General features: G+C 37.0%; 3 protein-coding genes across 4 annotated transcripts; all 3 read right to left on the minus strand.

Moving 5' to 3' along the window:
* Positions 1 to 2,212: 2,212 nt before the first annotated feature.
* LOC139695619 (myosin heavy chain kinase B) lies at positions 2,213 to 9,396 on the minus strand. Its single transcript, XM_071594423.1, has 5 exons — positions 9,255 to 9,396; positions 4,062 to 4,307; positions 3,722 to 3,851; positions 3,441 to 3,592; positions 2,213 to 2,564 (listed from the first exon to the last, which is right to left on the minus strand). The coding sequence occupies exons 1-5, from the start codon at positions 9,363 to 9,365 to the stop codon at positions 2,349 to 2,351; spliced, it is 855 nt and encodes a 284-aa protein (XP_071450524.1). The 5' UTR covers positions 9,366 to 9,396; the 3' UTR covers positions 2,213 to 2,348.
* A 4,144-nt stretch (positions 9,397 to 13,540) lies between these two features.
* Positions 13,541 to 42,716, minus strand: LOC139695620 (dual specificity protein phosphatase 3-like). Of its 2 annotated transcripts, none has more exons than XM_071594424.1 (5): positions 42,618 to 42,716; positions 35,856 to 36,004; positions 35,525 to 35,760; positions 13,846 to 13,957; positions 13,541 to 13,741 (listed from the first exon to the last, which is right to left on the minus strand). In XM_071594424.1, the coding sequence occupies exons 2-5, from the start codon at positions 35,993 to 35,995 to the stop codon at positions 13,654 to 13,656; spliced, it is 576 nt and encodes a 191-aa protein (XP_071450525.1). In that variant the 5' UTR covers positions 35,996 to 36,004; positions 42,618 to 42,716; the 3' UTR covers positions 13,541 to 13,653. The 2 variants fall into 2 exon arrangements, with proteins under 2 accessions (XP_071450525.1, XP_071450526.1); XM_071594425.1 differs by lacking the exon at positions 42,618 to 42,716 and adding an exon at positions 38,574 to 38,659.
* Positions 42,717 to 43,272: 556 nt separating this feature from the next.
* Positions 43,273 to 79,647, minus strand: Arp5 (Actin-related protein 5). The gene is made up of 12 exons (XM_071594411.1): positions 79,330 to 79,647; positions 78,540 to 78,637; positions 77,167 to 77,383; positions 73,699 to 74,009; positions 73,349 to 73,606; positions 70,931 to 71,011; positions 64,187 to 64,318; positions 60,880 to 60,959; positions 58,658 to 58,886; positions 55,107 to 55,238; positions 49,969 to 50,183; positions 43,273 to 45,343 (listed from the first exon to the last, which is right to left on the minus strand). The coding sequence occupies exons 1-12, from the start codon at positions 79,457 to 79,459 to the stop codon at positions 44,923 to 44,925; spliced, it is 2,304 nt and encodes a 767-aa protein (XP_071450512.1). The 5' UTR covers positions 79,460 to 79,647; the 3' UTR covers positions 43,273 to 44,922.
* Between the last annotated feature and the right edge of the window lie 64,390 nt (positions 79,648 to 144,037).

The raw sequence follows: 144,037 nt of genomic DNA on the forward strand, positions 1-144,037 counted from the left end.
CTCACATCAGTCAGACCTGTAATAAACTTAGTAAAGCTGTTTATATGTTAAGAAAGCTCAACTTTATCATTTCAAATGAGTATCGTTTAACACTTTACCATGCCTTCTTTCAATGTCATTTGAATTATGGTGTTGAGTTATGGGGTCATTCCCCTCATGTTAAACAAATTTTGCTACTGCAAAAGAGAGCTATTCGCTCTCTTGCTAATATACCACCACGTGATTCCTGCAAACCTTTTTTTATTAGGTATAGAATCATGACTGTATTTTGTTTGTATATCTTTAAGGCTCTGATTCATGTGAAAGTTAATCTAGAAACTTACCAATTAAGATCCAACCTCCATAACTATTCCACAAGAGGTAAATCGAATCTAAATACTACTTATTGTAGATTGTCATCAACTTACAACACATTTCACAATATGAACATACGACTGTATAACTATCTGCCTACTCAGTTGAAATCAGATGGTATCCAGAGTTTCAAGAATAGGGTATATACCTGGTTACTTGCTCACCCACTTTACTCATTGGATGAATTCTTTTGTGACAATCTTCATCACATTTAAGAAAGTATGTTTATATGTTAAATAATACTTATATTGACGACATTTAATATGGTTGTACCATTTTTAAAATGAATAAAGTATTATTATTATTATTAGATTACTAAGCTTTAAATTCAAGTCGATGTCAATTTACTGGCAATTATTATTAGTACTCATTTCTTTGGCTCATCTATGGATGAAATCCGCTTAGATAAATATTTATTCTGATCATTATAGCACTTGGGTTCTATCTGTTGCATTTTATCCTGTCTACAGGCACATAACTAGATTTACTGCAAGCCAGCTGGTTCCAAACTTATAATTCACCAAAATTGCGCCCTTGCGATAATTATCGAGTCGAACATTCCATATCTTGCTCGTATTTGTTTTAGTGGTAATCGTAATAATATATTTTTGAAAGTTTATGCTCATTTGTTCGCTGTACATGGCAGTTCGTTGCTTCCCTTGGCTACCATATTCAATCGTCATTTTGCCTGTCTCCGTTGATCACTGTTATGTCATGTATTTTTGTGCTATTGCTCTTCAATGTCACACTTTTACTTTGCCACGCAAAATACTGCTGCAACCGGATCACGCTGGCGAACCGTTAGATCATCTTTGGTACCATGTAAATGACCAATAGGTTCTGTTGCAATCGAAGTCTCGGTGTTAAACTACCAAGAAATGATTCATTTTCAGTTTTTGTGCCTAGTAGTAGCCCCCAGAGTTTTCATTAAGGAATGTTTCCCTTTTTAGTGCTTTATGAATAGCAGGCAAATTGTTGATTCTTGTCAAGTTCATGTTTTACATTCTGGTGGTGTTAAGGTTTTCCACTGATTGAGGACAAAATATAATGCCTTAGTATAGCAAAAGTTCCTTAGAAATATTCCCCCATGATGTGTTGGTAATGATATCTGCTTAATTTTGAGTGTACTGTAATGAGTTTTAATAGAGTCAGCCTATCAACCATGGGTTTTTATTTAGTGCATGGCCGTATGAAAATATATGTGTAGATTTCCAAGACATAGTGGTTATTTTTGATCAAAGTCTGACTTTTGATTTAAATATTGACAATTTACCCTCTAAGGCACACAGAGTACTGGGATTTATTAGCTGAGCCTGTAGGGACCTTCATAACCTCAATTAATTAAATTACTGTATGTCTCCGTTGTCGAATCCATTCTGGAATATTCTTTTCGTAGTGAGTAGATAGTTCAGGATGTATATATGGTAGTAAAGGACGTATTCATCCTGGAGTTCTTACTAATAGTTTTCGAGTTTAAACTAATATATTTAAGATACCCAGAAATAAGGGTGAACATGATAATTTTATGCATTTTTCTTAATCTATTCACTTTTTATTAAAGAGGAAAATTTGGTCTGATATTTTTGTAGTGTGTTTGAAATAATCATGTGACTTGTTCTAATCTCTTGTCACTAGTGCAATTTAAAGTACCTTTTGTTACAAGGCTTCATGCTTTGCTTTTTATCATTTGCCTTCAAAATAATTACTCATTTATTAACATTTTGATATTACCTCCTTGTAAACTACAGAACATGCTGATAAATGATTTGCGTACCTTTGCTGTTTCATAAGTTTCTACAATGTATCTGATTTATATTTTGCAAATATTTTATTTCTTAATTATCAATAATAAATCCTCTTCATGGTTGTTGCACATAATTCTCTTTATTTGGTGCTAGGTTTACAAATGTTAATGGAACTTATTAGCAATATTGGTACACTATTTGAAAATTTAACAGGTATTCAAATATAAATAAATGCTGGCATGAAAATATTCAGTTGAGCTGAAGACCAATAAATATTCCATTACTTCCACCAGCATAAACAGTCATGTTTTCATTCACACACAAGCAATTTATGTTATCGGTTGCTTCATAGGTAGCAGCACATTTCATGGTTCTTGTATCCCATGCTTTTATTTTCCCATCCCATCCAGCACTGAAGAGCATATTATTTTTCCCTACTAGAGCATTGATGATCTTCTCATGCCCCTGTAAAATAATGCTAAATTTAATTTGCATAGAGGGAATTAATGTGAATAATTTGCATTGTAATAACTTTTGAAAGGAAGGAAATGAAACATGCTGTTTTGCTCATATCTGGATAGTCCATACTACAGTAATTATGCTCTTGCTTTCTGAACTATTTACTCATGTCATGGTCTATGTGGTACACTGTTTGATTATAGTTGTGTTTTAAACTCTTGCCATATTATATCTTATTATATTCTTCATAGCTATTCAAAAATGTAATCATGAATTTCAAATTTCATCAGAACCTGTTTAATTTTTATGGTTTATTGTTAAAATTCAATCTGTTGGAAGTCATCATTTGAACTTCTCAGGTTTTTAAAAGTATACTTATTCATTTTAACTAAATAAGGGCCTTTGAAATGTATTGCCAACAATTTTTACATTAAATTCAACAGTTTTGAATGGTAAATTGAAAAGTCTTTAGCCAGTAAATTGAGGTTTGTCAGCGATAAATTTACTGTTAAAATTTTAACAGATGTTTTATAAAGGAATACAACTCATAGGGTAGTAATATCTGCTCAAATGGTAATGGTTCCTTTTTGACCATAACTACCAATCATCACTGCTGTTATTTATTTATTTCATGTTAATCCAAAAATGGCATGCTGGCCTTTGCAAAGGATATTTTAACAATGATATAACAATACAAACATTTACAAACACCCCAAGTCCTAGATGGAGAAAATCCACCTAGGTGAGAAATGAACCCACGACTCCTGGGTTGGCTGGCGAGGACATCACCCTGCCACCATAAGGGGTAATGACTAACTTTTTCCAAAATATTTTTCACTGAATTAATAGTTTTTATTGTAATTATTATGTAATTCAACTTACAGTTAAAGTATCCAATTTGGAATAGCTATCACTTGGTTTACCATAACATAGGATTCCCAATCCATCTCTTGTGATGGAATATATGTTTCCATCCATTAGGCACATTGGTCCTCTGCCTTCTAATGTACCTTTACTGCTAAATGTGTTTTTAGCTAAAAAATTAAACAATTTCTCAGTAAGAAAATACAACTGAAATTTAATTCATGTGTAAATTTCAGTTCATGACATTTTCTGGCGTAGTTGTCAAATTTTCCATACTTAGCTTCATTAAAATAAGTAACCTTTTATGTCAGTGATTGATATATCCTTATCTCGAACGGTATACAATATTGTGTCAACCACCCATAGGTCCCATATTTCTTCCAGGAGATTAAAAACTCTTTTCTTTTCATCATCAATCCATTCAATGACCTAAGGATGAAAAAGTTACTCCAAAGTAGCTATAAAGTTTATTTCTTATGATAGCAATAAAGTTGACAGTATCTACTATTAAAAAGCCAAACCATTCTGTATGTAAGTTTATGATAGAGCAAAATTTTCTGTGCATCAGAACGTCTATACCTTAGGTATATAAGTTAAATGATTTATAATAGCATTCAAACAATCTTTTACTATACTTACCACTCCCTGTTCATCTCCTGAATACATGGCATTATCAAAAAATCTTATCCTTCTTATACCTTCCAAATGGCCTTCCAATGTTTTTTTAGCCGGCCAAACATTTTCACCAGTTTTGGGAGCTGACCAAATGTTTATTTTTCCATCATATGAGCATGTGTAAAGACTGCCTTTTCTATAGACTATGTCATACACAGAGTAAGAGTATGCGGAAATGCTTCCAACTAAGGTCAGCTTCTCATCCCATATCTACAAAAAGGAAGATAATTACTATGGTATATTGATATTGACAAGCATGATATTTGGTTTGAAGATAAAAATGAGATTGCATTATCGTTGTATTCAATGCTTTTTATAAACAATATTCAATAAGTTGCATGTAGAATGGTCAATTCCGGCCAATTTTTCCATCAAAACGTTAATGAAAGTGGTAATATTATGTTGCAGAGTAGAGATAGAGCAAAAGGTAGAACAAGTAACCATTTATTTAAAGGATTCAATGATATTATTCAATATGGGATCAATAATTCAATTTGGTATGAGTGTCACTGAAGCTCAAAATCCAATCTTTGTTCCTTTAACACTAACAAATATTCATTTTCCCAGATCATTTGAACAGTTCTCAAGTACCTTTCGTATAAAATAAGAGGGGGGGGGGAAGAAACTCGAATGGCTGTAATAATTAGTCGCAACTCTCGGCAGACCAATTGTTGTATTGGTTTAACGGGAACCACGTCAGGGACCAACCACAACCTCTCGACCAGAATATCCTCTATGGTGGTTTAATCCGCGTCAGGGACCACACACAGTCTCACGCACACTATCCTGACTAAAATCCTTCGTGAGGCTGTGAGACCTCATTAAAGAATTTCAGGTGGAGATGGAATCCTTCACGAGACTGTAGAGAGGACCCCGTTAAAGATTCCAGGATATTCTCAGGCACACACTTTGTGACTGGCACAGACCAATCACACACACAAGCACTCAAGAAACACACACTCAAAAGGTCCCAGCTTCTGGGAGAATCTGGATACAGGTATAAGGCACAAACGAGGATATGCGTCGTATATCCTCGACCTATCCTATGTTACTATAATGCTAACAAATTGATAGCTTGTGAGGTTTTGTAGGATTTTGAATTATTGGAATGTGGATTAGAGTAGATGGTGTCCATTCATTAATTATATCTCCTGTTGTAAAATAATTGTTAGTTTTCCACCAATCAATTGTGGAATTTAGAAATTTTTCTATTTACATTGTGGCTTCTATGTAATTGGTATTTCCCTTGTGATTTTAGAATTAAAATATAGCTTTCTTAGACCATTTAATTTCATATGTATCAAATTGCTGAATGCGATTTTATATTTTCATTTGGAATTTTATTAATATCAAAATTATTCTCCTTAGTGGTAATAATGTGGTCTTCTCAATATCTTCTGCCCCCTCTATTGTGTATTTATTCAATTTATTCCGAATTTCAATGCAATGTTCTATCTTTTGGTTATCATTGAATACTATTTCATTATTATTTATTTTATTGTCACTTTTCACTCAGGAAACTGCCTATATGAGTGTTTCCTATGTACTTAAGGAGTCTGTGAATAGCCTGTTTGTAATAGTTTTTCCTTTCTGCTCTAATTATTGCAGAATATTTATTTTTAAATTTCCTTCATGCCACACTTTTCTCTTTTCTATCATTCTAGCAGTTTATTCTTTTTTTGATGTTGCAGCACTTCTTTATTATATTCTATTCATGATTTATTTACGCTAATACTTTTCTCATGCATTATTCTTTCAATTTGTCTATGACTGTACAAAAAATTATTAACTAATAGACCAAGGTCTATTATCTAGTGCATAATCATAGTGTTCAATAATTTAATTTCTCCCTAAAATTTTTAATGATGGATTCATTTTATTTAATTTTCTTTTTTGTGGTTTTTGGTATTTCCTAATTATCTATTACTTCACTGTTAAAAAAAAAATATTTTGGCATATTAGGGTTTCATGATCTAAAATTAAAAAATTGATGCAGCATCCTCTGGCCTAAGCTACTGGCCAACAAACTACTTTAGATAAAAAGATTCTTTAGAAAAGTGTATGACAAAGTTTTAAATGCAAAATTAGTGCAATGGAATCTCTTTTCAAATCATTTGTCATTTTTATTTACCTTTTTCATTAAAATGAAATATATTGATCAAATAATATGCAAAATTTTTCAGAGTTAGTGTAAGTTTGAGCCATTATATTATGTAAAAGGCAGTTATAAACAGGTGCCTGTTGACAGAGGCAAACGGACATAACTAGGCAATGATGACACTTGGCAAAATAGTACAAGGATTTTTTCTCTCATAATTTTTGGGAAACCGTATCCTGTATTAGAGACTGTTCTGTTTCTTGTGCTATTAAGAAGTGCATCGTCAATAGTGAGCTTCATTGTGGTTGATATACCCAAAGGAATACCACTGCTGGGGGCTGAGAACTGGGAAGTCCTGTTTCTTGTCAAGAGGTAGACTGTGTTTTCTCTGGGAACAGCAAAATTGATTCAGGCTCTATCAAGGTGTGTTCACGGGCCTGGGAACATTTCCTATCTGGCCCTTACATGCCAAGCTATAGGATGACTGCTGTGGTGGACTCATTGTGCCATGTCCCTTATAATCTAACTGAGAGACTTAAGTCATGCTTGATCAACTTGTGGCATCTCGCCGTAATTTCTCGAGTGGGCCAACCAATAGACTGGTTGAAAACATTTAACATGTTTGGAGGATGTTAACATGGCAATTGTGAATGACAGGTCAACAATGTGCATGCCCGATGTACTTTATCATTGAATTACGATACCATATTCTTAACAAGAATGGTGAAATTGTGTCCATTACACTTGAATAGGTCTCCTTAGCGAGGAGACCACAATCATGTGATATTACTTCATCATGTGACCCCTTCATCCACTACTTCAATGGTGTGAGGTTGGATCAAATTATTTTTCGTTTATAACGGATATAGGCAACTTCTTCAACGTGGAAAGTTTATGACAGCACATATTACAATTTTGCAGAAAAGCTTTCGTTGGCAAATTCCTAAATGTGATGAATAACCTCTCTTATTAATATTCTGCTGACCGTATTTACATATTCCATTTAAATGTCTAAGCTTGCTGGCGTAATGTGCAATAGGTTGGTGTATGCGAGTGTTTGGCACCTTTAAGTGCGTAATTATATTTTTGTTTAATGCGGTTCAGACAACTTCCGAATGTGGGCAGTTCATTAAAAACATTAAACTTCTGATTTCATCACATCGTCTACGGAGGACGTATACCCTCTATTCGTCTTTAAAGGTTAAAATATTCTTAACTTAATTCCCAACGTCATTGACTTGACGCGTAAAAGCGTTTCCAGAGCTTCTCGCAAAGGCCAATGAAAATTGCCTTGGAAACACGACATGATAGCGAGAGAGTGATGTGTGAACCGCATTGGCTAACCGAATCGAGAGGGAAATTCCAGCGCCGCATTTCATAGGAAGGTGTATGCTGAAAATAAGACCATATTTTTGGTCGGCGTAATAAATGCCACGCGTATAAATTTAGATCGTAAACCGAACCAAGGGCGTGACTTGAGGTGTAACCCATACGCGTTCGTGTGGATCTTATGTACATCCTCTGGAAACCTATCAAGCGTGAGGAATTTTCAATAAAAAAGGATTTCGTGGATTTTTTAAGCCGCGCTCATGATACTTGAGAATCGTTTGTATGTATTCTATTTTTTCAAAGATATCGTAATTACGAAATATTAAATAAGCGTAAATTTAAAGCTTGATATTTGATTTGGTTTACCTACGACTTAGATTTTTAGATAATCGGTGGCACCGGGAACACTAAGCCCCTGAAATATTGCGAGTCAGCGGCTCTCCTGGCAAAATACGTGGAATCGGTATGGGGAGGAACTGAGCAATCACATTGCGTTTCTTTGCCAATGATGCTGTGGTTTACCGCGATATTCGTGATCCTGAGGACGGCGGCTTTATCAGATGACCTTAATGATATACAAAACTTGGCGATTAGAATTAAACTTAAAAAAAGTGCGTTGTGATAATTTTTTGGAAAAACAGCAATTCCCTCCCGAACGCCCACTGCATTGGGAACACCGAAATGGAATGTGTAGACTCAATTAAATACGAGGCGTACCTAGGCGTTACCCTCACTCACGATCTCTCCTGGGTGAAACACATACGGGAAATATGTGGACAAGCTAACCAAAAAATTAGGATTTATTAGTAGAGTACCAGGTAAGTGTGATGAAAAAGTCAAAGGGAAATGTAAACTGTCGCTGGTTAGGCCTCATTTAGAATATGCTGCAAATACATAAATGGGATCCTCGCGAAGTTGGATTAATTGCCGAATTGGATCGCGTGCAGCGTCGAGGAACTAAATAAGTAAAACGTTATGATGTCGCGGATGTCGATATTAGTGGCGCATCCAAAATATTAGAGCAGCTAGGCTGGGAATCACTCATGGAGCGAAGGTTAAAATACGGATTGAAACTCTTGCATAAATCCCCATCGTACAATGGTTGGAGAGTTCATGTTAATAAAATTCGAGAAATTAGTGTAGAAAAGATAAATTTGGTGCCATTTTTTCCTCGAACGATAGGGGATCATAATAGCAATGTCCGACCGCGGTAGTGTCAGTCTCAGGTAAAAATTAATCTGGTGTGTGTTAACCCCCTGCGAAACACCCTAGCGGTGGCTTGCAGAATACATAAATAAATAAATTTTGTTGGAAGAAATTAAAAAAATACGGGATAAGTGGATGCCGGGCAAATTGAATAATAGCGTGATATAGCGGAGAATATAAGTTAAACGAGGTAAATGCAGGAAAATAATAGCCGTGTTAGGCGTAATATAGGGAGGCTGAAGGTAAATAGCACAGTTGAAGAACGGTTTTTTTTGTAATCTACACCTTAAAGACTGTTTCTTGAGTTTCATGCTAGGTGGGTTAGAGATATGTAACAGTGCTGCTATAGTGATTCATTTAGATGCCACAGGTTATTATTTTTGGGTGGTGGATCCATCAAAATCATACCTTGACGGGATATACCTTTTCATAGTAATGATGTATATGCTCACATGTGTGGACGAGCCCAAATTTGAATGTTAAGATGCCAACGCAACTTAGAATAGTTTTGAAGGCGGACTCACTTTAATGACACCGTCCTCACCACCGCTGAAGACGCGACCCTCTTCTGTGCACAAGGAAACGACGTCTCCGTCGTGTGGACGAGCGGCGTTAGCTAGCAATGTTAAGCTCATGACTGCACCGAGTGTAGCCCCGAACCCAACTGTCAAACCTTCCACTCGAGCGAGATGCAACCAACCCCCGAGAGCTGCCAAACAGCAGTTTAAATATAGCAAAAAGGGGAAACGGATAGGGAAAGAGTAGTTATAGATGGCGAGGTTACTTTCCCACCGCTACGACCATATTTTCAGTCAGCCTTCGTTTCTACTCTCTCTTTATATCGCTCATGTTCACCCTTTATGAAGTGTACCCATTCGAGAAATGAGATTCCTTTTTAACATAAACGCGGGCGTCAGCATCGCATGGGTCAAGAAATGAACGGATGTAAGTAATAACCACAATCGGTGAAGGAGTACCTAATTACGAGGGTCATCCGGAAAGTAGTACCCGTTCGTGAAATAAAGACACAAAAGTAAATATTAACAAACATAAAAAATTTTATTTGAAAGAGGATACTTTAAACTACTTCTCAACATAATCTCCAAGCAAATTAAGGCATTTGTCATAACGTGTGACAAGTTTCTGTATTCCTGCTGCATAGTCCTTCGCCGCCAGCTCATTGAGATACGCGAGGGACCCATCTTGCACAAATTTTTGCATAATGCAGATGGTGTTTAACAATTTCATGAACAATTGTTCGAGAAACATTGGGAAAATGCTCACAGATGTCATCAATTGTGACGCGCCGATCGTTCCTCACGAATTCGTCAACTGAGCTCACCAGTTGGTCTGTAATGACAGACGGTCTCTCCAAACGCTCATCGTCGTGTGTGTTCCCCCTCCCCATGTTGAAGTTGCGACACCACCGCCGAACAGACGACTCGTCCATTACATTGTCTCCATACACCTCCTTTAATTGGCGATGAATATCACATGGGCGAACGTTTCTTGCATTGAGGAATTTAATCACTGCCCTCACTTCACAACTGGCGGCGTTCTCAATTTTTTTAAACATTGTAAACAATCACAGAAACAACACAGGCAATGCTAGCGTCACGCAACTTGGCTCAGAGAAGGCAGACAAGCCACTGAAGCTATCTGACCTCGTCCAGCGGCTACTCGCGTCGTCAGCACTTCATGCGGCACGAACGGGTACTACTTTCCGGATGACCCTCGTAGATTTCTTATGTGTGCTCATGCCTTTGTGTAATTAATTTGACATACTTGCTCATGAAATATTAACCAGATTTTTCATATGTCAAATAGATATTCGTTTAACAATTACATACGGTTAGAGTTTGAACAAATATCCGGGGAAGAAGCAAATGGTTCTGATCGAAATATAAAAGGAATGAATTTTATTAACCGAAAAGAGTATTTGCATGCCGGTTCTTCTCTTAAACTTCTCCAATCGTTCCCAGCTGCCCTAAATGCTTCTTCTGCCGTTGATGTCTGATGATCCTGCATCTTCTTCACGAATTTGACGAAAATCATATCCACTTTCTCATAAATGATGTTCCTGTTTATAGAATCACCATGCAATTGCTTTTCGTTCATCCACACGAGAAGAAATGATTCAGTATCGTTTAGATTAGGTAACCATTGCGTAGATATTCTTGTCACCCCCTTCTAGCCATCTATTCCCTTAATTTTGTTCTTGAGGAGAGCGCAAATCGTTGGTGTCGAACGATTTTACGCCCGTGCTGCATGTACGAGCTCGTATATGAGCAACTCTAACACCTTTTCCCTCTTTCCCTTTCAATTACACTTTTCATTGATATGGCTATTTTTATTCTCTTACGACTGCCTTCTTGCTGTTTTTCCTCGAGGATATTTCTTCCGGGGCTATTAAACTTCGCCCATGACAATCACAAAATTTTTCGGAACCCATATTTGGAAAAATGTGTAACTACTAGTGTCAGCCAGATTATAGTGAAACGAATTTTAAACAAGCCGAAGAAGTAGGCACGAAATTATTCCAGAAGCCCCATGTCTCCTCTATACCCGTTAACCGAAAAGCAGCTTATTGGGCGAGTGGTACTTTGAAAAATGTTTTTATCATAATGCGATCTACTCGCTAAGCGCGTATATATGCGCTTATAAAGGTGGCGCACATATATGTATGTACATATATATACACACGCACCCTACAAGGCGTTCACTGTCTTATGAACCCGGGAATCGAACCCGGTCCCTCTGGTCAGTGGTCCAACGCTCAACCCTTGGACTAGCGCGACCCATATATGTATGTATATATATTTATAAATGTATAATATGTATAAATATATATGTATAAATAAATAAAATATATATATATATATATATGTATATATATATATATATATATGTATATATATATATTGTATGTATATATATATAATGTATATATATATAGAGGGCCCTGGTTCGATCCCAGACAAGCCTCTCTGGGCACCTGCAGCTCCACCCAAGCTTGGTGATTTTTCGGGTACCAGATCTTCCTTGGAAACCATAACCGGCCCTGATGTGTGAATTTCACATGCCGTTGGGCTTAGTACTGGGTGAACTCTACCATCCCCTACCAAACCGACCCGAAACACAGTAATCAACCCAAAGGTCGGTTTGGTAGGGGATGGTAGAGTTCACCCAGTACTAAGCCCAACGGCATGTGAAATTCACACATCAGGGCCGGTTATGGTTTCCAAGGAAGATCTGGTACCCGAAAAATCACCAAGCTTGGGTGGAGCTGCAGGTGCCCAGAGAGGCTTGTCTGGGATCAAACCAGGGCCCTCTGGTCAGTAGTCCAACTCAACCCCTGGACTACCACCACCCACGTATATATATGTAAATATATATATGTGGGTCGTGGTGCATCTGTAAGCAAGAGGGGGTATTGGGGCAGTAGAGATGACATATCATCATTAATGTGTAAAATAGGAAACAGTTCTTCAAGAAAGGTTTTCAGTCTATAAAATTCTGGGTTATAGGTGGTGCAAAGGTTGAGTCCTGCATCAGACACAAGGTTGCTTCTCTGTGATGTGTAAGGACGAGTGGAACAGCAGACCTTATTTTGTAGGAGCTTTCCTGGGTAACCGCATTTGTGAAGTGCATTGCGTAGTATAGGTATAGTAGGTATTTGTTGAGGAAGGCTGTGGTATTGCTAATCTGGTTTCTGCAGATAGAGAGAGAATTGGGAATCAAGGGCATGGTGTGAGTGGGGTGACAGCTGGTGAAGTGTAGGTATTGTAGTGTTATTTTGGGGTAATCTGAAAACTTTCTGGCCTTGACATGAAGATGGCAGCACTCTTTGAAAAAAGTTGGGTATTGTGTTTGTGCATGCATTGATATGTACTCACTAAAATTTCAGCCATTTTGGACTCTCAGTTGTTGTTAAGCAATTGTTTGAGTGAGTCATTAGATGGAACCACCATGTCAACATTTATAAATATAAAACCAAACTGTATTTGTGGCTGTTAACCATGACTTTTACTCCGTCAATGAATTCTTGAGACTTACAGTAGTGATTTGGTATTCAAGTAAAATTTATAGGAATATGTGTATGAGTAATGTTTTGTGTTTTTGATTTTGGCAATATCTATTGTTGCATGTAACCATTAAATGATAAATAAAGGTAATGATTGATACATGACAACTTTGCTGGAACTCAATATATAAACAGGCTTTACACATATCATAAAACTACAGGCATTTGGATTAAATAACCTTCCCCATCTTCAGCATCTCCACTTATGCAGTGGCTCCCAAACTTCTTTATCAATATCCCATATTTTAAAATCTGTTTACCCATAGAACTCATAGAAGTCAAATTTTGAGGTATGTTAATAGATAAATGTCCATAAAATATAAATATATCAAGCGCATATTTTTAGTTTTTAAGTAAATAAATGTGTTCAATTAGCATCAAATGAAAGCAAAGTTGGAAATAATTTATCACATAAAATTACAATTAGTGAGTACTAAATTACTAACTTTTTCTTTCCTCTTCATTCAATCTAATTTGTTTATAATCATGGAAGAATAATGTTTAGAACCTTCAAATTTATTGGTGTTTGATGAAATGTATTTTAAAAATTTTTTATTATCATTTATTGGCTTGGGTATAAAATTCACCAAAAATATCACAAGAATCAATGCAAAATCACAACCTAGGGTACAGGAACTACTTACACAAAGGCAACCAGTAGAAAGGTCTATTATGCACTAGTTGTTTCAGCTACTCCCAATAATTAATAAATCACCTCTAAACTATTGGAAAGGGCATTTAATGCATTTTAATCAATGTTTGTACATCTATTCACACAGCATTATTTGATTGGTTCATATTTCACAAAGTAATATTTGTACAGTTTCTTATCCATAACTTCAGTATGTTCGTTGGGCAGCAAGCCTCTGATTTAGGTCACATAACTGCCTCAAAAAACTGTTGTTAGGAATGATTTCCCTTTTGGACCTATGGAAATAGTGATGATAATGAGATATATCCAATGTACAAATAAATATTGATAGGCATTTGAAATGAATTAATTCAGATAATTTATCCACATGTGTACTAACCGGACAGTTTTGATAGCTTCCTGTGCAGTCATTCCACATTTCAGCATTAAATATGCTATTACTAGAGTTGCAGACCGGCTGATTCCTTGATAGCAATGCACCAATACTTTACCTGAATGGAAAATTAAGATAAAACTGAGAGCTTTGGTACATATTATAAAAATCAAAATGAATAAGATGGATTAAACTTAGTTGATTTTTCAGGGCACTTAAATTCAGATACTGTTGTCAAGAAAATCTATAAAAATGTTCATATTTTAATTGACAGCTGTTATATTATATAAGGCAAGTGATTATACAAATTTTTATTTCCTATTGCTGGAAATGAGAGTTTTACTTTAATGAAAATAAAATAATTTAAATTTAATTTAAGAGAACTTTTAAATAAATAATGGAGATTTAATGTCATCCCGGTTTTTGCCAACTATTCTAATCATGTTTAAAAAAAGTCATAAAAATATTGTAGATTATTTTAAAGTTTATGAGGCAACTGAAAATCCATTGAAATATTGTGGATGATTTTATAGGTTATGAGGCAACTTAAAGGTTTCAATGGTGAATTTTCAAGTGGGCTATGCTTAATATCTGTGCAACTCTGAGAGGTATTCTGTTTGGGTAAATATTTTAAAGAAAGCATCCTCTGGCAAACAGCAATATGTGCATTTGCTTTATTTTCAGCATGAGAAATTGAAGGTTTAACAATCATGATAGATAAGTATCTCATTTTTCTGAAAGTTAATTTCAAATCTTTGATCTTGCTCATTGATTATCATTTTATATGTTCTAAAATCAAGTAGATTCATTTCCTACATGGAGTAAATAGTATAATCTCATCAATGATGAATTCACCACATCAATGTTAAACAGTTATGACTTAAATGAATATGAGTTTTATTACAGCATATCCAAATGAATTCATTGTAGCAGAATGAATTGGGGTCAATAAAATAGCTTAAAAAATCACTGGGCTCCATTATTACATGGATTTCCAACTGCCAATCAGACGTTCAAAATGAGGCCAAAAGGAAGTTCATAAGTTTTGCTTTGGAATATAATACTAGTTATAATGAGGAAAAAGAGTTGCTATATTTGGTAAAGCATTAATTATAACAACAGGTATTATAGTTCTTTATGAAATGAAAAAGATAAGCAATAAAGCCACCAGAGTAATCAACTCGAGGGTTGATTCTTGATTGATGAAGTTATGAATCACCTCATTATAAGCCCTAAAATAATAAAATTCATGTCTTATGATACAGCTTCTTTTCTTTGATGAAGGGAATATCTGGGACCCATTAAATCGCAGTGTGGGTGAAGCTTTTGGTGTTCAGAGTCACTACCCAGATTTGAACCCTGGATCATCTGTTCCATAGCACCATCCACTGGACAACCACTTTGCCAATAAAAGTTAACATACATTATTTTGAATTACCAAGCTCCTAAAATATCTATTTCCATGTGCAAGTAATTTCTCAATCACTGGCTTCTCTGAATTTCATTAAGTTTACTACTTAAAGCAATCACACTATGAAATCTAAGCTAGGGTTGCTACCACACTTATAGCACAGTATAGTATTAAGTATCCAACTCCTAGATTCAATTTAATTTATTTCAGTTCCAATGTATATTATTGCACTTCCCAAGATAGGTGGAAAACTTTTTAAAATAACTCCTTGGTGTCTGAAGCAAATATGCTAGCAATGACTGAGCCCTACTCGGTAAAATCATCCAGAGGAAGGCAAAAAATAATTGCTACTGTGAAAGGAATGATATGAATCATTTGTACTACTAGAATGAGTGGGTTTTTGTGGCAAATAAGAAGCTACGAGGGTCATCCGGAAAGTAGTACCCGTTCGTGCCGCATGAAGTGCTGACGACGCGAGTAGCCGCTGGACGAGGTCAGATAGCTTCAGTGGCTTGTCTGCCTTCTCTGAGCCAAGTTGCGTGACGCTAGCATTGCCTGTGTTGTTTCTGTGATTGTTTACAATGTTTAAAAAAATTGAGAACGCCGCCAGTTGTGAAGTGAGGGCAGTGATTAAATTCCTCAATGCAAGAAACGTTCGCCCATGTGATATTCATCGCCAATTAAAGGAGGTGTATGGAGACAATGTAATGGACGAGTCGTCTGTTCGGCGGTGGTGTCGCAACTTCAACATGGGGAGGGGGAACACACACGACGATGAGCGTTCGGGGAGACCGTCTGTCATTACAGACCAACTGGTGAGCTCAGTTGACGAATTCGTGAGGAACGATCGGCGCGTCACAATTGATGACATCTGTGAGCATTTTCCCAATGTTTCTCGAACAATTGTTCATGAAATTGTTAAACACCATCTGCATTATGCAAAAATTTGTGCAAGATGGGTCCCTCGCGTATCTCAATGAGCTGGCGGCGAAGGACTATGCAGCAGGAATACAGAAACTTGTCACACGTTATGACAAATGCCTTAATTTGCTTGGAGATTATGTTGAGAAGTAGTTTAAAGTATCCTCTTTCAAATAAAATTTTTTATGTTTGTTAATATTTACTTTTGTGTCTTTATTTCACGAACGGGTACTACTTTCCGGATGACCCTCGTAATTTAAGATGAACATCTTTTGGCAATATTAAAGTATTCTCAAAAAAGGCAGGAATGGTTTCTAATTTCAATGTCTTATCTTCATGTAACACTAAAGATTAAATCGAAGTTGGCAGGTAGATACTATCTTTTTAATCCAAATATTGACTACTCAAAGCTACTGAGAAGTTTTTTATCCAAACCATGAACAACTTTTTTGTCCAAAAACATTGAATTGATGCTAATCAGGGTTACAGCTTGCACCACAAAAAACAGATCCAGCAGAGTACAAAATCTTATTTCATGTGATTTTGGGCACTTGGAATATAATTATGGTCCTCCTCCCATTTACATTAAAGATTGTCTATTGGTTTAAGAAGAATTCTCACTAATTATAACTATGCTCAAATGGAATTTAATCTCTGGCCATTATAACATAGAAACTTATTTAGCTAGTATCAATTTCTTGATACTTGCAGTGATGCAGTGATGTGAAATGAAAGGAGAAAATGACAATAAATACATCAGCAAATGATGTCAATACTACCAAGATTTAATTCCACCACCTTTATGGCCATTTTGTCAAAAAGGAAAAATTTTAGTATCATATTTGGAGTAATTAAACATTTTTAAATCAACCCTTCAGAAAAAGGGTGTTTGTGAAAAAATGTTTATATTTGCATTTATTAAATTTCATTTTACCTTCTTCAATTGCCCAAAATGTGCCATTTCTATTCTTTCACAGCAAACCACACCTTCAAAGTAACCAGTGGCAAATCAAAATGCCCAGTTACATATTACTAAATGTGCTCAAACTGTTGGTTGGGAATTTTTTTAGGTAAATGCATGAATAGGAGGGAACTTTTGATTGAGTCATGGAAGTCTTAAGCTAATTGCAGCCAATCAGCTCCATATATCATAGCCAAATTTTACAAACTAAGCCCAGTGGCTCAATGGGCGATGATTTCCCTGGGTGGATACCAACTTGAATCTTAATGATTCCCATTGTTTGTATGTTAAAGGGGTTCATCATCAAGGTGGCAATTGGAAGACTAATATTTCCATTCTGGAGGGGTCAAATGACTTCTTTTATTAATTATGCATTAAATGGAAAATATGGAGTGATAAATACAGATTTGACAAGGAGTAATTAGTTGCAGTTCACCACTGTTACATATGAACAATTATACATTCAAGCAAACATACATATGAGATGACAGTTGACTCATTCAAATTAACACACACTAGTTGTCTCCCAAAAGTTGGTTGGCTGCATAGACAAGAAATATGGACATAATGCAGACAAATGTAATAGTGGGCCTTTTCAGTTGAGGCAAATACTATAGTAATTCAAAAAATATAAGGAAGAAGAGAGGAACACAAACAAACAAGCCAATGATAAAAAGGAAAAGTGGGAGAGTTGAAAAATAATGATGCCAATGATCCACATTCAAGTTTATGCAGAATTAGAGGAGACTCTTGCTAATGCTGACATGTGTATTGTGCAAATGAAAATTTTATTTCTTTCATCCTTTCTTTGCATACTATTTGGATTGATGCCAACGCTATGGACATTTAATCTGAATTTGGGCCTCTGGCGAGGAACTCTTCAAAAATCCCTTGTCTTCCTTAAAGGACCCTTCTTTTCCTTTCATTTTTCAGCCCTCACCTCCATCATTAATAATTTAATTCACATTGTGCTTCTTCTTTTCCTTACACTTTTACAAATGATTGTAGCCTTTGGCTCAATTTATTCACTCCAAAAGCTCATTTTGTATCTGTGTTGGCTTGTCATAGTTTCCCAACCTAGTAAAAAGGTTGACCATTTGGGTTTAACTTTTTACTATGTTGGGAAACCAAAGCATTTCTTATAGCAATGGAGAATAGTTGTCAATTATGCATTATTATGTTATTAGTGTAGCTTATTCAATGTGGTAGATAGCTTAGGGAGAAAGGGTTCTAATTATAAAAATATGAATACAAACAGGCATGCAAAGTTTAGCTACTGTAATTTTCATAAATATATATATATATATATATATATATATATATATATATATATATATATATATATATATATAAACACTGGACTGTTGACTGGAGGGGCCCTGGTTCGTTACCCCGGCAAGACACTCTGGGCACCTGCAGCTCCACCCAAGCTATGTGATTTTTCGGTTACCAGGTCTTCCTGGGAAACCATAACTGGCACAGGGAAAGGAACTGGCCCCCCTACCCTGATGTGTGAATTTCACATGCCGTCGGGCTAAGTACTGGGTGAACTCTGCCATCACATACCAAACAGACATACACATTTATATATGGATGTGTGTGTGTGTGTGTATATATATATATATATCCATATATATAGTAATCAACCCGAAGGTCAGTTTGGTAGGTGATGGTAAAGTTCACCCAGTACTAAGCCCAATGGCATATGAAATTCACACATCAGGATAGGGAGGGCCAGTTCCTCTCCCTGTGCCAGTTATGGTTTCCCAGGAAGATCTGGTTCCCAAAAAATCACATAGCTTGGGTGGAGCTGCAGGTGCCCAGAGACTTGCCCGGGAATTTAACTGGGACCCTCTGGTCAGTAGTCTAATGCTCCACCCCCTGTACTACCACAATCCATATATGTATGTGTGTGTATGTATATATATATATATATATATATATGTATACATATATGTATATATATGTATATATATATATGTATATATATATATATGTATATATATATGTATATATGTATATGTATATATGTATATATATATATGTATATATATGTATGTATATATGTATGTATATATATATATATGTGTATATATATATATATATATATGTATATATATATATATATGTATATATATATATGTATATATATATATATGTATATATATATATATGTATATATATATATATATATATATATATATATATATATATATATAGTACAATACACAGTAACACACAATATAGAAACACAAAAAAAGAACACTCATATGTATTTTCTTGATATTTCGACGGAAACAATCCATCTTCCTCTGAAGATATAGAAGTAATGATTACTTCTATATCTTCAGAGGAAGACGGATTGTTTCCGTCGAAATATCAAGAAAATAAGTGTGAGTGTTCTTTTTTTGTGTTTCTATATTGTGTGTTACTGTGTATTGTACTATTCGGCACTTCCGTGTTACGTCTACGAAAGCATATATATATATATATATATATATATATATATATATATATATATATATATATATCGATGAAACTTGGAATTGAAAAGGATTGTACTAATTAGACTCAAAAAGTTTGTCAAAACTATGGATTTATTGCGGATCAGCTGCATATATTGTATTTCTAAGAGCATCATCTTCATCCCCCTTGTTATTCACTTTGCAGCCGTCATTGACGAAAATGTAGTCCTCTGTGCCATCTATGGCATATTCAAGGCAACAATTTTTCAAACTTTGCTTAATTAGTAATGGGTGAATCTACTGTATCCCAAATTTTTTTAATCCATTGTACACGTAAAAATGCAGTAATCAGGTTTCAATTGCTTGCCTGAAGATAGTAATGATTATACGCCAGCATATAGTCATTCATTTCTCAATTAAGCTTGTGAGCTTTAATTGGTAGATTGCAATTAACATCCATCACTAGCAATAGGCTTGTCACTCCCCTGAGAATGATGACAATATCAGAAAGGCCATCATTAACATTGTCCTAAATACAGGGCATGTGATGACATCTAAGCTTGTTAAGTAATAGTTGATGCTAAGTATTGGACCTTAGCACCATACATCACATAGTCAATATTTAGTGAATTTTTCATCCATCCAACATTTTCATTTCCATGAAAAATCATACTTTGTGGCCACGCCACAATTTTAGTGAGAATCTTTCTGAAATATAATATATGGAGACATTCAGCATCCATCTTGCAAGCAAATAGCATGATGGTGAAACAGTTCTTTTCATTACTTGTTTTTCTATAGGGTTTCTTCTGCTCTTTAATTGCCATGATATGCATAATAGAAACCAATTGTCTGAGGTCTCTGATTTGCATTGGCAATGTCACTGTATTTTATGACATGATGCCAATACTCATTCAACTTTGTCTCAGAATCATTCAATGGCACTCACTGCATTACAGTGTTATTGAATGGAGATACTATTTATTTTATTAAACAGATAGCACTATTTGGATGATGATTCAAATGTGGGAGTGGAATCCAAATCTTTCATGAAAGAATAAATTCACTCAAATAATATTAGTAACTATGTAACCATTTGCCCTATGCTGGAGTGAATATTTCAAAAGATGCCCATCCAGCTCTGGGTTCAATGCCTTTCATCCAGGGGCCCTCATCTCCTCATTTTGTTGCTTTAGGATGTCCCTTGATTTGTACAACTGTCAAGAACATGCCTTTATAATCCTGGATTTTCATGCAGCCTCTCTATCCCCAATGTTCTACATCACAGATTCTATCACTTTCAAATTACAACATTATCCCTAGCTCTTTTGGTGGACATAGCTACATGGTAACTAGGAATATGGGGATAATTAATGATTTATATTCTTTTGAGATAATATCAGCTGATTATACTATCATTAATTACATTTAGTAAATGTTAGGAATCCTAAAAGTATATTTCCTATCAGCTTTAACTATACATCCATAATTTAATAGTGTAGGCAAGACATATTTCTCCTAAGTTATTAATTGGCTGTAAGATTATAACTCTTTTTCACTGGATTAGATATGACTAAATACAATGTAGAAATGTTTTTCATGGCTACATTGCTGAAATCCAATCTGTCATGGGAAAACATTGGCTAAATAAAACAGACACTTGTTAGAAATAGCTTCCCACTGGCTTTGACAATAAATGCCACTCCAAGAAAGTAGGGGAGGAAAGGTTATCAAAACAGACTTGCTAGAGAGTAAGGCGGGGAGGAATCTTCAACTGACTCTAAATATAAATGATGTATTAGGAAAGTAGCAGAAGTAAGCAAGCACAAGAGGAAAGTTTTTTGTGGTTTTACATTTGAAAGGTGGAATGGCAAATAGCCATAACATGATATTTCAGCAATAAGTCATGTGCATAAAATGAGGTACATATTATTCATGGTGATGAGGATTTTCATATTTCACTTATGAAAATGGGGATGCGTCTAATAAGGTGTGCATATAAAATATGGAAAATTACAGTACTTTCCAGTGAAGGATATGCTGCATTTTTTCAATTCGGTTTCCAATTGGCATTTTTTGAACAGATGCACAGTATAGCAAATTTTTTGGACAGTCTAAAATTGCCTTAGACAAAAAAATTAAAGAATAATTTATAACCATCAAGCTGTATTTTTAGTTCTATTTTCACACTTTAATGATTATTTCCCATACATCAGAACTTTTTAAGATTTGATATTGTAAATTGCCCAAGAATACCTGGAATAAGATGTGTTGCATATTATGATTTATAATAATGATTAAATTTCTATAATATAACATTAAATTCAGTTCAATTTAATCAGATTAACAATCAGAGCCTCTGTAAAGTTTATCATGATTAGAATGTCTGACTATGCCTTTTTTATGAAGGTCCAAGAGAGAGCTTGACACAGGCATGCAAAATATTCTTTTGCCAAAGGAAGAATTTTCATATGTAATAAAATACATTCACACAGAAGATATGGACTTAATTACAAACTCTAAAAATATTAAGTCAATGAGGTCAATCACATCCCATTACCTGCATGGAAACCCATATAATCTCAGTACTATAGACTGCAGGCCAGACCACACAATCACATGTAGAGAGGGTAAAAATCATGCTCACGTTGGGTGATATTCTCCTAGGGTGAGACAGGTATTATGTTTTGTATGGTATTCATCAAAATGGAAAATAGACAAATACAAATCAATACAAAAAGAGCAGAAACACTACCAAATAGTTTGCATAACATATTTCCACTTGAATAAACCATAAACACAATAATCAACCCTAACATCTGTTTGGTAGATGATGGTAGAATTCACCCAGTACTCAGCCCAATGGCGTGTGAAATTCACACATTATGGTAGGGGGGGCAGTTCCTTTCCCTGTGCCAGCTTTGCTTTCCCAGGAAGACCAGGTACCCAAAAAATCACAAAGCTGGGTGGAGCTGAGGGTGCCAAAGAGGCTTGCCCGGGAATCGAACCTGGGCCCTCTGGCCACTGCCCAACGCTCTACCCCTAGACTACTGCGATCCCTATACATGTAAATGCAAATATATATATAGGGATCATGGGTTATATATATGTATAATTAGAACCACCATTAAACATTAAAATGACAAAATTTTCTCATACACAGGGCCAAAGAGGGAGAGTGAGGACTGCCACAGCAAACTGATGAAGTACATGCGTAGGAGAAAGTTATATGGATGAAAAGGAATTATAATTATGCAGAATGATGAACCTATATGATATGATGTTATTGGCTTACAACCCATTACAAGGCATCCCTCTTTTTATTAAAAATGGAATTTTTCCAGTAATGGAAAAATAAGTTATTAAAGTGTAATGTTTTCAAGGTCTATTGCATGATAAATATTCAGAGAAACTTCAACTTACCAACTTGAAAAAATGTGAATTTTTTTTGAAAATCCTCAAACCACCAATTTAACCTAACTTAATATCTTCACCACTTCCCCTTCCTCCTGCATCACAGTTAATTATCATATTATGCAAAATCAACATTTAGTAATTAATATAAAAAAGGCAATTTGCAGTCTTGCTGAAAGAGCCACCTTCCCTCCCTTGCACTATTTAGGAGGATGTATGCCTCGCAGATCAAACTCATAATAGTGATCCATATCGCATATATATTATCCAATTATGGCTCCATAATGGAATGTTATTATCATCATATTTTCTATGTAGGGTTTCCATTATAAAATACAGATAAAACTGTGAGCACAATACAATTAAAAAGTCACACAATTTATGATAGCCCTTACCAAAGCAAGGACCAATTAAAAACTTTTACACTATTTAACCTCATTGAGCATTAATTCATTTAAAGCACTTAATATTACTTTTAAAAATGTAAATAGTCTGTAATAATCGATTATGATTAAATAAAAATATTCTTCAATAAGTATCAGCTGTTTTAGTACTGCTGAAAATTGTCTAGGAACTAGAATATAAATAATTTTTACAAACATATTTACTTCCCCATCATATGACAGTGACTTTTGCTAAGGCACAGTATTAATTGTGTGGATGAGTTCCTGCCATTGAGTAATACCAATTTATAAATAATGTATAATTGTAGTCCCTACCCTTAGACTACAACCTTGATGTGGTGAAGGGACTGTGAATTCTGATGACCCCTAGAGCTGTCCTTGTGGGAGAAATGACAATTGCTCCTGGAAGGGTCCCCCATACCAGATAGGTTCAAGGTTAGGAGTCTGACAAAAGGTAGTTCACACAGCGTCTGTTCCTCATTGAGGCAGCTGGAAAGGCATCTGAACCCAGAGGGGTGGCCATTGAGTGATGGTGTCATGTTAAAAACACTATTGAGGGAGGCAAGATGAAAACACCTCAATTAATTATCCCATGTGACAAAGATGGACATAAATCTGAGAATGAGTCCTGGAAAACATGGGATTTGGCCTACTGGGCCATGTGTTGTGCTCAGTAGTGAAAGAAGCAAGGCTTCTGAGGTTGTCATCTCATGAAATATTGGTGAAGCAAAAATCAACAGCATCAACATAGAAGACAAAGAAGATAAGAAAACCAGTTAGAATAGGGACTTGGACTGATAGGATGATGCTGAGGATGGAGATCAGAACATAAGCACAGAGAGATGGAGGGATGAAATATAGTTATTTAAGTGTTCGGCTAAGTGAGATTAATATTTAGCAGAGATACTGAAGCAATAAATATAGAGTGACATTGGAAGAGGAGGAGGCCAGCAAGCCATGGAATAGTATCGACCAAAAGGAGGAAGAAGAAACATAGTAAACACAGAGCAGGTGAGTGACATTATATTATTAGTAGAAAAAAAGGTTAACCAACAAGCATGGTCATTGTACAGGTCTACATGCCATCAGGCAATCATAAGGAGGAAGAAGTGTACAGGGTATGGAGTCAAATAGAGGTTTTCATTGTGATTGTCTCAGAGAGGAAGCATTTGATTAGATAATGGAATGCAGTGGTAGACAAAGGAAGAGATTTTAGCTAGGTAAGGAACTAAAGGGTTTAAAAGCGAAAAAACCATGGGGAGAAAGCAATAGAGTTCTGCTGAAGACTGTTCAATCATGCAAACACTTGGCTTAAATGCCACAATAGGAATAGAAATACATGAAATATGCTTGGGGATTAAGAAAAATATCAGTTAGATTATACTAAGGTTAGGAACAGACTTAGAGGACACCAATTAATTTGCACTGTTCCACAGGAATGGATGAGGATTCAGATAGTAATTTAGTACTAATGAGGTGCATTGTCAGATAGAAGAGGGCAAGACAGGGAAGAAGGCTTAGGGAATGGAATGTAAAAGGAGTAACCAGGATGATAAGAACGGAGTATCAGCAGGCTCTAGAGAAAATTATCAGTGAGGGCGGGGAGACTGGTGCAATAGAAAAAAAAAATATCAGAAAAGTGATATCAAAAGCAGAAAATGAAACAATTGGGACAATAAATAGAAAAAGGAAGGAAACCATTGAATACAGATGAGGTGATTAGGAAAATAGGCAAAAGAAGGAAATTGAAAAATGAAAACACAGAATTAGGTAGATGATAGTGCAAAGAATTGAATAATAAACCAAGGCAGGAACCTAATAGGGCAATAGAAGTCTAAGAAAGTTCAAGAAGAAATATTACATGATTTCCAGAATGAAGAGTCACTTGTAGAGGCCAGCAAACTTCATCCTTGATATGCCTCAAATGCTGAATTTGAATGTTGTCTGAGCTAATTTCAGAAGCTTTATTAAGAAGTTAGAATAATTGTTTGCTCTTACCTCGAATCCAAACATTATTGGTAGAATCTAAGCATACTACCTTGATCAAAAAGTTCCCGGAATAACCACCGTGTGGCGCTCCCATCGTTCCGATTTGAGTTCTGTTTTTTTTGTTAAATTGGTACATCTGTTGTTGATATTCCCTTTAAATCTTAGTGTCATAACTTGACATTTGCAAAAGTTACGTAGCCAAGAGTACATCTATCTCTGTGTGTGTTGGCGATTTTTTACAATTTCAGAAATGGATTTAAATTTGCAACAACGAACTTGTATTAAATTTTGCGTAAAAAACGGATTTAGTGGCGCACGGACGTTGGAAATGTTGGAAAAGTGTTTCGGCAACGATTCTCTAAAAAAAACGGTCGTTTACCAGTGGCACGAGCGGTTCAGAAGTGGTCGTGAGTCAATCGAAGATGATGAACGCAGTGGCAGACCATCGACATCGAAAGTCGGTGAAAAAATTGATAAAGTAAAAGAAATGTTGGTCAATAACCGCAAATTAACCATCAGAGAAATAGCGGAGGACTTGAACATTGCCTATGGATCCGCCCAAGACATTGTGGTTAATGATTTGGGTTTCCGTCGTGTAGCAGCAAAGTTGGTGCCAAAAGACCTCAATTTCATGCAAAAAAGAGACCGTGTTGACGTCGCAAAAGACATGATTTGCGAGGCTGAATCCGATCCCACATTCATCAAAAGGATCATTACTGGAGACGAGACGTGGGTTTATGAGTACGACACGCAATCCAGACATCAGGCAAGTGAATGACGTTCACCAAATGAGCCGAGACCAAAAAAACCACGTCGTTTTCAGTCAAAAAAGAAGGCAATGCTGACGGTTTTCATGGATTACAACGGTGTAGTGCATCATGAATTTTTGCCAGAAGGCCAGACAGTAAACAAAGAGTATTATTTGGGCGTTATGAGACGTTTGCGTGAAGCAATTCGCCGAAAGAGACCAGAAATGTGGGCAGAAAACTCGTGGATTTTGCACCATGATAACGCACCGTCGCACAGTGCTATCATTATTCGTAATTTTTTGACGAAAAATGCAACAAATACCATCCAACAGCCACCGAATTCACCTGATTTGGCTCCCTGTGACTTCTTTCTGTTCAATCGAGTTAAAAAACCATTACGGGGAACGCGTTTTAGCAGCCGAGAGGAAGTAATGGAAAAATCGCAGGAAGCACTGATGGACATACCGAAAACCGACCGTAACTTTTGCAAATAATAATAATAATACTTTATTCATTTTAAAATGTACTTAATTTAATATGGTACAACCATATTAAATGTCGTCAATCATAATATTACTTAATATATAAACATAAGCTCTTAAATGTGATGAAGGTTGTAACAAATGTCAAGTTATGACACTAAGATTTAAAGGGAATATCAACAACAGATGTACCAATTTAACAAAAAAAACAGAACTCAAATCGGAACGATGGGAGCGACACATGGTGGTTATTCGGGGAACTTTTTGATCAAGGTAGTATGCTCAAATATATCTATATATGGCAATATTATGAGCACATTTTTATAATGTGCCTCATGTTTTATATTAATTTGGAAATTAATTGTATTGGTTGATGCTTAACACGAGGAGATATTACAATTAAAGATGTCATCTACATATAATATTGTGTCATAGCATTTTTTACCAAAGTACCGCTAGTACCAACCAAAACTATACAAGGTTGGTATAAAAAGTATCGATAAAAATTTTTTCCTGACATGTGCCTGAAGTGCTGAATTCAGACTCTTGGTTAAGTGTGCACATGATTGCAGATCATATTAGCATTGATTAGATGACAGTGCACACCATTATCACTGAAAATTTGGTGATGTGAAAGATTGCACTAATTTCGTCCCGAAGGTCTTGACAAATGACTAAGAGCATAGTCAAGTGCCTGCTCACGAAGACCTTTCACTATGCTTTGAAGACCCCAAATTTTTGGACAGTCCTAACTTGGCCCCACCAGACTATTTCCTATTCCCAAAAGTGAAATCCTCCCTCGAAAGACACCACCACGAGACTCTTAAGTGCCATCATAGAAGCTTGAATGCATGCCATTAAGGACCTTCTGTAATTTGCCTACCAGGAAGCCTACGAGTCATAGAAAAGCTGGTGGCAAAAGTATGTTGACGCTCAAGGGATGCACTTTGAAGAAGAGTGATGCACCTTTGAAGAATTGTAGCAATTTATGAAATAAATCTAATTTCCCAAAACTTTTCCCAATACTTTTCATACAAACCGTGAAGAAGTAATAACGTGTGCATCATCAATTGGTAATGTACCAACCTAAGTAATTAACTTGATGGTTAGATTGATGGGTGAGAGTAGACATCAACTTGTACCCAGTCCAATGGCAAAGAATAATCACACATAAGGACAGGATATCCCCTACACTGAAAGGAACTAGCTCACATATTCTTTCCCTGCATCATCTGCAGTTTATCAGCTAGATCTGACACCTGAAACATTGCACCGCTTGGGTGAAGATTAGGGTGCCCATCACCTACAATTTAACTCAAGCCCTCTGGCAATTAGGCCAACATTCAGTCCAGACTCAGTGGAATATCTCGATAATTAGAATTAGACAGTATAGGTAATTTTATATCAACTTAAGCAAGGAATGAGGGGTTAGGTATGAAGTTATTGGTTATATTATGAAAATCATTGACTGCACGAAAGAGTCTAAATTAAATAAAAGAAATTTATGAAAGTTAAATTGTCACATTCAGGGAAAGTACTGCCATAAAACTCATTTATACGCACAGGTTAATATATATTCAGAATTGAAAGGACCAGAAATTTATTTTAAAATATCCTAATCATTGTAACTAATTCACATAATAGGTAAGCTATCATGCACTACCAATATGGATTTTCCAGATCCCTTATCTAAGATTTTCAAACGCCACTTTCTTCTTCATTCATATTTTCCAACTTTGAAAAGAAGCACACAATCTTTTCACAATTTACAAATTTGAAATGAAGACTTCCCCCTCTTCTAGTAGTTGCTAAAGACCCTGAAAGACAATGATGACCCTAATTTCATATCTTGATTGAAGTATAAGATTTATACCTGAACCTTCAAATATCAGGGCAAAAAGAAACATAACACAGACAAAATATAACTTCAGGTTTTCTATTATTGCAGGATACAGTCATCATTAGAAAGGATCACTTGCCGATAACTGATATTACCTATGTATGTATTCTAATTAAGAAAGCTGCCATCCCATAAAGTTCCAACAGTTTAACACCACCATAAATACTCAAATCAGCTCCCAAACCCAATAAGATGTGATCAAAATAATTATCACAGCATCCAAAAGACAAATAAGTTTTGCAAATCCAATTCATCGACCCTTCTAATGGAAAGAAAATGGAGAAAGAACATGTTTTTCCGAACTTTCCCAGGAATAATTATAATAGAATATTTTTTTGCTACTCTGTGTTAATTCATTTTTTCAATCAATGGTTCACATCCTATGCCAGATTCCCTCAGACACACTTAGCATACGGTTAAAAATTCAGGACAACAAAATAAATTAACTCAGAGAAGTTGAAAAACATTCTCTTATGTGAAAGAACATGACCTTTAACTGATTTGAACTAAATCAAGGTGCTGAAATTGAGAGAAAGGACTCTATTATTGATGGGATTATACTCATGTCACTGATATAAGTCAATATTTCTCTCCGCAAAAAACTCATGGACAACAATAACAACTACATTGCAACAGCTGCCACCTTTCACACCAAATGCTCACTCCCATACTCCCTTTCTATTCACGGCCAATTCATCTGTAATAATCCTAAGTCCTAGAGCACTGTATCACACTACATATTATGTTTCGACAAACACCATGTTTCTGAAAAGTCTCTCACCCAACAGTCCTTTTAGTGTTTTAATGGCCAATTAGCATCAGGTTCTCAATGCAAAAAACTCTTAAAAGGTTGCTTAGAGGTATTTCCACATTGTTCAACATTTAATAACAACATTGTGCTGTTCTAAGTACATCAAATTACATTCATTGGTAATAAATTTTGATTGAGATTAATGAACAGCAAGCATTAATCAGAATCTTTTTAACCATGGAAGCAATTCTGGCAAATGATTTTTACACTCTGAAATTGTTGCATTGAAATGCACATTAGCAGATGACTCCGTTGCATAGTTACTGTTGCAGCATTTCCTGCAGTTTCTTTGGAACATGGAAACATGATCCATGAAGGTTGAGTGAACCCACGAAACATGACCAAATTTCAAATATTGGTTTTGATCAGAAGAGCAAGGCAACATGCTCATGAGTGATTAATAGATGCATTGCCAACTCTAGGTAAAATATAACAAATACATAGCTCGGAAAATTAATTTTTCTTCCATTGAATACAAGAAAAGGAATTATTTTGTCAGTGGTATTTTAAAAAACAGATAATATCTGAAAAATTAGACACATTTACCCATCATTTTGTTTTCAGTGAAAATGCTTTAATTCAATCCAATTGGGCATTATAATTGTACCCATAATTGAAAATATGACACATGAAACTCATAGAAACGAAGGTTTTATGCATTTAAAAATTGTCTGTATTCCATTAAATATGGCCATACCTATCTTACTTTTTGAGAGAATTCTGTTATCGTAATTGACTGAAGTAAAGAAAACAAAATGAAATTAAAAACTTCATGTTGACAAATATTGCACTAAGGCATGCATATTTTACAGATATCACTGCCCACTCCCCAAAATGAGCTGATAAATTCCTTTGCCCTATAATAAGAAGCTCATTAATAAAAATCAAATCAATCTTTATTCATCAAAGAGCACACTTGCCACAATATATATCATCAAAGGAAAAACATATAAATATATACAATCATTACCATGGTGAAGACATACACCTGTTTTATAATTTCACTGTTGAGAAGTCCAGTTCAAAATATTCACTTGAGGAATACAAGGAGTTTGGAAACAACCTCAACCCAATTATGGATCAAGGGCATATTGATCGGCAGTGGAATGATGAAGACTGGACGGGAGAATGTTAAGCAAATGAGGAAGAGATGTAGAGGGATTTGTTGTAGAGTAGGATGTTGGGTTGTGTTTTATTAAGAGATATTTCTTTGGTAGTTGTGTCCATCCGAAACCAACCTTAAGAAGTAGGTATTATTTTATTAGGTAATCTACCGGTTAAGGTAGGTTTTTGGATGGACATAATTACTAATTTAATAATTCGTGACCCCCAGCAAAACACAACATCCTACTTTACATCGGGTCCCTCTTCAGCTCTGAGTACATTCTTCCTCCCTTCATCACATCCAACATCCCTATCCTGTTCCTTCCCTTTCTTCGTTTGCCTAACATTCTCCCCTCTATTACAGTCTTCAACATCCCGCTGCTGGTCAATACCCCCTTCAGCCACTTTTCCTGCCTCCATAGGATTTCTCTCAGCAAACCCCTCTCTTCACCCACCATAACAAGTACTTCCTCGTTTGTTTTCTTCTCTGTCCATTTAACCTTCTCCATTCTTCTCCACACCTACATTTCAAAAGCCTCCAATCTACGTCTATCCTCCTGCTTCAATGACCAGGTTTCCGTGCAGTACATAGCTATGCTCCATATCAAAGTTTTTACGAGTCTTTTCTTAACATCCTTACTCAACGTCCCTATCATCAACTCCCTCCTCCTTGTGAAAGGCTCTTTGCCTAGCGCAATTCTTCTCCTTACGTCCCTACCACATTGACCGTGTTGGTCCAAAACACTACCGAGATACGTAAACTGTTCTACCTGCTCTAGTTTTTGCCCTCCTATTTTAATGTTAAGCTTAGCCTTTTTCTTTCTAGAAAATCGCATAACCTTTGTTTTATTGATATTGATTCTCATCCCATACCTGTCGTACTGAATTTCCAATTCACTCAGCAATGCTTGCAGCCCCTTGGCTGACTGACAAACTAAAGCTTGGTCATCAGCAAACCTAACTGATTTTACGAATTCCCCACCCACTTTCATTCCTACCTCCAGTTCTTGCCATGCCTCGTTGATCATTTCCTCTGCATACAGGTTGAACAGCAACGGTGATAATGGGCAACCCTGCCTTACACCTCTTCCTAACACTGCCCATCTGGACTCCCCGTTCCCCACTCGCACCTGAGCAGTCTGAGACATGTACAGGTTACGGATTAGCCTCCTTCCCCTCCAATCTATTCCTATTTTCTTCAATATACTCATTAGTTTTTTCCAATTCACTCTATCAAATGCTTTTTCGAAATCTACGAAACAGGCAAATACCTCCTGGTTGTGTTCTATATTCCTCTCGATTAAGAACCTCATTACTGCTATGGCATCACACGTACCTCTCCCCTTCCTAAACCCAAACTGATCATCCCCTAAGTAATCATTTGCCCTACTCTCTATCCTTTTGTGTATGATCCTGAGAACAACTTTAGCTGCGTGGGATATCAAACTAATCGTCCTGTAGTCCTCACATGACGTGGCCTTTACCTTTTTCGGAATAGGAACTAAAACTGATCTCACCAAGTCTTCCGGCCTGATTCCTTCCTCATAAATACTATAGATCAGCCCATATAGCCTCTTCCTCCCACATTTTCCAAGGCATTTAAGAAGTAGATTACCTAATAAAAAAATGCTGATTTGTGTAAATGCTATTAAATCTCATTGAAAACATATAAAATATTAGCTCTCTGTGATTGTCCTCCTGAATTGTTTACTGCAAATGAATGGGGTTGAATGATCTATTTTTAACTCTTACTCAAAAACCACACTTTGGAAGTGCCACTGAGTTGAACTGAATGAGGAACAAGGGACTGAGTTAAAATGCTATTTGCTGATTGTGTTAAAATTAGCTCTCCCAAGAATAAGCCATCTTGGAAGCAGTTTAAGGCACCTGGAAACAGGAAAACAGAAATCTGTTCTGAGGAGCATAGTGAAATGCAGTTCTTATCAGGATGCCATTAATGAAATACTTTGATTTCAACAAAAAGCTGGGAGGCCAACCCAGCAAGACAAAATGCTGGACTCACATAAAGAATCATGCAAGAGGGTTCACGAGGCCACACAGCTTAAAGGCAAGAAAAAAATTACCCTGGGTAATTGGGAATATGGTAAATGATAACTTTTACTGCATGCCTAGGTGGGTGTGGTTATTTATGAGCTGTCTCTCACCATGCCATGAATCTAAGAACATTTAAAAAACACCTGAAAAGTTATTTCTGAAGGAAGGATTTTACTGTAGAAAGCTGTTTGTTTCTCCAAATACCACCGCATTTAAAGTAGTTAAGTACTTGTCTATTGCCGATGACCCTAAGTTAAAGGCAAGCTGGCCAGATGAGGTTGGTGTCTAAATTTAAAAATTCTGTTTTTTAAAAGGTAAAATCCAATGCATGTGATTCCAGTAGCATAGCCTTGACCCAAGACTTGCCAGAAGTCACTTCACCATCATAATCTGTGTTGTCTACTTCCCCTGAGACTCTGTCACTGCAGAGCCAATCACTCATGATAATGAGATAATTGAGTAACACAAAACTGAGGGCATTGTAACTACAGGATGCCAAAATCAAGCAAAGAAACACAGCATTTACTGTTTGGCACTAACATCTTCAGTGTATCTGCAAAAGCGTGCCTATAATATATGCCATACTATGTGACTATAATTGATAAATCGCATAACTAGAGAGAGACTATCCTCTTCTAAACACATTACCTTTATTCTAAATTTAAGACTCACCTGGCTGAAAATGATCACTACTCTATGATCAACCCACGCATTTCTGAAGACTATTAGAAATGCAATAGCTTTGAAGGATACTTCCCTAAAATAATGGGGCCAATGAATTGAAAAACCATAGATGGAAACACTGGGTGACAGGTGAGGTAAGATCAGGAACTAATGTGTATTGAAAAAAAGACAGGACAATCTTAATTTCATACATTATTTTTGGATTTTTATAAGTGCTTTTACAAGTCTTTTCTGGTGATGTAACTAAATCATTATGGAATGCAGGGATACTTGGGGGAAAGCTGACCAAGGGAAAAAATATAACTCCAATGAGGGAAAATAGGATTCATGCATCGGATCCTAGGCAAGTTACAGATTTTGCCAACAAATATCTCACCAATACGTCTATGAGATAAAAAAACAATAGTGAGTGATGACAGATATATCACAAGGTATTTTAAACTTCTGAACTGTTAAATGGTCCTGTAATAAGCAATGGAGGACAAGTTCTTGAAGGTATTTTCAACATCTGAACTGTTAAATGGTCCTGTAATAAGCAATGGAGGACAAGTTCTTGAAGGGTATGAGGAAGTCAAAATGTAAAGCATCAGCAGGAATAAATAATACTCCTATAATTATTACAAAAAAATGTGCAGATGGATTAAGTAAACTCTTAACATTAATGATAAATTTGTTTTTTGTAACCTATCTAAAAAGGCTAAAATCAAACTAAAAAGTGGATATGAATAATATAAACAATTACCATCCAGTGTTGCTATTGTCCAGCTGGTCTAAAATATTTGGAACTCTAATGAGAGATAGGCGATTGAATTATGTCATGTTTTTAAAATATTGAACATGAACTAAGTGGATTCCAAGAAGGAAAAGGCATCAATACAATGATAATGACAACCTGGGACCTGAATAAGTATCACTTTGGTTTATTTAACAACCTCTAATGGGCATTCAACAGTGTTTCATAAAATTATTTTAAATAAAATGTGAATGCACCAGAATCAGGGACATTACCCAAAAGTGGTTAAAATCAGAATTTAAAGATACGAGTTACTTGGTGGTCATTAATGATATGGGAAGCAACGACATCATGATTCGTTACCCATTCCATATGGAAACAATAAATGTTGGAGTGCCACAGGATAGCATCCTCGGACCTCTTATTTTTTTATATGTAAATTATTTGACCAACAGTGCGTTGAATAATGACAATATTCTCTATGGATGACATGACTTTAGGTGATAAGCCATAAAGATCCTTAGTTACTAAAAAGGAATCTTGACAGCTACTGAAGAGCTTCTGGGAAAATAGTCATTTATTCAATAAAAGCATTCCCTATATGGGAAAAAGTATTATTGTGTACAGGACTTGGATAGAGTCTCCTGGTAATTGAAATAGCTGATTGCCATATTTCTTATGTTCATTTTTTATTGTTGCAATATGTTGGTATATCTATTCTTGCCATATTTTTATCAATGTAAAATCTTTGGGTCAATAAATATTATTTTTACTACAGATTTGTCCTTTTGCACCTTAAATTCTATGAGTATATTCCTCTGAGCAACTACATGGTATATTATTTTACAAAGCAGCTAATCCTAAACTTACACATTAGCCCCCAATAGCCTCCATAGACTACAAAAGTCACCTACAAAATATTCAACAGAAGATTTTAGATAGGATTTGACAATGAGGAACCTTATGCACATTGTGTTACCTTATCTCCTATGAGAAATCCCAGAGTTCTTCTATCGGTACTTAAAAATTCTTAAGATTTTATTTAGGTAGAGCTAAGGTTATATCAAAACTGGTGGTTATAGGGAACTCTTGAAATATATGAAAATAAAGGTTACAATTCAACCAAAAATATGAATATTTAAGGATATATATTTGTTACAGAGAGCAACTTCAATGAGGTTATAAACGACAGAAAAATAAATAACATTGATACACACAACATGATCCAAAATGTCAAATTGTTAACCAGTATATATGAGGTCATTTATGTTGGCACTTCATTCATGGAACAGATGCAAATTAAATGAGTGTCACACTGTATTAGAGTGCTCAACTTAAAAAATTTAGTCATCCCATAAGTTTTAGCAATTTTCAAGGCTAAAGGAGAAGGAGGCATACTAATATTCAACTCTATATTTCATGGAAAGCATAAACCAAATTGTAAATGTTTTGCAAACTCAAATATTCAATCACATTTTCATCTACTCTTTATGTTTAAACTAACTAAATTTAGGAGCATGAAAAAGTTCACCACATGTTCATAAATAATACAATCACTCTAAGAAATCTATTACAACTGATGAAATAATTTACTCAACTTACCTTTGTTTTGGAGAGCAATTTCAATGAAATTGGCTGCTTCTGCAAAATACTGACTGAGATCAAATGATAGTAAATCAGCAGCAGGGAAACCTTTATAAGCAATCCCCACACTGTTGTAATATGTTGAGTTGGTATTTACAAATCCTTTGTAATAATTGGAGTCATTTCCTTGGGCAGCATTCAGGACATGTGTGATACCAATATCCTTTAAGGTATGTGTACATAATGCTGTGTGTCTAAAAAGATGAATTTCCAGTGATTTAATTATAAGTCTTTAAAAATCGATACATCACTTGTATAACTCATGAAATATTGCAAAAATTATTCTTACTTATCTCCTATTAAGATTCCTGGGTACACCTCATTCCATGGCTCATGCGGCAGAACATACATGCCTCCAGAAGGGCCAATGATTAAGTTTGATAGATCTTGCGTAGTGCAGAAGTGGGGGTTACTTCTTTTTTGCGGCATTTGTGTGACCTCAAGTTGAATCAAAGATTATTTTCAGCAAATGTGCTAAAGAATTATTACTTTAATTTATTATGAGGATAATCATGAACCAAATTAGATAGAAATTCATCCTTATTTGATATTTTACTACCTTGCAAGCAAGGGTGTGTGGCAGGGGGTAAATACACACCAGACTAATTTTGTCCAGAATATGACCCTACATTGGTCCGACAATGTCATTCTGATCCCTTATCATTTATATAAAAATGACATCTTATTCTATCTATCTGTTCTACACTTAATTTCTAATTTTATTGACATGATCTCTTCTACCATAGTACTATAGGGGTAATAATACATTTTCGACATCACTGCTAAAGAGACATCCTTCCAATTTATGCAAGAGATTTAATGTGTAATTTAACCTTCATTCCGTAAGTGATTTCTCGGCTAACTCCTCTAATTTTTTGGATACACGACTAAGTTTATCATAACAACATTTTGCAAATCTAGCTCCTCTATCCTGCACATGATCCCATTTGGCATTCAATCCAACTTCATGAGGATCCCATATACTAGCAGCTTATTCTAAATGAGGCCTAAACAGATATTTCTGAGGAAAGCTTTAATATATTTAATTTGTATTCCAGCTTAGTACCCTATAAACGAAAATTCTCTAGATAACAATTGGTCATTAACATTTAACAATGCTAATAGATACATAGATCTTTGCTTTTTGTATTTATGACATGATAAACAAAAGATGGTACTAGCCACATTATTCATTGAGGTTCCCAGCCAGAAATTACTACTAGAAATGCATTATTATTAAGTTTTTTGGGACCTGATACCATAGTGATGTGGTGGTTACATCACTATGGTATCCATATGTCAATGCCTCAAAGCTATATTAGTGACATCACTATGATTTCTGTATCAACATGGTCTCTACTACTCGTATAGTAATAGCAATTTTATTAGCAGGGTCTATGTACTTTAAAATTACTCAAGCCTGGATAAAACCAGATTCTTATTAATATCTCAATTTGTGTCAAAACTGCATTTCCAAATAATGAGCATTATTTGGAAATTTACAGTTAACTTTTGGAAAAGTTACAGAAAATTTCACATATAATTAAGATGTCTAACTTGATTCATGATCAAATTGCAACAGTATCATAGAAATACACTATAAAATTATGCATCTTTTCTCCATGGAAAGTTCTCCCTAATAATTTCTTTACCAAATCATTAAATCAGTTTAAATGGTGGTTCACTCTATACATTTTTCTTAAAAGTTATAAGATCAGAGTTCTGAAATTTCACATGATCTGACTTTTAATGCTTCAGCATAAATCAAATATGTAATACACGGTATGTATTATGGGAACATTTACCATACCTTATATATATATATATATATATATATATATATATATATATATATATATATATATATATATATATATATATATATATATGTATGTACATCTTCAAGTCCACAAATCCAATTTCAAGCACCCCGTCTCTCCCCCGCCCCTATCCGCACCATGCAACCGCCCACGCTGCAAATGCTGTCATCTTTTAAAACCCTCCCCCTCACTCAGTACCAACTCCCAACCACTCGCCACCTGTACCTCAAAAATATTATATATCGCCTCTCCTGTAACTTCTGCCCTGCCTTCTACATGGGCGAATGCACGACCGCACTTTCCCTCCACATGAATAACCACCGATATTCCACCAAATCTCCCACCTTTCTTAATTATCCCATCCCTACTCACACTGCTTCCCACAATCAATCTTTTGATGACTGCTTCTCCGTTTCGGTGATTGAAGTCCTTCCCAAATCTGCGAGTATAATAGAGGTGAGAACCCGCGAGATGGCGCATATCTGGGTGGCCCAATCATTTAAACCGCCCGGGCTGAACCAAGCCCACTGAATGCATCATATGGCTGCCTACATATCCCCCCCCCACCCCCTTGTTCATTTCCTATTGGTCCCCTACCTCCCCTTCCCCCACCTCTCCCCCGCACATGCCCTCTCCGCTCTCCCCCGAGAACGCCATTCTGAAGACGACAGCCAAGCTGTCGAAACGTCAAATAACAAATTGTGAGTGTCCTTTCTTTGTGTCTCTATATTCTAAAAATCTACATCTGTGTTTATATATATATATATATATATATATATATATATATATATATATATATATATATATATATATATAATATATATATCTCTCTCTCTACAAGATCTTATTTATCCCTACATCATCTTGTATTATGCAGTGACTTACTAAGAAAAACTAGAGTGACTTTATAATGAATAATAGTTATCACTGTCACTATCCCAGAGGGTGAAAAGATATACATGCAAAAACTTCAAACCCATCTAAGGTACCTAAAGAACCAACACCAAAGAGCATAAAATTGTTCTCACAATTATAATAGAAGAATAAAAATAACAAATAATAATAACAATCTACCTAAACTTTTAAAAAATGAGACAAGAATTTCCTTATTAAAGAAGACTCTATTTGCATATCTGGTGGATGAGTATTATTGTAGACATATAAATGAATATCTAAGTAAAACTTACGTGTATATTGGTTTCCAGTCATAACTGTATTTCTATTTGGGAATAATGCCATTTATATCCCATTGATGTGTCTTATACACCTCTCATGTATTCTCAATACTGTGCCCACAGAGTTCTTCCATCTCTTATGAAGTTGAAATACTATTCGGCAAACAAAAGGGAGATCCGGTCTCACCAAGGTGTCATGTGTGATTCCACCATAATAAGGAACAAATGAAAGCACATAACCACATTTGGAATCTGAGAGGACATATAAATGATTAGCCCATTTTTTTGGCTTTTTAGGATTATACATGATGAATTGCATCTTTCCCTTGAAACCATCAACAGCCTTATCAAAAAATATCTACCCGACAGGACACAATCTCTCCTAACATTGCATTTCCATACACGGCAATGGGGAGTTTCCATTCTTCGTTTTTGTTCTCAAATTTTTACTTAATTTTTGATTGGTTTTTTACGTACTTGCTCAAAAAATGATTTATGACACTAAAAATCTATGGACCAATAACTTTGCTAGCTAGGTTGATTCAATACACCCATATTTTGTATTACACTCAGAAAAGCCTTCATTCTCTAGGGAAGGTGATGTGGGCTAAAATAGCATGAGTCATCGCACACACCTTCCAATGCAAGATATTAACTATGCACAAGACAAGAAATAATAGGCAACTGACTGAAGAGAAAAAGTACCAACAAAAAAGTAAACAGATACAAGCAATCATCTGCTCTGGCGGCAGTATTGGCTCAAGACAGCATTTGTGTGTAGGTATAGTATAGATACATATTATTTATTTATGAAATAATCCACCCATCAAAGTTCTCTTTTATCACTTATCCTTTGATACTGATGGCAATAAGAGAATAAATAGAAAAAAACACAAACTCGCCCTTTACCTAGCAGCAAAACTCTACATCGAGTGTGGCTCAACAAACAAGCAGGTACTGGTGTTAGCCATATCAAGTCACTCTAGACATTTGCGTGCAAAAGTTTAACTTAAGTGGTCTGATGGAAATCAGAGTGTCAATGTGACTGGACAATTGTTCAGCTCCCTACCTAAATCTAGGTCAAAATTAAAAGTAATTAAATTATTTTTACAAAGGTTAATACATTTTGATATTATTATAATTATTCAGTAGTCTACCACATAATGGAGGTTTTGATAGACAAAGACATACCTACATTTATTTGTCTTGCCTAATGAGACACCTATCATCCCACACTACAATAAATATTCTTCAATTTTGTATACATTCTATCTCCCTTCATTGTGTCCAACATCTTTATCCTTTACCTCACATGCCTATTTTTCTCTGCACTGTCAAGGTGTGCAACGTTCCATCCCTAATTAAAATGCTTTGCAGTCACCTTTCCTGCTTCCTTTGGAATTCTCCCAACAATCCACACTCTTCCCCAGGCATAGCTTTCCTTTCTGTTCAATTAACCTTTTATGCCATTCTCTAAGTTAACTTCTCAAGAGCCTCCAATCTTTGTCTAAAATCTTGCTTCAACAACCAGTTTTCTAAACCATAAAAAGTCACACTCCACACCAACGTTTTCACTAGTCTTTTCATAGCATAATTACTCGAGGTCAATGTCATTCATTCCCTTCTCTTTGTGTTACCTTCTTTTATAAATGCAATTCTTTTTCTTATATCACTACTGCTTTGACCCTTATCTTGGTCCAAAACACTTCCAAAATAGGAAAACTGCTCCACCTGTACTAGTTTTACTCTCAAACTTAACATTTAACTTTGCTTTCCTCCTTCTCAAAAACCTCATAGACTTTGTTTTTTTACATTAGCTCTCATTCTACACCTATCACAATGATTTTCTAATGTGCTCAGCAATGTTTGCAAACTCTTTGCTGACTGGTTAATGAAAGCTTAATCATCTGCAAATCTGATGGATTATATGATTTCCCCTGCAGACTTGCATTCCTATCTCCTGTTCTCCCTATGCCTCTTTTACCATTCCTACCATGTACAAGGTCTGTCGCAAAAGTAGTATGGCTCATCTTTTTCCCAGCTAGATGCATGAATGCGCTGCAGTTTCTCTGGCTGATTTTGAGGGAGTAGAGTCCCAGGAAAAATTGACGACTGGTGTCAATAGGCTCCCGGCCTTTACAGAGTGAGGATTGTTTGTTTGCGAAACCTATATTACGTGACCTCGTTACACTCAGTCATAAACCGGTTGGACAACTGCTATGCCATCAAATTTTGCGTGAAACTGGACAAAACCAGAGAAGAGACTAATAATAAGATCAATGTAGCTTATGGTGATAATGCCATGGATAGATCGGCTGTTTGTGTGTGGCACAATTCGCATTGGGAAGGTAGAGAAGATATGGAAGACACCAAATGTTCATCAAAAAGTGATGAAAATCTTGCAAGAGTGAAGCCTCTGTTGGACAGGGATTACAGATATCAAATGTTTGCATGGTTTCTGATGAACTTGGCTTCCTTAAAAGTGATGCACATTTGACTTTTGCCAAAAAAAATTGGCATGAGAAAGGTGTGTGTGAAGTTGGTACCATAAGTGTTCTTGGGCGAACAAAAGGAAACTTGCATGTGAATCTGCCAAGAGCTTCTTGACCTTGTGACAAATTTTTTAGACAATGCCCCATCAGATTTCTTCCTCTTCCCCCGCCTGAAATCTGTGCTGAAAGGACATCACCATGGCTCCATGGAAGTGTTACAACAGGCCATGATGAGAAAGCTTAGCAACATCCAGGCGCCACCTTCCAGAAGTTGCATGAGGCGTGGAAAACCTACTGGAAGTGGTGTGTGGATGCACAAGGGTGCTCCTTTGAAGATTTTTGAGTATGAACTATGAAGCTCTAGGCGCACGGTATCAACACAAATTCATGATAACTACAAAGTTCTGGGTGCATGTTATACATAAGGTGCCCGTTATCGATGGGAAAATGCGGTACCTGGACTTGTGCTATCTTGAGAAACAATAATATTAGCTGCATGTAATGACTTATATCCCAATAAATCAATAGTTTAGGAGACACTGATTCTGACATTGGATGTGGGATTTTTTTATCGAATTAAAAATGTGGACTACAGTTTTCATAATGAAGAGCTCATTACCTCTTTAATGTGAGAACTGCAATCCTTACCTACAATGCCAAGGAAATGGCTCACCAGCTAACTACTGAAGCTTTCTATTTATACACTCTTTAGCCAGTATGAACCTTTATTAGATCCAAGATAAAATTTAGAGAGGAAAATTAAGGCTAGATAATCATTTACCAATTATTGGTATTACTATGGAGTGTCACTTGATGAATTGGTCTTCAAAATTTCTTTACCTCAGTCCCCCGGATTCTTTTGGGAAACAACGAAAAAAAGCACGAAATCATAAATATGATTCTAGAAATTAAACACAATATGTTAATAGTGCACGCTTAATTTATTTCCATACCATTTTGAGTGAAATAAAATTGCCACGGTCCTTCTAAACTAAATACTTAAAATTTGCCGTCTATAAAGTGGATGCCATTCAGAAAATGCTCCATGCAAACTAAAAATCATTAAAAAAATAATTCCATACAGTAATAAATATTTAAAGTAAGAATTGATATTTTTAGTTTCAGCAAAGGGTTCTCCGGAAGTATGCAATAGCGAATTCGATTTTAAGTCATAACACCGAAGGAAGGTACAGCTGCCAACAGAATTATTATTTATTTAATGGCAATATTTATGCGCGACGGATATGATTATCGACGATAGAACATGATTTTCAATTTTTTTAAGTGCCTCCGTAGGTTCTCAATGCTAGCTTCATCCGCAACGCATTCAACATTTGTTGGGCGGAGGTTGAAATATACTTATTTTGATATTACGATCACTGTATTCCACACACTTTGTGAAAGGCGTGAAATACGTTTCCAACTATAATCGACCCATAACCTCACTATGTTGAATACTTTCAAACAATAATAGGAAAAAATCGAAAAAGAAGAACATATCAGTGGAGTAATTTGGGCAAGGAATGGTTACTGTATTTATCACATAATCACTGGAGCTACTTACAAGGATATCTCGGTGATAAGGCGGAAGCGGTAACGTAGTACGATGTTCCAACTACCTTCTTGTTTGGCTGTCACCAAGAGACGTTCGACTTTGGATGTCTTAAGCCCGAACAATTTTTTGTGTAGCGCTTGGCTAACCCAAAAGCTATTTTTGATGTTCCAAATGCCTATCCGATGACGTTCCCGCGAAGTCATGCTAGAAGAATTCAGGGAACGCAGAAAAAAAGGACCGGCTCCTTTGAATTTACTGCCGCTCATAATTAAATTTCATCTAAGTCTGCTGTGCGATAATAATTAGAACCAGAGTATATTCTGGAGCATTTTTTCTACGTATTGAATTGGCATTTACATTACCGAAACTTTCTCCATGATTTTTCGACTATACATTCCTTCACAGCAGAAAAAATTAACACAAATTTCACTTTACTAATAAGTTTTCAATCGGCCTAATTGTCCGACATTAACATTCAACTTTCCATTTTCAAAACGCCCCTTTCATATTGAGTACAAATATTCTTCAGAACGTTTAATGGGAATATTTACAGTTGATAGTAGGCATTTCTATTGGTTTTTCTGCATGTGCCTTGGGACATATTTATAAGAGCTAAAAATATCCAGGAACTAAATATTTTAATAATTCTTTTATTTAACCTAATTAACATGGCTGCATCTCAATTAATATTACTTTTTACACACAGAAATACATATCACATTCAAAAGTTGTTCCCAATCAGAGGGGGGTAAAACACAAAAGCTTTACCTAGAATCCAATCACTAATTCATACAACTTTCACAGACTTTTTATGAGAAAAATTTCAGTATGAATATTTTTTTACACGTAAAAATGTTCAATTTCATTTACTGCAGAAAATATAAATTCTAGAAGTGAATTGCATTTTGCATTTCTACATGGTACAATAAATACACAGGAAATCCACATTTCCACCACCTCTCAATACATTAGTGTACATGTATGCTATATATCCAAGGCTTTGACACACTTTTATGAAATCTGAACATCTAATGAAAATCCAGGGCAGCAAGGATACAGGTATACACAAGGTTCACTTGATGATGGCCTAGAGGCTGAAACATTGAACCAAGTCAATAAATTGAGGAAATCAAATGATTTTCTTTATTTTAATATCAACAGATAATGCAGTTAGATGATGGTCTATTCTAGTGCCATCTAGTGGATCACCAATTAAATTTTATTGGTTGCGTTTTCAGATTGTTCATTCCATGATATGTTCCTCTGAACTCCTGATGATCCTCACTCTGATGATCCTCACTCCAAAAAAAGTCTATACTATATAAAAATAAGTTGAGGCTGATCATCTTTGAGTGAGACTTCCCAAGTCTGAACCAAAGTCCTTGACCTTCATTTGCTTTATCACTCCCTGCAAAGGATTATACTGCATCCTTGAATCTGAGTTTTGAGCGAGCATTTTCATGGGATTTGCGAAACTCTTAAGTCAGCATTTTCTACAGAAATTTGAGTAAGCATGAGATAAGCAGCTGGTCAATTACAATGAACATTCAAAGATAAATCTCAATGATCGTGAAAATTTATTAATAATGATAATTACAAGTTTTTTATGTCCTTTAAAGGGAGTCCATATTATGCACCACACTTGAAGGGGGAATAGCCTCAAAATGTGTGAAGTGAAATGGTGTAGTGAGTGTTATAATAACAAAAAGAGTAATAACAAAAAATAAATAAACCTCCATATGTAAGGGACTGCCTATTAAATAACTAGAGGAAGACAACATTGATTCAAATTCTTGAAATTGGCTCATAGTAATACCATTATTTATCATATTAATTTATAAAAAAAGTCTTTGAATTGAGTTTTTATTGTACATTTGGCAAAAAACTATACAGTCAAAGGCCAAAAAATTCTTATTACAGATTTTGTGAGATCTCAATCATCAATAACTAATGCTGCCAGCACACTTCCTCTACGGTTCAGCAAGGCAAAATGATTACAACAACAATTAAAGTAGAATAAAAAAATGGGATTCATGAATTCCTTTGGTAAGAATAAATTTCAGTTTTTTTTGCTATTTTCGGAACATAAAAACATGACTTTTGAAAAAGAAAATATGAATATTCCCCCACAGTTATCAACCCCAAGGTAAGTTTGATGGGTGAGAGTATACCTTACCCAAAACTAAACCCAATGGCATGCTAAATTCACATATCAGGGTAGGGGGGCATTCTTTTCCCTGCGCAGCCTATGGTTTCCCAGAAGCATCTGGTACCCAAAAATATAATAAGGCTTAGGTGAAGACAAAATGATACATCATTCATCATCGACTAATATTACCGCTTCTTGAAGTAGATCAAACATCATTGAAGGGAATTCTGACACTTTGAAGGGAGATGAACCCTCCTTTTCAGTTCCTACAAATGAATCAATGGACAAAATTGTTGACTCATTTATACTAGCACAATGAGATAAACGAAAAGAAGGTGATGCAATTGTTGAGCAGGGAGATTCTATGAGAATGGGGGAGGGAATGTATGGATTTGATGCTGGGTGCTCTTTCAGGTAGTCTCCACCATATTCCTCATAATCGGCCCTCGTGATTTGGTAATTAGCTAGACTGGGGTCGAGGGCAAAGTTGCGCGCTCCATACCAAGGATCAAGGGATGGGTGAATTGGTTTGCTGAGTTTGAACTTGGATCCAAAAGGCCTCATCTGCTGGAGCTCCATCTTCAACCTGAAACAAATAATAATTAATGCAATGACAGATAAAATTATACAGAGCTGCTACACATATTAGAGACAAATACATATCAAAACAGTGGAAGACAAAGAGCATTCATGCAATCGCGATGGTACGGTAGCTTACACGCTGGCTTCCCAACCAGAAGACCCAGGTTTGAATCCCAGAGGTGGCATATATATTTCAGTGTTATCCTGAACCCTACTACAGGTACTTTGTGGAGAGCACTTTGAGTGAGCACGCTGTCCATCGGATGGGATGTTAAGCTGCGGACCCCTTGGCACCTTTCATTAAGAGTAGGCTAATGCTGATGCTGGATTTCTCAACCCTTCATCCTTTGCTGTCCATCCCTAATGGTGCAAATGACCTCAGCTGTTGGTTGTCTCCCCTAAAACAAACTAATACGAAGCGCATTACGGAAGACCATCACCGTCGACAGATGACCCCCAGATCAAGATAGTGAGTGATCTCATTTTGCAAATTGTTGTTTAACTGTCAGGGAACTTGCAGAAGAGTGTGGCATCTTGATTGGTCCCTCCTATGAAATTCTGACAGAAAAATTGAGGATGCACAGATTTGTGGCCAAATTCGTGCCTCACCTGATAACAGCAGACCAGAAACAACATTCAAGTTCAAGCCTGTCAACAACTGTTTGATCGAGCTGAAGAGGATGACACCTTCTGGTCCTGGATCATAAGAGGTGAAGAGTAGAGAGTTTATGGATATGACCTCAAAAAAAAAAGTGCAATCTTCACAATGGATTGGTGAAGCATCCCCCACCCTAAAAAGAGCTCCACAAATTTGCCCCAATATCAAGATTATGTTGACTTTTTTTAATGCAAAGGGCACATCACAAATACTTATCTAAAGGCCAGACAGTCAACATGAAGTAATACCTGGGGGTTATGAGATGCCTAGGAGAGAGAATCAGGCACAAATGGCCTCAACTTTGGAGGAGGGGCGAGTTGTTTTTCATCACAACAATGCGCTGGCTTATTCGTCTATCAGAACTCATGAACTTTTAGCAAAAAACAAGACCGCTGTGCTTCCCCACCCCACCATACTTACCAGGCCTGGCCCCATGTGACTTCTTCCTGTTCCCTTAACTAAAAACCCACCTCCAAGGAAAAGGATTTGCCACCATTCCAGAGATCGCGAAAAATTTGATAAGGGGAGATAATGAGCTTTCTGGAAGAGGCATTTCAGGACTGTTTCAAAAAGTGGAAACACCATTGGAATAAGTGTATACGCTGGGGAGGAGACTTAGTTGAAGGGGATCATGACCAATAATTCAAAAACAAATATTTAATGACAGCTAGACATTCAATTTTTTCCATTTTCACAAAATCCCTGAAAACCACTCACTCAACAAATTGTCAAACAACTGATTGTTCAAAATGGCTGAAAATTTGGCGAGTGCCTTTCAACGCATGCCCAAGCACATTGCTCAATTTTTGTTGAAGAGTGCTGCCATCTTCATGTGGAGGTGGGAAACTTTTAAGATAACCCTCATAGTAGTAGTAGATTTAGGGGAGGCGACTGACAGCTGAGCCTTTGACAGGCTTTGCCCCATTAGGGATGGATGGGAAAGGAGGAAGGGTGGAGAGAAACCCAGCATTCGCCAAATCCTAACAAAAGACACCAAGGGGTCCACCAGCTTAATGTCTCAACCTACAGATAGCATACTCACTGAAAGTGCTCTCTGCAAAGCACCTCAAGTAGGGATCAGGATGCCACTGAAAAAGATCTGCTGTTGATGGATTTGAATCTGGGCCCTCTCGGTGAGAAGCCAGTACATTAGCCACTGCACCATCACGATCCCCTTTTTGTCCTCATAACTATTTCTATAGCTTAATTTGCATTTATGAAAATCCCTTTTGTGAAATGTTCCCATCTTTTGTCAACTTGACCCATCTCCCTGGCCTCATTTGTGTATTTTTCCATTGCTTCCAGGGAACCCTCCCTTTTCATCCACGTTAAGCTTTGATACTCAACTTCCTCAACCATCTTCCCTGTTTTACCTCCTTGAAGCTGACATCGCACGTCATTAGTACTACAATATGATTAGAATCCACATCAGCTCCCAGGAAAAAGTGCTTTTATTACATTATTCAAAAATTTGTGCCCAAAATTATTAAGTTTACCTAATCTGAGTCCAAAGGTATTTTCCATGTATACCTACATCTATTATTGTGTTAAAACTAAAAGTTTAACATTAATAATCAATTTCCCATGCAGAACTCCATTGCTTTCTCCCGTCGGTCATTCCTTATTCCTTAACCATAGTTCCCTATCCTACTCATCTATCTCCCTTCTCTCACCACCATGTTTCAATCCCCCATCACTGTCAAATGTTTCCTTATAATGACACACACAGTAAGTTCCTCTAATTGATAGCATACCCTACCTATTTCTTCCTCCATATGATTACTTGTTGACATGTAGACCTCAATAATGACTTAAGTTTTTCGGTTCAGCTTTTATTTCAACTCATAATATTTTATTACTCATCTGTTTATATTTACTACTAGAAGCAGTTGAAATTTTCTAATTCCCCTGTTCTCAACATTGCCCTTACATTCCATATCCCTTTTCTAGCTGGCTTGGCTCTCCTTAGTGCTTTCTTCTCTCTTGCTGCAGTTGATTTTGCGTAGCAAGGATTTTGTCTGATGATGACTGTGAGACCTTTGCTTCCCTGCTTCCTGATGGGCACAACACATGACCCATTGTACCGAATCCCATATTTGTCAGGACTCATTCCATTCCTGTGTTCATCATGATTTTGTGGGTTAAATAACTTATGTTGCTTCCTATTGCCATCCTCAACAGTGTTTTTAACGTGAAACCATCATTCTAATGGCCATGAAGGCAACTGGCATCGGTTGCTTTGGCGGCTGCATCACTGTGACAAATATCGTGTGCGGACTACCTTTTGTCTGGTTCCTAACCTTCAACCTATCTGGCCTGGGTGACTCTACCAGGAGCAATTATCACTGCTTCCACCAGCACAACCCTTGGGATCACCAGGATGAGCAATCCCTTCCACCACAGGGATCGAGATGGTGCGGGGGCTAACGTACTGGCTTCCCACCCTGAGGGCCCGGGTTCAAATCCCAGCGTTGTTGAATATTTTTCAGAGGTATCTCGATCCCTACTTGAGGTGCTTTGTGGAGGGCACTTTGAGTGAGTACGCCATCCATCGGATGGGACGTTAAGCTGCGGACCCCTTGGCCCTTTCATAAAGAGTAGGCTAATGCCGACGCCGGGTTTCTTTCCGCCCTTCATCCTTTCCTGTCCATCCCCTATGGCGCAAATGACCTCAGCTGTCGGTCGCCTCCCCTAAATACTACTACTACTTCCCTTCCACCATATCAAGGTTGTATCTTAAGAATTCACCATGGACACAAGAATAAAAATGAATTCTGGCAACTATGGGACCAAGTCCACTAAGCCAAGTTTTTATCTTTGTAGTGGGAGAGATAAGTCTTCCAAGGTTGTTGTAACATGAAATCCTTGTGAAATGAAATTGAAAGCAAATCTCATCCCTAATTACTTATACAATAGAGCACACAAATAAGCTACAGCGTGCCAAACACCTTGAGCCAAATCAAAATTTTGTAGACTACTACTAAATTCTTTTCAATATGGTTGTCAAGTCACTCCTCTCTCCATTAATTTACTTCTTCCTTGGTTGTATGGGGTAACTGCTACTTTTACGACAAGGGAAAACAACCAACAACTATTGACAATCATTCACATACTCACTAAATGTAGCCTGTCTTCACAGCATCTTTTCCCTATTGGGGAATTTTCATTAGGCGAGTCCAAGTTTTTTTGCATTGAGCCTACCCAAGAAATAAATGGCTGGTTAATTGGCCAATTGGTAAATGACCATTGCAGGATTAAGTATGATTAGATATGGTCTGTGACATAGGACAACATATTTTGAGTGGGTAGGGAGAAAGGTCAAAATCTGTTTTGATAAAATATTCTCATCGCCAAGGTATTTATTAGCATAGAGGGAGTAGACAATTGATGTATTGTTCTAACTTTTAGGGTAGCTAATGACAGTGGATTCCATGAATATATATTCATAGTTTTCCCCCTAGGCATGAGTCTTCTCTCAGTATAATATGCAATCAGATGTAACCACTTCTACATTTAAAATTCAATACATAAGATTTGTATTAAACTATAATGAATAATTACACATTAAAGTCTGGTGCTGTAACACCCCCTGCCATATGCCCTTGCAGTGTTTTCTGATGAGGCTCTTTTTTTTCTGATTGCTTACACTGAGAGAGCTACATAAATATTTAAAAGGAGCTTAAAATAATGATGTGTGTAAATGCATTGTACTTAGGCCTTCTGTCATACTGTGGGCCTAAAAATTAATGTTACAAATAATTTGGGTCTTTTTAAGTATATATTCTAATGACATGAAGTATTATTTCAACTTTTCATGGAAATAGAGAAAATTTTAATTATGAGTTAGGCAGGGGAAGATCTAAAAGTTATATACATTGAAATGGTGGCTTCGCATTGCTTTTGAAATGCATGAATGATCCCTAGCCAGTCGTTCTCTGACTTGGAAAGAAGTAATTGTACTATTAACTCACCTGTCAAGCAGACCAGGTAGAGCAGCTGCAGCACCTGAAATGAATATATTGTTGGCCAATTCTTGTTGGATCTCCGGAGAAAATTGCTTGAGGACGCATTCTATTACTTCTGCTAAACCACCTTGCTCTACTCCTAGCATATGAGGCTGGAATAAGACTTCAGGTGCCCTGATTCTTTCCACACCAACATGCAATTGATGCCTCTCAGCAGGATCCTGCAAAAATACAAGCAGTAATTATGACTGGAAAATTCGAACTAACCATTAATAAAGTCATCCTCGAGCAAAAGATAAACATTTAAAACACACCCTGTAAGCAGAGTAACCAACTGTAACCTGAAAATTGGTTTGATAGGTGAAGCTAGAAATCATCTACTACCAATCCCTCTGGTGTGAGATATTTACACATTCAAAGTATGGAGGGAAGTAAATTTCGCTATGCCACCTGCAGACTCTCATGAAGATTTGGTATATGAAAGATCACTTAACTAGATTGATACGGAGGGTTCTAAGATTAATGGCCTTTCCTGTCAGTAGTACAATGCCAAAACAAGTAGTTCACACATTGTTCTGGACTAAGACAACACTATCAAACTAATGTTCAACCACACCACCATAGCTTAAAAAGGGGATCATGATGGTTTGGTGGCTAGCGTACTGGTTCCTACCCAGAGGGACCAGGTTTGAATTCTGGAAATGGTAGATATTTTTCAGTGGTATCCCAACTCCAACTTGAGTTGCTTGGTAGAGGGCAATTTGAGTGAGTACACCATCTGTCAGATGGAATGTTAACCTGCGGACCCCTTGGCACCTTTTGATAAGAGAAGTGTAATCCTGATGCCAGGTTTCTCTCTACCCTTCATCCTTTCCTGACCATCCCCAATGGTGCTTATGACCTCAGCTGTCTGTAGCCTCCCCTAAACCACTATTACTACTTAGCTTAAAAACCATGTTAAATGAAGTGTGTGATAGCAACTGAAGGAAATCTCTTACAATTTAATTTGTGGGCTGATATCGATGAGAATTATTTTCTGCATTCTACCATTTCACATCTTCTTGGACAATGCTAATCACTAATAATAGCAATGATAACACCTAGACTTTGCCGTTCTCAATCAATTGGTCAAATTATAGGTGAAAAGCATCTCAGTGCCTAACCCTTTTAGTAAAAGGATAGAGACAATATTTGTTACATCATAACTCTATTTCATTATACTGTTTCCGATTAACCTTGCTATGGCAAGCCTCGCATAAAAGATAGGCAGCTCATTCACTCAATACTGTCAGTCTTACTTTCTGAAGTGCTCACAATAAGATAAATTTACTTTATATTTGTGAAGAAGCATTTAAATAACTTCACGAAACTTCACCATGCACACATCAAATTGCGTAGTTTCTATGCAATTTGAATGTCATGCCATAGTGGCATGATGTGGTGGAATTCAAGCATAATAATGAACAAATAATATCACTTTTCCACAGGTATCTGTGGAAAAAAGCAATATGCATTGCACACATCCTTTTAAATTCATTATCTTGCAGAAGTTAATCAGTTTTGATTGCACATTTTCTATATTTCATGCTGCAATACAATTACATAGGTATTTCTTTGAATGCAGTAATTTTTACCTCACATTATTCATTTGCCCTAATTGCATGTATGTACATTTATTCCATAAACTTGTGTTCCAAGGGAACTCATGTAAAATGAAGACCCTATTTTTGAGCAGCAATATAAAGTAAAGCTTAAACATATGTTAGCCTAAGTAGAAATCATAGGTTTGATGTAATTGCATCAAAAGTATTCGTGATTGCCAATATTAAATGCTCAAAGAAAACTGTCACACCATCAATAACAAAGTATTACCTAAAATAGCCAATGAAAAATGAAATAATTGTTACAATCTTGTTCATTTAGAAATAAAATGGTTTAATATATGGAGAAGAATCAAACATTTGCTAAACATAACATTTTCAGGTTTAACTTTGTGGAATTCCTTCATTATGAGGGTAAAAAGAAACTAACCACTTCCACAATAAGATTAAATATTTCATGACCATGGTTTTGATGCTGCGCATCATCATCAGGTACCATACATCAGCATTTTTTCAACTTATATAGTCTGGCTCCGAGAGGGGAGTAAGGGAGAGGAGAGGGGGTAAGGTTAGGGGAGTAAGGGATAGAGGAGTTAGCTGATGTTAAATGCAGCAGCCTATTAGTGGTCTAGGGGAGGGGGAGGGTATGTATTGGAAGTATAAAGGTCAAATCATTATAGACAAACACACACTCCCCCTAATTAAATGTAGAGCACAATGTGTTTGTTTTTTTTCCGTCGCTATTTCTAAGAACGGTGGAGTGTTACATTCTGTTCTTCATTTAATGATCATTTAATTAATATAAACTTTCACAAAATTGAGCCAGTAACCTTCCAATACATACCCTCCCCTCCCCTAGACCACTAATAGGCTGCTGCACCTAAACTCAACTCATTCCCCTCTCCCTTACTCCCCCTGCCTTACCCCCTCTCTTCTCCCTTACTCCTCTCTTGGAGCCAGACTGAAAAAATGGTGATGTATGTTACCTGCTTATGATGCGCAGCATTGAAACCATGGTCGTGAAATATTAAATCTTCATTGTGGAAGTGTTAAGTTTATTTTTACCCTCATAATCAATCATTTGCTATAACAAGGAATTTTTTTTTCTTGAGTTAACCTTTAATCGAGCAATTTCTCTTTTGGACAGAAATAGTGTTTATCATAAAAGAATGTTACCTCAGCAAGAGCTATTTTAAGATAGAGTGGAACCTTGCTTAACGAGCATCTCGCACAGTGAGTAATTTACATAACAGGCAATAATATTGGTCCTAAAAAAACTTGCTTAACGAGAGACGAGGAGAGGGAATCCCTGGATTAATTTCACACCTGCTGCTGTAGTTTGTCTCTAGCTCTCATTCCGCTAGCATCTTAGCATCGCTAGTGATCAAACATTTTTCCCAACTTGCATTCAAACATATTATTAATGATTTTTTTGTACAATTTTCAATGCTTTGGGCATTGTTTTAAAATTGACCCTGAAGAATAATTTGTAAGATATAAGCCACCAGAGAATTACAATAAAAAATAACAGAAGAAAGGAAAAGTAATATCATTGCAAATTGGGAACAAGGTGTGAGCGTGGCTGATCTAGCAAGCACATCAACAATTGGTCGGTATCAATGATTGGCCTTTTCTTCCAGAACACAGGCAGGACTAAGGATATTGATGCCTCAAATGGAGTAACATGAGTACCTACGGAATGGTTACGTATTCCCAATGATGTTGAAAGGTGTCCCATGTCATAAACAAAAAGCAATTGCAATGTGATGCCATTAATGAGAATAATATGTAAGAAGGGGAAATAGATTTTTGCCAATCTCGTTAAGAAGATGTCAGGATCATCAATTACTGAACAATTATTTAAGAGGAGCCATGCGTGGTTCGAGAAGTTAACGAGAAGAACCGTCATCAATGGTGAAGTGAGGCAAGATGAAGCAGCAAGATCTGAGTCAAAGGCAGCAGAGAACTTCATCGTTGACTTCAAACAGCTTGCAGATTCTGAGGGTTTCCAGCCACAACATGTTTTAAATTGTGATCAGATGATTCTCCTCAGGAAGAAGATGCTGAAGTGAACCTTTATGTGTGCAAATAACATTAGAAGAGACTGCATTGCCTGACCACAAGGCAATGAAAGGTCACCTCACAGTGCTACTTTGCACAAATGCAAGTGGCGATTAGAAAATTAAACCCCTGGTTTTTTACCATTCGGAAACTCCACAAGGGTTCAAGAAGGTTTAAGTCCAGAACAGCGGGCTAAATGAGATCTTGTGATGACATGAAACTTTTGCATTGTTCTATGTGTACAAGGCATCACCCTAATACAGCAGTGGTGATACGTACCATAAATTTATTTAATGATCACTGTAAGTCGCATTTTTACCAAATTTTGAAGATTCGGCTTCAAACTTCAAACAAATGTCCATAAACAGCTTTCTAGTAAACAGGAATTAGGCATGAATCATAAATAATTGAAATTTATTTAGATTCTTTTTCGCTTTTACAAATCAAGTTTACATTCCCAGTTATTTCATTTCGAGATACTAGAAAAGGTACTGCGATCCAGAATCCTAAACAATGTGTGAGGGTAAGGTGAAACATTCTCAGCCTGACAATGAAAGACTGCAACTTTCAGTAAAAAATTATTTTATTTTTCTACATATTCTCCCTGGACTTAAACAAACTTGGTCCAACGTTTCTCCAACATCAGTATTCCTTCCAGAAATTGTAAGTCTGGAAGGCTGTGAAAATATCCATCTATAACCCTCCCAACTTCTTCATTGGATTTGAAGCGCTTCCCATGGACAAATTTCTTCAAGTTTGGGAACAGATGGAAGTCTGAGGGTCCTAAATCAGGAGAATAGGGGGGATGGCCGAGCAAATTGTACCCCAAATCCCATAGTTTTCCCATTGCCAACGCACTTTTGTACGCAGTTGCATTGTCCTGGTGAAAGATGATTTTTTTCTTCTTTAAGCCAGGCCTCTTCTGATCATTGGTAGATGGTTTAACTACCTAACGGAGGGCCAGAGTTCGATTGCCTGGCAAGACTCTCTGGGCACCTTCAGCTCCACCCAAGCTGTGTGATTTTTTGGTTACCAGATCTTCCTGGAAAACCATAACTGGTACAGAGAAAGGAACTGCCCCCCACCATGATGTGAGAATTTCACATGCAATCAGGCTTAGTACTGGGTTAACTCTACCATCACCTACCAAACTGACCTTGGGGTGGATTACTGTGTTTACGGTAATATCAATCAATTTGAAGTGTATGTGATAGAATGTAAATTAGAGAAAGAATGGTGACATAAAAAGTATAAGTGCAAAGCAATAACTATGGATGCTATTGGATGATGGCATTAGAAGGCTCCTTGAGACATAATACCATGTTGGATGATGTTGAAGGGTTACACATTGGAGCTGACAATCACTTTATTTTCAGTTTTGTTCACATTCAACACTAATTTTTTAAAAGCTGGTCTTAGCAGAGAAAAACTTTTGAAGATTATAGAAACCTAATAAGAATAATAATTATAACCACTTCTTACCGCTAAAGGTTGACCACCAGATCGCATAGAGATGTCACCAGATCTTAGGCATTCTGGATCATGGCGCCGCAGAGTTTCTTCAATCTCAGCCAGTCGTTCATGCTCTTCCTCACTATCTGAATCTCCTCCTTCCTACAGGACATATCATATAACCATTAGGTCACAAATAATATCATGTCTTATGGCTTAATAGACGAGCATGAATTGCAAATGGTACCTACATATGATTACTATTACCATTATGTGAGAAAGATTAAACAACTTAACTTCAAGTGACATTTTCTGAACTAGGACCAGAATTTCCTATTTTTCAACAATATGCTATTCCTACTCATATAATTATGACAGAGGTAAAAGAGTAACTGGGATTTAGGCACAAAAATTTTTCTGCATGACAAAAATATGGATTTGACAGAAATTCGTGTTTAGCCCAAAAATGAAGCGATTGTATTACGATTGTGGTTATGACACCATCTTGGCATGGTACAACAAAACTCTGTTTCCGACTTCACACTAATAGATTACAGAAAGAAAACAAGCTCCTTCATCACCATATATGTTGCTCTCTCACAAAAGAAACTTCTGTGGATGAGTTTATTGGCACACTTCTTGAGCAAAATCTTCGGTTCTACTCTTTTTATTTCAAATTAGAGAACATCAGCCTTCAGAGATAAGATGTAACTGTCACTTGCAACTCAACCGGGAGCAAACTCTAGGTCTAAACTGAGGTTGTCCCTGCTCCTATTGCTAACTGGAATAAGAATGGTTCCGTGCAGGCACCCTTGTGCTCCTTCAAGATATGTAACAGGGGTGCTGTTAAACACAAGGCATGCTGTGCCAGGAGTACTATTTCTTGATGACATGCCAGACTCACTAGCCTTCTAACAACTAGATATTAAGTGAGATAAATCCTGCCGATGGAAGACTTGGGGAGTGAAGACTTCAATGGATGATCATTATTTTCCCTACTCCCCTATTTAGGTTGTGAAAATTATTGATGCTCCATTTCTGCAACTGAAGGTGTAAAGCTGTGGCGGAACAGAGAGCATGTTTGGGGTTAGAACCTTTTCCTTGCCATGCAGCTCATACCCCAGATGGATCTGAAGAAAAGTCTGTACTTGATGGCGAAACCTTACTTACTGCGTTCACCTCCCGCTAATGATGCCAGGGAATGCCAAATATTCATACATCTCCTCATTATCAAGATGACATCACCATCAAAAAGTTACATGCCTTGCTAGTTACCATTAACCCATCACTTCAGCAAATGGATAATTGCACCATTGTCCAACACGAGCTCCATCCCTTTATCATCACCATGTTTCTCTTTGGTATCCAGTGCATAGCAGAGGTCTTTAGCATGGGAAGCATAGAGCTTCTGGTAATACATGTAAAACAAATGGGTGAACTTAAGCTTCCTGATCGATGTGGCACTGAACAGATATGCCCTTCCCTGCCTGAGTTTCAGTATTTCTTTTTTCTATTTACATAGCACATTGCAAGCCACTGCTAGGGTGTGTGTCTAGGGGTTGATAGCAAGGTAAGACTACTTAATTCAGATCCCTTCTCATTAATGGGAGCACTGCAAAAGATGAGAAAAGGGGAATTTCCACTTTATATTCTTCATATCTGAAGTCATTGTTCATAGTAACGTCATCATCACTATCCCCCATAAATAACTTGAAGAGGAATTTCCTTGTCACAAAGAACATAAAATGCTGCCTTTCTTAAGCAGTTTGAAAGAGTCCATAACTTGCTTCCAAGCCTATGATATGCAGTGCAGGGCATCCAGTGCATTCAATTTGATTGCCTTTACATTCATACCACAATCATGCAGAGATATGAATTTCTATGCAATCACTCTTCGATGATGTACCATTAATGAGTGAATTGCATCAAAATCCAATGGTTGGAGCTCACTCATGCAGTTTGCAGGAATTAATTGTAACTGTACATTTCTTGAGTGTATAGTTGGTGTGTGGGCCTGACACTGATCAATAAGCAGTAGAAGTTTCCTCCGTTGAGACCTCATTTTAGCATCCATAGCATGAAGTTCATCCCCAAATATTTCTAAGGTCATTCATTCATGTTTGGAATTTGCTGCATATTTAGTGGACAAAGTTTTTCCATATTTGACTCAGGAAGCATAATAGGGAACAAGAGGGGCATTGCTATTGCTCTGAAATGCCTCTCCTTAGAATGGTACCAACTCAATCAAAACCATTCTCTTTCCAGATGAAATGGAGGTGCAAACTTTCCAGAGCAGTGACAGGCATTAAGTGCAAGAGACCTCTGAGAGGACTTCCATCAACCTTGGCATGGCAATGAAAATTTCATACCAAGTTGTGCCAAATGGCTTCCAGTAATTCATCCAGGCCATTGACAGGTTATACTTGTACTGTTCACCTTCATAGCACACACCTGCCGATGTGAAGGCCGTGCATTTATCCACTTTGAGCCTGTCTACTCAGACACCTCCTCCCATACTGGCTAAATGTGATGGAGGATAAGTTCACTCAGGATGGATGTGAACACCTGCCATTAAATGTTGATGCAGGCTAGTGAGCACTAACTTTTCAGCTTGGATGAGTCTGCCTCTTTTGATAACAGAACTGGGCATTCCTCATTCAGTCAAGTTGGTAAAGGGCCTGTACCTTACAGGAAAGATGTGAAGATTCTGGCAACATGTTAATGGTTGAAAGAACATTTCTTCCAATCTATGCTAAGATCCAGTGGCACATGCAACAAAAATACTTTTTACTGCTGCATGTAAAATATTGGTATACATTCTAAAGGTTGTTTCACGGATTACACACAATAGGTAAAAATAAATGTACAGATACTGTCAATTTTACTAAGGAGTAAGAAATGTACCATGAGCCTTTTGGAAAAATATGATGATTATTTAGATATATTATCTTTTTTTTCTGAGCTTTCAAAAGCACCATCAAAGTAAAATGAAACAATAATTAATAATTATTACAGTTGTAGATAGGTTCTTTCTTTTAATCAATTCTGCTGGTAAGACTTGCTTTAGAAGTCAATTAAAGTATATTTCTCACACTTCTTTGCCAGATGATTTATTTTTATTGTGACAAAGAGATCTTATAAAATATTTAAGATGAATATGTCATTGCATTCATTATGTTTGCCAATCTACTCTTTGAGTTAATTAACAGTTAAAAAAAAGTTCCGTTAAAAAAATATTGAAATACACCATCATATAAATTTTGTGTTTTCTTAAACCCTAAATAACCACCATTCATAATTACAAATATCCTCCAAAATCAATAGAATTTAAAAACAATCTAAGGTTATTTTATTTTAATAGTTTAAATAGGTATCATTTCTAAAATAACAAAATAATCAACCCACTCATTATAGTTTCACCCATCATTGATTTAATATGAGTTACAACTTAACTCCAAGATTTCCTCAGAATTGGTGAATACCATGTGTACAGTTTTTACAATCACACTGTTGTATTGCTATGAACTAAATCTCGACACTGTAAATTTACATAATAAAATTGCTTGAGCATGACTACTTACACGATTTATAGCTTTGTAAACATCCCAGTCTTCATCTCTCATTCCAAAGGTGTCAGTATCGCCACCAGAGATGCTACAGTTAATCCCACCCCCTGGACGCTTCTTTGTTTTCTCTTTCCTTGCCAATTCACTGATCAGCCTCATTCTCTCCTGGGCAGCCACAGTTCTTCTTCTTGCCATATCCTGACGTCTCTGCCGTCGTTGATGCTGCCTCTCCAAAATTTCCCTCCTGATTGAAATGACGTATCTCTCATTAAATACAGCATCTAAATGTTATTGATTTGGCATAAGCAATTCAGCATTGGGTTTGGTCCCAAGTCAACCTGTGATCAACTTCATAGCTGGTTGGCAGATGTTCTATTGAAATTGGGCATTGAATCACCTGAGGGGAATGCCCCCTCCAAGTGATTCGTATAATTGATGATCACATGCAAAGTTAACTTCAGGCAATGTATATTATCGTACTATGGGTGATGAGAACCAATTCCCTGAGATTTACAGAAATTTGGAAAGTTAGCTTTCGATTTATATTAGTGAAAATATAATGAAGTATATTTCTTCACACTTGGGATGTAGATGCTGCCCTTCATCTTCCATTAATATCCAGGGCTAAATAGTGATGCTAGCATATAAAAGGAAAAATAAGTAAGGTCAAAGCTTACATAACACCTTTATTCTTCATTAATAATGGCAACATCACAACAGGGCATAGCTGTCCCCATTCATTGAATAAATATTTCACTCACCCAACAGAAAAGGACTTTAATGCTAAGTGATTCAGCGAGGAAAATTTTCCTTGGATTAAATAACATACTTCGAAGAATAGAGCAAGTTATTATCAAACAAAATACAATTTGATAGAATATTTATCATAGAGATTTAATAAAAATGAGATTCAAACTAATGCTCAAACAATCAAATTGTTTAAAGCATACTGGTGATCTGAAAACTTTCTAACCTCAACAAGAAGATGACAGCACTCTACAACAAAAGTTGGGGAATGTGTTTGCTCAGGCGCTGAAAGATATCAGGGTCTGATTCATAAAAATTAAATTTTCTCACCTGTCCACATGCTTTGTGAACAGTACACCTGTGTACCGACTATGTACACAGCCTATGCTGATGATCATGAGTTGCCTGGATATAGTCTGAACTCATGCAATGGGTACTTTACCCAATTTGGGATTGGTTCCTGAGTATACAGCTAACCATTAATTCAGTCATGGCACTTTTCACAAACCCGAGGGGAAACCCATTTGGAAGTACATCAGGAAGTCCATAAAAAAGTCTTGTGTAATCAGGGGGCACCCCATTCACATCAAAAGGCACCTGACCCTTGTCCAAAGAGACATACTCGTATTCAAGTAGTCGAAAATTAATGCCACAGCATTTGGCCTTGAAGACTGGAAGAAGAATGGATGAGTCATCCCCCAAAATTTAGCCAACTATGCATGATTTTAGCCATAATGAAGAACCCAAGGAGATTTTAACAGTTTAAGTAAATAATAAAAATATTTTCAGGGTAATTATTAATGCCCAGATAAACTAGTACACTGGGCATTAACAATTAATAGCCAGCCATTTCCTGAAACGCAATCAATATTCATTTTTCTGAGGTGAATGCCTTTTGTTAATTGGTTTTCTGTATCTAAAACAATTACTCAGGTCTAATGATTGTTTAATTTCAACAAATACAGGGAAAAATAAAGAGATGAAAATTTTAACATGGGCGACTGAAATAGTATTATACACCTAAAGAGCATACACTTCCTGTTAATCCTTAAGTTTAAAATATAAATTCATTTCAATGGTATTGGGCTCAACATTGTGAACGTTATTCTCAAGGAATAAAGCAAGCTTTGTAAATTCACACAAATTTATTTATACGGTACCACCGGTTTCATCACATGGGTGACATCTTCAGGTACAATTCTCTGAAAGGAGATGTGTCAACATATACATTTGAAGGTTCACAGAGAAAGAAAGTGATGCACTACTGGGACTACCAGTATTAAAATTTTTGTTGCCAATTCGCAAAGTTTGTCTTATTCCTGCTCTATAAATATATAATTATATTTAACCTCCATTGTCATTAACATACAAAACAATGTATTTCATGCCCAATCTGAGAGGAGTAGAGTCTTATCTTATACTTATAAATGGAATTCACTCAACACTTAGAATAAGTTTACCATTACAAATACAAAGGAAGAAACTCCTACCTCTGCTTCCGTAGGTTTGAAATCCACTCCTCATAATCTTTAGGGTCCATTGAATCTTTATAAAACTTCCCTTTAGGATCCTATGGAAATGCAAAAAATATAATGTTTATTTTTATTTCACACTTTTTCACTATATATTAATTTGATTAGCGGAAGTCTCCTTGCAAAGACAAACCTGAGTGTTTGTCATTAAGTAGCATAAAAGTATATAATAAATCTACCAGTGCCTAAAAAAGTCTCGCTGATTTCTCCAATGCCAAGATGATGCTGACTGTTTTCTGGTGCAAAGAGGGTTGCGCATCACAAATACCTCCCTTAAGGCCAGACAGTCAACATGAAGTACTACCTGGGGGTTATGTGATGCCTAAGAGAGAGAATCAGGCAAGAACAGCCTAACTTTGGAGGAGCGGCGAGTTGTTTTTCATCATAACAATGCGCTGGTTTATTTGCCTACCAGAACTCATCAACTTTAAGCAAAAAAGAAGACCGCTGTGCTTCCCCACCTACCCTACTCACCAGGCCTGGCCCTAAGTGACTTTTTTGTGTTCTCGTAGCTAAAAACTCCGCTCCAAGGGAAAAGATTTGTTATCATTCCAGAGATAGAGAAAAATTTGATGGAGAAGTTTATGAGCATTCTGGAGGAAGCGTTCCAGGACTGTTTCAAAAAGTAGAAACACCTTTGTAACAAGAGGGGAGGAGATTACTTTAAAGGGCACCCTGATCAATAACTTGTTGGTGAAGCATTATTTTTGTAATAAATAAGTTAAAGAAATATTTGAACAGACCTCGTAAATTATATAATTACACATACACAAAAGCACGAGGGCAGTTCAAAACAGTGTGATCATAAATATTTATTGGCATAGTTTATTGGGGAAAATATAATTTTAGGCTATTTTGCTGCCTTAATGCAAAATGTATTTGTGTTACAAGTTTCACTGATTTGACTAGAAGAATGTGTCAATGGCAGGCAGTGAATGTTAAAAGCATTGCATCATGGCAATTATGGAGGTAATGCTTGACGCTGCACTGAACTTCTGCTTTTTTTGAACGAATCAATGGCTTGGGTCTATGCAATGCTACAGGGGACATATTGAGAATATCCTCTTCCCTTGAGCATGGCTAGAAAATGGTCGATTATATTTGAAAAGAGAGAGGTTTACAGTTACAAAGGAAAGAGGACCGAGAGCTCCAGTCACAGCTCTTACAGAAGTACATGTTAACACCACTGCCACCATTATGAGAGATGATAATCAAATACATGGGAAGGCCCAGAAGTACCCTGCCTGACCTAGAGATGGCGGTAGTTGTTTGAAAAATGTCACTGCATTAGAAAGTATGCAATCTATAAAGCATATGTTTTAAGTTTGAAGATACTACGTTGTTCAGTAATTGTTTGGCAGCCGTCAATAGCAAAAGTATTCAATGAACTTGTGAAAACAGAGAAAATTGGTCATCGTTATGTGATACAATACTTTTATTTGAAAGGCCTCAGCCCAAACAATATAAAAGCTGAACTGGATTCTACTCTGGGTGAGTCTGCTCCTTCATTTACCACAATAAAATATTGGTTAGCAACTTAAACAAGGCGGTACGAGCTGTCAAGATGAGCATCGCATTGGTCGATCAAATGAGGTGACGACTCCAGAAACGGTGAAGGGAACCCATCAAGTGAAACTGGATGATCGTCGACTGAAACTGCCCGAGCTAGCAGACATATTGGACATTTAAAAAAGTGCGGTACATCGCATATTAACTGAAAATACGGGCATTAGAAAGGTGCGTGGAAGAGGGGTGTGCGTTTGCTCACACTCTAGCAAAACCAGTGCCGTGAAGATGTTTCAATTGAGTGTTTAGCAAAGTTTCACAGCAACAAAGCAAAATTTTGCACCTTTTCATAACCATGGATGAAACATGGCTCCAGTACTTCACAGCCGAGACAAAAGAACAATCAAAACAATGGATTCAAAAGGGAGAACTGGCGGGATAATTTTTATTGACTATCTTCAAAAAGGAAAATTATCAACGAAGAGTATTATGCAAACTTAATGCAACGTTTGAGCGAAGAAATCAAGCAAAAGCAGCCCCATTTGGCTAAGAAGAAAGTGTTGTTTTATCAAGACAATGCACCAGCTCACAAATCCATTATTGTGATGGCCAAAATTCATCTATTAAAGTTTGAATTGCTACCTCTTGCAGTCAATTCCCCAAATTTAGCCCCCTCAGTTTATTTCCTGTTTGCAAACTTGAAAAAATGGCTCGGTGGTCAAAGATTTTCTAACCATGAAGAAGTGATGTCAGCAGTTAATGGCTATTTTGAGGAGCAAGACAGTTCTTATTATAAAAAGGGTATCGAACTTATTGAACATCGCTGGGAAAAGCGTATAGAGCTGAAAGGAGATCATGTTGAAAAATAAATATAATTTTTTCCAAAATATTTATGTTCGCTTTGTTAGGTCGGGTACTTCTGGGATTACCCTCGTAATGTTAAGACCACTATCAGAAATATTGACAATTCTGCTGGAAGCTACCCTAACATTTGTAAAAGAAAAACTGTATACATGAAACATTTGTGAGTTATAGGTTTGCAAAATTGCAACTATCTAATAAAAATCAATAAGAAGTGTGCTCCTTATCCTCACTCTGGTCCAGACCTAGCCCCATGTGACTTTTCCAGTTCCTCAGCGTGGAGAAATACCTTTGTGGAGAGTGTTTTTTATCATCAGAAGCAGATGTAGGTGAACTGAACATACTTCAATTCGCAATGGGTGCTGCTAACCCAATACTGCAGGTACATGATTGAAACTTGTACCTCACATACATTATAAATCAAGCAAACAAATAATATATAATTAAAGGTTTGCACAAATTATGATTACACCAAATTGAATAACTCTCAGTTAATAGTTTTACCTAAACAATACTTGATTAAAATTTGAAAGAAAATCATAACATAAACTATAGAAACAGCAATTCCACAATTAATATTTATTGCCAACCATGCTACAGGAGAAATCATACAATGGAGAAATTCCACTAAGGAACAGCGAAACCAGAGTCACACAACAATCATCTGAGAATATAATTAAATAAGATATGTGCACAAAATTTATAAAAAATTCATTTCCAAGCTTCAAATTTTTGAGAGATGTTTAATCAAAGGAAGGGAATTTGAAGAAACTGTAAATTTTACTAGGCAATGAAGTGATTGTTCACAATAGTAACACTATACCAAACATTTTTACCATAAAATATAGTCGATAATATTCCAAACTTAAACAGACTTTAAATGAGCAGAAATACTTACATCAGAGACTGATTCTTCAGCTGTTGTTAAAGATGCTATTTTCTGCTTGGTTTTTTCTATTCGAGCTTGCAGCTGAAGTATACTTTTTGACAACTCAGACTCATTGCTAAGTCCACATTCTTTCAGTGTAGCCTTCACAGGTTTGCATGAAAAGAAAGTAGATGATGTTAATTAGCATTCCTAATAAAACAATGGAATATTATATGAATGCTTAGGAAGCTGTTCATAAAACAAATTAGAAAAATAATTTAATGAAATATAATGTAAAATAGCAACTGTTAGTGGCAACCAATACCATGAGGAAATGAGGAAAATTTGGTAAAATACACTATTATACACGTTTCTATTAACATTCTTCCAAGCAGTGATTTCCCTCAAAGAACGGAACCCTGGTATTTATGCTACTCATGACATTGTATATACAGGTCATGTGGTCAGTTCAACCTGTAAATGCAGGTAAACAATGAACACAACACCATATGTCCGTGAAACTAAAAAAAAATCCTTGTAGTAAATGCATTAGATGAAGTGATTTAATATAAACCTCATCAGCATAACTCTAAGATATGAGTGGAAAATCACACATACTCGTAGCAGCGCATCAAAAAATGAGCAGTTACTAGTGGCTATGCAAAACAATCTGCTAGATCTTACCTTCAACATACTACCTTGATCAAAAAGTTCCCGGAATAACCACCGTGTGGCACTCCCATCGTTCCGATTTGAGTTCTGTTTTTTTTTGTTAAATTGGTACATCTGTTGTTGATATTCCCTTTAAATCTTAGTGTCATAACTTGACATTTGCAAAAGTTACGGTCGGTTTTCGGTATGTCCATCAGTGCTTCCTGCGATTTTTCCATTACTTCCTCTCGGCTGCTAAAACGCGTTCCCCGTAATGGTTTTTTAACTCGATTGAACAGAAAGAAGTCACAGGGAGCCAAATCAGGTGAATTCGGTGGCTGTTGGATGGTATTTGTTGCATTTTTCGTCAAAAAATTACGAATAATGATAGCACTGTGCGACGGTGCGTTATCATGGTGCAAAATCCACGAGTTTTCTGCCCACATTTCTGGTCTCTTTCGGCGAATTGCTTCACGCAAACGTCTCATAACGCCCAAATAATACTCTTTGTTTACTGTCTGGCCTTCTGGCAAAAATTCATGATGCACTACACCGTTGTAATCCATGAAAACCGTCAGCATTGCCTTCTTTTTTGACTGAAAACGACGTGGTTTTTTTGGTCTCGGCTCATTTGGTGAACGCCATTCACTTGCCTGATGTCTGGTTTGCGTGTCGTACTCATAAACCCACGTCTCGTCTCCAGTAATGATCCTTTTGATGAATGTGGGATCGGATTCAGCCTCGCAAATCATGTCTTTTGCGACGTCAACACGGTCTCTTTTTTGCATGAAATTGAGGTACTTTGCTGCTACACGACAGAAACCCAAATCATTAACCACAATGTCTTGGGCGGATCCATAGGCAATGTTCAAGTCCTCCGCTATTTCTCTGATGGTTAATTTGCGGTTATTGACCAACATTTCTTTTACTTTATCAATTTTTTCACCGACTTTCGATGTCGATGGTCTGCCACTGCGTTCATCATCTTCGATTGACTCACGACCACTTCTGAACCGCTCGTGCCACTGGTAAACGACCGTTTTTTTTAGAGAATCGTTGCCGAAACACTTTTCCAACATTTCCAACGTCCGTGCGCCACTAAATCCGTTTTTTACGCAAAATTTAATACAAGTTCGTTGTTGCAAATTTAAATCCATTTCTGAAATTGTAAAAAATCGCCAACACACACAGAGATAGATGTACTCTTGGCTACGTAACTTTTGCAAATGTCAAGTTATGACACTAAGATTTAAAGGGAATATCAACAACAGATGTACCAATTTAACAAAAAAAACAGAACTCAAATCGGAACGATGGGAGCGCCACACGGTGGTTATTCCGGGAACTTTTTGATCAAGGTAGTATACTTCATCATCTGAATAATCAATAAAACAACCGATATAAAATTCTGGCATAAGGAACTCACTTTTAGAGAGATAGGTGTCCTTTGCATAGCCAGACTGAACCTTTGCCAACAACCAATACCCTCCCTTAATTCTTTTCTCACTTTCTCCTCCTCCTCACTCTTATCTTCCATACACTTTTTCCACCAATCCTTTTCCCCTTCCTATAACCTTGACATTGTGGAAAAATTAACAAGTTCTGATCACCCATAGATCTGTAGGCAGCCGCTGGTAGGAGCAATCTGAACTACCTGACATACGTGACATAGATGGGTCTCCTATGTCAGGTAGACAGAAGGGGAGCCTGACAACGGGTCATTCAAGAAGTGCCTGTTCCTCAGTGAGGTGGCTACAAATGCATTTGACCCCAGTGGGGCAGCAATTTAAAGTGCCATTATGGTGTCATATCAAGGAAACTATTGAGGAATGTAACAGGGAACCACCTCAAATATTTTGTCAAGCTTAGACTGACATAAACATGATATTGATGGGGCTGACATATGCTCCATGCAGGCTGAGCCCCTTGCAACCCAGGAGTTCGACCTACAGAGGACTGCCTCAGAAAGAGAAGGAAGGCCTCTCTGCGGTGGTCACCACACCAAATTAAGATTAAGTTATTGTTGGGAACAGGTAGGTAAGAAACTATCAAGCATGAGATGAAGAGTGGAAATATGAATATGTTTGGGTTTTACAAGTCGAGACCAAAGGTTAGTGGCAATTATATGAGGATTAGTTACAGAATAATATGCATTGAATGGCAAGAGAGGAAGGAGGGGAGGGTAAGAGAGAGGAGAGGTCTAGGAAGGGGAGGGGAATATGCAAAGGAGGGGCCAAAATTGGGATGAGTAACATTAATAATAGGGTTATAGTATCAAATAAATTAAGGTACGAAGAAGAGTAATACAGACAATGTGGTTCTCATGAATGTTTATATGCAGACACAGCAACAAGGGAAAAATCACTAACTCAGCCTTGAGTGTGTCTACAATGCTTTCTTCTCTTTGTGAAGGAAATGCCTACATTACAAGGAGTAGTGGCGTTAACACATTTGGTTTAAGTGGTTGCAATGTGAATCAAAATGCAATTTCCTATCAAAACAAAGTAAGTTTAAGTAGAAAAAACTGTAGGGAAGCTGAAAGTGCTCCCTTATCCCCAGATCATAATGATTTCGTAGTCGTTCAGCGCTAACATTGTCGGAGAAAGACACTGATTAAAGGCGCTGCAGACATAATTGAGCCTGAAAGCTGCAATCTCATTGGTGTTCCCAGGATAAGGAGCTTGAACATTTGGTGATTTTCCAAGGATACAGCTGCGGCAGTTAAATCCCTCAAAAGTAGATTCTCAGGAGATGTGGAAACTGGATGGTTGTTCACTAAAGGTAATTACACATATTTCCATATGTACACTGAGAGCGACCTAATACATACTTTGAGAAGCCCAGCCATCTGGCTCCAAACTGTACTTGTCAAATGGTATTCTTTTTGTATGGCTGAGCAAAAATTGGCTCAAAGAAAAATTCTGTACCTGATTCAATTGGTGGAGTTGAAATGGTAAATGAAGGATCAAATTACTTTTACTTAAAAATATTAGTGAAGAATATTCAATTTTTAAATGATAAGCTCGCTGAACTAGAAAAAACTTGCATTTAGTGAAAAACTAGACCTGATTTGCATTAGTGAACACTGGATGAGGAACATAAATATAACAATTCCAGGTTTTGTTACAGGTGATAAATTTGTCGGAGGAATCACCATTATGGTGGAGTGATTATTATGTTAAGAGTTCACTTGTATTTGGCAATATGTCATATGTATCTCAGAATTTCAATGAAGGGCTAACACTTGAATGCTCTTTCAAAAAGTGCTCATCAAACAAAACAATTTTAGTGTTAGTAAAATAGAGATCTCCACTAGGAAGTTACTCAAGATTCCAAGAAAAAATGGATAACTCGCTATTCTGAGTGACAAGCCATTCTGAATAGACCAAAGACATCTCACAGTTGATTTAAATTGCAATTTGTTGATAGAAGGACATGAACAGAAACAGCTACTCCAAACCTTATATTCATATAATCTGAAACCATTAGTAAACACACCCACCAGAGTCACTGCTAACACCCAAATATTTCTAAATAATGTTTTTACAGATTTTCTATTCGATGTTTTCAGGCTTAAATAAGTGGAAATCCATTATCACTGAAGTCAAAAATACCAATGTATCTTTCCACTAAATATTTTAATTGGTAAAACTAGTTTTGACGTATTGGCATCATCCTCTGGTACATACGAAGTTACACATAGAGGTCGGTTATATAAACAGTGGAGGTGAAGAGGTAGCTGAAATTGGTTGAAGTTGGTGATGATGGTGGAGGGGGGCAGGCGCAGTGGGCAATGGCGAGTGGGGAGGTTAAGGTTCGAGGAAATTGGAGGTCGTCAGGAAGTTTCACAGTTGGGGGTCACAAGGCATTTACTTATATGACAGAGAAGTTGTCTCAGACGGGAATATCTTAGAAAACAATGTCATTAAGGATATGCCCTTTTTCCACTTGTCTCATCCACAGCTCTTCTAATATCAATGCAACAATTTCAGAGTGTAAAAATCATTCGCCTTGACTGGGATTCGAACCCAGATCCCTCAATATCCGGTTGAGTGATTTAGCCACTTAAGCTACCGAGGCGTCCTCTTAAACTCTGAAATTTTGGGGCTTTTAAAGGAACTAGATGTTGTGACGAAATACCGTACATACAATGTCACAGGCATTCGTATTCGTGCGTGAGGCGCCACTGTCCACGAGGTTAAAGCCAACTTTAAACACTTACGGTGTTTACACTTTGACAAATTCCAAAGAAACTGCGGGAGATGCCGCAACAGTAACTTTTAACGGAGTCATCCGCTAATGTGCATTTCAATGCAACAATTTCAGAGTGTAAAAATCATTCGCCTTTTACACTCTGAAATTGTTGCATTGAAATGCACATTAGCGGATGACTCCGTTAAAAGTTACTGTTGCGGCATCTCCCGCAGTTTATTTGGAATTTGTCAAAGTGTAAACACGGTAAGTGTTTAAAGTTGGCTTTAACCTCGTGGACAGTGGCGCCTCGCGCACGAATACAAATGCCTGTGACATTGTATGTACGGTATTTCGTCACAACATCTAGTTCCTTTAAAAGCCCCAAAATCTCAGAGTTTAAGAGGACGCCTCGGTAGCTTAAGTGGCTAAAGCACTCGACCGGATATTGAGGGATCTGGGTTCGAATCCCAGTCCAGGTGACGCCTCGGTAGCTTAAGTGGCTAAAGCACTCGACCGGATATTGAGGGATCTGGGTTCGAATCCCAGTCAAGGCGAATGATTTTTACACTCTGAAATTGTTGCATGGAAATGCACATTAGCGGATGACTCCATTAAAAGTTACTGTTGCGGCATCTCCCGCAGTTTCTTTGGAATTTGTCTCTTCTAATATGTCAATTTCACACCCTTTTCCTATAAGGGGTAGGATTGCAGGGGTTAAGTTACACATATATATATACATCTTAAGGAATTATAATCTGGGGAATGTCATCCTCATTAAATCAAGTATTTTTAGTTCATAAAAAAATAGTAGGAGTCATACATTATCAACCTTAAAGGGCACATTACCAAACTCTCTTTTAGAATATTTGGGAATATTAACTGTATCTTACGTACCTTAACTGTAACTTACATATCTACCATGCAGGGACTTATGGTAAGAAAAACAAGAGATACTTTAAAATGAATAATATCACTGTCACAAGACCAGAAGATTTAAAGATATACATGGGAAAACATAAAACCTGTCTACGATAGCTGAAAAGCCAACATCTATGTGGACAAAATTGTTTAACAATCTGCCATATCATTTAAAAATTAGACAAGAATTACACTACTCAAGAAAACTTCATTTGCATATCTTGTTGATGAGTGTTATCATAGGGTAAATGAATATATATATGAAAACTTAAAGGGTATATTAGTTTCCTGTCATAACTGTATTTTGTATTTATACCTCTATAATATTTATAGAGGTATAAATAAAGAGGAGTCTTTATACCTTTAGCATAAATTGACCTATATCTCAATGACATGTTCTATACACCTATCACGTATTCTCAATACTGTGCACTGTGTCAGCTGGAAAAATAAATCAATTATTATTATTATTACTTTAGAATAAGGTAGCAAATCATCCTTTCATCAGTGGATTGGTTAAGGAACTAAAGACAGCTCCAAAGCAGCATCATTTCCAGAAGAGCAAAGAACAAAGATTACAATAATAAAATGTTAAAAATCAATAACTGGTTTTCACCAGATGTGCTGTGAATAGCTCTATATGAACGCAATTGTATTTGGCAACTAACATGGTAAATAAATATAAATACAATACACAATGGAAAACATTTGCCAATACATTTTCATGGTCCTAGACATGTTTCCCTAGACAGCCTTAGCTTCACCCGAGCTGTGTGATTTTTCATACACCAAAACTTCAAGGGTGGCTCAGGGAAAGGATCTGGTCTCTCTACCCTGATGTGTGAATTCCACATGCCATTAGGCTTAATATGGGCGGAACTCCACCATCACCCGCTAAACCTATTATGTATTGTCTACTGTTTCACCTTACTGTCCAGCCTTGTAACTAGCTTTACAAAGTAATGCAAGAAATGGTATTTATACCCATTCATAAATTTTGAAAATGCTTACCTCAAACTCAATTTCATCTCCTTCTTCCAATAAATCCTGGGCAGCTAGAAGTTGGTGTAACCGTTCCTCATCTTCAGCTAGCTACAACCCAAGAGATTAAAAAGAAACATTCAACTCCAGTTTAGTTCTTCATTTGAAGCAAGATATAATGTAAAGTCAGACAATTTCAACTGCAGAGGAAGGAGAAAAGAACAATGAATGCAACAAACATGAAGTAATTGGAAATTGAACAAATCCATCAATTTGAGGAACTAAATTAAAAACATCAATTGTTAAACCTCATGTGCATTCCTGGGGGGCTATTACGAACTGGTGTGTCGTATTAACTACACCAGGAGGAGTTAATGCCATCCAATGGTGAAATGTTGCCTACATCAGTTATGAGTCAGGAGATTCGAGCCTCAATGCTAGTTGGTGTGACCATTTTAGGGGGCCAAGTTTTTTCAGTAACTAGCAGTTTCTTATAAAAGAAAATAATCACATCCATAAGGTCCAAAAATTATATTAGTAAATGGTGGACCTTCTAATAGCAGACTATATGGTATATTTTCCTGATATAGGTGTTTATGTAGTTGTTATTCATTCAGTAAAATTGATGGACATGGCACCGAATACCAAATTAACATGAGTAAAATTGTTGATTAATGGACAGGGTGGAGAAGAGAGTAAAATGTGTTTGCTTCTAAGAAAAGGTAATAGACAAATATTTTCAAACCAAATGTAAATAAGGTAAAATAAACTATAAACCAGCAGCATTAAATGCATCTAAAATGGCTGATCATACAAAGATCAAACAAAGGAAATTACTAGGGGAAAATAAAATGTGAAATTATAGTTCCTCTACCGCAATGGTCCACTGAAGTCTGTGGATCAACGAAAATAACAACAAAAAAATAGTTCATGACAGATTACTACACACATTGTCCTTATAATTTGTTTGTCAAGCCATTGCAAAACTCAGGGTCAATATGACAGGATGATGGGAAAATTACATTGAATTTGAAGCATACATCGTGGATTTAAAGTTTTATCTAAGGGGAAGACTGTCTTTAGCATGCGTCAACACCTTATCTGATAGATGCTGAATAAACAGTTTTGGTAAGCAAAGGAAAGGCAATTTTTACAGCACCATTCCAATTTTAAGACTGGAATTTGTCTACACAATGGTGCTACTAACTGATCATTACCATAGTTTATTAATTTTTCTGACTATAGTTTATTTCCAAAAAAAGTCAATCTTGTATTTTAAAAAACATACAAAAGGTATATCAATCAATGTTAAAGAAATAAAACAATACTGATTAAAATGAACACAAATAATGGATGGACAACAATTAGTTTAGAGTTCACCAAAAGATCTCATGAGGACTCATTGTATAGCTCAAGGAAGAAGGTAGAAAACAGTCAATTATGATAGAACACAGAATTTAGTAAACAGAGAAGCTAAGAAATGAAGAGAACAACTGAAAAAGCTTACTCACAAACCTGAAGAAAATTCATAATGAGGAAAAAATCTTAGAGAAGTATTAATTGGTGAAGAAGAAATCTCAATGAGATGGAAAGAAATGAATACAGGACAATCAAGGAATAATATCCTGGAAAATGAGCAGTTTCAGATGAAGAAATTAGATTAACCATAACAGAATTTGATTAATCCCTTGAAGAGTAAAAAGGAAGTTAAGCACCATGGTCAGATCTAAAACAGGAGACAATAGATCCAGCCAAAGAAGCACTTAATATCAATAGCAGATTTCAAACATGTGAAGTAACCAGTACAGATATGAAAGATGTCATTTATACCAATATTATAACTGTGGCATTGTACAGTGTGGAAAGCTGGGGCCCAACCCAGAAAAAGACAAAAGAGGAAATTTGAATGTGTGAATGTACTAGTGCCTGAGTTTAAGATACTATGGACAAGCAAGCAATGAAGAATTTCTTCACAGAGCGAGGGAAAATACAAGTAGAACCAACAGGCTAGAAGGACACCTAGAAAGACGTTGAAATTGATGTGTAAATCTGATTGGGGTAAGATCAGAATCAAAAAAGAGAAGAGGAAGACCAAGGATGGTATTTATGGATGGCAAAAAACAATGATATTGGTACAAGAATGTGAAAGAATTCCTTACCAAGAGATCATACATTCCACCCACAAACTCATATCTTTGAGCCAATTCATTTAATCGAACCATTTCACCGCAAAAATTTTCATTAAGGAAGAATATATTTGCAACTACAGGACTATTTACAGCTACTTACAACTGATTTCAGGAAACATATATTCCTAGTGTTCAACAATCAAAATTTTTGAGCTCACTTTTCAGAATTTCTTTCACTTAAATACACTAACACTTTGCACATAAAGCATGTAATAAGTCCTGTAACTTAAGTATGAAACATTTTAATAAGAACAGTTACCCTTTCTTCCCTTTTCCGAGCATTCATCTCAACTAATCTCTTGGCCAATTCTCGCCTACGTTCCTTCTGTTGCTCCACAGTTAAGATTGGATTGCTGACTGGAACAAATGGAAGCTGTATTCGATGTACATGGGAGTGGTAATAAGAGGTTGATTCAGAACCTCCCTTCTCTCCTTCTTCGACAACTTCATCATCCATCCACTTTGCAAGTTCTTCATCATAATTTTTTGCAACGTAAGTGTGCTCATGTAGAAGTTCCTTATGGAATGGAAAAAAATATCTTAACAAAACTATCAGCAGAAATTTGATAATATGATTGAAGATTGGGGCAAGAAAGAAGTCACACTTACTTCAACTCTGCTCAGAGTGATGGCATTGAAATGAGCTGGATATTTGAGTTGAAGTAAACGATGAAGAAAGTGAGACATATGTGCTCCACCCATTGCCAACCGTCTTGCTTGATGATATTTCACAACTCCTGAGACAACTGGAATTACGTGAGAGGCCCGATAGCCAATGGAAATTACTAGTCCAGTTTTTTTAAAGTCAGTAGCCCAGTCATGAATTGGACAATCATTATTGTGCCAAAAGCTGAACAGCGAGTCAACACCATAGACCACTCCAGGCACACCATAACATTCAAACAACATTTCTGACATCACTGTAAAAAAAATAAACTTTATCTGTCACAAGCACACTCATTGGGAATTTGATTTACCCTTAATTATTTGCTAAAATAAGTAAATAAATATTACTTATTATCTGGTACAATAAATAAGCATACAGATGGAGTTGCTTGGAGATGTGATTTGCTTAAGTACTACAACTGCACAAAGAATCAAATTGGGATGCCAGGGCTTAAAGTTAGGAGGCAAAATTAGGTCAAATATAAAGGTTGAGACATCCTCTGTAATTATGCCACATATTTTCTTACATATGCAACTTGCCTTTTTATGTAACATTTGGGAAAAATTGCACCAGGGAATCAAAATAAAGCGAGTCCACTGCGGTATAAGGGATCACTCTCAGAATCATTGCATTCTGGATGAGCAGTGAATTATAATTACACATGGAGTACATTTAAGAAATTTTATTGGATTTGGGAATACAAGAAATTATGGGATCTCTAATTCAGTATGAGTCAGTAGCACTTCCAGAAAACACTAACCCAATGAGTACTGATCTTAATCATAGAGGTATCATGTAATATTTGCATTTCCCAATTTTCTTGCATCCCATTGTTGCCACGGGGCATCAGTAGCCCCAAATTGTTGTCACAAATGTATGGGATTCACTCTCCTCCCCCAGACATACCTATGAATGTCTTGACACCCACTAAATTATATAAATTAATCCAGCATGAATTACAGGGATAAGTCTTGAGCTACCTGAGTGATGATATCACTTTGCTGCTGAATGCATTAGGAGAATATAACTCTCTTCTGAAGCTAATTAACTTTCTTTATATCATCTGATTCAATTAAATTTCAATTATATGGACACTGCAAACCTAAAAGGTGGATGCAGCCACTCTAGTCAACCTTTGTCCTGTGTACCACGTACTCATAAAACAATGTCTACGGCAATTTTATGTAACAGACTCTGTACCAGTTTCTCTGAATAAGAAATCATTCATTGATATTGCCATCACTAGGTGAAACCAATGGACAAACGATGCCTCATCAAAGTGAAGAAATTCAAAGTCAGTGTGAAATGATATTGCAGAAAATTAACATGGCTTTTACTTCTAGTGAATTGATGGTTGCAGAAGAATAGCATATTTTGCATTGATGTACAAGACTTTGGCAAGCTAGGTTCTAGTGGCAAGGATTACCAATAAAGCTCATTAACAGTGGTTCATTTGTTGTGAGGGAGGATGACTAGTAGAACTTTAGGTAACAATCATGCAATTTTCACTCAATTGACTTGGCATAATTATTGCGTGTGGATAGCAGTAGTCCAGGGGTAGAGCATTGGATATCTGACTTCAGGACCCGGGTTCGACTGCTGGGAAGACTCTCCGGGCACCTGCAGCTTGACCCAAGCTATGTGATTTTTTGGGTAACATCTTCCTAGGAAATCATAACCGGCACAGGGAAAGGAATTGGCCCCCCTACCCTGATGTGTGAATTTCACACGCCGTCGGGCTTAGTACTGGGTGAACTCTACCATCAACCCAAACAGACCTTCAGGTAGATTACTGTGTTTATGGTTTTTTTAATTATTGCGTACAGCCAATTTTGATTATGGCTCTACTTAACCAGAGAATTTAAAGTCTCAAAAACTCTTTAATTAGAAGCTAATAAAATATGCTGATACAGTACTAAGCAGTTGAATTATGATTACATTTCAGTATTAATGGAAACAGTAGAACTTTATGGATAAAAATTACTATTTCACAAACATAGGTTTTGAGGTTTATCAGTTGTGACTTTTTTTTGGCACATGTATATTCAGTAGCAGTAGTTGTAGGGGAGGCATCTCACAGTTGAGGACATTAGTGCCATTAGGGATGAATGCAAAGGAGGAAGGGTGGAGAGATACCCAGCGTCAGCATTTGCCTAGCCTTAACAAGAGGCACCTAATGGTCACACACAATGTAACATCTCATCTGACTGATGGCGTACTCGCTCAAAGGAACATGCACCTGAAGTTGGGATCGAGATACCCTTGAAAAATCTCTACCGCCTTCCGGATTCAAACTTGGACTCACTGGGTGGGAAGCCATTACATTAGCCACCTCTTAATCACATGTAAATTCAGTTCTGCTATGCATCTTTTTCTGCTAGCATATGCACAAGTAAAATGTACACTACTTTTGAAAGCAACTGTGAAGATAAACTGTAACAAACCTTGACGATGGAATAACTGAATGGTAAATCATACAAATATTCATAGAATATACCACAATATAATTGATTATTACATTCAGTAATGACAGGCTAAATCATTGGGCGAATATCGGTTTTCTTGTCACTGACAAGCAACAAGTCATACCTCCCAAAAGAACCAAGGAATACAAAGCGTGTATATGTAATTTTATGTTTAACCTATAACAACTCATTAAATAAAGATATTAATAAATACATCCATCAAATTGTATTTAGAGAGTGTTAAAATTGGAGATAAACTCACAGTACACATTAAGTTACACAATATCCAGGTTGATTACTAACATTAAACAATTTTTGAATGGTTTGTAAGGAAAATTCTCGAGTTATTTTATGTATCACAATTTATCTCAATTTGTATCTCCAAAAAATGCAAAAAGCACCAACTATAAATGTGTTCTGGTAGAGAACATTTGCTTAAACATGCATATATCATTGTTATCTTTTGGGCTAGTGAGGGCCGCATTTTAATACATAAGTTACCAGTACTGTTCAATTTACTCTTACAATGGTCTTTGATCAGGGTAAAGGTAAGCAGTCTTCCAAGTAGGACAGTAAATACAGCTAGTTTTCATTCAATACTTCACTCAGTAATTATCAAATTTCAGATATCACGGAAAGGAAAAAGAATCAATCCTTTGGAGAGAGAGCATTAAACCTTGGAGATTTCCTATTTATTAAAATGAGAATAGTGAACTAGGTTGCTGTTTGGCTCCAAATTATTATAAATCAAAATAAATACCTGAATTAATTCCATAACAACGGTACGATTAAATATTTCCAGTTATATTGAAATAAAATGGAAACCATATACCTTGGCTTTTACTCTCATTTTAACTACCACATTGAAAAAACTATTCTTAAATGGTAATGAGAAACTACTGAATATTTATCAATAACTGTTGTAATTGCAGCAATGTCACTTACAGTTGCGGGAATAATTTGGATTCTGAAAAGCCTCTGTCAAAACAATTGGGTGATACACTCCTCCATCTGTATCTATTCCAAGCCTTGAAAAGATGTGATCAAATATGGTCTCTTGAGCTTCGAAATGTGTTACAACATTGCGATCAAATTGTGTTTTCAGCTGAAATCGAAGTGCTTCAATATTGGCAATATCATTTCCAACTTGGGTTTCACCATCCTGAAATAAACACCGTGTGTACTTATCTGTATTACAAGGTAACATAAGTAACACTCATAGCATTATATAAATAATATGACACTACTTTAAATGAGACAACTTTAATTATTTTTTGTCAGAGTAAGTACTTAGTAAAGGTCAGCCATGGATATGAATAATGAGCGATCTCATACCAGGAATTTTTTGTGTGACATTGACAAATTATGCTCTGCTATTATGCTTTGCTATTTATAATTTGACAACATGGCCTCTTGGAAGTATTGAAATGGTATGGACTATGATTAGGTGGAACAAGTAACTTTAGAGCAGTTGCATTCCCCGCAAGTGCAGTAGGCCAGGGTGCACATTAACACTGGTTGATTGGAAAAATCGCCAAGATATTGATTTTGTCTAGTCTTACATAAAAATCATGGAGACATATTGTCAATACGAACTGTTGTGCTGTGAACTAGCCATCATGTAATTAGAGAGTTCATTGCTCATGGTAAAATTATTTTTAGATATCTTCTGACTGAATATATGTGGGCAGATATATTAACAAAATGTTTGCACCATCCAAAACATCAAAGGAGTATAGGAGTACATACTGTAAAATACACTTAGCATGTAGAAAGAGTGTGTTTGATATTAATCAATATATTGTCATGATTCTTGAGATTACTGCATTTTCTTTGTGGTAATTGTGGTCTTTTGTCACATGTTCTCTTTTTGGAAATGTGTTGCTTTTAAAAACAAACAAGTCACATAAAACCCTTTACAATTAATTGCCATAAAATGATTTTCCCCTTCACAAAATAATGACAAACATTAGCCTGGAAGATTTTCCAGCATATCTCCAAAAGTGCTGTGACATTTGAGACTCCAATTACATGCATCTGAAATGGTTTGCTACTATGCCACATTTACATAGAGAACATATGTTATCCATAGACTGCCCCAAAAGGGACTGATAGGAAGAAATATATTTTTTGGTGTGCAAGACAAATGTTCTCAAACATGCTGCTTTCAGAAGTTATTTCAATTTATGCATTTTAATGTCATAAATAATATTTAAAAATAAGAAATTTACTTCACTGTTCTTTTTAAAATTAAATTATAACAGACCCAGATAAAATTAGTACTTTTTCTAACTCTACAAAAAACAAATCCAAATTACCTTCTTACCCCTTTCCTTCCTCTGTTTTGCGATGAGATTTTTGAAAACTAATGATGGTTGAATCTGCGTGGCCCATCCGGCTCTACACTGATATGAGCCTGAAATGAATTAGAGCTAATGAATGATTCATTCATCAATATTGATAAGCTCTTGCAAAATCTTCCCTCTAGAAATCCTATTAAAGTCCTGTTCTAGGAGTCCCGTCAAATTAACAGACTTCGCTTGTAATTATACCATGAACTTAGAAAAGATTTAAGGAATAGGCGAAGAAAGTGCGGAGGTAGTGTGTTGTAGAATGGCGTATCAAGAAGGACTAAAAATTAATGAAATCGTAAAGTTGTGGATGCACAGCATTAAATAACCGATTAGATACGCACAAAACAAATTGCCGAAGTAAATTATGCACGGGCAAACTGCAGGAATAATGCAGAATCTGAGGAAACTGGCGTAAGGGAATCAACGGAATGATGATAGAAAGAGATCTCGAGGATCAACAACTAGCTGATTGAGAAAGCTGGAGATTGGGATTCAGAAGACGGCAAATATTGTCATAGATGAAATCCATTCTGGAAGTAAAATACTAATCGCATTACAAAAATGAATAAAAAGTCATGTCATAGTACCGTATTGCTTAAATGCTATCTTTGGAATAATTACAGATAACTTTGATCAAATTATATTATTCATTGCAATAATTTAGGACAGTAGTTAAGACGTTTTAAGGCTGCACACAGAAATTTACATAAATTAACTATGATAATTTAAACCGGGATTTCCACAGGATACTTACCATTGTCGATTACAATTGGCATCGCCGTATCTCTAAATAATGCATACGACTGAATCGAGTCCGGAATTGTTTTAGCATCCTTAAGCTCAAAGGTATTCATGTTTCTCAATGTTTGCTGGGTGTTAAACATGATTTACACACGTTCAGGTAGACAGTGTCATCAATAACACTCACATATTCATTAAAAGTGACGAAAACACTCACTCGCGATTAGTACTTAAACTCCAAACATTCTAAATTCTTCAGGCTTGTCCATACAAATCCACAGTAAAACAATTATGAATTTCAAAAGCATAGAAAAGACAAAGGCCGACCAGTGACAATTCACGGCATATGATGCGGAAGTGCAGCTCACGTAGTATGATACTATTTGATAGGTGTCGTAACGTCCGCGGGGACGCAAGGTTCTTCCGGAAATTTAAAATTGTTTTATATTTTATTTATTTTAAATGTTGTGATGAGCGCTAAATGTAATAAATTCTTTGCTGCATCTGAACATTTACCTGCCCTCAGGCCGTAGCTCTACAGTTCTGAGAAATAAAATCAGAGTATATTTTGGGCTTAACGTAAGTGTTTTATGAACAAATTGAAAGATGGTTATTTGTCATCAAACACACAATAGAGATATTGCATATTATGAAACTAGAAGTGAACATAGGGTTCTACGAATGGAATGAGTGAATAAATAAATGAGAAGCCTTAGGATAAAACGCATTAAATGATGACATTACGGGATATTATGATGCCACTGAATAAAATTATTTTAAATTAAGTGAAACTGTTACGCCGGGCATCAATTTACGTTAAAGTCCAATTAATAAATATTAATCCCGCAGTGGCAGCTAGGGCATATATAATTGTGGCTATTATTAATCAGTGTTAATCACCACCTATTCTCAAAAAATTCTTTTAACAATATGTGAAGCAAATAACAAATAATTAGACACAAGAAACATTACTACTTGGTAGAAAGTATCATACAAAAGAAAACATTATTCTATTTACAATTTATCAACCAATAATTCATCTATACTGTAGTAACACTCGAGGAGTAATAACTTCTTAAGGTCAATTTTTATGATCATTGGCAGTTTATCATAAGGAAGGCTGCCCGACATGGGACATTCTTAGGAATAGTAAGTGGCTGATTTTTCAGGTGCTCAATCACCCTTCCATATATCAAATGATCATGCACAGGGATATTTGATATAAACAAGCATTGATTCCTTTTTAAAAGTAAAGAGCAATGAAAACTGTATATGCAAGGCTAAACCATTAATTTTTGTGATTTAAATGGTGGCTTTCCTGGGGACCTGATGGGAACATTTATAATTGCTTTCACAGACCTATTTTACAAGGGAAATACCTTCATTGCTGCACTAGAGGTCCCCCAGAAGACATTTCCATAGACCAGGTAGGGAGGAATGTTAGCATCATATACAAGTTTCCCCTCCCATGGAATACAAACCTTGATGTGGTGCAAGGGATTTTGTGTTCCAGTGACCCCTAGAGGTGCTCTGGCAAGAACAATGATAATTACTGTTCATAGGGTAACACATGACAGATAGGTCGAAGGTTATGAGCCAGACAAAAATTGTCTGCTCAGCATCTGTTCCTTAGTGAAGTGGCTGCAAACGTGTCGGACCCCAGGAAGGTGGCCATTGGGTGATAATGTCATGTTCAAAACACTATTTAGATAGGCAACAAGAAATCACCTAGATAGATTTATTCCCATCAGAACAGTACATAATTGTATGGGCTTCATTAAGATTCAATTACATTTATAGGTGCATTAACATACATACAAATTCACAGGAATAATAATGCATATGAAATATATGAGTATTAAACATTTAAAAAACAGAATTCCCTACATTGGCTCTGTCTATGTACTCTTGGCTGCTATAAAAAGCATTACTTAAAATAAAAATTTTCAACTTTTTAAAATTTATTTTCTTGGGGGAGTATTCATTTTAACTCTTGAGGAAGTCAATTAAACAGCAGTCTTCCTGAAATTTCTGGAGTTTTTTGTAGTGCTGCTACTCTGCAATAGCCATTATGAAAATTATCCTTACCCCTGGTGTTGTAATTGTGAACATCCCTATTTCTGACCAGTGAAGGGATTTTGTTGCAGGCATACAAAATCACATTATACATATAGATACAGGGATTGGTCATGATTTTGTGACATTTGAAGTACTCCCTGCAGGATTTTCTGGCATTTAGTTTAAATATAACTCTAAATATAATTAATGGTTTCTGGCGTAACTTTATGGAACCGATTCATTATAAATAAATGAAAGGACTAACTTTGTAGTTCCACACGAAAGTGTGGAACTTTCGTGTGGAACTACAAAGTTAGTCCTTTCATTTATTTATAATAACTCTAAATGCCCGTTTTTAAAGGCTGAGTATTCTATTGATGTTTTCATGTGCTGAGCTCCCCCAGCAGATGATGCCATATCGAGCTATGGACTCAAATATACCATGGTATACTGGGATTAATATTTCTGTATTGCAATAGTTGGCAAGATTTTGTAAAAGGAATAGGACTGAACATAATTTTTTACTACATTTTTCCATTTGAAACCTCCAGCTTAACTTGTTGTCTATTTCTAAAAATAAGGTGGTATGCTCTAACTCAGATATCAATTGGTTTCCTATTTCTGCAGAAACATCTAACTGAAGGTCTCTATTATTAAATACCAAGTAAACTGTTTTTCTTGCATTTAGTTGTAAATTATTTACATTCAGCCATTGAGTGACTGAATTCACCATAGCATACATATCTACTATATTTCTAATTGAGATGATTTCATATGACCTGGTATTAGACTTATGTCATCTGCATAGAGCAACATGTTATTATTCTCTGGAGAGATTATGGCTTTTTCAATGTGATTCATATATACCAGGAAAATTAAAGGACCTAATACAGAAGCTTGTGGAACACCATATTTAATAATTTTCATTGCTGATTTGTAGGTAGCACAATTTTTTCCAACAATTGCTACATCTGTTTCAAACAAAGTTTGTATTAAGTGCTGTTTGTAACAAAGTTTGTATTAAGTGCTGCTGCCCAGTCAAGACTCTTCGATTCCCATTAAAATAAATTCATATTTTCCTGTGAGTTTTACGTATGTATACTGTATCAGCGTTTCTCTCTTCTTCTAACTGTTAAAGTGTGTGCATTAAATTCAACAATTTGAGCATGATGATCTGAGATAATAGTTTCTAAAACTAGAGATTTGAAGTTATGCTCAGCTAGATTTGTAGCTTTGTTGTCAATAACAGTTTTTGAGTGAGATGACTCTCTGGTTGAGGTATAAATAGTTAGCTGAACACTATAGCAGAGAAGTATTTCTTTTGGCTTCTGAGTAGAGCTGTTATCTTATGAGACATCTATATTCAGGTCCCCCAGCAATGATAATTTTATTATTTTTCTTGATGACTTTCTCAAGTATTTTATCCATTTTTTTGAGAAAATCATCGACTTGTGCGCTTGGAGATCTGTACAGACCAATAAAAAAATAAGTTTCATTTGTCTTGGGCCAATTGCTTAAGGTTATTTCAAATCCCTTTTCTTTGTCAATTTTATTTTTAAAGTTTTTATAGGCTCTGGTTACTGATTCAGAACAAGTTATGGCAAAAAATGTAACACCACCACCTTTATTTTTTTCCCTACAGAAATGATCGACAAGAAAATAGTCCCTCAACTCTAGACATTTCATTTCATTATCTTTTAGGCCATGCTCCATTATACAAAGAAAATCCAGCCTCTCTTCCTTTAATAGGATCTTAATTTCAAGCTTTTTATTTGCTATGTATTGAATGTTTTGATGTAGAAGCTTCACAGAGTAATTTTTTGTGCAACCAACTATCTTTTTTATATTTTGATTTGGGGTACTCATTACATTCAAATGGGCTACCTCTGTTTTCCATTTCCTTGGATGCACAAATATTTGCTACATTTTCAATTTGCTTACCTAACAGATATGCCCCTTTGCAATTGAAATACAGGCCATCGTGAGCTAAGCAGCGATCATTTTTGTGTTTGTTTATGTCACAGAATACAACCTTAAGAGTACCAAAAGCCCATCTGAGATTATCATTTACTTTTTGAATATAACTAAGGTCGATATCTCGTCGGTGTAAAATACTGTTTACCACTATAACTGATTTTGGGAAATGTATCTTCATGCACCTGATAGGCTCATACATTTCTCCCATTACTTCATCAGGTGATCTTGAGCTTCAAAGATTGTTTATTTCTACATGAAAAAAAACCATATCTGTCTGGCTGATTTTCACATTTTGAGCAATTTCTTCCACCTTTCAACTCATTTGCTCTGCTTTGATTCCACAGAGCACTTTCTTTTCCACTCCTTTGATATGCACAAGTTTCACAATGGAATCACCTATTTGAATAGCTTTTTCGGGTGGAAAAAACTTGGGGAAGCACAGCTTCTTTCAGCGTGGATCAAAGAAGTCACAGAAGCATTTCTTTTCACATTCTTTTAGAATAACTTTTCTGGGTTGAAAAACACTTGGGGAAGTAGAGCTTGTTCCAGCGTGGATCAAAGGGGTAACAGAGGCACTTTTTTTCTCATTTTCACCACTTTTAATGTTATTTCACTTCATGTTTTCCCATATAAATTTGGATTTGAAAGGGACAGTTGTTGTTGATTTAACCAGCTTCTTACCATCAACAGATGAATCGTTTTCTTTGTAGAACACAAGTTCCCTTACCAATTTCTAAGTTTCCAGTTCCCAATTTTTATTTTTCTCCGGAAGCGCGACCAAATCTTTCATGAAAATGCATATACCTTTGTATTTAGATTCAATCTCCTGCTTATGTTTGACAAACTTTTCTTCTTCTGAACAGGAGGTACACATCCAGTCACTGTCTTCTGAGATTTCATAACTTTCCACTTGGTGTGAATCCATAAAAAACACTTATCACATCTTGTACCCTATTTACACCTTTTTGACAGAGTTTGCACTTATTAATGAAATATTTTTGGTTTTTTTGAGTGAGCTCTATGAGATGAGTTGTCAAAGTGCCATTTTGTTTGAAGAACTTCAAGTATTATTCCCAAGATTATTAAGATGGCCATTATAAGGAAAATGAGTCCTGGCAACTATGGGACTCAGCCCAGTCAGCCATGTATCTTGCGCAGTAGTGGTAAAGTAAGGCTTCCTTTTTGGTCTTCTAATGTAAGTCCTGCAAAGCAAAACTGACGGCAGCAGCACAGATGACGCAAAAGAAGAAGACGTAATTATTTAAATAGAACCATGGAACGTTAGGACGATATTGAGCTAATAAAATTAGAGAATATAAAGCGAGAGATAGTAAAATGAAATATAGATATTTTAGGTCTATGTGAAGTTTGATGGAAGGTTATGCAGTCCTATGTTCATGCTATGAAATGTGTTGTAAGTTGATGATAATCTAAAATAAGTAGTATTTAGATTTTCCTTAACTCTTGTGGAGTAGTTATGGATGTTACATCTTAATTGGTAATTTGTAGATTAACTTTCACATGAACCAGAACCTTAAAGATATATAAACTAATTATAGTCATGATTCCATAACTAATAAAACAGGTTTGTGCAAAACATGTGGTTGTATATTAGAAAGAGAGAGAATAGCAAATATTTCTTTTGTAGAAGCAAAATTTGTTAAACATTTGGGGAATTACCCCATAACTCAAGACCACAATTTGAATAATATTAAAAGGTGGCATGGTAAAGTGTTAAATGATACTCATTTGAAATGAGAAAGTTGAGCTTTCTTAACATATAAAATGCTTTACACGGTTTATTACAGGTCGGACTGATGTGTGTCTCAGATTTAAGTTTAGTATCAATATAAATTCTTAGTATTTTACCAGTTTCAAGATCAGTTATTTTTGATCTAAGACTGCTCACAATATGCTGAGTTTTGTTAGTATTTAAATGCTAATGATTAACATCAAACCATTCCTTAGCCTGTATTTGGGTAGTGCTAGATAGTACCTTTGCATCTGCATATAAAATAGATGTAGGTTTTATATAACAGGGAAAATCATTAATCATGATGATGAAAAGTACTGGGCCAAGGACAAGGCCCTGTGGTACACCACATTTTACTTTAAGAGCTGCAGATGGACAGCTATCAAGTTCAACCAATTGGTAGGGAACATCCAAATACGGCTTCATTAGCTTCAGTGCAACTCCCTGAACACCATAATATTCTAGCTTTGTTAGTAATATTGAATGATTAACACGGTTGAAAGCCTGACTAAGATCACATAGCATCACAGAGACTGCTTCCTTATCTTCAAATGCATTAATGACATAATTAACTATGGACGCTACTGCCAAAATTGTAAATTTCTCACATCAAAAGCCATACTGTAATTTGGAATAAATCATTTGACTCAAAAAAATACATATTTGATCTTTCATAATAGGTTCAAAAATTTTACCAAAAATGGGGACTATGGAAATGGGGCATTAGTTAGTTAAATCATCTTCATCACCTTTCTTACAGACAGGTACTCTTTTGGAATATTTTAGAGCTGTTGGAAAATTTCCTGTCTCAAAACATAAGTTGACTAATATAGCCAATGGTTCCGCAATGAACATAATCCCTGAGTAGGGAAATATACAGGCCATAAATATCATAACTGCTGGATTTAAAAACATTTTTAACAGTCAATATAATATAAAATGGAGTAACAAAATTCCATTTAAAATATAAATTATTCGGTGAAGATTTTGCAGCATATTACCAACATTGGCATTATCAGTGTTTCGAGAAAACGGATTGTCTTCAATAGATTTTAAGTAAATAAATATTTACAGCATCTTGGGTAAAAGTAAATTTTCTTTTCCATTGTCATGAACAAATTCTTGATTGATTACTCTCCATGCTGCCTTTTGTTTATGTTTTGCATTCAATATAAAATCCTTATTAGCTTTATTTTTTTCACACCTATCTGAATTTTGATAATTTCAATTATATTTCAAGTAAGCCCCTTTGTCATGCAGGCTTCCCCTGGTTTTGTAATAGTGTTATTAACTAATTATATTATTTCTAAGAGCTAATAATTCCCCAGTATACCTGAGATAATTTTTACTTCCAGTGGGCATAATGTTTAATATTTTAATAGGAAAGCTTTGTTCAAAAACATCAAGGAAATTACCTAAGAAGATTGAAAAAAAGTTTGCTCTACAGAGCCATTGAAAATAATATACCATTCCAGACAAGATAGAAGCGGTTGAAAACTCTCTGAACTTCTATGCTTATGGGCCTCATGATAATGGTTTTACCTTTATTTGAGAATGCCTTTGAATAATTTGAGTCCTAAAAGTGAAGCTCCAACCTTGTTGGTCATAAAGGAGATTGTAAATATCACTTATATACTACTGTTCAGGACCATAATTGGAACCCCATTATCTAAGCAGGAAGAAAAGCAAGTAATTGAGGAATTGGAAAATCTACGACTAGGAATGAAAGTTGGTGAGGAATTCATAAAATCAGGTAGATATGCAGATTATTAATATTTTGTATGCAAGATAGTTAAGGCATAACAAGCATTGTACCGTGAATACGTTATTCAGTGCAATAAATATGGCATGAGAATAAATATAAAAAATCCTTTGTTGAGAGTTTCTCCAGAATGAAGAAGACTAAGATAAACGTTCAAAGAAGAGGGCAAAATTAGATTAAGAAGAAGAGTTTACTCTAACCAACAGCCTTTGGAATACAACCTTGATGACATGGATAGGCTGCATATTTATTGGGAGTAATCCAAAGTAGGACGAAAGATATATTTTGAATTATCTGATGTGAGGAAGATGGCATGTGAAATAAAAAAAGGATCTATTTCTGCTTCAGAAAAGAAGTTAAAAGCATTATCCAAACCATCAAAGATGTTTAAAAAGAGGATTGGCTGGAGTGTATTTTCTCTGGAAGGTGGAGAATAGTGTGGCTGGATTCAATGGATTATTTGGTTCATCTTCAGTACGATAGATAGCGGGACTGGACCAAAGTATTTCCAGTAAGACCTTGACGAAGGTTATTCTTTTTGAGATTTAATTGCCCCTCGGTGTGCTTTATAATATCCGAGTAATTGAGTTTGTCATTTTTACGAATAGTCCAGCGGTGGTCGAGCATAATTTGGAGAGTCTCGCCATCTTTCATAGCATTTGGGGAACTATATCAAAAATCTGCCACGTAGCAATTGGCCATTTTGCAACAGACAGATCGAAGTGCCATTTTGTCGTGGTTACTGTTCTAGAACATATATTATTCTACGAGACTGAGCTTGTACAACTGGTTAAAACAATGGTAAGTGTATATTTAACTAGTTCCTATTTCAGTTCTATTTACGTTAGCCTATTTAAGGTTCTTCAAGTCAGAAATGAAGATACATGTATAAACATGAAGTTTGTGGACCACGCGTCCGACCCATTTTGAAAAAAAAAATGAGAATTTAATAACATTAGGTTTTATTATGTGGTACAGAAAAGCTAGTAGAGAAAACCAGCTATGTCGTACAGAAAAGATCCATACACCCTGTTTTAGGCAAGGTTCCTCATATCCTACACCTTCCCTCTACACAGCAAACCAGCGGCTACGGCGCCCTGGGTGGGTTGGGGGGGGGGATGTTAGGTCACCAGCTTTGAAAAAACAAAGCTTCTCTGCCCTCACATTTCAAACACCAAATATACTTCTAGTATGGGTATTTATTTTCTACTGCGAAAATATTCGAATTTGTCAATTCCAGGATACATTAACTGCTATCGTTACTCCAAAGTATTCGAACTACTTTGCGTTTGTTATGTTTGCTGGCTTCATATTGTTAATGATTTCATGCGCGATAGGTAGTTCACAGAAATGATGCAGGGTTGGCCGAATCCGAAATTAAAATGAAAAGTGTTTTCACTGGCGATAATAGGGATTGCTGATATCAATTAAACACACAATTTATCATAGCCACGGCCTTGAATCATTCACATTTTTAGGAATATAATAATGCTAAGCAAGGTGAATGAGATTTACACCTTGAAATTATTACTTTGTGACAAAGTTATCACATTGACTCAATGTATTGCTTCCTATCCATTAAAAATACGTTATGTCAGCAGGGTGCGGCGCTTGAATCCGGGCAAATTTCAATTAGAATTTCCCGCCAAATCGTAGTTACACTAGAGGTCGCGATTGGTGTTCTTGAAAGCTATAGGCGGCTAGCAAACAGTATAACCTTAAAATGGCCAAGAAGTTAGGTAGAGGTTCGGAGTACATTCTAAGGACCACAATAATGGAAAGTGTTCGCGCCGGGCATTATATTTAGAAATAGTTTGACTCTTACGGTATCCCAGATCAAATGTTTACGATTTCGTGGCCAAGTATAATGCTTCGGAGAAGTCCGGGAAAGGTTTCGCTAACCCGGCGAGGACATCTCATTCAAGAAAACGCGTACTTGTCCGGATCAATCGCCGCACCCTATAATTGTATTTGACTCTGCTTTCATCTTTCTTTAAAACAGCATAGACATAGGTTTGTTACCGTTGCATACTCATCACATACATTGTGAGTGATTTTGGGATGTGCTCAGTAATGCTTGCAAAAGACAAGGAAAACACCCACCCATATCTCCAATTTAAATTACACATGAGACCAACCTTCTATATCTCCAATGATACCTGTAAATTGTAATTTTGATAGCCATTGGATTAGGACTAGTTGAGCTCTTTCCTTAAATATAGAGCTTCATTCTCCCTCTATCTTTATGAAAGATGTAATTTATATGAGCATGTAGGAGAAAGTTTGATTAGTCTTATGGCCAACTTTTATCTTGCTTGCATTCAAGGAGTTTATGCCAGAGTAATCTTCAACTATATAACAAAATTAATTTTAATTTTTAATAAAGTCAAGATTATACACTGTGAACTAATAATCATATAGATGATGGTGCTGGTTTATACTGTATAGTAATAAAATGTGGTAATGCTTTTTTAGAAATGTGCGATGAAAGTGGCAATGCTGAAACCTTCCTATGGTAAAGAGAAGAAAGCATGCACATGTAGCTGAAGGAGGGTTCGCGTAATAATAAAATAAGCTAGTTAACATGACCTTATATAAACTGTAGTAAAGGGCTCAGAAGATAGCTATAGCAGTATATACCAGTCCTGGTCATTTTGGATTTTTGAACTAATGTTGAATGTAAAAACCACAAGTAATGGTTTGAAGTCTACCAACCTTTCATGTTTTCATTATGTGAATTTGAGTTACACCCTCATGGGTGGTGGTAGTGTGTTAGTTAGGTGAAGTGAGTGAGTGTTAGTTAGGATTTTTAATGGCACAAGGGTGAACTTAATGGTTTTGATGGTCTCCTGGCTCTTTTTACAACAAGTATCCCATCTACCTGTCCTCACAGTTGGCCCTTCTGTTACTATGTGTATGTTTTTATCCACTTCATTATATCAAACTTAACTTTCCTATTCTTGCTGCTTTTTAGCTTGCCTAACATTCTCCCCTTTATCAAAGCAGTGCCAAAGATCTATTGCCTGTCATTATGCCCTGCATCTATTTTTTCATCCTATGTTTTCACTAAGGAATGACATTTCCTCTTACTCTGTACATAGCTCTTTCTCAATAAATTGCCTTTCTGGGGCTACACTTGGCTTTCACCTCTTTGCATCCTAAAATGAGAAACGGGCAATGTACATCTATCAGCCTGAATTCTATGGTCTCGGGCTCAACTTTGTGGAGGTTCATGTTCGTTTAAATGAATATACTTTGTAACTTCCACACAATTTTTATTCGTACTACCGGTTTCAACGCAACGGCGTCATCATCAGGTACCTGATGATGACGCCGTTGCGTTGAAACCGGTAGTACGAATAAAAATTGTGTGGAAGTTACAAAGTATATTCATTTAAACGATCTATCAGCCTGTTTTGATGAAAGTGTTTCAATTCTGTTTATAAGTACACTCAAAATGAAAGTTACAAGTGTTTTTTTACAATTTTATTAATTGCCCCTGTCAGTGATTCTCCATGCATTTTGTGCTCGGACGAAGCTTTTCAGCAGCAATCCCTAAAAACAAGATCATTTTTGAGCTAATGCATATTAGGAATTGGTGCATGGGGGTGTTTTTAGGTCAGATTCCCCACCACTAAGCCTTTGTGGGGCAATTATGATGTGACATATAGAGTCTCCATATAGACATATAGACATACATATAAATGTCTCTATATATTGGAAAAGTATTTTTTTGATACTTATTGCATAAACCTTAAAGCAGTGAATGTCCAATAGGTTAGCGATACTTGGAATGCTGTGGCTAATTGCAAAAATAAAGCTTGATCATTAAGAAACTGGACTAATTCTATAATTTTTTAACATTCTATCAATTTTCTCTTGAGTTCTTTTTCTGCCTGTTTAATCAATTCGTTCACATATATGTTTACCATCAGATGTGATTATGAACAACTTTGCCTTACTTGTCATCCCAAGGCTAACCATCTGGGCTGTCCTTCCCCACTCCTACCTGAGCGGTCTGAAAAATAGAGTGCTTATGGATTAATTTCCAGTCCCTCCAATGTACTCTATTTTCCGCAATATATTCTTTGGTGTTTTAATTCACTCTTTTAAATGCCATTCCAAATTCTCTAAAACAGGAAAATACATCCTCAAATTCTCTTATTTCTCAGGATGACCCTGGGAATACCTAAATCTACATTATATAACCATATGAGTACTAGGGATAAACTGACTCCTCTACTTCTTATATGTTATGTCAAAAGCCTTTGTCTTAGTACTACGTGAGGTCTTTCTTCATCTTTTGAAACACTCTTCCGGTTTATTTCTGTGTTAAATGTGATGCATATAATAATAATAATAATAATAATAACAAAAATGCATTTTATTTCTCCAGCAATCAAGTAGTTACAACTGTTACACTTGATATAAGACAAGTCACGGGAAAGTGATAAAATACATTCATGGATTCAAGGCATTATCAAGAAATCCAGCAATTGAATAAAACATTTTTAATTTGAAAAACCTAAGTAGATTGACTTTAAATGCAGCCACACTATTATTGGCCTTAATCTAAGCTGGGGGAGGTTTATAAAGTAGAAGGCCCATAAAATTTGGGCCAGCATCTGCATTTTTATACCAACATAAAATATGCAGCAGCTCATTACGCCTTGTAGAATATTTGTGGGTATCACAATGTTTCACATACTCGGATAGATTTCTTTTTGTATAAACCACAACATGAAAAAAATGAATACATAGCACTGGCAATACATCCAATTTTTTAGACAGGGGATGGCAATGGGCATTGTGTTTTGCAAAACTCATTAGTGGAATGGCTCCCTTTTGGACCCTGAAAATAGCTAAGGCCTTAGATTAAGAACCCCAGGAAAGGATTCTATAAGCTTTGTGAGAATAAAATTCACCATAGTATAGTACACAGAGAACAGCCGCTGAAACTGTGGATCTAATGGACCTTATTAAAAAGCAGGCCGAGCTTAACTTACTGGTTGAAGTACTTATGTGTTCTTCCCAAGAGATATGAGAATTGATGTGGAAACCCAAAAATTTGATATTTTGTACCTGTGGGATCACCTTCCCATCAACATCATTGGAAAGGACTTTGCTAGCTTTATTTTTATTTGAAAAATATATAGGTGAGACTTTTCGATATTCAAATCTTGGAAATTATTATGACACTATGAGAGTAAGGTGTGACAAACCTGTTTACACTTAACTAATTCATCAAAAGTAGGTGATACTAGAATAATGTTGTTGTGGGAACACCTCATTTAAGGACCTTACTGGGGGTTACAAAAGATGTACAATTTTTAGAAACAACCACGTGTTGTATTCTATTAAATAGGTAGGATGTAATCCAAGCAATAGGTATGCGGCAAATAGCCATCCTTTGGAGTTTCTGGAGAAATAATTGATTGTCAATATCAAGTTTGGAAAAGTCTGAAATAATAATTCCTGATGAATCATTAATATGAATTTGAGACTGAATGCTTCCTGGGTTTTTTTCTGTTGGTATTAATTATTTTTCAGATTTCTCTAGATTTATTATCAGAGATAATGGTCCTATGATCATTATAACAATGTTTAGTTGACTGTAGCTTTTTACGGTAATGCTTTATCCTTTTTCATATTCAGTCTTAAGTTCACAATTAGTTTTACTAGAAATAGCCAGCTGTTTAAGATGCTGAGACATGAAACATATTTCATTACTTTTCAAAGGTTTACACCTAGAAGACTTGGTTCCTTGTTTAGTACTGAATAGGAATTAACATGTTTAAGTAGTGCAGAAATTTAGCAAAAAGTTATGAATGCTTTCATCAAAAGAGGCAGTGTTATATACATTGTGCCACTTCTCAAGCCATAAGAGATTCAAAAAATGATGAATTATAGAGCTATTGAAAGGTTGAGTGGGATAAACATCCAAAGGAATGTTAGCATTCATTAGAAAAGTAGTTACAATGGGATAATGGTCAAAAAGATGTGAGGGCATAGTCATAATAGTTACAAATATAAATAATATATATATATATGTATGTGGGTGTGTTTATATATATATATTTATATATATATATACACACACACACACACACACACACACACACACACGAGGGTCATCCGGAAAGTAGTACCCGTTCGTGAAATAAAGACACAAAAGTAAATATTAACAAACATAAAAAATTTTATTTGAAAGAGGATACTTTAAACTACTTCTCAACATAATCTCCAAGCAAATTAAGGCATTTGTCATAACGTGTGACAAGTTTCTGTATTCCTGCTGCATAGTCCTTCGCCGCCAGCTCATTGAGATACGCGAGGGACCCATCTTGCACAAATTTTTGCATAATGCAGATGGTGTTTAACAATTTCATGAACAATTGTTTGAGAAACATTGGGAAAATGCTCACAGATGTCATCAATTGTGACGCGCCGATCGTTCCTCACGAATTCGTCAACTGAGCTCACCAGTTGGTCTGTAATGACAGACGGTCTCCCCGAACGCTCATCGTCGTGTGTGTTCCCCCTCCCCATGTTGAAGTTGCGACACCACCGCCGAACAGACGACTCGTCCATTACATTGTCTCCATACACCTCCTTTAATTGGCGATGAATATCACATGGGCGAACGTTTCTTGCATTGAGGAATTTAATCACTGCCCTCACTTCACAACTGGCGGCGTTCTCAATTTTTTTAAACATTGTAAACAATCACAGAAACAACACAGGCAATGCTAGCGTCACGCAACTTGGCTCAGAGAAGGCAGACAAGCCACTGAAGCCATCTGACCTCGTCCAGCGGCTACTCGCGTCGTCAGCACTTCATGCGGCACGAACGGGTACTACTTTCCGGATGACCCTCGTGTATATATATACACACAGACTATATATATACACACACACTATATATATATATATATATATATATATATATATATATATATATATATATATATATATATATATATATATATATATGTATAACACTTGTACCGAAAAACTCACACGAGCGGCACTATAATGGACTGACACAAAACGCCAGCCAGCACCAGCCAAAATGCCAGCCACTACCGAACAGTCCCAACACCCCTCTCCCTCCGACAATGCCCATGACATTGTAAACCTTTCAAACACCAGCCTTTCAGACAATGAAATATCCGTTCTTAGTAAAGGCCTATCCTTCTCCCCTACACGAAAAATAAACCACATAAACATACTCACTTATACCCTCAATTTCGGCCGAAACCTTCGATGGCGCGCCTTCTGGAAATCACAAAGTAAACCTTTCAGTAACTTAAAAACCAATCCCGCACTTGACAAATTTTTCCCGGCTTCAACTCATGAGCCAAAACCCCTTCCTAGTAACCATCCTGTCAAAAATTTTATACGTCTCCTTATCGAAAAAGTTTCCAATCAATCCTTCAGAAAACATCTTAGACCGAAAAATAACCTCTCCATGAACGAACGTCATTCCCTAAAAACCCTACAGTCCAATCCTAACATCGTTGTTACCTCCGCCAGTAAAGGCTCCACTGTTGTAATTCTAAACACCAATGATTATATTTCCAAAGCCCTCGCTCACCTGAAGGATACATCCACCTATACCACTCTAACCAAAAACTCAACACAAACTTTCCAAACCAAAATTCGGTCTTTTCTCCTCCACTCCGGACCAGAAGAAGGCCTCACTTCCCAAGACATATCTCTACTTTCATCCCCAAACCCCAGAACACCCCAGTTTTATCTCCTCTCAAAAATACACAAACCCAACATCCCCTGTCGTCCTATAGTTTCCAGTTACAATTCTCCCAATGAAAGAATCTCCGCATTCCTTGACCACCACCTACAACCACTTGTACTCTCCCTGCCCTCCTTCACGAAAGACACGTACCACTTCCGTGACCGTCTAAATTCCATCTCTATTCCCTCCACACCCAACCTACTTATGGCCACCATCGACGTTACCTCACTTTACACTTCTATTCCCCATGCAGATGGTTTATCCTCCCTCCAGCATTATCTTTCTCTACGCCCCCTACCCCAGCGCCCCTCAACGGAATTTCTCCTCAATCTCTCCACTTTCGTCCTAACTAAAAATGCATTCACTTTCCAAAATTGTTTTTACCTACAGACAAAAGGCACAGCGATGGGAATGAGGATGGCACCATCATACGCCAATTTCTTCATGGGCCATCTAGAAGAGACTTTCCTGTCACAGCAACCCCTTCAACCTCTTTCCCGGGTCTGCTACATAGACGATATTTTTATTCTCTGGACACATGGCTCTGATTCTCTCAACAATTTCTTATCCGCCTTAAATTCATCTTTCACTGTTAAATTCACCTCTTCCATTTCAGACTCCACCATCACCTCTCTTGACACAAACATCTCACTTCAAAACAACAAATTCACTACTTCAGTACACATCAAAGCCACTAATCATCAGCAATACCTACACCACACAAGCTGTCATCCTCAACACACAAAATGCTCGATTGCTAACTCTATCTCTATCCGCAGACACCGAATTTGCAACACCACAGCCACTCTCAACAAATACCTTGCCAATCTACACCTTGCACTCCTCAAACGCGGTTACCCAGAAAAGTTACTACGAAATAAAATCCACTGTTCTACCCGACCACATACACCACACAATAACAAGTCCACATCTCATGCAGGACTCAACCTTTGCACCACCTATTTCCCCGGATCACACAGACTGAAAACCCTCCTTAAAGAACTGTTTCCAATTTTACAAGACAATGATGCGACCTCATCCTTACTACCCCAATGCCCATCTATCCCATAGAGACAACCCGCCAATCTCAAAAACCTTCTGAGATCCACCAACCCTTTGGCGCCCCCCCGTGACATATTTCCTAATATTTCCCCAACTTGCAACCGCCCCCGATGTAAAACCTGTCCTCTTATTATGCCTAATCCCCTCTCCCTACATCCCCTCATAGCCCCCTCACCTCCTTCCCACGGTAATTGCCTCTCAAAAAATATTATTTATCTTTTATCATGCAAACATTGCACTTCCTTTTACATAGGTGAATGCATTACCCCCTTATCCATCCCAATGATAAATCACCGGTACTCCTGCAATTCTGCCTCACTCTCTTCTCTTCCTATCCCTTCACACGCCAATTCCCGCAACCTTTCATTCGACCAGTGTTTCGCTCTAAGCATCCTAGAATCCTTACCTGATTCAGCCACCAACATAGAGGTGAGAACTCGTGAATCCGCCTACATACTATCCTTCCGTTCCTTTAAAATTCCCACCCTTAACCGCCATATTTAATTTCCCTCCCAGCATCCCCTCCACACCTCCCCTCCCCGCCCATAGCTCTTTCCCCTCTTCTCAGCAATAGCATATTTTCAGTCTCTCTTGAGGAAGGCCTCTGAGAGGGCCGAAAGCTCGAACAATTTACCATGTGAGTGTTCTTTTAAATGTGTCAATTCTTTTCTATTTGTGTTATATTGTGTCAGCCCATTATATATATATATATATATATATATATATATATAAATAAATATATATATATATATATATATATTTATATACACATACACACCCACACACATACCCACACATAAATTGTGCATATATATATATATACACAATTGGTAAGCAATGTAAATGAGTCACTGGGTAGTCAGCGTGTCATTTGACATATGATTACTTAAAGCAGTGGATATTACATAGAGCGTGTCACAATCTGGGTATAATTGGAGATATAGGGGTCGTATCTTATCTCTTGCCTAATATTAATTGGAGATGTGGGTGGGTGTTTTCCTTGTCTTTTTTGGGATGGTGACAATGGGAAGTCAAACTTGAGAAGTGGTGTACCAAGGTGCGTGTGGTTTGTCCTATGTGATGAGGAGAAAGTTGTGCTAACAGGTAGTAGGTAGTTGAGAGCAAGATAATGGACCTAGCTAGGAATGGGAGCTTGGCCAAAGGCCACCTCTTTTATAGTTCACCAATCCTACTCAGGAAGGTGGTGGAGGGATACATGTTGTGGTCTGGCAGCCATACTTAACACCACCCTTCATTGTCAGCATTACCTGTAGAGGAGAGGTTCTATGTAGCTCTGGGGGTGTCAAGTGGGGCAAGTGACAGTAACTTTTATATACTTCATTGTAATGACTTTATTGGATGAATGATATGTCAATATGAGGGAAAAATGTACCTGGCATTTTCTATTGCATCTTAATGAAGGCTTGGTTGACTACTTGGTCATAAAAGTAGACTAAGCATGCGACATTGAAATGGTTATTCTTACCTCATAGTTGAAGAGAGGAGGGAAATGAGCTAACAAGGTGATCACTATTAAAATTAGTTACCTCTACAAAGTGGGCTTTTCCCTAAGCAATATAAAGGTGCTACCTTAGGTACTAGCACTGCAAAATATTAGTGGCTTGTTGTTGTTGTTATTAGAGCTCTTTCTAATATTTGTACTAAGGTCCTCAGTGTGATCGTATCGGCTTATTGTTTGTGGATAACTTTCTTACCCGAGTTCCTGTGAGCATATAATTGTAATTAAGACAGAAGGATATGGTTAAGACCGTGGTTTCTTAAGATAACAGATGTAAGTGTGCAGGGGAAAGATTGAGTTGTAGTGTTGCCCTACTTTATTCCTGCTTGCCTGTCACTTGCTGGTACCAGAATTAGATTCACCTGAATATTAAAATTAATTTTTGTGGTTGAGGAGCTGAAAGTTATGCTCTATGAATCAATAATCAGACCAATGATATTTTATGTATAACCTGGATATTAATAAAAAATGGTAAAGTAATACTTTAAAAATAGTTAAAAAGTACTGGGAAGGAAAAAAGGATACCATGGTAGAATAGAACAATACCTCTAGATACAAATGAATGAAGGATTGCATTCCAATGAAAAAATCAACTTAACAATCCCTTAAATATGCTATAGTGAAAAGCTCGAATTAAAGCCATTATAGTGAAAACAAATCTAGCTAAGGCTATGTTATTAAACCGCTATTAGGCTGTAGAATTGCTTCTGATATAATACCAGCCTTTATTCTAATATAGAATTACATTAAATCCACTATGAGTGGTGGAAGGTTATCAGTGCCTAGTGTTTCATTACATTACTGCTGTAGATCTCATTATAATTTTAGGCTGTAAATAAACCATCTGCTTCTACAAACGTATGCAATAAAATTTCCTACATTTCATTTACACAGATGATGGATATTTGTGATACCAGGGATATTGTTCTCCTTATATCTGTTATCATGAAAAAAACACATCAAAAATCCTTTTAAGAATTCAGTAGGTGCTGTAGCCTAGTCTTTGTTATTATTACATAGTATTTGTATCAATGCATGGGTTATTAAAATAACCAATATTTTATCTTTTTGATATGAATTCATTGATTCTTAAAGCTATACCAGTGATATGCACAATTATTTTCACATTCAGATAGAAAATATTTTGGTTAGGTTAGGTTTTGGGTGGATGCAGGCTACCAAGTTATTCTCCTTGTCACCCAAAAACACGTAACCCAACCTCTTCCCTAAACTAAGCTGGTCTTCAACTTCAAGCACTTCCATACACCCTTCATTCTGTCTATCCTATCATATCTTATTTCTGCCCCTTTCTTGCTTGCTTTACATTCTCCCCTAAATCACAATTTTCGGCATTCATTAGCCAATTAATCAGCTTTGCATCCATTTTTGCTTTTCTCTAAGGATCTCTCTCAGCAATCCCGTCTCCTCGCCTACCATGCACAACACCCCCTCTGATGCTTTTCTCCCTGTTTACTTTGCCTACCTATTCTTCTCCAAGCCCTTATTTCAAAAGCCTTCCATGTCTACCTATCCTCCTGCTTCAATTGCTATTCAAATCCACAGGTACACTGGGGAAGCGCATGAACAACTTCATAAACAGTGTTCTTGTTGTTGTTGGATTTGAAATTGGTAGCTAATTGAACAATAATTTAATATTAATATTCGAACAATTTTTAAAAATGTTTACTGTATAAATGTGATAATGGAAGAAGAAAACGTAATTATTGAGGTAAATATTATACTTGATTGATGAAATTAATTATTTTGGTTGCAGTTTTGACATTTTATTTTTTCGTAGGGAACAGCGCTTTCCGACTCCTGGATGGATCTGGGTCGGGAAGAAGAGATAGAGGATAGATGTGTGGAAGTAGAGGAACCCCAGGTAATAAATAATTGAAGTCAATGCTACTTTTATGTACATGTTTGTTGTTTGCCAGTGATATCTATGAGGAAATTATTGAATTTGTTTGCCATATTTTGTGGATCGCTGATATCTTTTCAATCAACTGTTATTGAGAAGCATTTATTTTTTCTGGGCTCTGACATTTTACTGGAATTCTGATTATTAACTACAGACCACAACTCTTTTGCTTGATTGGTAGAATTCGAAATATTTTGTTTGACATTGTGATATTTTGCTTTCCTATGTGGCATCCTATATGGAATCACCTATTATAATAACTTTTCCGGGAGGAAAAACATTCGGGGAAGCACAGCTTGTTTCAGCATGGATCAAAGGAGTCACAGAAGCATTTCTTAATCCTAATTATTTTGGTTGCAGTTTTGACATTTTATTTTTTCGTAGGGAACAGTGCTTGCCAACTACTGGAAGGATCTGGGCTTAGAAGAAGAGTTAGGGGATGGATATGTGGAAGAGGAGGAACCTGAGGTAATAAATATTTCAAGGCAATGCTACTTTTATGTACAAGTTTTTCCTCGTGAGTTCGAAGCTGATGCTTTTTTATTCTTCTTAGGTTCCTCAGCCACTTAAATCCAAAGTTTCGCGCTTTCGAAATTTGCTATCGTCTCTGTTCAAAACATGGAGGTCACCCGGTGTGGTGAGTATGTCACTTAGAAAAAATATTTTTGAATATTGTAATGGTGCTCGTTTTTAGTTCTAATTATTCATTCAGATTTTCCAATCATGTTTCACATGATACGGCCCAAAGACCTAAACTTAAATTAGCTTCTGTAGAGAGTGAATATGTTTTTTCTACTTTATATAACTCCGCATAAAATTTTATTCAATACTGTTTTTGCTAAATAGCTGTAGAGTAAATGATATTGTCTCTTTTAAGCATAAGTCTTTGCTTTTCTATTATGGTGGAATGAATTTTGGAATGGACCTCTGTATTTTAATGGGCCAGCATGGTTAATAATGGGATCCCTTTTTTCACTGTTGTACAGTAAACATGTTTGAGCATAAGTGTATGTTCAGGAAAGACAATGCCAAAAGTGGAAGGTTGTATCAGGCTGGCAAAAACTACGTCAGCACTGATGTAGTGCTTGCCATTTAGTGCACATGCTTATAGGCCTGGTTGAAAATTAAAACAAGGAAAACTGTGTTTGAAGTAAACGGAAATGTATAAATTTTGAATGTAACATTTTAAGGTAGGGATTTTATGAGTTGTGTGCCCTAATTGTGCTCATATATGCAACTGATCTGTAACTATGCGACCAATGCAATTATATTTAGCTAACACTGCCTTGATAAAGTTATGCCCACCTTATTATTCATGATTTGTTTGTGTAATGCAATTGCCACTTGCACTGACATTACAAAATAGCAGGTTTTCTTGTGCACGCATTTGCTTTTAATCCTATTTCTCTGAAACTACTGAACCCTCTTGATATTGTTTGGGCTTAATACTAGCAGTAATATATTTTCAAAGTATATTTACACAACCTGTCATTACTCATGCCATGTACATACTTCCATCTATAATACAGTTATTGATAGAAACATTGAAGTTTTTGGTGACATTATACCTAATTTTTTTGCACCTTGCTTTGTGTGAAACCAGTCAAGTCCTCATTTGCATTAAAATTTTCATGCTATTTTCAAATATTTCTTAAACAGCATTTAATAACTACCTGTTTGCTCTGTATTCTATCTATGCAGAATGAAACTGACATACATTTAATGTAGTTCACGTCATAATACTCCCTATATTACACCACTATAGACCACTATATTTATCTATATTTCCTCTTTCCATCTCTTGCTTTATATTTCCTAATTCTCCAGTCCTCAGCATTGTCCTAACATTCCAAGTTGCTATTATAATTAATGCGGTCTTCTTCTTCTTCATCTTCTGTGTTGCTGCTGTCGGTTTGCTTTACAAGGCTTTCATTAGATGACCACCGAGGAAGCCTTGCCTCTCCCACTGCCAGGCAAGGTACACGGCCAATTGGGCTGAGTCCCATAGTTTCCAGGAATTTTTTTCTCTATATTGGCCATCATACAATCTTAGGAATCATAATTGAGGTGGTTTCCTGTTGCCTTTCTCAATGATGTTTTAGCGTGACACCATCACTCCAAGGCCACCCCTCTGGGTTCAGATGCCTTTGTAGCTGCCTCACTGAGGAAAAGATATGTGGACTGCCATTTGTCTGGCTCCTAACAGTCATTCTAGCTAGCACAAAATTTGTTCAAAAATATAACAAAAAACACAATTGAGTTGATTGATAAAATTTGCATATTTAATCCAACTAATTTCATCCCTAAACAGATCTCCTTTGATGTTAAGAATTAGTTCATCAGATCAGGAGAATTTCCTTACTGTCAATAATAATCTATATGGTCTGTTAAAAAAAGGAGAGACTGTTTGAATAAATTCTTGATTTTATTATTTACCCTATAATCATGCTTATCACCTTCAAAATACAGCCCTTATCTGACATTACAATGCTCCCAATGGGGTTTACAGCTTTTGAACACCACCTGGAATGATTCTTTTCGGATGGCCTTAAATTTTGTCATGCAATTTTGTTGAATGCATTCAACAGTTTCAAATCTGCATCCTTTCAAGGTGGATTTTAACTTAAGAAATAGGAAAACGTCTGCTGGAGTAAGATACAGAATAAGGTGGCTGGGGAATCATCGGTGTGATGTTGTGGCCTTAAACTCAGTAATAACCATTGTGTGTACCTACTGGTGAAGTTTTGTGATAAAACCACCAAGACTTGTTTTTCCACATTTTTAATCTCCTCTGCAGCAGGGCTGGTCTTAATGTTCTCATAACCACTATGTAGTGCTGGCCATTCACTGTTTGTCTATTGGGAACATATTCATAATGAATAATTCCTTCCCAATCAAAGAAAATTATTATTATTGTTATTTTTACAGTTACGTTGCAAATAGGAGATTTTCCTGGTGGCAACGGTCACGTTTGGTCACTTACAACGAAAATTACATATATACACGCACTATAAAAACAGATTAGAGACAAAATATTTTTACATACAATGACACTTCCACATCACATACAAACAAACTTCCACATCACATACAAAATGCCATCCACATCACATACAGATAATATTTTAATAACTACAATGAAGTTTATTACCCAGGGGCTGCTTTACATTTATACTTAAAACTTCTAAAATTGGATGGAAAGGGCTCAAACAAACCTCCAGGCAGCTGGAGGTTTGTTTGAGCTTATTTTTTTTTATTTGTTTTTTGCGTCCTTATTTTTATTTTGAAATGGTCATTTTTTCCCTTAAAGTTAGGCTTTTCTATCCCTTGCCATAAATCTTCCCACACTTCATCATTTTTAACAATTCTATACATCGCGCCTAACCTACTCCTTTTTCTTCTATTTTTCAAACTCTCCCATTTCAGTAAATCTAACATTCCCGTGACACTATCTGTTCTTTTGTACCTTCCGAGTACATATCTTGCTGACTTTCTTTGAACTTTTTCTATCTTTTTAATATGTCCCACCTCATATGGATCCCATACTATGGAGGAGTATTCTAGGATAGGGATAACCAGTACCTTATATGCTTTTTCTTTTGTGGCTACGCTACTTCCTTTTAAACTTCTCATCACCCAATGCAATACTTTAAATGCCTTCCTTGTCAAATTATCTACTTGGAGTCCCCACCCAAGATCTCTAGTTAAATAAATGCCTAAATATTTGCATTAACTGGTACATGGGATTCTTTCTCCAAAGGGGGTGTAAATTTCTTTTTCTGCATTTTTTTTATTTGAAAAATTTATATGCTTACTTTTACTAAATTAATGCCTATATTATTATTTTTAACCTAGTCACCAAGGCGATCGATGTCATTTTGTAATATTACGTGGTCATTTACATGCTCTATCCATCTGTATATAATGCAGTCATCAGCAAAGAGTCTTATTTGGGAATGTAAATTGTTTGGTAGATCGTTTACGTAAATTAGGAAGAGTAATTGCCCTAGAACACTGCCTTGTGGAACTCCTGCTAAAACCCTTGCCTCATTTGAAAATGTATCCCGTAATTTTACTTTTTGAGTTCTGCCTCTAAGAAAATTTTTCATCAATTGTTTTACCCTCAAGTCCAATGATAATGAATCCAACTTAAACAATAATTTATCGTGAGGCACTCGGTCGAAAGCTGCCAAAAAATCAACAATTACTGCATCCAAATTCTTTCCTTCGTCTATTGCGTTGCCGATATATTGGCTGAATCCCAAAAGCTGCGTTTCAGACGAGTATCCCGTTCTAAACCCATGTTAGTGTTTGAATAGCCATCTATCTCTTGTCCACCAATCCCGAATGTAGTCGGCGATTCTTTTTTCCATTATTTTGCAAACAACTGAGGTTATGCTTACCGGTCTATAATTGTCGGCAATTGTTTCATCCCCTTTCTTGAAAATTATCAATATCACCTTCGCATTTGATGGTAACATCTTAGCTTTTTTGGACCCTGGAGAAGATGGTCCTTTCCTCTGTGATGACTGGAATTTGGTTTCTATATCATAACCATAAGCCAGGTTTTGTCTCCTGCCAAGATTGTTTAAAGGAATTGTGGTTGTCATCAAGCAGTTCCTGGCTGATATCAAGACGTTTTTGCCTCTGTTCATCCATTAGCACTCGTGGCACATTTGGACATGACTCTCTGCACGCCCAAAATTTCTGTGAAAATTGTGAAACATGGACAAGTTGAGATAGGGCCACCAGCAAGTTGGTGTTTCACTTCTCACAATGCCGCCAGAAAGTGACACCTCACTGATTGTGATCTGTGTAGCAGTTCGTGCATTGAAAGACCAGTCTCAGTTTTTTAGTACAAATCTTGTATTTTGTAAAATCAATGATTGTACCAACAGTATAGCTGCAAAATATATCATAATAGAGTATCTGAAAGAAGTATGTTGTGCATGAATCATAATCAGGCTGTCATTTTAATAGCATCAAGGTATAGGTCTCCTTGTGAAAAATTTGAAGCTCTCCTGGCAAAATTGAACTGTTTACTTGACAGAATGTTTAATTCTCCCCATAATCCGTGTCATAATTCCAGGTGACTAATTGCAACATTTTGTCTGCCTCAAGTGCAAGAAGTGATTTGATATCAATAATAAATTGTTATAATTTTGCACAACAAAATGCCACATCCATCATAAATACCTTTAAAGAATTTTTAAAGGATTTTCACACTATATTTCTCTATTAATTTTACATTGTCTGTAGGAGAGATCATGTCAATAAAATTAGAGGGATTAAGTGTGGAACAGAGATTTAAGATGTCATGTTTTCCATGATCAATAAGGGAATAGAATAATATTGTCTGACCTTGGTAGGAACATATTCAGGTTAAAATTCTAGTGTGTATTCCCCCCCTGCCGCACACCCTAGCAGTGGCTTGCAGGGTACTAAAATATCAAAATGCAGATATTACAGAGGGTGGAAAAATCCTCAAAAAACAACTGAATGACTGATGAAATTAGACATCAATCAAGAGGTCTCAAAGAAATGGCTGCATATGCCAAATATTATCATGAACCAGTCTTACTGAAGGAATACAAGGATTGCATTAAGAAATATCAAAATGTACTGGCCATGCCTAAGAATACCTAAAATAATAATAGAACCTTTTATGCTGAAACCAAATCAAAAAAATCTTGGAGGATAATAAATAGCTTCAAATGACCGGCACTCCCTTACATGCCCCTGCAATTAAGTGATCCTAAGGGAAATATAGTCACCAATCCTGTGCATTGCTACTTCACAACAGTGAACAAAGTAGCTCTAATGCCTGTAATAATATTACCTCCCACAACCCATGTATGGGTTCATCAAAAATTGGGTTTACCATTTCAGCTGGTACGTGGAGCAATAAACTTCTTTCAACTTCTCTTGATATTCAGGAGGTGATAGCTGGTATATTAACTAATGTTATATTCTTTGTCCAGTCCTTTTTTAAATTTATATTAATGACCTGCCCTCACCTATGCTGAAAGTAAATTGGATTAAACCAATTTTTAATGCTGAAAATAGCAATATTTTAGTTTCTGCAACCTCCATCAATGATATAACTTCAAATTGGACTTCAGGATTGCAGCTGGCAATACACTGGTGCAAAGAAAATGCATAGTCTGAAACGGAGCAATCAAAAATCCGAGGCATTATATTTTTCTCTTAACCCAGTTCCCGAACTATGGTGAACAGCCAAAATATAGAATTTATCATATACACAAAATTTCTTGGCATCCATTTGGACTTGACCTGGGAGACCCAAATGAACTGCCATTCAGGAAATTTAAGTTCGGCATGTTTCTTCCTAAAAACTGTGAAGAAAACAGTGAGCAAAGACATGGTACTAATGCTTGACTATGGCCTTATTAACTCCTATATTACAAATGATATCATTCTTTTCGGGCTCATCTCCTTTTACTTGAGTTTTATTCAAACTGCAAAAGAAGTTTTTTCGTATCCCATTGCACCTAAGCCTCCAAATCAAAATCTTGGACTCCTATCACCTCCATTTACATTATAACCATAGAAACATGTGAAACAAATTTTGCCAGATTTTCACCCAACTCACTACCATATTTGCCATACCAGAACCCAGTCTAACCTGCATATCATATTTAATCAAACCAAAGCTGCAAGCTTAGGTTCAGAGTCAATGGGACCAAACCTATTTAATAAATTACCACATAAATAAAATGGCCACTTGGTTCAGAATACAAATTAAAAAATCTCAAGGAAAATGATTACTGTATGTATGAATTTATTATGGTAAAATATGACATGTGCAAAATATAACCTAAGTATATATGATAAAAATGCAAATTTTTTCTCTGCATATGAATGCTTCTCTGTATTTTTATTTTTATTGGGTGTCCTTTATTGCTGTTGCACATTGATTCTTGGGTAAATAATATTATTATTATTACTGGCATCTTATGCAACTTAGATGGGTACAGATGTGCCTAGAAATTGCCATCTGTTACTGTCTTTGGCCATGCAGGTACTGGTACATGCTGTCTTGAAATGCTAGGGATTTTCATTTAAGTCCCTGTCTAGGTCTGCCATACACGTTCCAATTAGAGTCACCCAGGACAGGATGTGGTACCTCACCATACACAGATGGTCTTGAAGGATATGCTATAAGTTTACTTTGCTTTCTCCTGTGTTGGGAGGACCAGTCAGTATTCATGAAAGTTATTCCTTACTGGTGAAAGGTGATACCTCTCCCACATACTTGACCCATTCCATACTTACCATGAGTTAAATAAACCTATTTTGCTCTGTGATTTGGCATGTGCTTTTGCTAATGCATGGTCATGCCTTTAAGTAATGTAGTTTAGTTTCATAGAATATGGTTATAATTCATTTCTTCTGATACTATTTTGCGCTTTAGCAGAGAATTTAATTATGCTCTGAATTACCTTACCCATTTTATCATGAGAAAGTGTTCTATGTAATGCTTGTTAATGTTAGGAAAGAAATGTAGAGAGACACATTCACCAGTATGACTATAAGGATGGCATATGCAACTATAATGCTACTGTTAATGTACTTGTACATTGGTTGTCCGAACAATTTCTGACCAAACAAATTAATGAGATATTCTTATTCTTCAACATACAAGGTATGTTCCAAAAGTAGTAAGACTGGGTCATTTAAAAGAAAATTATTGCCAGAATTCATACACTCACTCAAAAGTCGTCAAAGTAGCAACCTTGTGCATCCACACACCAATGATAACCTCCTAATCCAATTCAAATATCTATCAAAAGAATCTCTAAGGTTAGGAAACAGTAAAAGTCACTGGGGGCCAGGTTGGGTGAATACTAATGGCTAGTGGTCAACCAACTTGAAGTGCAATTCATGAATTTTAGCCATGGCGACCACCAAAGTATGAACAGGTGTATTGTGCTGATGGGAAGGCACTTTCTTATTCTTCTTCAAATGCGATCATTTTTTGCAATTTCTGTCTTCTGCTTTTCAAGTAATGATGCGTAATATTTTATTATTATTGTTTTGCCATTTTGAAGATAATCGATTGACACCATTCTGTGGCTATCCCAAGAAACAGTTACCATCACCTTCTTGGCCGATGGAACGGTCTTTGCCTTTCTTTAAGCAGGTTCACCCTATGCAGGATACTGCTTTGACCCTTCTCTCCTCTCTGGAGTGTTGTGGTTGATCCAAGTTTCATCTGTACTCACTTCACTTAAACCACTCAAACAGGGTCTTGAGAATGTTCATTTGAATGCATATTTAGTCCAAAGTGAGCAAATGTGGCACCCAAATTGTAGATAGCTTACATATGTCCAATTCTTCAGTCATTATATTAAAAACTTTCGATACACCCATAGTCTCTGCTATCTCTCTAATCTTAATGTGACGGTCTTCCAGTGCCATTTGGTGAACATTTTGGATGCCATTGCCTCCCATACACAATGTCCAACTTGTCTCTTATATGCATTGGAGTATTGCCTTTCAAAAAAATATTTAATGACCGCTTGATACTAAAATTTTTCCATTTTCACTTGAACCCTTACAACAACTCACCCAAATGATTGTCAAACAATAACTGAGTGTCGAACATGACTGAAAATTTGGTGAATACCTTTTAACACATGCACAAATGCACCCCCAAAAACTTTTGCTGAAGAGTGTTGCCATCCTCATGTTGAGGTCAGAAAGTTTTCAGTACAAGCAGTTATGTTGACGGTGGAATTCATTTTCTTGGTGGCTCATAAATTAAAATTGCCAAATGCCTACTTGGTCATTTAATCAAACTGAAATGAAATTTAGTATTTGCCACACTTCAAGATGGTTTGTTCAGCAGTTGTAAACATTGGAAATTAATGGATGCTATATTCTTATTTTTTGTTTTCAGGTGTGTCATCAGAGTTCTTCCTAAAGCTACTATAATGTGATTAGTTAATCGTATTAGTTGATATGTATACTATTTCTCTTTTAATTATTTTCAAATATTGAATTGCCAGTAGAAATCCTTATGAGTTCTCCTTCTAGTCAAACGTCCATCCTGGTCAATATTTTGATACGCAAGTCGAGCATTAAAACACCAACCAGAATGGAGATTTATGACCTGGAGGAAGACCCAAAAGGAAAATTTACGCTTGATGTGCTGGGAAAGCACCACTTCTTAATTTACTGGATTAACTGGTTGTGTTGCAACTATCACTCTGAATCCTTATCCCTGGTTTAATCTATCACCCTTACTCCAATGGATGAATGTATGATGATATTTTATCGAGTGTGCATATGGTGGCAAATGAGTGTTTTTTTCATTCAAATGGTTGTGTTAAAAAAATGGATATTTTTAATCCCATCCATATACCTTCTGTGATTCATTTGTGTTTTTCCGTTTAAAATAGAGTTATTGACTGGCAAATAATTTGAATTATCTGTAGGTCAGAATGGGAATGCAGTGGTTTCTAAATTGTTTATTGATGCAATTATGTGTGAGGGCATGTGTAATTGAGTGTTATACCTAAAATATTCTTGTTTGAAAAATGTGGAATTGATTAACTCTGCTCTTCTAATTTAATTTTAGGTGAAAAAAATCAAGCTTGCATGTATCCAAAAAATCGTTGAGGCTAGTATCATCGAGGAAGAAGACATCTCCAGAATTTTAGAAGATAGAGGATTGCAAGGGAAGTTAAGGGATGTTAATATATCCTGGTGAGCATTGATGAAGAGTTTTTATCACCTAATTATACGAATTGATAAGCCATGTTTTCTCATGGTCTTATTTATTATTATTCTGTGCTTCTCTTTTTTTGCATGTAGTTATTTTTGCCAAATTTTAGGAACTATGTTTTGCTTGGTTTATTTTTATATAATTTTTGTTGCCCAAGAAAATATATTTTTAAGTGAATCTCGGTTCAATCATTTAAATCTTAACCATAAAAGAAACAAAATCTTATATAGCTTGTACATGTTTGGTAAGGAGAAGCCATCATGATTATAAGGTTATAATTACAGAATGAGTAAATGTAAAAAGTGTGCTGTCAGTTGAAACTATTCCCACTTCAAACCCATTGGAATTGCAATCATCTGAAAACCAGCGTTTGGATTTTTTATGATGTTCCCAACTGTTTTCGCTATAGCTTTAAGTAATAAGGTTTTAATGGAAGGTAATAATAAACAAAACAATCCCTTCCTTCAGAAGTGTCTATTCAACATTAGCTGTCAAGATGATTGCCACTGAAATACTTGATAACCTTTTATTTCCATGGCTGCCAATGCATTGCATGAAGGAAGAAAACAACAGCATGCAAAAATTTGACCTTATATTGGATGGCCTGGTGACATAGATATTTAAACACGTTGCATGAAACTATTGTTGTCTGGAATTGTAACAATGGTGTTGATGTGCTTTATCATTATTTTAATTCCTACATGATTCTGAAAGCTACCACATGGCATAAGTAAATGGTATACCAGGAGACATGTTGAAATGTTGGTGCATAGTGCTGATGAAAAATGTTAGCAAATTGCCTATTGGATTTATACTTGCTGACTTAAACTGTTTCAAATGATTCAAAAAGAATTAATATCGTTACATGAAGGAAAAGTAAGTGAGATGGAATACAAGGAAACAAGCAAACAGTCAGTGGAGTATAGGACAATAGGGGCTGGAGAAAAGATAATACGATACTCATTCAAAATGTTGTGTTGTAGTAAAAATGTTGAAAAAGCAATGAATTGATAAGGTTAGTAATGAAGAGGTTCTTGGTAGAATCAGAAAAGATCATCAAATCTGGAAGTATATCATAAAACAAAGTTATTGCTCACCATATGCGTCATGATGGAGCAGTAAAACCTATACCAGAAGGTAATATGTTAGGGAAAATAGCAAGAAGAGGAGTGTAGGAGAATATTTTCTGCATTATATGCAACGGATATTATTTCCATTGCATTCCATTGAGGATACAAAATTGAAAGCACAGCATAGATGCAAATCAATCTGTGCATTGAAAACTGAAGTAGGAAAATAATAAACAAAAGTTAAATATAAGCAGTTTTAACACTTTTTTCATGGGCAGAAGTATATCAAGTTTTTAAACATTGATTTACCCCCCTCCCTCAATTTTCAACAACAACCTGCCCAAACCAATCAAGACTGTCTAGACCCACAATTTTGAGCATGTTTACCTCTTCATATCTGCAAGTGAGTAGATTAAGCTCTCCTTAGAAGTTTCACCAACTTCTCACCGGAATATGAAATCACAACATCCTTAGAAATGACTGCCAAAGTTAAAGATATGGTCATTCCACCAAAAGCCTATTCAGTTTCCTTCAGTATTAAAAAACTGTTTCCAAGTATTCCCACTTTGCAACGATTAATATTAACTGAAAACATTCTGATGAACAATGGTATAAACAAGGATCATCCTACATCTGTCCCACATATTCCAACTTGTGGTGAAAGAATTTATGTTCAAGAAACTATATAATGATTTCATGATGGGATTCTCTCTTTCCTCAATCTAGGCTGAGATTTTGATGGGTAACTTTGAAAATGGCCATTTTAACTTATCCAAAAAAAAGTTGCGATGTGACATAGCTTTGCTAAAGTTTGGTTCTGCTGATGATTACTGTGCATCAAAAACAAATTTGGATGACACTTTCCAAAGAGTGTTTGGCACACTTTTTGAAGAACAAGAATGATTTTCTGCATCAATAATTGACAATGGATAAAACATGGGTTGAACATTACACACCATGATCAAAGCAATCCATGCAGTGAATAGAGGCTAGTTCTTCAGCTCCAAAAAGGGCAAAGAACGTGCCATCGGCTGGAAAGGTCATGGTGCTGGGTTTTAGGGTTGCAGAAGGAATTTAGTTGATTGTCTCTCCTGAGAAAGGTTGAACAGTGACTGGGGAGTACTCTTCTACCCTTCTAATGAAATGACACAAAAATTCATGAAAGAAAATCTGACTTGCAGAGGAAAGGAACTGTTTTGCATCAGGACGGTGCACCCAACCACAAAAGTGTCTTGACGATGGGAAAATTGAGGGATTTGTACTATTAAGTGCTGGACCATACACCCATTTCCCCGAAGATGGTTCTCTTGGACTTGCACCTTTTCTGAAAACTCAGAAATGTCCTCACTGCCAATGTTTTTTACTCAAACCAGAAGCGATTGCGGCTGTAGACACGTACTATGCAGCACTTGCAGAGATAAGATTAGACACTGGGACATTGCTGGATGGAATGTATTAATAGTAAAGCTGATAATGTTGACAAATAAAATTTAAAGGAAAATGCAAAGTCATTTTCATCATCAGGCCTAAAACTTTGCAGATCACCCTCATATGCCTGCCATCTATCTATCACCCATATAGCCATTTCACATCCTGTTTTTGAGCTATACCACATCTATCTGATTAGGAGGTGGCTGCCCAACATTTCTTAAATTTTAGGAATATTGTAATTCTTGTAGATTTCATGCTTTAGTGTTTTTGCATGCATGCACTACCCAGTATATTTTATTAATTGCATTTGTGTGAGGAAATATAATGGTGTAATGTATGAAATATAATGGTATCCTATGCATTAGTTCTGCTGTTTATGTTGCAAAGAATAATTTGGTTTGATAAAGCTGTCATTCTTAAAATTTTCAGTCACCTCTGCAATAATTAACTGTAAACATTTGTGGTATTTTTTTGTGCTTTAGATAAATTGCAGTTCAAGTAATTGGGTCCAACTTCCCTCTCTGGTAGAAGTAATACCAGAAAAAAGCCAATCATTAAAATCCATCATTCAATTTTAATAGACGGTTATTTGTTATCATTTTACTAGGTACAGTGAATTAGGTGGAGTAATTCAAGTAATAGCACTCCAATTAAAGTTAGAAGGAACTTATTCCAATTCCAATAAAGATGATACAAATCACATTCCATTGTGCAGAGCATAGGAGTAAAGTACAAAAGAATTTTTTCTAAGGCTCAAATTTAAGGTAATGGGTAATTCTTTTATTGCAAATTATGGCAAAACATTATTTAGCCAGCAGATATGGATAACTCTTTTAAACTAGAGGCATCAGAGTCACTCCATCAGTTGGAGTTTAATGATACTAGATGGTGGCTCCTCCTGCTCTGATTTCAAAAGAGGGGGTCAGAGTCTCACCACTGCTGAGTGTGCTTATTTTGGGGTCTAGAGTTTTATTAATAACTGTAAGTGTCTTATGTATGAAAGTTATTTAATTCTACCATTAGTCTGAAAATAGCACTTTTTTGCCTTAACATTGGGCTATTAACGATAATGGCAATGGAGACAATAACAAACACCAAATTAGAGGAAAATCCCACCCAGATGGGAATTGAACCCACGACCCTTGGGTTAGAGGACCGAGGATGTTACCACAATGCAACCAGGGCCAGCAAAGTATCATATACAAATGGTCCAAAAATGATAATAGCCAGTGGTAGGCTTTTAATTAGCTGACGAAATGGCATTTCTGAGGGAGAGCACTTGCCCATGTGTGTATACAATCATTTGAGGGTGGATGCAAGCATTTTAGGGTACATGGAATGATTTTGTAACTGGTTGTTTTTGACATAATGTGAGAGCAATGCCAGAGGAGCATATAGGAAAGAAAAATGAGAAGAAAAAAGAAAAAGGAATGAGAGAATAATTTCAATAAATGAATATTAAAGAAATATTTATTACCTGCCATTTACACTTGATTTTGATTTCATCTCGCCTTGTGTGTGTCCATCAATGCAGGGACCTCTTTATAGAATAAAACAGTACAGAATGAAGTTGGCTATTTTCAGAAAAAAATCCATGATCAATAAGCAAGCATGGCATCTAGTATATATAGTATCTTTTAGTAAAAATAATGGAATGTTGCGGACTATTATTTAGGGTATTAAGAGTACTTTTTGCTTTCAGCAGTATGCAGGCATGTGCATCTGCTTGGCGGCTCGAAAGAGAAGATTTGACTGAGTTATCAAACTTCGCTCAGAGAAGTTTGCCTGGTGTGCCCATGGCGATATTCCAAACCACGTCAAGGTAATTTTAATTGTGTTTTACTTTAGGAATTAGCAATTTTAAGGGAACTTTGCTTTAATGCATTCCTGACCAGCAATGGCGTAACAGTCTGCACAGCCTTTACCTCTGGATCTGTATTACATCCCAATTTGACTGTTATTAGAATGGTGAAGTAAGCAAATCCATTATTTGTTATATAATATCAAAATCATTCAGAAGATAAAGTAGTAAATAATTTACTGCTGAATAATACATTAATATATTTGAGAGGTGCTGCTGAGGGGGAATTGAGGTTCACAATTGCATCACAATCCATATGGTCATGGAAAGAAGTGAGCCCTACTCGCAGTATTTAATTTTTTTTAAATCTCTCCCTGTTGCAGCATTGTTGAAAATAATTTATATCTTTTAAAATGTTTATTCTAAAATTAAAAAAATACTTAATGTTAAATTGCTTATTCTATTTAGTCTAAATTTTACTTATGTTTTCACTTTTTCATTCGCCTTTAAGTTTCAAACCTCCAGTCTAAACATTTAGTTTTGTGTGATATAATTTGAAACCATCCCCTGAATATAGGCCTGCATTGCAGTCAGGGCACCAGTACACTGTATCCCTCTTTTTACCTCGTGTAGAGCACACCGGACATCTTCTTTGAGGCCTGGACTTCTTCTCGGTCAGCTGTATCTTTTCAACTAAGTGCCTCTCAACCAATCTTTCTCACTTGAACTTTCACTATCACATCCAATAATCACTTCTCTTTCTCCGTCCAGGTGTTCAACTAAATTCTCTATATTATCTTCACTCAAAAAAAGCTTATCCTTTATGGAATCCATTACAGGCATGATGTACAAAGCTTTTTTACTTCTCTTTCTGAAGAAAGGAATCTAACAACTGAGGCTATGGACAATGGCAAGGCCTTTTGCCATGTTATGCTGTTGCCCTGCTGTTATGACGAAACAGACAGGAAGAATGATGTACAAATGGTTCCAGAGAAATTAGATAGGGAAATCATATCAAGCAATAAAGACGAACAGAGCCTGAGGACAAAGTGTCAATGCAAAGAACTCGCTTATCTCATAACGATGGACTTCATAGATTTATCTTCCTTATAGAGTGCCTTTTCATGTGGATGAAACAGAACAATTAGCAAGACTCATTATCTATGAGGCCTGGGAAAACCATATATATTAAAAAAATTCAATGGCGCCACAGAAAAAAATTCTAAACCGAGGGAGTGGATTGGGGTGTTTGGCATACGTTGATCCACGGATATGGCTTACCGACTGCAACATATCATGTACTTAGAACCGCGCTGAGGGGTTAAGGGACTTTAGAAAATTTCAAAGTTTATTTTGAATGGCACGAGTTTCAAAATATGGACTACCAATATGGATAGGTTAGGAGGGCTGTTCAAAAGATTCCCTAACTTTATGAATAGGGCACCTCCAGTTGGTTATTTTTCGTAATCCAATCAAAGGTGGGGATCGATATGGTGTGGTGGCTATTGTACTGGCTTCTCACCCAGAGGGTCCGGGTTCAAATCCCGGCGGTGATGAATGTTTTTCAGAGGTATCTTGATCCCTACTTGAGGTGATTTTTGGAGGGCACTTTGAGTGAGTATGCCATCCGTCGAACGGGACGTTAAGCTGCGGACCCCTTGGCGCCTTTCGTTAAGAGTAGGCTAATGCTGACGCTGGGTTTCTCTTCACCCTTAATCCTTTCATGTCCATCCCCTATGGCGCAAATCACCTCAGCTGTCGGTCGCCTCCCCTAAATATTACTACTCCAATCAAAGGTGCTGTGTCTGCAGAAACTTCCTGTATAACCCCCTTCAACCACTTTGTTGATTAGCTACAGCTGTTTAAGTGAAGGGGTGTTCATGGAGTGCGGCAAAAAATCAGATGAGTTGATTACCGAGCCTTATAGTGAGAATGCAATGAATCATACCTTGTATTATGTGTGGTTTACCCTGCTCAGAAAAGGGGAAGCAATCAGTGGAAGACGAGCTTTCCGTAAAACCATTATTATTGTTTGATGACCCCCACATCGAGAAAGCGAACGATTTCATTCCTGCAAATTGACATTTGACTGTCAGGGAAATTGCAGAGGAGTGTGTCATCTCGATTGGGTTGTGCTATGAAATCCTGACTGAAAAATTGAGGATGCATCAAGTGCTACCAAATTCCTGCCTTGCCTGATGACAGCACACCGGAAACAACATTGATTTAAGTCTTGTCAGGAATTGTTTGATCAAGCTGAAGAGGATAAAACCTTCTTTTCCAGGATCATAACAGCTAATGGGTCATGGGTTTATGCATATGACTTGGAAACAAAAGTGGAATCTTCACAATGGATTATGGAATCATCCCCTGCTCGAAAAGAGCACGACAAGTTTGCTTAAATATCAAGGTGTTGTTGACTTTTTTTCGATACAAAGGGGGTTGTGCATCACAAATATATGCCTGAAGGCCAGACAGTCAATCTACCTGGGGGTTATGAGTCACCTAAGAGAGGGAATCTGGTGAAAACCGCCCAAACTTTGGAGGAGCTGGGAGTGATTTTTTCACCACAACTACAAGTGTGCTCATTTATCTCTCAGAACTTTCTAAAAATTTGACTTAGGAGCTTATGAGCATTCAGGATTAATCGTTCCAGGACTGTTTCAAAAAGTGCAAACTCTTCTGAGCAATATACTCACCAAACGGAGGAAAATGCTTGTGATATGACATAGTAGAGAGTAGGATCTGTGGCTCGTCTAAAAGGTCCACTAAAATACAGTTCGGCAGACTGCTGGAAATTCAGTTTATTTCCTTGTAAATACAGAAACAGGGCGCGTTGCAAACGCAGCCACGTGGTCGTGGTAGCAGAGCGTAGTTGGCTGTCTTGGCTCGCGGAGGCACAGCGTGGTTGTCTCTCTGGGCTCCGTGCGCTAACTATCGTCCTCGTGTCTCTGGTCGTGAGTCAAGCGTTTTCGCTCGGCGCCCATAGGGCGTACACCTCTGGTGGCCAGCCGGAGAACCGGCGACAGTGGACATTCTACCGGCGGCACATAACCCCCTTGGCAAAAAAAAAAATTTAGCCCTGGTATCTAAAATGAGAAGAAAAAAAAATAAAAAATCAGGGCAAGGATATTAAAACTGGAAATCCCTTAGATGGGAGGGAAAGTTGATCCTTCTTCCTGCCCGGCTGGTGTGCCTACATAGTTCATGTCTGGCGTGCTCTGAAGGTGGGCATCTTGGTGGTCGAGGCACTGGCTCTGCTTGGGGTGGCCCTGCAAAATGAACGCGCCGCTCTTGGGGCCCAGAAGGTTCTTGTACTCGGAGTGGTACAACTGGTGTAGCAGTTAAGGTCCGAGCTGCGCGTGCTTCCCGTGAGACGTCCTCTGCTACGACATAGGCTGGCTTTAATCGGTCTATGGAGATGCTAGCCTCACGGTCCCCGATCTTCACCGTGAAAGTTTTTGCATTCCGTTGAAGGACACGGTATGGTCCATCATATGGAGGATGCAGCGGGCCCCGGACAGCATCATGTCGTACAAAAACATGCGTAGTTGATGCCAAATCCCTAAAAATGAAAGTTTTCTTGCCGCCATGATGTACGGCTGGTTGTGGGGTTAAACTCCGCATCTGCTTGGCCAGTTGTTCGGCAAAGGAAGTTGCATCCTCTACAGTTGGTGGGGGAGTGGGAGCTAAAAATTCACCCGGAAGGCGTATCGGTTCACCATATACCAGATGAGCGGCCGTGGTTCCCAAATCCTCTCTCCATGATGCACGCAGTCCCAATAAAATGGTTGGGAGCACGTCCACCCATTGCTGCGTTTCCTGACAGTGTATGGTGGACTTCATTTGCCGGTGAAGTCGCTCGACCATCCCATTCGCGGCAGGATGATATGCGGATGTGGAAAGATGCGTAGTACCGGTCAGCCTAGTTAAACACCGGGAAAGGGCACTTTGGAACTGCCTCCCCTGGTCCGTTGTTACCCGTTCAGGTGTTCCAAAGCGGGCAATCCACCCTGAAAAGAAAGCTCGCGCCACACTCTCCGCCGTGATATCTTCCAAAGGAAAGGCTTCGGGCCAGCGAGAAAAGCGGTCAATGCAGGTTAAACAGTACCTATTACCTCTGCAATGTGGGAGGGGGCCAACTATATCTAAATGAACGTGGTCGAACCTCCTTGACGGAGCACTATATTCTTTTAAGGGGGAGGAAACATGTCTGGTTACTTTAGACCTTTGGCACTGTAGACACTGCTTTGCCCATTCACGGCAATCCTTTCGTATTGAGGGCCAAACGAAACGTGAGGTAACCAGTTTCATAGTTGCCTTGACACCAGGGTGTGCCAAACTATGTAGTGAATTAAATGCACAGCGTCGAAATGGGGGTGTCACGTAGGGGCGCACGCTCTCAGTGGAAACATCACACAGGAGATCCTTTGCGGTTTCCGAAAGGCGGATCTTTTTTAAATCAAGAGAGCTCCCGAATCGTAGGTGCGATAACAACTCCTCATCGGTCTTTTGCGACTCTGCTAGGGCGGCGAAATCAATCGCGGGCGAAACTTCTTCTACCCTTGACAGAGCATCGGCCACCACATTGTCCTCCCCAGCAACATGCCGTATGTCTGTGGTGAATTGGCCGATTAAGTCCAAATACCGAAATTGTCTCGGAGAGCACTTTGCCATCTTTTGCCTGAAGGCGTATGTTAGGGGTTTATGGTCCGTATAAATAACAAAATGGCGGCCTTCTAACATATGTTTAAAATGTAATATAGCCTTATAAATGGCTAGAAGTTCGCGATCGTATGGGCTATATTTCTTTTGGGCCTTGTCGAGCTTCTTCGAAAAGAAACTCAGGGGTTGGCAAGCTTCCCCGGCCCATTGTTGGAGAACGGAACCCACAGAAAAGTCGGAGGCGTCGGTGAACACTGCTAGGGGTAGGGAGAGTTCAGGGTGGGACAGGAGCGTAGCACCACATAAGGCGTCTTTACAAGCGTCGAAACACTGACGCAACTCAGGAGTCCACTCGATAGGGTCTTTTCCCTTAACATTTCCTTTCAATAACTCGTTTAAAGGGGCCTGGAGCAAGGCGGCCTTCGGTATAAACCGTCTATAGAAATTGATCATGCCAAGAAATTGGCGAAGAGTTTTTACACTGTTAGGCAACGGAAAATCCCGTATGGCTAGCACTTTCTCGGGCTGCGGCCGTGTTCCTTCCGATGACACAACATACCCCAAGAACTTCACCTCCTTTGCTCCAAACACACACTTCCTTGTATTAATGACCACCCCGTGCTTTTTTAAACACTCAAACAGTAACCGGAGGTGTTGTTCATGTTGTTCCTCTGATTCCGAGGCAACTAAAATGTCGTCTATGTACACAGAACAAAAGGGAAAATCGCGCAAAATGTTATCCATAAATCGTTGAAATGTTTGTGCTGCATTGCGAAGCCCAAAACCCATAAAAGGAAATTCAAATAACTTGAATGGCGTGGTAATTGCGGTTTTGGCGATATCACTGGTATTAACAGGAATGTTATTGTATGCCCGCACAAGGTCGATCGAAAAAATGTTCTTACCCGACAGTGTCTGTGAGAAATCCTCAATATGAGGCACGGGATACCTGTCTGGGATGGTTCCCGCATTCAGGGCTCGATAGTCACCGCACGGTCTCCATTCTGGATCTTTCTTGGGAACTAAATGCAGGGGTGAAGACCAGCTACTCTCTGATCTCCTCGCTTTCCCGGTTTGCAGCATTAGCTGGAATTCCTTCTTCGCAATTATCAGCTTATCGGGTGCCAACCGTCTGGGCTTACAAGCGACGGGTGGTCCGGGAGTGGTACGGATGTAGTGCACCGTGTCGTGCTGCGGCTCAGTGGAGATTCCAGGGGGGCGCGTGATTTGCGGAAACAACGCAAGGATGCTGTGGTATCTTGAATTTCCCGCAACCGCTTTCACATGGTGGGATGGGCCGGGAACAACTTTGCCGGGTGCGGAAAGCGTAGTGCCGGCATCGATGAGCCGCTTATTCTTCATGTCGACTAATAGCCCGTAATGCCGCAGGAAGTCAGCGCCGACAATTGGCTTCGTAACCTCGGCAATCACGAATGCCCACACATAATCGCGCCTGAGACCAAAATTCAGTTTCAATTCAATGGACTCATATGTGCTAATAACAGATCCATTGGCCGCATAAAGTTCGTAGTTTGTTTTCTGCCGGGGCCCTTTTATCCGGGATCGTGGAAAAACACACAAATCTGATCCGGTATCAACTAAAAACAGGAGTTTGGTGGTTTCGTCGGACACGAAGAGGCGGCTGGATATAGGGCTAAGGTCGTCAGCCGCGTCTTCCTGATCGAAATTGCAAGGGGAAATGCACTTACGCGCATCGGCGCCAAACCTCCAATGATACCAACATATGGAATCGGGACGCTGGCGAGGCGAATAACCCCTGCTGGATTTGCTGCGGTTTCGACTTCGGGACCGCGACCGATGTCTTCTGGAGGACCAATCCCGTTGATCCTGAGACTGGGAAACCGAGAGTGATGCCACCTGGCGCGTCAGGTCATCCATGCGGTGCAGCAGGGTTGCCAACATGGCGGAGCACGAACCGGAACAAGAGCCCGTTGGCGGCAATGGCGGATTGACTTCCGGAAGACGCTGTATCACTTCCGATGCACGTGGTACCACCTCGTTCAGGCGGTCGGCGAGGGCCGCCATCGCATCTAAGTTGATCCCTTCATGTGCCGTCAAAATCGCGTGCATGTTTGATGGGAGTCGCGTAAGCCATAATGATCGAAGGAAGTCATCCGACACTGTGGTTCCCGCCAAACTTCGTAGGTACCGAAGGAACTGCGATGGTTTTCTATCGCCCATTTCCTCGCGTTCTACCAACAGTTTAATTTTTTGTTCTGTGGTAGCCGACAATCGACGAATAAGCTCCTCTTTCAATCAGCTGTACTTATTCTCGTTCGGTGGACTAATTATCAAATCCTCCACCTCTTGGGCGTACCTATTGTCCAAGTTGCTGACCACATACCAAAATTTGGTGGAGTCTTGGGTTATACCGGCTAGGCTAAACTGGCCCTCGACTTGCGCAAACCAAAGGGCGGGCTTTTCGGGCCAGAATGGCGGAACACGTACCGAAATGCGGTCCACTTCGGCAGAAACGGCAACCGAGTCAGACACGTGGTCGGTCATGATGCACACGATATTTCGGAAGAATTAAATACAAAAACAAGGCACTGACACAACACTCGCGAGACGTACAAAAATAAATTTAACGGCACGGACCAAATACGGCGATACGGTGTGATCTTTTCATTAGCGTTCTGCCGATCACGTCGGGGTCACCAATTGTGGCTCGTCTAAAAGGTCCACTAAAATACAGTTCGGCAGACTGCTGGAAATTCAGTTTATTTCCTTGTAAATACAGAAACAGGGCGCGTTGCAAACGCAGCCACGTGGTCGTGGTAGCAGAGCGTAGTTGGCTGTCTTGGCTCGCGGAGGCACAGCGTGGTTGTCTCTCTGGGCTCCGTGCGCTAACTATCGTCCTCGTGTCTCTGGTCATGAGTCAAGCGTTTTCGCTCGGCGCCCATAGGAAGTACACCTCTGGTGGCCAGCCGGAGAACCGGCGACAGTGGACATTCTACCGGCGCCACAGATCAGTTTCTATTTCAACAATACTTGAAACATCAACAGTTTAAATACAGAAATACTGTGAATTTCGCAAAAATTAAGATATTTGCTACATTTATAAATCATAGTTCTCTTTAAAGTTAATTATGATGTACAATGTAAAAGAATGAAAATTTGCAAGATCAATTCTTGCCAATTTGATTTGGAGTTGCCTATGTATTATAATGGTTAATTGTCTTTTACCAATTATATTTTAGGAGCCAAGGCAGAAATTTGTCGAAAACACTCAATAAAACTAATTTCACATTTTTTAGCATGTTACTTTGACGTTCTACTTTTTTAGTATACTTCTCTTCTATGTCCCATACTTATTATTTTTCACAAGTGTTTGGATTAGTGAAAATGAATAAATTCTGATGAATGACTACATTGTTAATCTGAGAATGTTTAAACTTATATGCAACAATTTCAGTGTGTAAAAATCATTCACCTTGACCGGGATTCGAACCCGGATCTCTCAATGTCTGGTCAAGTGCTTAAGCCAGTTAAGCTATCAAGGCATCCTCTTAAACTCTAAGAGGACACCTGGATAGCTTAACTGGGTAAAGCACTCGACCAGACATTGAGAGATCCAGGTTCGAATCCTGGTCAAGGTGAATGATTTTTACACTCTGAAATTTTTGCATTGAAATACATATTAGCGGATGACTCCGTTAAAAGTTACTGTTACGGCATCTCCCACAGTTTCTTTGGAAATTAAACTTATAAGTAAATACAGTGAAATTTAGGAAAATCTTTTCGGGGATGTTCACTTGTCAGTTTTTGTTGCTACGATAATGTGACATCTCTACAGGTGTGTAGGAGGAATAAGGTTGTATGAGCAGGAAATTTTTAAATGAGGTGTTTTTTGTATGATGATAAAAAGTATCAAATTTTTGTTAGAAAACATCAGTGACATTTATATTAGGTCCAAATTATAGTTGGAAAATATGGTTCATATTTAAAAATTCATCACTCAAGTCCTCATCTTCAAGTTTCGTTAAGGTATCACTTAAATTGTTATATCTCCATAAATACTTCCTCACTATAGGTGTCATTGTCAACTCCAGAAATGGTGAAACATTAGCTTGTATTTGGTGATGTTGAAATCAACTCATTGAGATATAACTAGAGGTAAAGTTTAAATAAAATAATGTTAAAATTTTTACATAAATACAAGGTGTGATCAAAAATAGACCGGATTGATTTTATTCTGCGCAAACCGTTCAATGGATCGAGACGAGAGACAGTGCTCCATCTAGATACACATGTGACAACCAAAGTGAGATGTTTTATGTTTGCTTATGTCCAGTCGTTATGCAGCAGCATTGGTACGTGTCTTAACCTGTTCGCCACTGCATGCAATGGCAGCAATGAAGGAGCTAGAGGAACAGCGTGTGTGCATGAAATTTTGTTTCAAACTTGGAAAAAGGAGACATTTGGAATGATTCAGCAAGTCTTTGTTAATGAAGCTATGAGTCGAAGCTAGTATTTTGAATGGTACAGTCGTTTGAAATCAGGCAGAACCTCAACAGATGAAGATTCGCGAATGTGGTGGCCTTCCACTTCGACAGACTCCAACCATGTCACATTGGCGAACGATTTGGTACGGGTAAATTGCCGTTTAACTGTTAGGGAGATAGCTGAGGACATGAGCATTAGTTAGGCTCCTGTCAGACAATTTTGACAGACATTATTGGCATGACGTACGTTGTATCAAAATTCATTCTGCGGGTGCTGACTGATGAACAGAGACAAAAATGTGTGGATATTTCTCTGAAACTTCTGGATCGAGCCAATGCCAACCCAGAGTTTCTTAAAACCATCATAACCGGTGACAACACCTGGGTTTACGGTTATGATGTTGAGATAAAGGCCCAGTCTTCTCAGTGGAAAGGTCCTCATTCTCCGTGATCAAAGAAAGCTCGCATGTTGCGGTCCAATGTGAAGGTCATGCTGGTGTGTTTCTTCGATTGGCTGGGGCTGATTCATTACAAATACATCCCTCAAGGACAAAACCATCAACAAAGATTTCTACTTAAAGGTTATGAAGAGGCTGAGGGTCACAGTGAGCCAATAGAGACCGGACAAAAGGAGAAACAATGCGTGGTGTTTTCACCACGATAACTAGGCTCATACGGCACTGATTGTGGCAGAGTTTTTTGCCAGAACTGGAACTTCCGTGATCCCACAGCCACCGTACCCTCCAGACGTGGCTCCATCAGACTTTTTTGTTTCCAAAGTTAAAATCAACCTTGAAAGGGCACCGATTCGACTCTATTGCGGGCATTAAAACTAATTGTACAGCAGACCTGAAGAGGATCCCTAAGGCGGCTTAACAGGCAGGGTTCAAGTGCTGGAAGAAATGTTGGCAAAGGTGTGTCGTCAGCCAAGGCATGTACTTTGTGGGCGACAAGTTCAATTAAGCTGTATCCGTCAAAATAAACAAGTTATAAAATTAGTTTGTCTTTTTTTTTATCACACCTTGTATGAGGTGCTCTTCACTTTTTAACTGCTTACATTCTTTTTATTTCTGGTATTCTTATGTAAAATGTATTTGCATTGATTGTCATAATATGTGAACCATATCAACTTATGCTCAACTTGAATTTTTTTACTGGTATGTTATTTAAAGATCCTTTCTGGTTATCAGAGTGGGTGGTGTAATGAGAAAGCAAAGGTTGTTGTTTTTTATTATGGGAATTTTATTTTCTCATGTCTGAATGATGAAAGCAATTATTTGGAGATGCAGTCAATAATATTGGTTAAAATTTGTCTTTCCTATGAAGATTATCAATAATTTTTTGGTTTTCATTTAAAGGCTAGCCTTGGCTCTTAGCCGTGAGTTGCAGCTACAGAGACAGCATCATCCATTGCCTTTCAATCTCGATCACCCCTCCCTGAGGTATCCTGATATTGATGAGTCTGGCGCTGAAAAGGCTGAAGTTCCATCTTTAGCAACCTTAAGGGTATATATTTTCTTTTTCATTTAATATTTTCTATATTTATTTTGTCACTTTTTGTTATCTATATCACTTAAGGAACAGGCTTTAAACCATTGGCTATTGTACGAGGCATGCTCATAAAGTAAGGGCCGTTTGGTCTCAGGAAAAAATATACTCATATGAAACATTTTATTGGCCGTTGCTGTGACTAGATCGGTCCGTCCGTGAGAGCTGTTTCAGTGAAACAAGTTTTTTCATTTCGGCAAAAAACATGATGGCGGATTATTAAGAGCAACGCGCTGCAGTGAAATTTTGTTTCCTGTTGGGGAAATCGGCTGCGGAAACTACTGTAATGCTCAAGACTGTTTTTTGGGGAAGCTGCCCTAAGCAAAACCATAGTCTATGAGTGGCTTACACATTTTAAAAATGGTGAAATGTCAATTGAAGACCAGCCCCGTTCAGGCCACCCTTCAACATCAAGAACTGATGAAAACGTCGACAAAACCAATGCCCTCATTAGTGAAGACCGTCGCAGGATGAAGGAATTTCTTGCAAGGATTGTAAATTTGTGGGGACTTTTCTCCTTTAATTTCCACCATGAAGCAATGAGCAGCCAAGTTAAAACATGACCTTGAAAGCTAATAAGATGATCGTCCACGTGAAGGATGTCCAAAAAGTGCAACCACTACGGAAATCATTGAAAATGTGCAAAATATGATTTTGGAAGGTCATTGTAAGAATGTGTGTGAAATTGTTTGTAAAGTAGTGACTTCAAAAAAATTGCTACATTTTGCATGAGTCAATCCACATGACATAGCTTTTAGTATCGCTCGTGATCACTCTGAATCAAAAATGCATTCAATTGACCCTTTCCAAACAGTGCTTGGCGTGCTTGATGAAAAACAAGATTGATTATCTGTATCAACAATTGACAATGGATGAAACATGGATTCAACATTATGCATCAGAATCGAAACAACATTCCATGCAGTGAATAGGCAGGTTCTTCAGCTCTTAAGAAGGCAAATATGGTGCCATTGGCCGCAAAGGTCATGATGTTGGTTTCTAGGGTTGCGCAAGGAATTTTGTTGACTGACTATCTTGAAAAAGGTTGGGGAAAACTGGGGAGTATTCTTCTAACAAAATGACAAAAAAATTCATGTAAGCAAATCTGGCTGGCATCGGAAAGAAACCATTTTCTATCAGGATGGTGCACCCAAACACAAGTGTCTTGACGATGGAAAAATTGAGGGATTTGTACAATTAAGTGCTGGACCACACCCTCATTTCCCTGAAAGTGGCTCCCTCGGACTTCCACCTCTTCTGCAAACTCAAAAGTTTCCTCACTGGCCAATGTTTTTTACTCAAACAAGAAGTGATTTTGGCTCTAGACGAGTACGTACTTTGTAGCACTTCCAGAAGAACACTACTGAGATGGAATAATGGAACTGGAGCACCACTGGGTGAAATGTATTACTTTTTAAGGTAATTATGTTGATAAATAAAACTTTTTTGAAAATAAATTTTCATTGTCATCATCAGGCCAAGAACTTTTCAGATCAACTTCGTATTGCAGCATAAATATGAGGGTTGGCTGGAAAGTCAGTGGGTGGTCTAAAACACTGCCAACCGTAAAATGAAGATGGCAGCACTCTTTTATATAATTTAAGGAATGTGTTTGTGCGTGCATTGAAATGCACTCGCCAAAATTTCAGTAATTTAAGAGACTCAGTTGTTGTTTGACTATTGTTTTAGTGAGTTGTTGTAAGGGTTCTTGTGAAAATAGAAAAAGTTTGAGTGTCAAGCTGTCAATAAATATTTGTTTTTGAAAGGCAATAAACCTATGCACATTAAAGATGAGTTGGACGCTGTGTACAGGGACACTGCAGCATCATTTAATACCATGAAATTTTGGGCAGCTGAATTTATGTGGTCATACCAGCTTGGCTGATGATGACTGTTCAGGATGTCCAAAAACTGCAACAACCCCTGATAATATCAAAAACATTTACCCTATAGTACGGGACGATAGCCAAATTGAGGTTAGAGAGATAGCAGAGGCTATGGGCATATCGTAAGAATGTGTTTGTCATTCAATAATTGAAGAATTGGACATGCGTAAGCTATTCACTCTTTGGGTGACACATTTGCGCTCTTTGGACCAAAAACTCATTCTAATAAAAATTTCCAAGGCCCTGTTTGACCGGTCTAAGAGAAGCAAGTCAGTTTTTTTGCATTGATTCATAACTGCAGATGGGACTTAGATCCCTAAAAAGTTTATGGGGAAATTGACTTGGCAGATCACTTTTCAAGAACACTGCTTCATGAGAAAATACACAATTGGTGGCATCATTTATTTTTCTGGGGGCTTGGGGTAAGGTTTGAAAATTTCTTACCAAGAATGCCTAGAAAAAAAATTAAAAACCGACTTTGCATGTAAAATTTATTCGGGAAATTGTACAAGGTGTTGTGGGAGAATTCAAAGGTGGAGCACAGACTCCTAGGAGCATATTATCATTCAAAAAGCCAAAGCAGTACTTAGATGGAAAGCTCCACGTAATCAATCATTCCTCACCTTCCAAAGAAACTGCTGGAGATGCCGCAACAGTAACTTTTGATGGAGTCATCCACTAATATGCATTTCAGTGTACAAATCATTCGCCTTGACCGGGATCAAGGCGAATAAACTTTACACTCTGAAATTGTTGCATTGAAATTCCTCACCTTAACAAAAAACGAAGATTGTGTTGGTTGCGCAAATAGAAAAGTCAAAGGTGGAAAATGAGAGACAATTTATATATGCAAGACGTGTGAATGTAATCCAGGTCTTCACTTGGTTGAATATTTCTGAAAATATCAAACCATGAAAAATTGTAGAATTTAGAATAACCGAATGAATGCAATGAATAATACTATTTTCATTGTTAAAATATCCGAATAAATAGGTTAATGTGGAGAGAAATGTAGTCTTTCATTCTGGTGCCACCATCTTTAAAAATTGGGTGTTTAAAAATTGAATGCCAAGTAGACTACGGGTATTGGCAGAATTGCATCCAAGTGCAAAGGGAGGATGACTTCTCTACATAGTCTCTGTGTAAATATATACGACTCATTATGTGTGAGGGGTTTAATTATTCCAGCTACTAGTCCATTGAGATAAGTCACCACTCCCTCCAGTTCTTTGTCACTTTGAAATTTCGTTCCTGCTGTAAAGTCCTTTAGTTTTGTGAAGAGGTGAAAATCTGTAACAACCTAGTCTGAGCTGTATAGTAGATGGTTGGAAATTTCTCATTTGAATTTTTGGATGAGTAGTTATATATATGTTTCCAGTCACATGAGGCCTGGCATTGTCATGGTGGAGAATGCCCTCCCTTCCCACTGATTGATCATCATCATGGACATTCTGTCTCCCCAAGTTGAAGTTTTGACACTGGCTCCAAACAGACGACTTGTCAATAGCATTGTTGTCATAAACCTTCTTTAATTGACTATGAATATATCCTGGTTACACATTTCTTTCATTGAGAAATCTGACAGCATCCCTTACTTCAATAATGGCAGTGTTTTCAATTTTTTAAGCATTATTAAAGGCTCACTGATGCAATGAAAGCAATGACTGCATTATAAAGTTTCACGGACAGTGGGCAGACAAACAACTGAAGGTGAGATTGAGCGGCGGCAAAATTGTCGCAAGAGTTCCATATAGCACGAATGGATACTAGTTTCCGGGATGACCCTTGTATATCAAATGTCATAAATGTGGAGCAGAGAGATATTGTGCAGAGAAAAACATTTCCAGATTATAAGAACTTTAATTTATCATGAATGGTTGCAATAATGTTTGTGAATTAAATTTATGTGTGGAGGTGGCAAGCCAAGGCAATAGCCAAATAAATCCACTGTCTATGTAATAATTAAAGTATTTTTATTTATATATATTTTGAAAACAGCATAATTTTACTTAAAAGTAACATTGGTTGTACAAGTTTGCATTGTAAAAAGGAAGTTATGTTGCTGCACCCTGTATATTAAAAATTTTACTTTTTTATTAATTTGCAGGTTGCCATGAAAAATTTTTATTTTAAGGAAGGAGAACTGGTTTAAACGACTGCTGGTGGACCTGTTGTCATCTGAGGATGACACACTGAGGATTTCCCTCAGAGATGAATTGCTTGAAATTCTCATTGATTGTATCCAAGAATTAAAGGTTTCCCTAGTCTTTCATAAGACCCTTTACTGAAAAACAGTTCAGTGCAATATTAGACCAGATGGAGAAAAGATTGGAGACAATAACTTTTATTCCTATTGCCAGAGTGCCAGGGAGCACCTAGAAGAAGCCATGAGGGCAGTAAGAGTAATGGAGAAATATATTGAGCATAATGACCCGTTCACTGTGGCAGAACCTTGGATATACTACCTTGATCAAAAAGTTCCCGGAATAACCACCGTGTGGCGCTCCCATCGTTCCGATTTGAGTTCTGTTTTTTTTTGTTAAATTGGTACATCTGTTGTTGATATTCCCTTTAAATCTTAGTGTCATAACTTGACATTTGCAAAAGTTACGTAGCCAAGAGTACATCTATCTCTGTGTGTGTTGGGGATTTTTTACAATTGCAGAAATGGATTTAAATTTGCAACAACGAACTTGTATTATATTTTGCGTAAAAAACGGATTTAGTGGCGCACGGACGTTGGAAATGTTGGAAAAGTGTTTCGGCAACGATTCTCTAAAAAAAACGGTCGTTTACCAGTGGCACGAGCGGTTCAGAAGTGGTCGTGAGTCAATCGAAGATGATGAACGCAGTGGCAGACCATCGACATCGAAAGTCGGTGAAAAAATTGATAAAGTAAAAGAAATGTTGGTCAATAACCGCAAATTAACCATCAGAGAAATAGCGGAGGACTTGAACATTGCCTGTGGATCCGCCCAAGACATTGTGGTTAATGATTTGGGTTTCCGTCGTGTAGCAGCAAAGTTGGTGCCAAAAGACCTCAATTTCATGCAAAAAAGAGACCGTGTTGACGTCGCAAAAGACATGATTTGCGAGGCTGAATCCGATCCCACATTCATCAAAAGGATCATTACTGGAGACGAGACGTGGGTTTATGAGTACGACACGCAATCCATACATCAGGCAAGTGAATGGCGTTCACCAAATGAGCCGAGACCAAAAAAACCACGTCGTTTTCAGTCAAAAAAGAAGGCAATGCTGACGGTTTTCATGGATTACAACGGTGTAGTGCATCATGAATTTTTGCCAGAAGGCCAGACAGTAAACAAAGAGTATTATTTGGGCGTTATGAGACGTTTGCGTGAAGCAATTCGCCGAAAGAGACCAGAAATGTGGGCAGAAAACTCGTGGATTTTGCACCATGATAACGCACCGTCGCACAGTGCTATCATTATTCGTAATTTTTTGACGAAAAATGCAACAAATACCATCCAACAGCCACCGAATTCACCTGATTTGGCTCCCTGTGACTTCTTTCTGTTCAATCGAGTTAAAAAACCATTACGGGGAACGCGTTTTAGCAGCCGAGAGGAAGTAATGGAAAAATCGCAGGAAGCACTGATGGACATACCGAAAACCGAATATAAAAAATGTTTCGAGGATTGGATCAAGCGCTGGCATAAGTGTGTTGCAGTCGATGGGGATTACTTTGAAGGGGACAATATAGATTTAGATGAATAAACTTGTATTTTTAATTTTCTGAATAAATTCCGGGAAATTTTTGATCAAGGTAGTATTTGCACCATAAAATCAAATTCAATGCCGAATTATTTAATACGTCCGTAGAAAAGGCATATATTCTGCTGATTCAGAGGAGCAGCAGGAATGAAAAATGCTCTGTCACTTTGCCTGCTAGTGAGGAGCACAGTAGCTTCCTTGATGTACGTGACGAAGTTCAAGTTTGCAGGGACAAAACACGGAGTGCTCCATGTACTAGGGAGGAAGACCTATGGAAAGTCTTGTCGGTAAAAAATACGGTCAAAGTCCCATCATCGTCATCTTCCACAAATGATGGCGAGCAAACGCCTTCCAGCCTGCCATCATGGGTGCTCCCAGTTCCAGGGAGCCACTAAATGATTTGCCTCCTGCAGAAGGAGCTAGTGCCATTGGGCAAATGATTGGAAGCATGGCATCAGAAGCTGTGGCCATAGCCAAACTGAATCAAATAGCAGCTCTACTGGACCTAACCAAGGACATGTCCACCTCTGATGAAGATTGAGCCCAAAAACATAATTGTACCATCAATAAAAAAAGCCATTACCTAGTCAATTTAATTAATGATGAACATATAAGTTTTGTTTTTATTTACATATAATTGTAGACTATTGTCCAATACTGTAATCTGTGTAAGCTATTAATAATATGAAAAGTGCCTTAACTTCAAGTGGCCGCAATGCCTGATTTTTTTTTTAATACCTTCAGAAGTTGCACTAATGTTTGTAATTTGGAAAGATTTTTTATTGTTTAATTTGATGTTGTATATTATTTTTAAGGAATAAAAAAAATTACAATGTCTTTCTTAATGTGTAATTCATCATCATCAGAGTAATCAATCCAAAGGTTGGAATTATAGGAGATTTTCTCTTATGAGAGTACAAAGAAGCTACACTTCTACACAAAAGATTTAATATTTCATGACCATGGTTTCGATGCTGTGCATCAATCATCAGGTAACATACATCAACATTTTTTCAACTTACATAGTCTGGCTCCAAGAGGGGAGTAACGGAGAGGAGATGGGGTAAGTTGAGTTTAGGGGCAGCAACCTATTAGTGGTCTAGGAGAGGGAGAGGGTATGTATTGGAAGGTTACTGGCTCAATTTTGTGAAAGTTTATATTAATTAAATGATCATTAAATGAAGAACACAATCTAACACTCCACCGATCTTAGAAATAGCGGTGGAAAAAAACCAACACATTGTGTTCTACATCTAATTAGGGGGAGGTGTTTGTCTACAATGGTTTGACCTTTATTAAGGGACAGTCAATGATCATCACTGCCTTGGTGGGGGTGGGGTTGGTGCAGAAAGATATTGGAGTCATTTAAGAATTTAAGGAGGGGGGAACAGGAGAGGTATGTTTCATTGACCACCTCAAACCTGTCAGACTGAAGGGATGGGCTAAGTTCCTACTCTTCCAAAGCATTCACCCTGTGTCCTTTCATTTCAGTGTGAAGAATATCTGCTGTGAAGTTACTGGTGTGATTTTTATCTAAGAGGTGTTTTGCGAATTTGGATTTGTGGTCTTTCTTTGTGAAGCATGAATGGTGTTCTTTGATCCTAATATCTAATGTCCTGGGGATCGAGATGGTGCGGGGGCTAACATACTGGCTTCCCACCCTGAAGGCTCAGGGTTCAAATCCCAGCAGTGTTGAATATTTTTCAGAGGTATCTCGATCCCTACTTGAGGTGCTTTGTGGAGGGCACATTGAAGGAGTACGGCATCCATCGGATGGGACGTTAAGCTGAGGACCCCTTGGCGCCTTTCGTAAAGAGTAGGCTAATGCCGACGCTGGGTTTCTCTCCACCCTAAATCCTTTCCTGTCCATCCCCTATGGCGCAAATGACCTTATCTGTCAGTCGCCTCCCCTAAAAACTACTACTATCTAATGTCCTCCCTGTCTGTCCAATGCAGATGGCGTTGCAGTCCAATCCATGCAGTCCAGTACATCTAAAGTATTTAACAGATTCAAAAAATTACCTAATTGCCTTTCGGATCCAGTCTAAACACAGAAGATATTGTCAACATATTGGCACTCGTGAAATATTAAAACTTTATTGTGGAAGTGAAAAGTTTCTTTTTTACCCTCATAATGAAGGAATTCCACAAATTTAAAACTGAAACTGTTATGTTTATCGAGATTTGTTCTTGGTACTGTATGATTATTTGGCTCTACAAGAAGTTCTAATTTAAGATTCACCCAGGGAAGACCAAATCAGGGTCTTGTAAAAACAAATTATTCATTGAAACCTTCAATTTACGTTATATGATGTTAATATGTAGAAATAAAAGCATGGCAAAAGTAGCTGCCTCTGCAGGATGATTTACTTCAATATCAAAATTTTATTTCCAAATTTAAGGTGATTCATCATTAATAAAACCCAGAGGACAACCCACTCATCATTTAAGGTACCTAGTTTTATCCTTTGCAAATAGAAAAAACAATGTGAAGTTAATAATAAATTGTTATTTTTCCCATTTGATGATTTGCCAGACAGCTGTATATACAGGATTATTCCACATAATAATAATAGCATAGATGATGTACAGTGATAGAAGTACCAGGTATCAAATAATACAGAGGTCGTCAGGTATAATTTTAAATTGTATGCATTCACATGTCAGTTTTCACTAACCAGGAGAGATAACTTCATGACCATCTCACACAGAATGACAGTTTTTGCTTTAAAAATCTTATATGATTACAGTGGAATCTTGCTTAACTAGTGAATTTCCTTGTAATGAGTGAAAAGAGTAGAATTCCCAGAATTATTGCCCACCTGCTACTTTACTTTGTGTTTAGCTCTTATTCTGCTAGTGATCAAACTTTTTTGCATACTAATGATCAGACATATTATGGGATTTTTTGTGTAAATTTTAAAGTCCCTGAAGAAAAAGGCATAAGAAGATGGTTGTATGAGAACAAAAATAACTATACCTACTCGCTCAAGAACAGGGAAGTGATAAAGGAAATGGATGATTCAGAGGGAGTGATAAGAATATCTATGCAAGTTTAAGAAGCTGGCATTAAAGGATTTCACCCAAATTTGTTTTATCACTTATCTTTTAAAGTCAAAGTGCACCATTGGAATAAGACAAAGAAAGCGTAGTGCAGTAAAAAAGCATGAAAAAGGTCGATTACCATGGATTACTATTATAAGGTAATCTACCGTTTAAGGTAGGTTTTTGGATGGACACAACTACCAAATAAATATTTTGCGATTCCTAACAAAATACAATCCAGCAACCTAGCCTACATCAGGTCCCTCTTCATCTCTGAGTACTTGCTTCCTCTCTTCATCCTGTCCAATATCCCTATCCTGTTCCTTCCCTTTCCTCTTTTGCATAATATTCTACCCTCAATTACAGTCTTCAACATCCCACTGCCAGTCTATACGCCCTTCATTCACTTTTCCTGCCTCCATAGAATTTCTCCCAACAAACCCCTCTCTTTGCCAAGTACTTCCTCATTTCTTTTCTTCTGTGTCCATTTCACCTACTCCATTCTTCTCCACACCCACATTTCAAAAGCCTCCAGTCTACATCTATCCTCCTGCTTCAATGACCACGTTTCCGCGCCGTACATAGCTACGCTCAATATTAAAGTTTTTAAGTCTTTTCCTAATATCCCTACTTAACGTCCCTCTCATCAACTACCTCCTCCTTGTGATAGCCTCTATGCCCAGCGTAATTCTTCTCCTTACGTCCCTACTACTTTGACCGTGTTGGTCCAAAACATTTCCGAGATACGTCAACTGTTCTACCTGCTCTAGTTTTTGCCCTCCTATTTTATATTTAGCTTTGCCTTTTCTTTCTAGAAAATCGCAAAACCTTCATTTTATTAATATTAATTCTCATCCCATACCTTTTGCACTGAATTTCCATTCACTCAGCAATGCTTGCAACCCCTTGGCTGACTGACAAACTAAAGCTAAAGTCCTCTAACTGATCGTACATCCTATCGACCACTTCCTCCGTGTGGTTGCTCAGTGGCATGTATACCTGAAAAATAACCAAGCTCATCGGTTCTGCTTTTATCTCTACTAGTAATATTCTATCTGTTGCCTGTTCTGTGTTGACTACAATTCTTCCTACCTCTTTATTTAATGTCATGGCTATCCCTCCTTGGCTCTTGTCCCCGCTGCTGTATGCTATTCTATAACTATCACTCCAGTAATCCCCGCTATCCTTCCATCTCACCTCATATAGACCTAAAATATTTATATTTCCCCTTTCCATCTATCGCTTAATATTCTTTAATTTTCCTGTCCTCAACATTGTCCTAACATTCCACGTTCCTATTCTAACTACTTTGGTATTCTTCTCCTGGGTATTCTGTCCTGCTCATGTCGGTTTTCCCCTGTAAGGGTTTCGTGGGATGATGACCACGGAAGCCTTGCCTCCCCCATTGCCAGGCACAACACATGGCTGATTGGGCTGAGCCCCGTAGTTGCCAGGACTCATATTCTCTGAAGCGTCCGTCATTATGTCTTGGAAATGGTAATTGAGGTGGTTTCCCGTTGCCTTCCTCAATAGTGTTTTTAACATGACACCATCACTCAATGGCCTGGCTGGGGTCAGACGCCTTTGCAGCCGCCTAACTGAGGAACAGACGCTGCGTGGACTGCCTTTCGTCTGGCTCCTAACCTTCGACCTATCTGGCATGGGTGACCCTGCCAGGAGCAATTATTATTACTCCTGCCAGCACAGCTCTAGGGGTCATCGGAATGCACAAGCCCTTCCACCACATCAAGGTTGTAGTCCAAGGCAGGGTTACAATGGATGGTATGAAAAAATTAATATCCAAGATTTAATGATATACAATGCTTATATCTCAAATTGGTAATATCAGTCATTCTATTTTTGCAAATACTTCGATGGAACTATTTTAAAACTGATTCCCAAAAAGCTCTTTGAAACCAATAATCAGGAAATTAGTAAACTCAAACACCAGTGTAATTGGCCCTTATAAAATGAACTAGTGTGGTTGCATAACATGTAGAGCAATACAAATATGGAAGAGGACAAAGAGACATGAAATTACAGTCTCTAGTATAATGGTGGTATTGGTATGGCAAATTTTACCTAATGCCAAAAGATAAGTACAGGGATGGCTGTGATGTTATCAATGATGGATCAAGGCAAATGAATCCTTTGATATCCCACTCACTCCTGATAATGTAAGTTATTTTTTTATTCTCTTGATTCTATTGCTTCCATATTAAACATCTCTTTTAGTGATGCAAAATCAGTGCTAAAAGACTAAGGTCACCACCCCTCACTTTAAGGTGGAAATGGGTCGCATCACAATAAATGTCGTATGAAAGCAAAACCACCAAAAATCATAAAGGTATATCCATGACCTGGGAAATGACATATTGAAGAAAATAATAATTTATATTAATGAAGCATCTTTTTGATTTTCAATCCCCGTTTCTAATTCAGCATTTTTCCAATGTTTTTAAAAATTCCAAAACTTGTGCCTGTTTTTAAAAGCTGTGATAATGATGAGTTATAAGAGAGGGATGGATCCAGTTTTCAACCATATCCATTATTCCCTTTTTCTGGTAAGGTATCTGAAGTAATGACAAATAATAAACTTTTTGACAATATTTTTTCCCTCAATGTTTCGGCTGAGGCTGAGTAAAACAATCATTCAAGCAATCAACCATTAATAAAATGATCATTGGTATTTGCCAATAAAGGTAGGTTTTGGATGCACACATTAGTCTGTTTATGTAATCATGTTACGTACAATGATACATTTCCTTGCACCTCCTAACAAAATCCGGCCTGACATCCCTCACTGAAAGAACCCTTCCTCACCTGCCCAAAAGCACCCTATATCGCAGACATCAAAATCCCATTGTCAATCATAATGCTCTCTGTATCAGTGTAATTGATTTTGTAATGTAATTTTATATATTCTAGGCTTCCCTTTCACATTCTCTCATCATTTGAAAATTTTTTGGTAAGTTATATATACTTTTGACCACAAATACAGGAAAGGAAAACATTATTTTCTAGCAGGGTTAACATTTTGGTTATTATAATTGGTAATTACACAACAATACGTTTACTTGACTCTCCTGACAAAACATTACCTGATATGTGACACTAGAGGAAGTCCCTCTTCATCTCCATGTACGCACTTCCTTCCTCCATTCCATCCAACATCCCTATCCTATTCCTGCCCTTTCCTTGCTTGCCCAACATCATCCCCTCTATCACTCTTCCACTCCCTCAAATTATCACCAATCGAAATGCTCTGCATCCACCTTTCATGTCTCCTTTGGATTTCTCCCAATAATCCCGTATCCACTCCAACCATACCCAAGCACTTCCTCATTTGCATTCATTTCTATCCTTTATATCTTTCTCCACACCCACATTATATAGTTATAAACCATAAACACAGTAATCAACCCGAAGGTTGGTTTGGTTGGTGAAGGTAGAGTTCACCCAGTACTAAGCCTGACAGTGTGCGAAATTCGCACATCAGGGTAGGGGGGCCAGTTCCTTTCCCTGTGCCGGTTATGGTTCCCAAAAAGATCTGGTACCCAAAAAATCACATAACTCGGGTGGAGCTGCAAGTGCCCAGATTGCCTTGCCCAGGAATTGAACCCGGGCCCCTCTGGTCAGCAGTCCTATGCTCTACCCCCTGGACTACCGCGACACACATTATATGGTTACTTTATCCTAAATGGGCACCCATAGATAATACTCGGTCAAAATCCACACAATTTAATGAGTGAGTGTACCCATTTTAAATAATGCAAGTGATTAAAAAAACTTTTTTGAAAAAATCCTTGGTGGTTCTAAAATTGCTTTCATTTGCTGGTTTGCGAGTCACTGTTGCTAATCAATGAATGTGAATGATCATTAATCTTAATACGTGATGGTTAATGAAGTGCTTAAAACTAACTATGCCCATTGATAAAATATGGTATTGCAATTGGAAGTTAATGCAACATTGTCGCAACATGAATGTTGAGATGTACCATTGTGCACCTGACTATTTTCTGATAACCTCTTCTACTAGGGTAAAGACAATTCTGGTAAATCTTAGAGCTCTTCATAGAAAATTCCTCTGTTAGTGTGTCTAATTTATTCTGATTTATATGCCTGTTGGAGATAAACTTAATGTACATCTGGAAAAAAGAGCAGTGATATGGGAATTGGGATAGGAGAGTGGAGAATTTCCCACTCAGTATGTTGGCTTGGCTCATGGAATATATGCTCTTTGTAATGTACACATCATAGAATAGTTTTGAAAACTTTCAGATAGGAAAATATTGTTCGATGAACTATCACAATAATGAAAAATCATTTCTTTGATATTTAAATTAATTCATTTCAATTAATTAGTGGGCCTACTTGGTACATCAAAGGAAGAACACAATTTTCAATGTTTTTATTCAATATTAATGAAAATGTACAAAATGTTATTTTACTAGTTACATTTTTATATCCCTGTACAAAATGTGCCTACATAGGTACATGCATATATGTATACTCGAAAGAAGGAATAACTTGATGCAGGCACACAAATATTCCATGACTAATGGGGGTGTTCATATATGCATGTCCCTTTAAATAACTTAACTTATGTTCTACACATAATCATGGAACTTCAATTAATTGCATTACTTTAAGTTAATGTTGATGCACCATGTAAATGGAAGATCAGATATGATCTTAAAATTTTAACCACCCATACATTGCACTTCCCCAAAATGTTATCTTATAAAAAGTGTGGAATGTTCCATTCTTCACATGCCTATCATGCATGTCTTTGTTCAAATGAAAGATGCAATGACATGCATTTAAAGGCAGAGTTGAATAAATGAAAGGAATCTTCAAATGTTAGAGTTCTGTTGTTTCCAACTTTTTGGCTATCAATGGGTTGCTCACTTTATCCAAATGTTGATAGAGATTTTGGTGAAAAGCTCCAGAGCGATTTAAATCATTTTGTTCTTTAGTTGCCAAATCTGGAACAACATTTGACCTGAAATTTATTGAAAATGATTAAACATTCAGTAAAAATAAAGTAGCCACAATACACATTGTTAAATATGCATGCTTCCTGTAAATGGATAACCATACTATACTTATACAATGGTGCACTCATCCATATCATGCATGTACCTCAAATGGGAAGAATGAACTAATGGAATAAGATGGATAGTGACAGCTTTGTTGTGAGGGTATTTTCTCCCAAAATCTGAACCCAGCTTTCTCCATAGAATTCATATAGCCATCTGAAAGTGTGATTTCCTCCCTATGCTGAAGCTGATTGCTGTTGGTCCATGTTCATACCCCTTCTCTCCTTACTAACTTGCAGCCATTAATACAGAATTGTATGATTACTAAACCAAGTTTGAATGCTCATATTATCATCTTTGTGGTAGAATCAGAATATCCAGAGAGTATTAAATAAGTTCCAAATGCTACCATCCAAACATGCACTCACTTCAAAAACTTCACTCTTAACCAAGAACAGTAAATAACTTTGAGGTTGATTTCTTAGATGAGAGATGACCTTGCTTGGTGACCACTCATTGACCCTAAACATTGGAAATACACTCATGATATTTGGTTCAGCACAAAATAATACAGATTGGATTTGGCAGTTGTCCTAGGGCATTCCCAGATTTGACCTATGGGTTCCTTTAGTTAGACACCCAATCCTCTACAGGCTAGGCTACCATCTAATTCAATTTAAATTATTTAGTGAATATCTTATAAACCAGGGCCCCTTAAAATTTGTATAAGTCATTTTTAACTCTTTTAGCCGGGAATATAATTTCGGAATATTAGAACTGCATATTAGTTTGGCATTCCGGTCCCTCTTCCCATTTGGTTCATCTTCCCACCAGTGGCATTGTACCCATCATCAAGTATAGCATATAACTTTGCCAGCAAAACTGTGAATAATAATGAAGTAACTACATTATATGTAGGAATAAGAGTGTAAGAAACAAATAATTGCACAAGCATGAGGTCATGATACTGTAGTTGCAGCATTGTTGATTGCTTGATCAAGTATACATAGGGAAAATGGACATGCCAATCCATTCATGCTAATAGTAATCTCCATTTATTCATATTATGTAAGTGATCACAAGATATTTGCAAAATGTATGGTCAAACCCAACTCGGTGTCACTGATTTTTCATTTGTACAAGAAGCTGAACTATGAAATTTGCAAGAATAGACTTATGATATTGATTACCTGGTAAAGACTGAAAAAGTGGATAAAGAATTCATGCCTTGAGTTCTAGCCAGCTGGTACAACAGCCCTAGATCTGGAAGACCTGAGTTGAGAGGGAGAGGAGGTGATCAAATGAAAAATTGAATTCCGTTCTTAAAGGATGTAGGTTTGAGTTGTACGAGAAGGAATTTAGCATAATTCTTTGTTTGGGATTTTGATTCTTGTGTGAAACAGTAATGACCCGAGGGGATGGGAATAACTTGCCACTAGTTTTATATCCCTTCCTAATGGTAAGATTTTATTACATTGCATGTATAATAAGAAAAATCTTGCTTCATTCAGAAGAATGTTTTTTTTTATTTTTAACACAAATCAGTTTTAGTGCTCTCTCATTAACAACTACCCCATATCTAAACAATCACCAATGATATTTGAGGAAAAAATCAATAACAACCAAATGTAAACACAAATATTAATGCAGAGGAGTGAAATATACATTTTGGTTTTAGATTTTGTTTAGACTGCATTGATTATCTCCCATAAATAACACTTAACATTTGTCTTGCTTCTTTCAAGGTATGTGATTATATCAAGGATGTGACTTAATATCCTTTTTGGTAGGCTCCTTCTTCTATCAATCTATCTATCTACATATATATATATATATATATATATATATATATATATATATATATATATATATATATATATATATATATATATATATATATATATATATATAAAACTTGGACAGCAAGAAACAATATAAGAACAAATGAAAAGAACACTCACATGTTATTTCTTGATAATTTTGACGGAATTTAGCTCATCTTCATTGGAAGAAACAAAGTAGGGACGTTGGAATATGAAAGGAGAGGGATGCATGAGAAAGAGAAGGGGGCCAGGGGAAGGGGCAAAGGGGCAAACGGGAGGCGGAGGAGAAGTGAGAAGAATGGTTGGGAGAGAGGAGAGGCTAGAGGGGAGTGGAGATAGGGAAGGAGTGAGAGGGAGGAGGTGGAATTGACACATAATTGGAAAAGAAAACAATTTGCTCACAACACCTATTGCTACATCCAAGACCTAAATTTCCACTTACAAAGTCCTAATCAAGGCCCTGCAAGTCAAAACAAAGGCCACGCACACCAAAGCTCATGCAGAAGCAAAAAGTATTCACCTTTCAGATATGAATCGCTTCCACAAAGTGACAATTCAGACCATTCTCATTAGTGAATGGCATTGAGACCTGTATGCTGATAGGCCATAGAAAGCCAAATGAATGCCATTTCAAGAGTTTTTAATGCTATAGGGATATTGGATGGGGGAAGGGATGATAAAACGGAAACATTGTAGTACTGGTGGAAGGGGGTTTTATGATGGGAAGTATGTTTAGGGATGAAGAGACCCGCCGACGGGGAGGAGGGATTGCACGAGGCACAGTGATTGTTAATCCTAAGGTTCAGTGGTGTTGAACATTGGCCTATGTAAAAGGCCAGGCAGAGTTTACCGATCAGAAGATAAACAACATTCTTGCATGTGCAGGAGGAGTGGGAGAAGGGCAGGAGAGAGTTAAAAGTTGGGATGGAGTGGTGTGGAGTGATGAAAATAGGGCAGGTTGTACATCTTCCTCGATGACATGGAGTGGGTATGGCTCTGGGGGTGTGAGGGGATTTTAATAGCGGGTTGGTGGATTTGAGGATATCTGCTAGGCTGGCGGGCCATTTGAAGGTGTTTGAAGGGCATTTGGGAAGAAGGTTAGAGGAAGTGTTGTTATTTTTGAGGATGGGGTACAGGTCTTTGAGAATGAATTTGAGGGACTGAATGCCAAGGAAGTAGGTAGTACAGATTGAGAGAGGGTGGGAGTCTTTGGTAGAGGCAGGCTTTGGGGTGTAGGAATGTTTGAGTATTTTTTTATGGAGAAGAGAATCTGGGTATCTAAATTGGAGGAGGGAGTAGAGAAGGTTGTTGAGGTATTTGTTAAGGGATTTGGGATGGTTGCAAATATGGTGACTACAGATATATAGGGAGTAAGGGAGGGAGCGCTTGGTATGAGAGTGGTGGCAACTGCTGTTGTGCTGCTGCATATTGTTGCTTATTAGTAGGTTTAGTGTGGACAGGTCAGGAATTTGCTATTGCTGAGGGAAATATTGAAATCAAGGAAGGTGATCAGAGAGGATGAAATGGTCCAGGTGAAGGACAGAGATGAGGAATTATTGAGTTGGGAGATGAAGGAATTGAGGGAATCTATACTATATGGCCAGAGTAGAAAGATGTCATCAATGTATCGGAGCCACGGGAGGGGTTGCAGAGGACAATTGGAAAGGAAATTCTCTTCCAGGACACCAAGATAGAGGTTTGCATATGAAAGGCTGAATCTACTTCCCATGGCACAGCCCTTTATTTGGAGGTAATAGTTATTGTTGAAAGAAAAGGAGTTACGGGTGAGAATGAAATAAGAGAGATCAATGAGAAATTTGGTGCTGGGGATGTGAGGGGTAGGGCATTTGGAGAGTAAGTGGCATAGGGAAGAAAGGCCTTCTTGGTGAGGAATGGATGTGTATGAGGAGGTGACATCGATTTTAGCCATAGTAATTTGGGTGTCAGGAGGGAGGAAAGTTGAGTGGAGCAATCTGAGGAAGTGGTAGGTATCTTTTATATAGGAGGGTAGGGAGTGAACTATAGGTTGGAGGCAGTAGTCCTTAAAAATGGAATTATTTTCAGTTGGAGAGCTACGAGAGGAGACTATAGGGTGGCCTGGGTTGTTGGGTTTGTTTTCCATCAAAATTATCAAGAAATAATGTGCGAGTGTTCTTTTTATGCGTTCTTATATTGTTTTTAGCGACCCAAGTTTTTTATTCAACACTTCCATGTTACTTCGACGAAATCATCTACATATATATATGTATGTGTATATATATATATATATATATATATATATATATATATATATATATATATATATATATATATATATATGTATGTATATACTACCTTGATCAAAAATTTCCCGGAATTTATTCAGAAAATTAAAAATACAAGTTTATTCATCTAAATCAATATTGTCCCCTTCAAAGTAATCCCCATCGACTGCAACACACTTATGCCAGCGCTTGATCCAATCCTCGAAACATTTTTTATATTCGGTTTTCGGTATGTCCATCAGTGCTTCCTGCGATTTTTCCATTACTTCCTCTCGGCTGCTAAAACGCGTTCCCCGTAATGGTTTTTTAACTCGATTGAACAGAAAGAAGTCACAGGGAGCCAAATCAGGTGAATTCGGTGGCTGTTGGATGGTATTTGTTGCATTTTTCGTCAAAAAATTACGAATAATGATAGCACTGTGCGACGGTGCGTTATCATGGTGCAAAATCCACGAGTTTTCTGCCCACATTTCTGGTCTCTTTCGGCGAATTGCTTCACGCAAACGTCTCATAACGCCCAAATAATACTCTTTGTTTACTGTCTGGCCTTCTGGCAAAAATTCATGATGCACTACACCGTTGTAATCCATGAAAACCGTCAGCATTGCCTTCTTTTTTGACTGAAAACGACGTGGTTTTTTTGGTCTCGGCTCATTTGGTGAACGCCATTCACTTGCCTGATGTATGGATTGCGTGTCGTACTCATAAACCCACGTCTCGTCTCCAGTAATGATCCTTTTGATGAATGTGGGATCGGATTCAGCCTCGCAAATCATGTCTTTTGCGACGTCAACACGGTCTCTTTTTTGCATGAAATTGAGGTACTTTGCTGCTACACGACGGAAACCCAAATCATTAACCACAATGTCTTGGGCGGATCCATAGGCAATGTTCAAGTCCTCCGCTATTTCTCTGATGGTTAATTTGCGGTTATTGACCAACATTTCTTTTACTTTATCAATTTTTTCACCGACTTTCGATGTCGATGGTCTGCCACTGCGTTCATCATCTTCGATTGACTCACGACCACTTCTGAACCGCTCGTGCCACTGGTAAACGACCGTTTTTTTTAGAGAATCGTTGCCGAAACACTTTTCCAACATTTCCAACGTCCGTGCGCCACTAAATCCGTTTTTTACGCAAAATTTAATACAAGTTCGTTGTTGCAAATTTAAATCCATTTCTGCAATTGTAAAAAATCGCCAACACACACAGAGATAGATGTACTCTTGGCTACGTAACTTTTGCAAATGTCAAGTTATGATACTAAGATTTAAAGGGAATATCAACAACAGATGTACCAATTTAACAAAAAAAACAGAACTCAAATCGGAACGATGGGAGCGCCACACGGTGGTTATTCCGGGAACTTTTTGATCAAGGTAGTATATATATATATATATACATATATAATATATATATGTGTGTACATATTTATATCTATATATATATATATATATATATATATATATATATATATATATATATAATATATATATTATATACATATATATGTGTGTGTACATATTTATATCATTTGTATATATATATATGTATATCTATGTATGTATATATATATATATATATATATATATATATATATATATATATATATATATATATATATATATATATATATATACATATATATATATATATATATATATATATATATATATATATATATATATATATATATATATAAATAATATATATATTATATACATATATATGTGTGTGTACATATTTATATCATTTGTATATATATATGTATATCTATGTATGTATATATATATATATATATATATATATATATATATATATATATATATATATATATATATATATATGTGGTTGTGTGTGTGTGTGTGTATATATGTGTATATATATATAAATACATATATATATGCTTTCGTAGACATAACACGGAAGTGCCGAATAGTACAATACCCAGTAACACACAATATAGAAACAAAAAAAGAACACTCACACGTATTTTCTTGATATTTCGACGGAAACAATCCGTCTTCCACTGAAGATATAGAAGTAATGTTTACTAATCATTACTTCTACATCTATGTATGTGTTCTTTTTTTGTGTTTCTATATTGTGTGTTACTGTGTATTGTAAATATATATATATATATATATATATATATATATATATATATATATGTGTGTGTGTGTGTGTGTGTGTGTGTTTGTGTGTGTGTGTAATATATATACATATATGTATTTATCTTTATATATACATGTATGTATAGGCATATATATATATATTTTTTAATATATATATACATATATAAAACGCATGGGTGCCTCACATTTCATATGTTCTCAGGAGCATATGAAATATGAGGCACCCAAGTTTTCCTTCAAACTTA

This window comes from Hetaerina americana, unplaced genomic scaffold (assembly GCF_022747635.1).
Source record: "Hetaerina americana unplaced genomic scaffold, ioHetAmer1.1.p SCAF_60, whole genome shotgun sequence".
NCBI classification, from domain to species: Eukaryota; Metazoa; Arthropoda; class Insecta; order Odonata; family Calopterygidae; genus Hetaerina; species Hetaerina americana.

Excerpts from the sequence above, each read along its gene's own strand:
- Arp5 (XM_071594411.1), bottom strand. The coding sequence starts at position 79,459 with ATGTTTAACACCCAGCAAACATTGAGAAACATGAATACCTTTGAGCTT. Across the intron at positions 77,384-78,539 it reads GGAAGGAAAGGGGTAAGAAG|GATGGTGAAACCCAAGTTGG; the intron begins GTAATTTGGATT and ends TGTTTATTTCAG. Across the intron at positions 55,239-58,657 it reads TTTACAAAGCTATAAATCGT|GAAGGAGGAGATTCAGATAG; the intron begins GTAAGTAGTCAT and ends TATGTCCTGTAG.
- LOC139695619 (XM_071594423.1), bottom strand. The coding sequence starts at position 9,365 with ATGAGCTTAACATTGCTAGCTAACGCCGCTCGTCCACACGACGGAGAC. Across the intron at positions 3,852-4,061 it reads CAGGAGATGAACAGGGAGTG|GTCATTGAATGGATTGATGA; the intron begins GTAAGTATAGTA and ends TTTCATCCTTAG. Across the intron at positions 2,565-3,440 it reads CCAAATTGGATACTTTAACT|GGGCATGAGAAGATCATCAA; the intron begins GTAAGTTGAATT and ends ATTATTTTACAG.
- LOC139695620 (XM_071594424.1), bottom strand. The coding sequence starts at position 35,995 with ATGCCGCAAAAAAGAAGTAACCCCCACTTCTGCACTACGCAAGATCTA. Across the intron at positions 13,958-35,524 it reads AATTGCTCTCCAAAACAAAG|GTAAAGTATTGGTGCATTGC; the intron begins GTAAGTTGAGTA and ends TTTTCCATTCAG. Across the intron at positions 13,742-13,845 it reads GAAGCTATCAAAACTGTCCG|GTCCAAAAGGGAAATCATTC; the intron begins GTTAGTACACAT and ends CTATTTCCATAG.